The sequence below is a fragment of the Pristis pectinata genome, chromosome 8 (assembly GCF_009764475.1).
Source record: "Pristis pectinata isolate sPriPec2 chromosome 8, sPriPec2.1.pri, whole genome shotgun sequence".
Lineage (NCBI taxonomy): Eukaryota > Metazoa > Chordata > Chondrichthyes > Rhinopristiformes > Pristidae > Pristis > Pristis pectinata.
Window position 1 is genome coordinate 50,620,662 of NC_067412.1, and position 144,179 is coordinate 50,764,840.

Genomic DNA, 144,179 nt, shown 5'->3' on the forward strand with positions numbered 1-144,179 from the left:
GGAAAATTCTCCAATTAGTTAATACATCTTCAATGTGTGCTAGACACTCTTTGATACAGTTTAAGGTGGTCCACAGAACCCATATGTCGAAGGACAAGTTAGCCCGTTTTTATCATCATATAAACCCTATATGCGACAGATGTAATTCGGAGGTGGCTTCCCTGACACATATGTTTTGGTCCTGTCCTCTTTTGGAAAAATATTCGAAAGACATTTTTAATATTATTTCAACTGTATTGAATATTGATCTACAACCCCATCCTATTATTGCAATTTTTGGGTTACCAATGATGGATTCTGGCCATTTATCCACTTCTGCTTGTCGTATAATTGCTTTTGTTATATTAATGGCCAAGAGATCTATTCTATTTAAATGGAAGGACCCTATGCCCCCTTCTGCATTTCAATGGTTTTCTCAAACTATAACATGTTTAAACTTAGGAAAAATTAAGAGTGGTACTGTTGATCCTTCGCTTAAATTTGAGGAAGTTTGGAGTCCATTTATTCAATATTTCCATACAATATGAGCTGACCTTTTTCAAATCCTCTTCAATAACCTTTGAATATTGAGAAGCGGAGCTGACGTCATAAGAATGTGTTTTTTTTAATTGAAGAAATATCAGTCCTTTTTTTTCTTTGAAGTATTTGGTTTGCTTTTAGTTAATATTATACTTTTTTTTATTTGGGGGTTTTCTCTTCATATAATTAAATTTCTTTTCAATTTTTTTTCCCATCATGTACACTTAGCAAGAGTGCGGGAGGTCTAGGTTACATATTTTACTCCTTGTGAGTATATAGATTATTATTATTGTTATCCCGATCTCTTTGTATCATATGTATAATTATTAATGTTATGTACATCAATTTGAATTAATCTGAAATTTAATAAAAAGATTGAAAAAGAAAGAAAGAAAGGTATGATCTTATTGAATGTTAAAGAGAGCGTGTTGGGCTACATGCCCTGCTCCTATTTCTTATGCTGTTATCCTTACTGTTCCATACCTCCTCTACCAGTCTCTCCATTGCTGCAGCTGCAATCTCTGACCTGGACCTCAGGTCAACATAAAGTGTGCCAACGTGTAGGAGATGCGCCCTCCACACCTTCAGCAGTGGGGACTGGCTGGAGGCTACATGTACTGTTTCAGGAAAATTGCATCTAATCAGACATACGTACTTATGTTACTGTAAGCTGCAAAAGTGTGGACTGCAGCCATTCTTTTGAAATGTTTTGAGGAACTCAATGGGTCAAGCAGCATCTGTGGAAGCAAAGGGATTGTCGATGTTTTGGGTTGAGACCCTACATCAGTATCTGTTTGTCTCCATAGGTGCTGCTTGACCCTCCGAGTTCCTCCAGCAGTTTGATTTTTGCTCTAGATTGCAGATTCTGTAGTCTCTTGTGTCTCCTTTTGAAATGTATGCATTTCTTGCCTTTCAAACAACTGTCTCTATAAATACACAGTGCTCCTTGAACTGTAAAAGAAATCAAAGAATGCTGTATCAGCAAAGGAGGCCTATTGTGCCGGTGTCAGCTATTCATAGGAATGGTCCCATAAGTTTCACCTCTTCGTCTTTCCCTGCAGCCTTAAATATATTATCTATCAGCAATGTATTTGCTAAGTTGTTGTTGACCAGCCCTTCAGGCAGAGATAGTAATAATCTGTGGTGTGCACCTTCTTTCCTCTTGTTACATTTGGTTCCATTGCTAATTAGCCAAAATCTGTGTCAGTTAATTAATCAATATTTCCTTGGGTTTGGAACAGGCTCCTTCTTATTTTTTTCCATTAAAGTCCTTCACAAATTTGAACACTGTCAGATGTCCTGTTAACTCTTCCGATCCTAAAGCAAACATGTCCAGCCCTTCAACTCTTTCATAGTATGACCCCTTCATTCTCTCTAAGGGACATTCTTGCTGAAGTGAAGAACCCAACAAATTGACGCAGGGCTCCAGTCAATGGTAAATATGCCTTTTATAAAGGTCTAACTTAATTGTTTTGTGCTTGTCAGTACCTTGATTCTTAATGATTGTCTTTTGTAACAATCAGATGGAGCCGTGCATGGTCTTGGATCACAGAGAACAGGAGAGAAATTGTAGGCTTTTCACTTCTGAAGCTTCTTACAAGATTTTTTACAAACATTGGATGACCAAGAATGCAAAAGGAATTAGCAAATGCAAACAAGAATTCAACTGGACAACAACAAGGAACTTTATTAAAAAAAAGAGAAAAGCAGAAGTTTCAATTGCCTACTTGAACAAAAACACCAAGGCATAGAGCAAAACGAACCACGCAGGGTGCCGTGGTGGTGCTGCAGATAATGCAACTGCCACACAGCTTCGGGGACTTGGGTTCAATCCTGACCTCTCATGTTAGTTCTGTGGAGTTTACACATTCTCCCCGTGACTGGGTGCTCCAATTTCCTTTCACTAGTCATTAGCTTAATTGGTCCACTGCCCCATTCTGGAGAGTGGGGAAACTGGCCCATCGGGTCTGTGCTAACCCTCAGCAATCCCACTGCCCCGTTCTCCTGGAGAGTGGGGAAACCGGCCCATTGGGTCGGTGCTAGCCCTCAGAGCAATCCCACTGAGAGCAAACTCCCTCTGACAGGTGTAGTGGGGGTCAGTCTTCCTCAGCACGGCATGGCCGTACCCTGGAACCACCTGCAACACCAACACAAGGTCACTGCTCTGGTCCTGGACCACTGGAAGCCCCACTTCAGGAGGGAGGGGGGCAGGAGAGAGACCACAGGAACCCTCGAGGGAGGGGGGCAGGACAGAGACCACCACCCCCCACCTCTCTCCTCCAGTAGAACATCCGCACCCCCTCAGCCCTGGAGACCACCCACATATCTCAGCCCTGGTATATCCCCCCACCTCTGTCCCCCCCTCCCCACCCCCAGAGACTCCCGCATCTGTCGGCCCAGGTATACACCCCCACCCCTCTCCCCCACATATCTCTCCCCCAAGTCCAAGTGGGGATGTATACCTGGGCCGAGAGATGTGGCTGACTTAATTCGTAGTGTGGGTGGGTAGTCAGAGAATCAGGCGGGTGTTAATAGGCATGTGTGAGAGAGTAAGTTACACGGAAATAAGCAGGGGAATGAGAGTGCACTGACAGCCAATGTAGAATGGGCAGCCAACTGGCCTCCTTCACTGCTGAAAAGAAATATGACAGTAAAGTATGAAATATGAGACAGGGAGATAAACCAAGTCAGCAGTGCTGGTTGTTCAGGACAACTCTCACTGATGTTTCAGTGGGAATAAATTGTAGACTTCCAGGGAATTGTTTACGATTAAACAGAAATTTACTTTAAACTCTTATATCTCAGGGACAACTGGGACATTGGGCAACACAGTTTGCATGGACGAGTTGGGCTGAAGGGCCTGTTTCCATCTTGCATGTCTCTATGACTCTAGGAGTCGCACACTGTTAGGAACTTCTGCAGAATCAGGCTTGTTCCTGTATCTTTCACCTCTGTGTTGTTCCAAGAATGGACCCCAGTCAGGAGCTGACGTGCAAATGGCAGAAATTTTCTGTGAAAGAGAGTGAAAGGTTATATTATTTTTGTTTGATTTTTTTTCAACCTTTAACTTTCGACTAAAAGAAAGAAGCTCTAAACCTAATTAGATTGCCATTAATACAGCCTGATCTGCCAAGCTTATTCCAAAGCCCTGCTATTTGCAACACATAACACAAAGAAATGTAATCACACTCTGACTGCCCCACTTAGACTATTTGACTAGATAAGCCATCCTGCAACAACACTGGTCTCACCCTGTCACAGATATACCCTTTATCGGAAACATCCCTCACACCACCTTCTCAGAAAGTTAAAACTTTCTTTTTTTTAAATCTTTCTGTGGAAGGATCTTTGACTTGAAATGTTAACTCTGTTTCTCTTTTCACCAATACAGAAGCGTGGGAAGGGATTGCTGGGGCATTGATAATGATCTTTGCGTCCTCCCTGTCCACAGGAGTAGTACCAGAGGATTGGCGGATGGCAAATGTTGTTCTATCGTTCAAGAAAGGTAATGCGGAAAGACCTGAAGTAACCTCAGCCCAGTGTTTGGCTGACCTGGCTAAAGTGGTTTGAACTGGTTTGTCTCAGGGAGATCAAAGAAAGTTACCTGAGGCACAAGTCTGAGGGAAGTGCAATAAAGTAATACCCCCTTGGGCCAGATCCAATGAGAAGCTGACACCGGCTAGCCAGATGAGCCAGAGCCAACAAAATCAAAACACAACAGTCCAATCTGATAAGAAAGAGGGTAAGAAAGGGGGGGGGGGGGTGTGGTGGGGGGGCTCGGGCATAGAAACAGCAAAAACTCTGGAGACCAACCATCACAGAAGTGGATGACCCCACATCAGAAATGTGGAGATTACGTTGGGATCACTAGGAATGCCTGACCAGCATAAACTCCTATTCCCGGGTATTACCTTTTATATTCTTTGACTTTTCAGGGAGGGTCAGAGAAAGCTAGAGGGTAGGCGCATAGTTACTTAGTTTTATATGACTTGCATGTTTGTTGTTAACTGAACCAATAAAGGTATTTGTCAGTTCATACAGATTTTCTCTGTGCCTAATTAATTATTATTGTTCAGGGTGAATACCTGCAACATAATTGGCATCCCTCTTGGGGCTCAAGGATAAATCTCTCCGAGGGATTCATCAGGGGGTGACTTGAGCCGGACCAGATTGGTGAAGTACAGAGAGAACTGGGGGCTAGGTTATTACTAACCTAGGTTGAAAAGTTCAGGGAATTCTGCAAGTCCAGAGGACTTGTATTGTTTTGATTGAAGGGGACTCCTTCAGAACCATGTAATGGGGGAATGGCCTCAATACAGAGAGTTTGCAGGTCACGCCGACGCTGAAGGGAAAACCATTGCGGAAGCCCTTTGGAAGGTTGCTGAAGGAAATTGTCAGACATGGAACTTCAACAAGTACAGAAGCCAGTAGCTGTTGGCTGTTTAATTGAGGATTGAATAGAATGTCGGCAGCAAGCTGGAGTAGAGAAGGACAGATTAGAAGAGGAAGTCAGAAGGCTCCGTGAGAATGTAGCCTGCCTTAAGGAGAAGGTTACTGATCTACAGGGGCAGAGGAGCATGGATTTGAACCAGTTTCAGTTGCAGTGTGAAAAACTAGTTAAAGAAAAGAGAGAAGTAGCTCAGAATGAAGTGGAGGGATTGAGGAAACAGTGTGGTGATTTATAAACAGCTATGGATGTGATACAGAAATTCATACAGGAAAAGAAAAGTAACACGGGAGATCACACAAAGTGTCTTAAGCAAATAGAAAAGCCGCAGGACCAACTCGCTGCTCAGGACATGCTTTTGGATCCGAAGCAGGGGAGGAAGGTGGTGAAGGAGGTAAAGGTTGAGGAGATTTAGCAGATGAAGTGGCCAGATATGGTCCTGATGATGACAGGGAGCATCCTCCCGACGATCCCCCACCAACATACAACCAAAAGGAGCGGGTGCTAATGTCAGAACCAGTGGCCACCTGGAACCACCACTCCCCCCCACCCTCCCCCGCCGGTCACTACCAGGGAGGGCGGAGCTGGGTCAGGAAATCAAAACTAGTATATAAGATACACTCCCCCATTTGTGCTACAGCAACTGAGAGATATTGCTCAGGATACTGGGACATATGTCTAGGGATGATCCTAGGGAGCTGTTTCCAGGCAACTCACCAGAGAGCAGTACACAGTCTAAGTGATGCTGAGGAAAGTTAATTGAATGTAATGTGTTTGCATCCAAACATACACTCAGCTTTGTCAGTAGTACAGCGACACAGTGGGGGAACAAATGAGGAGTTAAAGTGTGCGATATTAACCGTTATGGGTATTAACAGAGGGGACTCGGTAGATGCGCTAAGCAAATGTTACCAGAGGAGAGGAGAACGCCTCATTGCATTTGTGTCCCACCTATGGATGGTGTTCCAAAGATATATGGATTAACATTAGATCGAGATTATTTAGAACCAGAACCCTGAAATAGATGGTTAAGAACGTTGGTGTCTCACAGCATTGCCGCATCTAGAAAGGCGATAGAGCATTTTGATCCCACTGACCCTGCACATACTGAGGCATGGGTACTCAGCAAAATGGTTAGAGCATGGGAGAGGGAAATGCTGGGGTTAGATTCTAACTTCAGGAAGACTTCAAAAACAGCTAGAACGTTTCCCCTCCAACGAAATACACAGGGCATCATGTGGAGAAATGCAGGTCAGGGGAGAAACCAACAGAGAGATTGCAGAAAGGAAGTGACACAATGCAGGAGTAAACCTTCACCCTATCAGGAAGACCTCTCTGGGGGCAAACATCCCTGTACAGTGCCCATATCTGCTGCTTCAGCTGTGGTAATGTGAGTCATTATGCCCAGAACAGTGCAACAGTCGATATAATCTGAATCCTAACACAGATCAGAGATTGGAGTTTGGGAAAGGTCAGAAGATGTTGGGGTTTTGGGTGATGTGGGAATGTCATGCTTTAAACTTGTTGAATGCTTACTTGTGGATGAAGAATAACTTCCAGCATTCCTTCGTTTTAAAGTCTTAAAATTACATGCCTCCTCAAAATTTTGCATGATTGCAATTTAATATATTTTGCAGCTGTTAAACCCTTCAGAGGAAGTCATTTTCTGAAATGGTTTAAAGCATAAGTGGTTTGAAAGTTTAAATTGTTGCATGAGATGTGGCCACTTGAGAGAGAAAGAGAGTGAATGTGTGTGAGTGAGTGGAAGGCTCTCATGTGTTTGTTAAATTTGTATTGGGAGGAAGTTTGACCTAATCCTATGCTCCAGAGGAATAAGAAGTGACCAAATGAAAAATTTTACTGCTCTATGTGAAGTAAATTTGCAGGAGCTCTTATCTTTTAAGAAGCTGTGTTTCTTTAAGCAGTTGTGTGAATGTGTTAGTGTGTGGGGGGCCCTCACTCAGCCATCTTTTCTTTTCCTTTGTTCTTTGGAATATGTGTTAAAGTTTTTCACTGTGGAAACTAACTGTTTATTCCCAGTTTTCCAGTTATTTGCTTAGGGTTTGAAGGAAGAAAATTGCAAGCATGGATTCTTGTTTTATTTTGTCTTATCTGTGTTTTTAGTTTGTGTTCTTTTATTTGTTTCCTTCAGAACTGATTTTAGAGAGAGGCCCAGATTCCACACTGGACACATGGAATGCAGGTTAAGGTGATGGAAATCTGTCTGTCTCTATTCTGGATACAAGGTGCCCAGATTTCAAAGGGAATTTGCCATTTGGGGAAATTGGTCATTGGTGCATTGTTAAATTGGGAAAATGACATTGATATTTCGGGAGATTGGAACATTTGGGAAGCAATCCTGAAAGCTGCTTTTGCTAAGAAGAATATTTTCTTTTTCCAGACATAAAAAATGTTGCTCAAGACTTTTGACATGCTGATTTTGAGTTTTAGAGTTTATTTGGAAAATGGTTTTGATGCAACCATAGTGCTTGTCCTGTAAAATGCATATGTGACTCTAATTTAAATAATGGGCTGGTCCAAACAATAGTTCAGCATTTCGCTTACATCGTCAGCCCTAATTTCCTCCCCATCTTAACAAAACACACACCTCTCCATCTGCTGCTGGATGGTCGAATTAAAATGATCTGGTCAGTCAGCCCTGATACTGAAAGGTCCAGATATAATTGTAATGTGTATTAAAGTTCGTACTTTCCTCACAAATGATCCTAATTATACTGAAGAACTGCACAAGTGTCAGGTTATGATAGCAAATAATTCCAAGGGACCACTTGTATCAAAACATAAAGGGGAGAGGGGTTGGAAGGAGATCAGGTAAAGCAACACCCGAGAATAAAGACACAAAGGGAAATGAAGAACCCCATTTGAACATTTTTTATATATGGTTTCTCATCAGTACAGGATGGTGAGAGGAGAACCATGTGTGGAATATATGTGAAGGGAAAAGAACATGGAGTCATAAAAGCTCACTCAAAACTATCCCCCGAGGGGAATAGGAAGGCTGATGAGTTAGCAAAGCAAGACTCTGTAAGTGGACAGGGATAGCAGCTGCCGATTGGGGAAATCGGAAGGCAGAAAGGAGCAATAAGTTAACGTTATGGATGTTACAGAGCAGAAAAAGAAAGACAAAGAATTTAAAAAATTGATACAAAGAACATGGTCAGAAATATCCAAAGAGCAACAAAGGAGTGCATATTAAAGATGGAGTGGTCTTATGTGAAGGGAAATTTGTGGTTCCAGAGGGGGATCAAAACCAAATGATCCACTCGTACAGTGACATGGGGGACACCAGGGAGCTGAAAGTGCCCTAAAAAAGATAAAGGAAGGTGCAAGACAGAATGACATGGTTTAACCCAAGATGAAAGGAATAATGTGTTTTGTTGCAATAGAATTAACCGTGACTGGGGTTATGGTCGGTCTTGTTTCAGAACGATTACAGCTGACGAATGTGCCAGCAGCAATGTCGATACTTGGAGAATACCCAGTGATCAAAAACGACTTTTCTCAATGGATCTGAGTAACTCGGGATAACAAAGGGGAACCAGAGGACTTGAACTTGTATTATGCAGGGATAAATAGTTTGACATACGTAGACAAAACCTTGGGTATCCCAGAGGGTACAAAGGTACAGTTCTTATGTAGTAAAACTCTGGGGGTGACATTGTTAATTATCCCAGAGGGGATAATCATCAGTCAGTTTTAGGCCCAGTTATTGAGCAACCATCAGGTAATGACGGCCATGGTAAGATTACGGTTCTGTGGGATCACATTCATGTGACTATCAAGTGGGGCAGTGATTCCCACAATAGATATATCAATTGGGGTGGTTATACCAAGCGTTTTCCAAAGGTTGCTTTGATCATTACTAACTGTACACAGGACACAGTACAGGGAGGAAGTAGAGTGAAAAGGGCATTAAAAGGTAGGGGCAAGAGTTTCTGTCAGGACCCAGGACTCTTCATGATTTTCAAAACTACCAGAAAACTTACTACCCCACACCCTCAAGTAACTGAGACTGCACCAGAGCCTAAATGTAGTGAGACCCAGCATAATACAAACAAGGTAGAATTAGTGTTAGAAGATATGAGGGAATCTGTCAGTTTGGTACCAAGATATCAGCAGGTTCAGGTAGTTCTTAATCTAACTGAAAAAATAGCACCTGAATGGTGATTGCATACCATGAAACAGTTATTCGCTCATCTTCTTGGGACACAACTAAGCAGGAGTGAGTTGAAACCAGTTAAAAAAAATAAGGAAAAGAGGACAATAGGAATTAGTGGGAGCAGGTAGTTAATACCTTGGATATAGCAGGTGTAGAAAACCAGATACAGTCCCTCCAGCAGAAAACTCATGAACTGTGGTTCCATTACTTATGAATGTTGTCATCTATTTTGCACATGTGGGGCAGATGTACTATATAGCAACGGCAGCCATGAGTTCTACCAAGGGATGGAAACATTGTCCTTTGGAAGGACACAGCTGTAGCTTTTGGAAACGTGACTTTAGATCTGGCTATTGGAGCATGACCTTTGCCTCAGCCAGTAGTAAATGTGGTAATGAAGGAAAACCTCATGATTTGATGCACTGACATGGATCACTATCTGTGGAGGTATGTTGTTACCGAATTGCCACCAATTTCACACTTGACTGCAGACTGGACACAAATTGCAGAAGAGGCAAGGGAGGTAATCCATCAATGGACTAAACACACTAAAGTAATTAAAACGTATGCCAATAAAGCAAATGAGGTATTGTGTGACCCAGATTTTTGGAGTAAATTTTGGAATTGGGGATCTAATGTTCAAGTACATCTATGGGTGAGGATAGTATCACATGCAGCTGTAGTACTAATTTTATGTACGTTGATAAATGCAATGCTTATTGTACACCAACTTAGAAAGTGGAAGAGTGAAATTATGTGAAAGTTAGAAGGTGATGCTCTAATAAAAGAGGATGACTATCAATATAAAAGGGAATGGTGTGAATTAAGTAGGTAAACTTTTTATCTAATGTGAGTGTAACACACGCACTGGGGGGTCTATGACAGTCCCACAGGCAGTCAACAGAATGAGAGGAGGATGATGATCCTAGGATAAATATCTTTGGATCAACAGGGGGGAGATGTTGACCAGACAGAATTAAAATCTCCAAATCAGTGGACAGTGGAAGCAGACAAACCAAATGTCTTTGTTCTTGCCACATGGTTAAAGGAAAGAGGCTGCCATTTTGTGAGACTGTTCTTGCAGCCGCCATTTTGTGAACTACTTTGTGAACTGGCTCTTGCTCAGGGATGGTTTGATCAGAGCAATTGAAAGTGGACACAATGAGGTTCCTGCTGATGATCTGCTAAACTTGAGATCACTTCCAAATAAGAAGCTGTTCATTTGATTAGGTAAAAATGGCAAGTGGAAAGAACAGCCTGTGACCTGAAATAACCTGAGCCCAGTGTTGGGCTGACCTGGCTAAAGTGGTTTCAACTGATCTGTCTCAGAGAGATCAAAGAAAATTACCTGAGGCACAAGTCTGGGGAAAGAGCAATAAAGTAATACTGCTTTTAGCCTTGGGCCAGATCCAATGAGAAGCTGACACCGACTAGCCAGATGAACCTGACCCAATGAAATCAAAACACAACAGCTCAATCTGATAAGAAAGAGGGTAAGAATGGAGGATTTTGAGTGTAGGAGCAGCGAGAACTCTGGAGACCACCCATCGCAGAGTGGATGACCCCATGTCAGAAACATGGAGATTATGTTGGGATCAAGAGGAATGCCTGGCCAACGTAAACTCCTATTCCTGGGTATTACCTCTTCTATTCTTTGACTGTTCAGGGACGGTCAGAGAAACCTATTGGGTGTGCACACAGATATTTAGTTTTGTATGACTTACATGTTGTTGTTAACTGAACCAATAAAGGCATTTGTCAGTTAATACAGATTACATAGAACATTACAGCACAGTACAGGCCCTTCAGCCCACAATGTTGTGCAAACATTTTATCCTGCTCTAATATCTATCTAACCCTTCCCTCTCATTTCTCTATCATTCATGTGGCTATCTAAGAGTATATTAAATGTCCTTAATGTATCTGCTCCCACAACCTCTGCTGGCAGTGCGTTCCACGCACCCACCACTCTGTGTAAAAAAACTTACCTCTGACATCCCCCTTGTACCTTCCTCCAATCACCTTAAAATTATGCCCCCTTGTGTTAGCCATTTTCGCCCAGTGACTGTTCACTTGATCTATGCCTCTTTTCATCTTGTACACCTCTATCAAGTCACCTCTCATCCTTCTTCTCTCCAAACAGAAAAGTCCTAGCTCACTCAGCCTATCCTCATAAGACATGCTCTCCAATCCAGGTAGCATCCTGGTAAATCTCCTCTGCACCTTCTCTAAAGCTTCCACATATTTCCTATAATGAGGCAACCAGAACTGAACACATATTCCAAGTGTGGTCCAACCAGAGTTCTATAGAGCTGCAACATTACCTCGCAGCTCTTGAACTCAATACCCCAACTAATGAAGGCCAACACACCATCTTCCAAAGTGTATCACTTCACACTTTTCTGGGTTGAACTCCATTTGCCACTTCTCAGCGCAGCTCTGCATCCTATCAATCTCCTGTTGTAATCTATAGCAACCTTCTACACTATCCACAACACCACCAACCTTTGTGTCATCAGCAAACTTACTAACCACCCTTCCACATCCTCATCCAAGTCATTTATAAAAATCACAAAAGTGATTTCAATTATTTTTGTTGAGGGTGAATACCTGCAACACCAGATTGCCCTGTTTGCTCTGACAAGAAAGACAGGTAGTGGAATGGGGTTTAGATGATGTGTATATTTAAAAAGGGATGAAATCTCACTTGGGGAATTAAATGTGATTTGTCAACAAAAGCAAAGTAAATGCCTCGTGGTGTGTTATAGCATTGTGAGTTACAGGGAGTTTGGAAGTTAATGGAGAGTCATAAAATAACTTCAGAAAATAGTTGTGAAAGAATTTATTTCCTTAGAGAGCTAGAGCCCTGCTGTAAAAATATCTGAAGTGTGTAGTTAAACACCAATGCTTCAAAGTGTCTTCACAGAAGAGGTTATTTCCTATTTAAATTTTGAGCTCTCTGTTGGTCAATGACTGTATGATTCATCAGTTGCTGAGGTATTCTGAAATTGTTCCTCATTATTTATAATAGGATCAGAGTGGCACTCTGAAGGATATTATAGATTTGTCTCAATTGCTTACGCGCGCGCGCGTGTGTGTGTGTGTGTGTGCGCGTGCATGTATGTATGCAGGTGTGTGCGTGGGGGTGTGGGTGTGGGTGTGGCTGTGTGTGTGTGTGTGTGTGTGTGTGTGTGTGTGATACAGTCATATGGCACAGAAAGAGCTCCTTAAACCTACACACTGAACAGAAAGCACTCATAAGTCCATAGTGATCCCATCAACTACCACAGATTCTACCACTCACCGACACACTAGGGGAAATTTACAGTGGCAATTAGTCTACCAACCCACATATCTTTGGGACGTGTGAGGAAACCAGAGCATCCAGAGAAAACGTACATGGTCACAGAAAGAACATGCAAACTCCATACAGATAACATCGGAAGTCAGGATTGAATGTTGGCTCCTGGAGCTGAAAGGCAGTAGGGTCTGCTAGCTGTGCCACTATGCTGCCATTGTGTGTGGGTATATTTATCTGTTTATGTACAGGGTTCAACCTCATGTATGCACATGTGGGTTCATGCCTGCTTATTGACATGTTACTTAAGTATGCACAAGTCTGTTTCTTTGTGTCTGTGTTTAATTATGTGTGTGCATCCATGTGAGAGCATGCTTAGTATGCACATACATGTGTATGTGAAAGTGCCTAGTGTTACGGACTCAGTGAAAGTCCCTTTAAGATAGAGAGTGTGTGTATATGTGTGTGTGGGGCGTGCTTACGTCAATAGAAGATAAAAGACGTAATGACATTGTTGAAGAAGTCAGAATAAGAAGGAGAGAGAGAGAGAAGGGAGAGAGACACCAGCCTGCTTGTTTTCTCTATCGATGGATGAGAAACAATAACTGTGTTTGCCACTGAAATCCATGCATGGAAGTTGGAAGTAATCCGGTGGAGTTCACTTTGTTGCTGACCTGTAGAAGGAAACAGGTATTTGTATGTGGACGACCACGGTTCAGATGCTTTTCGGGGTGAGGAAGTCACTACCGAGTAAACACTGAAGTGTCGTTTGGGTTCCATCGTGGAACATTTGGATTTCGTATTTACTCTCTCTATGTTTTTCTACATCTATTTCTTATCTTCAGACAACGGTGGTTGTTGAAGAAGCCCTTGCTCATGTTTCACCTTATGGCTTGTGGAACTGAACTTTAAGAACCATTCCGGAACTGGGAGTTTTGGACTTTGCCACACCCACACACACACGAAGAGTTTAGTTTTGGGGTTAACGTTCGTGGTTTAACATTTTTGAATTCTAACATACTAACATTTTTACTTTTATTTTACGTATTATCATAAGTAGTGATTAATAAAATAGTTTTTAACACTGAATCATGCTCAGTGTGTTTCTTTTGTTGCTGGTTTGTGACAAAATTGGGGGCTCGTCCAGGATCCAACCCAAAGGTTAACGAGTGTCTTCTGGGATCGTTCCCCAGATTGACGAGATTCGTTCGGGATTCAATCCAAAGATTTTTGAGGGAGGTCTGATAAATTCTTTTTAATTGGCTTGTGTGTGTGGAAACCAGCAGCAATGGATATTAAGGCATTTTTGGAGTCACCAACCCAAAAGGGATTGGAGGTGGCGAAAAAGGATGATTTGATAAAGATTGCTACAAGGCTAAACCTTACAGAAGTAAAGCAGTCTATGAGAAAGGCAGATATTCAGAGACTGATAGCTGGCCATTATGTGGAAAAGAAGGTGTTTGAGAAGGAAGTGTTAAAACAGTTTCCTGGCAGTGAAATAGCAATTTCTGAGGCACAGGTGCAGCTGGCAAAGATAGAGGCTGAACGAGAGCAAAAGAAATTAGAGGCTGAACGAGAACAGACCCAGTTAAAGATAGAGGCCGAACAAAAGATAACTCAGATGAAGATAGAGGCTGATCTAGCAATGAAGCAGATGGAATTGAAGAGGATGGAGCTGGATAGTGAGGAGAAGGAGAAACAGAGGCAGCATGATTTACAAATGATGCAAAAGAGTGTGGAATCTGATTCTGATGATGGTTTTTCAGCCAGCAGGGAGGTTCGATTAGTCCCTCCTTTTGAAGATTTTGTCACAAACCAGCAACAAAAGAAACACACTGAGCATGATTCAGTGTTAAAAACTATTTTATTAATCACTACTTATGATAATACGTAAAATAAAAGTAAAAATGTTAGTATGTTAGAATTCAAAAATGTTAAACCTCGAACGTTAACCCCAAAACTAAACTCTTCGTGTGTGTGTGTGGGTGTGGCAAAGTCCAAAACTCCCAGTTCCGGAATGGTTCTTAAAGTTCAGTTCCGCAAGCCATAAGGTGAAACATGAGCAAGGGCTTCTTCAACAACCACCGTTGTCTGAAGATAAGATGTAGATGTAGAAAAACATAGAGAGAGTACATATGAAATCCAAATGTTCCACGATGGAACTCAAACGACACTTCAGTGTTTACTCGGTAGTGACTTCCTCACCCCGAAAAGCATCTGAACCGTGGTGGTCCACATACAAATACCTGTTTCCTTCTACAGGTCAGCAACAAAGTGAACTCCACCGGATTACTTCCAACTTCCATACATGGATTTCAGTGGCAAACACAGTTATTGTTTCTCATCCATCGATAGAGAAAACAAGCAGGCTGGTGTCTCTCTCCCTTCTCTCTCTCTCTCCTTCTTATTCTGACTTCTTCAACAACGTCATTACGTCCTTTATCTTCTATTGACGTAAGCACGCCCCACACACACATACACACACACTCTCTATCTTAAAGGGACTTTCACTGAGTCCGAACAAGTATACTGAGTATAACGAGTCCTGCCCCTTCCGCTTTCAAAGACATCAAGGTGTTTCCTTACCTGCCACAAAGTGGAGCCCTCTGTTTGGGCAATTCTCTTAATGGCAATGATGGGGATCCACATCATACAGAAGACTACCATACACCAGCCGAGTATCGTTGCCCAGACAGGGTACTCAATTGCTCCGTATGTTGGTGGGGCAAATGTTGCTACAGACCAGACTGCGATTGCCTGCACACAAACAGATCAGAAATAGGAGACAGACCAACCACATCCTGATTATTCTCTGTTTAAGTCACTGTAAGCTGCAACAGTTACTTACTGTCATCAAGCATGGTGAGATAAAAGACCAACACACTCTCCACCACAGCCAGAAGAGCCAGGTCCTTTCCCCAATCATCATCTCAATGTCCTTGATGAATCTGTTTACCCCTGTGGACAACAAGAAACCCCAGACATTCAATCACTTAATTTTTCCATTTTTCAGGTTCGTCTCAAATTGGATATCACGGACGTCAGGATTACAAGCAATTTGAGCAAATCTCTTTCTGTCTCTAGCTTGATTCACTGGAAGGAAATTGTTTGAAAATCAAGAGCTGTAGATGCTGTAAATCTGAAATATAAAAAGAAATGCTGGAATCACTCAGCAGGTCAGACTGCATTTGCGGAAAGTGAAATAGAATTAATGTTTCAGGTCGAAGACCCTTCGTGAGAGTTGCTTCAAAGGGTCCTGAAGACCAGCAAATCCCATTAGAAAAGGCTTGCATATCAGATCTGTTTGGAATGGACAGTTTTCATAATAGGCCAGGTAGACTATCAAAATGTTTCAATTATCCTGAGTTGAAGAATAGCAAATTGGCCCCAGGAACGTCATGAAAATACAGGCAGAAGTGGCCTTGATGTTCCATCAGTCTCTAGTTGGGAGAAACTAAGTCAAGTTGCAAGCCACAGCTTGCATCAGGGTAAGGATATTCCCTCCAACATTGGGTGGTTGGGAAAACTGAATTCAACAACAACCACTGCAAGCAAACAAGACGAGGGGGATTTCATGGGTGAAAAATGCAGATTGGACTGTGGAATGAAAAGGTTAGATTGTATTTACCATATATCCAGTTTATACTGATAAGCTCCAGATTGGCAGTGACAAGAACACCCCATCCAGCACAAAAATGATCAATTAAGTTTATCCAGTAAATTCCAGCCTGAAACAAAATTAAATATTTGAGAGGTTGCTACATGACAAATCTAATAAGCAACACCTGAGATAATGAACAACCAAATTTATTCATCATTAAATTGATAAATACGAGCTGGACAAACTTAAATTAATAAAAAAAACACTATAAAATGGGATTAATGTAGGATTAGTGTAAATCAGTGGTTGATGGTTGGTGTAGATTCAGTGGGCCAAAGGATCTGTTTCCAGATTGTATCCCTCTACGACTCTATCACACTGCCAGCTCACTACTCTGCCACAGCTATAAATGGAATTACAGTAAAATTCCAATAAGCTATGCTCATTGTTCGGAAATCCCTGTGGGTTGGCGTCTGGCTTACTTGGGTGTTTTTTTCCCTGCCCGCTTTAAATTCACCAGGGCCACTGGAGTTGTTATTGTACCACTGCATAATAGTTATTATACTACCATAGAGGTTCTAAAGAAAAGTGAATTAAAAGTATGAAGACGCAAGAGACTGCAGATGCTGAAATCTGGAGCAACACACAAAGGAGCTGAAGGAACTCAACAGGTCAGGCAGCATCTATAGAAGGGAGTGGACAGTCAGCATTTTGGGTTGAGACCCTTCCTCGGGACTGGAAAGAAAGAGGGGAGATAGCCATTGTATAAGGGTGGGAGGAGGGGGAGGAGCGAGAGCTGGAGGGTGACAGGTGGATCCATGTAAAGGGGGTGACAGGCAGTTGAGGGAGGGAGGAGAGTGGAAATGATGTCAGAAGCTGGGAGGTGGAAGTGACAAAAGGCTGAAAGTGATGGAAGCTGATCGGAGAGGAAGGTGGAGCATGGAATAGAGGTGGAGGGGAGGAGCCGGTGGGAGGAGTGTGTGGGTGATGGGCATTTGCAGAGAGTGGGGGATGGGAAAGACATGGGTGATGGGCCCAGTTGGATCAGGAGGGGAGAGAAAAGGGGAAAAGGGACTGAGGGGGAGCAGTTACCAGAAGTTTGAGAATTTGATGTTCATGCCGTCAGTTTGGAGACCACCCAGGCGGAATATGAGTTACTGTTCTTCTAATTTGGGTTTAGCTTCGACATGGAAATGGAGGAGGCAGTGGACAGACATGTCAGTGTGGGAATGGAAAGTGGAATTAAAATGGCTGGCCAGCGGGAGCACAGTGGATGGAGTGAAGGTTCTTGGTGGTCACCCAATCTGCGTCTGGTCTTACCAATGTAGAGGAGGTTGCATCGGGAGCACCAGATGCAGTAAATAACATCATGGGATTCACATATGAAAGACTGCCTCAGCTGGACCCTGGATAGTGGGGGGGGGGGGGGGGGGGGGGGGGGGGGGGGAGGGCAGGAGGTGTAGGCACAGGTGTAACACTTTGCGTGGTTACATAGGTGAGTGTCTGGGAAGGGAGGGGGATAGGAGGGGAGGGATGAGTGGAAGATGGAGACACAGAGAGAGAGTGATCCCTGTGGAAAGTGGGGTGTGGGGGGGAATATGCCTGGTGGTGGGATCCCATTATGGATGGCAGAAGGTGCAAAGAATGGATGCATAGGCCGGTGGGGCAGTAGGTGAGGACAAGGGGAACCCTATCCTTGTTATGGCTGGAAGGGGATGGGGTGAGGGGAGAAGTGCAGGAAATGGAGGACATGTGAGTGAGCGTTCCATCAACAGCAGTGAGGGGGGATCCCATTTTCTGAAAAAGGAGGACATCTCAGATATCCTGGAGTGGAAGGCCTTATCACGAGAACAGATGAGGTAGAGATGGAGGAACTGAGGAAAGGGAATGACGTGCTTGCAAGTGACAGGGTGGGAGGAAGTGTAGCCGAGGTAGCTACGGGAGTCAGTGGGTTTGTAGAAGATGTTGGTAGATAATCGGCCTTCTGAGATGGAGACGGGAATCAAGAAAGGGGAGAGAGGTGTCAGAGATGGACCATGTGAATTTGAGGGTGGTGTGGAAGTTGGTAGCAAAGTTGATGAGATTGATGAGCTCCACATGGGTGCAGGAAGCAGCACCAATGCAGTCATCAATGTAGCAGAGAAGAAGTTGGGGAGTGTTACTGGTGTAGGTTTGGAACAAGGATTGTTCCGTGTAGCCAATGAAAAGGCACGGCTACACCTTTACTTTGGAGAAAGTAGAAGGAACCAAAAGAGAAGGTGTTGAGGCTGGTTGGGTCTGTTTTCCAGAAAGAAATTGAGATCCTTGAGGCCTTCCTAATGTGGGAGAAGAGTGTACAGGGACTGGCCATCCATAGTGAAAATAAGGCGGTGGGAGCCAGGGAACTAAAAGTTGTCAAAGTGATGGAGAACATGTGAGGTATCATGGATGTAGGTGGGAAAGGGCTGGACCGGGGGAACAAGATGGAGTTGAGATCTGAGGAGACGAGTTCCGTAGGGTAGGAGCAAGCAGAAACAATGGGCCTGCTGGGATTAAAGGTATGTTGGGGCAACAATGGGACTAATAGTCAAAAGTGCGGAAGATCTGTCAGCCAGGCGCCAGTACGACACCAATGGTGCCAAATTATTGAAACTTGACTGTAAAATGCTCCAAACAAATGCTTTCAAGTGACTTTTCATGTTTGAGATCTTGCCACACCATGCCTCAGACCCATGCCTGGCATCCCTTCCTGGCTCCTAAAAAAGGCCAGATGAATAACATCCTCCTCATATCATGGTTAAGTTGGCAAGAGCACCAGATAGTTTAGGGGCCATAAAAAAACTTGGCCCATCATTGTTATTCACACATGGAGAGTAGGGATTGCTAGAAAGGCCAACACTAATTGATAGAGTCATAGAGTAATATAGCATGGATACAGGCCCTTTGGCCCAACCAGTCCATGCTGACCATGGTGTCCACCCAGCTAGTCCTAATTTCCTGCATTCGGTCCATATCCCCCTAAGCCCAGCCCCTCCAATGTAGCCACCCAGCTGCCTCATAGATGATATTTATGCAGGAAATGCTTCAACCACTTCCTCCGGCAGATCATTCCAAATTCTACCACACTCTTCATGAAAAAATTGCCTCTCAGTTCCCCTTTAAATCTTTCCCCTCTCACCCTGAACCTATGCCCCCTAGTTTTGGACTCCCCCACCCTGGGAAAAGGACCGTTATCCACATTATCTTTGCCTCTCATAACTTTAAACATTTCTATAAGGTCGCCCCTGATTCTTGTACATTCCAAGGAATAAAGACTTAGCCTGGCCAACCTATCCCTATAACTCAGGCCCTCTAGTCCTGGCAACATCCTTGTAAATCTTTTCTGCACTCTTTCCAGTTTAACCACGTTTTTCCTATAACAGGGTGACCAAAACTGTACACAGTGCTCCAAGTGTGGCCTCACCAATGACCTATCCATCTCCAACATAATGTCCCAACTCCTATGCTCAATGCCCTGACTGATGAAGACCAGTGTGATAAATGCCTTTTTTACCACCCTGTCTGCCTGTGACGCTGCTTTCAACAAACTATGCACTGTCCCTCTGTTCCGTTACATTCCCTAGTTCCCTACCATTCATAGTACAAGTCCTACGCTGGTTTGACTTTCCAAAATGCATCACTTCACATTTACCTGTATTGAAATCTATTTGCCACTCCTCAGCCCATTTCCCAAACTGATCAAGATCCCCCTGTAATCTACCATAACCTTCTTCACTATCAACAACATCTCCGAATTTTGTGTCAGCCACAAACTTTCTGATCAAGCCTTGTGCATTTGCATCCAAATCATTTATATAAATAAAAAGGGTCCCAACAGTGACCTCTGCACACACCACTAGTCACCGCCCTCCATTCTGAGAAAAGGTTACAACTTTCAACCACCATCCTCTGCTTCCTCCCTCTGAGCCAATTTTGAATCCACCTAACTAGCTCTCCCTGGATTCCATGGGACCTAACCTTCCAGACCAGCCTCCCATGCAGAACCTTGTCGAAGTCTTGCTAAAGTCCAAATTGACAACATCTACTGATGTAAGAAAGGTGATGTTGAGACACCTTCTACAGTCTAATCGCTGGAAATACTTACACTGCATTGTTACAGACTTCCAGGCTGAGGCACTGTGATATATTTCCCAGTCAGAATGATACGTGATTTAAAGGGAAACTTGAACTTTCCCTTTACAACAGGACATCCTTTGTTATTTTATCATTTGAAATTCATAACTTGATAGGGTTAAAGCTAGCACATGAAAACACCAAAACTATTAAAGTGCACCATACCTGTGTTACACAAGTAAGGCTGACGAAATAAAAAGACAGGCAAACGGTAGCTGTGAGAAATGGACGCCTTGGTCGCAGAAATCCAGGGAACTGGTCCAGAAGAGTTGTTATTACTACTTCTAATAAAATAAAAGTTAAATGAGATTTGTGTTTAATTAATAATTTATAAAAATCCACAGAGAAACACAGCAGTGGTCTGTCTAACTCCCTGCAGAACAGAAGAGGTGTGGGGAGTTTCATCCATCCGACTCCTCTGTTTGAAACATTGGAGAGACTTACAGCATTTTGCAAGCTCATGATTGAAGCATGGCATGCCCCTGATGGAGCAGATTGGTAATTTCAATACTTCTTTTCTTACACTTTGCCACAAGTAACCATTAGCAGTGAGCTTCCCTGACAGGTCAACGCTGCAATGTTCTGGCAAAAAAAGAACAGAAACCTAAGAGTCTCCTCAATTCTTGGAATAACCACCTTCCCTCCCAGACACTGGCATCAATGAGATCAGTGGACATTGTCATATCAAGATTTTCTCTCCTTGAGGGCGTTAACAGGAGAGTAAAGAAGGGAATGGGGGGGGGGGGGGAAACGGTTGCCTCCACATCCAGCAAAAGACTTTAGGAAGGGGGAGTGTTACAATGAATAACCATGCAGCAGTAGGTGGGAGACTAAGCCTGCCTTCCTTTTGGAGGAGTAGAGCCATTAATAGTCTGTCTGGGTGTTGTTTCTGCACAGAGGAGGTTGAAGGTGTGAAGCTGCTTTATTAGCCTTGGACCAGGGCTAGTACAGAATGGACACCAGAGATCCAGGTGTAATGGACCGGTACTTGCACTTGTGCAATGAAATTCCTGACATTTGAAACTCCTTAAGTTCACTGAACAAAAGTCTCAATCAAACCAGGATTTATGACCAGTTCCAGAATGAATGCAATACTTCTGGCTATTCAGAGAGGCCTTGGCTCAGCTGTTGTCAGTATTCTCTCCAGCATAGATTTCACACAAGTCACATTCCAGCCTTTCATAGTCCTCAGGATGGGAGCTCAGCTAAATATGGCTTCAGATTGAGACTAGCATGTTACTTATTGATGGTCCCAAATACTGTGTATAGTGAACTTTGTGAGATTCTTAACAATGTGTGGGGAAGGTGTTATCTAAGGGAGAAGATACAAAGTGTTTTTATGGTGGATGTCTAGATTATAACTTCCAGTAGGATGATTTTTTGCTTTAACTCTGGGGTCTGAACACACATGCAGGAAACGATTGCAATTTGCGTAAGACTTCAGTCAGAGTGTTGGCTGTGTTATCTGTGGGAACAATCTTGGAACCAAGGAAAGGGTCCAGATAAGTTCATAAAAATTATGACAACTGTCATAGGTTACAGTTGTAAGGAAACCATAAAAAAACATTTTCAAAGATTAAGAGAGAACAGATTTTCAAAACTCAAATTGGCACTTTAAGGAAGATCACTTCACATGGTAGTTGATGGAAGTGCAGACAAAGGCTTTCCCACAGAATGCCATGTGTCTCAGTGAGGTTAGTCTTCATTACCTTGAGACTTTGATTGTGTGTAAATTTCAGCATGATCCAATTTTGTGGCTCAGATAACTCAATGTCATGGAAATGGGAAAGATAAAAGGAAATAAAGTGACTCTTACCTACGGCAACACACTGACTGCTGAGTCCCAGAGTAATCAACATGAAGAAAAACAAAGTGGACCATAGAGGTGCCCATGGTAGCTGTGCAAGAGCCTCTGGATACACAATGAAAGCCAAACCAAAACCTAAACAGATGTATAAATGAAATATAGCGTAAACAGACATTTATTTAAAGGAAATTAATTAGTGTCCAGATTGTAAAAATGTAACACATTTTGCTCACTTTGCTCAGAGATTTTGTGATTTCTGTTCATCAGGATGAATGATATTAGTGCTGGAGAATGAGTTTGTTTTTATCTATGGTCCCTGTTTTGATCACAGTTAAATTCTCAGTGATGTTGCCAAGTAAGTGCCCCCTTTTTGCAGGTGGTTGTTGCCACTGGGACCAAGATGGAGACTGACCAAGCCCTTTCCACATATAACCTTAACTCTCTACAGTCAGTGGAGACAACAATCTGGGACTGATTAAGTGCCAGCTCAGTGAAATAGGACTAATGTTCATCCCTCTGCACTAGAATAAGTGAGATGACAAATTAATATGTCAAAATGGAAAAAACAAGAATTTATATAACCCTCCACTGACATTGCAATTAGACAATTTTGTTACTTTCATAACTTTATCTTTCAGATGTTTCAGATATGATTTCATTTTATTATTCTTTGAAGGAAAGAATAGGATGGTAGGTATTTGCCTGTAAACTTTGAAGTGTTACATTTGTTTTACTTACTAGTAGAACCAATGAAAACACTTTTCAGAGCCCCCAGTCTCCGTCAGTGGCAATCAATGAGTCTAATAGAACATTGAACCACTGAACAGAAATGAAAAAGTAATGATCAAGCTAAACAGTGCTCCCTCACTGAGTTACAGAATCAACCCTGCAACTGCTTGTACCTCAAGCTGCAACCTTCAGCCCTTTCTTCCTCCAGCGCTATTCAACATTCCCTGTACAAGGCAACAAATCCATCTTGTTCCTTCCAAAGGATGTTCACCTTTGCTCCTGTATTCCTACTGTTATGCTCTTCACCACCAATCCTTTTTTTCTTTCCATTTCTTCTTCCTCTCTCTTCCCATGTCCTCTCTTCACCCCCCCCCCCCATGGCCTTCAGCGTTCTCCTGACCTCATTCCCCACCCTCATTATGTTCCTCCCTTCTTCCTTAGTTATATTGGCCTCACTCCTTCTATTCACTCTTTACCTCATTTCCTGATACCTTCTACCCCCCACACCTCCACTCCCTACAGCCTTTCCCAATTCCCTTCTAACTCTTCCCTTGCTCATCCCCCAACCCCTTTCTCCACCACTGGGTCTAAACAACTGGACCCAGATTGCCCCAGAAAAACTCAGACTGCAGATCCCGCAAGATTTTATCTCGTAGTTTAGAAACATTGCAACAGAAGGTAATAAGTTTAATAGCACAGGTACCTGACTGAGCAACCTCTGAAACAGGTTTGCCTTGTATGTGAGCCATGTGTCCAAGGATGGAGAAAATGACAAATCCGGCAAACACACTTGTAGCACAGTTAATGAGGCAGATAGTGATGGTGTCTCTGTAACAGTTGTTGTGGAATTTGTTGTAGGATGACAAGGTTATTAAACTGCCCCAGCCAATTGCAAGAGAATAGAATATTTGTGTTGCAGCATCTTTCCAGACCTGGTGAATAGAAATTGCAATTAGTTAGCACAGCATTAAATTGGTGGTATAGTGGACATTGAAGAAGCTTGTCTAAGGTTACAACAGGGTATTAGTCAACTGGGAAAGTGGGCAAAGGAATAGCAGATGAAATTTAACTCAGACAAGTGTAAAGTGATGCTTTTTGGGAAGTTAAACCAGGACAGGATATACACAGTAAATGGCAGGACCCTGGGAAGTCTTTATGAACAGTGAGACCTTGGCATACAAGTACATATTTCCCTGAAGGTGGAAACACAGGTAGAGAGGGTGGTGAAGAAGATGTACGGAATGATTGCCATTATTAGCTGATGCATTGAGTACAAGAATTGGGACGTCATGTTACAGTTGTACAAACATTGGTTTGGACACACCTGGAGTATTGTGTGTAGTTGAGAGCTTCAAGTTCCTTGGAGTGAACATCACCAATAGCCTGTCCTTGTCCAACCACGAAGATGCCATGGCCAAGAAAGCTCACCAGTGACTCTACTTCCTCAGGAGGCAAAAGAAATTTGGCATGTCCCCTTTGACACTCACCAACTTCTATCGATGCACCATAGAAAGCAACCTATCTGGGTGTATCACGGCTTGGTATGGCAACTGCTCTACCTGGGACCGCAAGAAACTGCAGAGAGTCATGGAAACAGCCCAGCACATCACGGAAACCAGCCTCCCCTCCATGGACTCTTGTCTATATCTCTCGCTGCCTTGGTGAAGCAGCCACCATAATCAAAGACCCCACCCACCCGGGTCATTCTCTCTTCTCCCCTCTCCCATCAGGCAGAAGATACAGGAGTCTGAGGGCACATACCACCAGGCTCAAGGACAGCTTCTATCCTGCTGTGATAAGACTATTCAACAGTTCCCTTATACAATGAGATGGACTCTTGACCTCACAATCTACCTTGTTATGACTTTGCACCTTATTGTCTACCTGCAATGCACTTCCCTGTAGCTGTGACACTTTACTCTGTATTCTATTATTGTTTTTACCCTGTACTACCTCAAAGCACTGTGTAATGAATTGATCTGTACGATCTGTAAGCAAGACAAGTTTTTCACTGTACCTCAGTACAAGTGACAATAATAAACCAATAACAATACCAATAGTTCTGGTCGCCACACGACAGGAAAGATGTGATTAAGCTAGAGAAAGTGCGGATCAGATTTACAAGGATGTTGCCTGGATTGGAGGGCTTGAGTTATAAGAAGAGATTGGATGGGCTGTGTTTATTTTCCATCAAGTAAAGGAGGTTGAGAAGTAACATGAAAGGAGTATGTAAAATTATGAGAAGCATCGATGGGGTAGATGGCCAGAATCTGTTTCCCATGATGGAGGTGTCTAACATTAAGGAGCATAGGTTTGAAGTGAGATGGAGGAGGTCCAAAGGGGATCCATGGGTTACTATTTTTCAGACAAAGAATATCTGGAATGAGCAGCCAGAGGAGGTGGTGGAGGCAGGAACAGTAACATTTAAGAGATATCTGAAAAGGTACCTGAATGAGCAAGGCATAGAGGGATACGGAGTTAATGCAGGTGTGGGATTAGTATAGGTAGGCATGATGGCTGGTATGGACCCAGTGGGACAGAGACCTCTTTCTGTATTGTACAACTCCAGGAGCCTAGGTTGATATCATTCAAACTCATTCAACAAACATGAGAAACTTGGCCGAATAGGTCCCATAGCTCAGAGGAAGCACAAGAGACTGCAGATGCTGAAATCTGGACCAACAATCTACTAGAGGAACTCAGCGGGTTGAGCAGCATCTAAGGGTGGGGGGAGGGGTGTGGCGAAGGAGTTGTCAACATTTCAGGTTGAAGCCCTGCATCAGGACCGAGAGTGGCTAGTATAAAGTGAGAGGGGGGAGATGAGGCGGGGGGGGGGGGTGGTGAGGGGTTTGGTTGACTGGTAGATCAAGACAGGTAAGGGAGTTGGAGGGGTGAAGCTCGGAGACAGAGGCAGGTCTGCCTACACCTATATATGATCATGGCTCAGAGATCCCCAAAGTCAATGCCGATATTGCATTTCTTCAAGTCATGTTGTCCATCTGCCCAGCATTTTCCTCACATGACAGAGCTTGAAATAGAGTGAATGTTTCACGAGTCTGATGTCCAACATGAGAACAGTGTTGTCTACTGGTGTAGCTGACTGAGTATAACCACGGTTTCAGTACTTGGGATGCTGGCATGGGAGAAGATGCTGGATTTTGCAGAGACAGCACTGGTGGTATCCATCCAGTCCTTTGAGCTGCCTGCTCTGGGTAGTCCAGTTGGAAGGAATACTTTGAAGACTTTCTCAATTGTGAGCTCACTTGACTCCCATTCAACAGCAGCCTATCCAGGTCAGCCTTGCCATCACTCCTGATCAACTTAAGCTGCGAAGGCCAAGTCGCAACCCAAATAAACCTTGAATGTAGATAATATCCTTGCTAAAATCCTATAACTCCTATAACAAATCCACAGCCTCATTACCCAAATCTGAGAAGAGAAGGATATTCCAGAGGACATCAAAGATGTTGTAATCATGATTAACTTTGAGAGAGGGGACAAATCTGACTGCGGTAACTATAAATAGGATACCCTGCTACCAGAATTTCAGCCTGGATACTATCTGCGCTCAAGATTTATTTGGGTTGTGATATGACCTTCAGCTTTAGTTGGTCAGGAGTGGAGGCCAGGATCCATCTCAAATGACTCCTCCCATGGCTGAGGAGCAGTTCGCTAAATCACATCCAGAGGCATAGTGGACATGATTTTCACTGTGAAAACTCCATGAAAACGCAGGGAGCAGCACCAGCCACTATACGTGGCCTTCTCTGACTTCACTTAAGCCTATGACTTCATCAATCAGGAAAATGAGCTTCAACAACACCTTGTGCTAATCATGACCATATCCTTCTTTTCATCTTTATCAATGCAGAGCTTCCAGGAGGTGCTATCTATCCATACCCTATCTCCCGCACCCTACTATGCTGAAGCCGCACTCCACAGAGACAGGTGAAGAGGGGGAGCAGAAGGAAGAAGACAATGCATCATTGTAGTAGATACAATATGCTAGAATAAATGGTATGGATCAGGTGACAGTGACCTGGACTTCCACAGGCAGAGCCGTCAAAGCATTGTGCATGGCCATAGCTCTGTTTACAGAAGTAGCAGACCTGTATCACCAGTGACTTTGAAAATCTGACCATCCAGATACATTGCTGGAAGAAGAGCTGGAAATACAAGCAACGCTCCTTGAAAACTTCTGTGGGGCTTGAACACTTCCACCTGTCCTCCATCATGTCTGTACTGTAGCTCCTGTTTAAGCAACTCACTCAGCAGGGTCACACCATTGGCAGAGAGGACCAGCCGTGAGCTTACACAAAGTTACTGATCCCTTCTGCAGCTGCCTCCTGTTCCCCAGGCAACCTCCAGAGTTCAGTACGGCAGACAGCAAGAGAGCCAGGCTGAGTGAATAGCTCTTTACAACAGCACCAGTGTAGTGAGTGGAAGGCAGTGACAACATGATCTCTGAGAGTGGCCAATGATGTACAATTCAGTCAGTTTCAGCTGGCAATGCTCCAAGTGAATGATGTTAGGTGTTGTCACTCAGTGCATGATCTTCATGTCAAACACCTGTTGTGTGTCAGTGTGCACCACAAGCAGCCAGATCAAATTTCTCAGTCTGCACGATTCTCAAAGAGGGACTGCGTTTTTGCAATTTATGTACAAAAATATCAGTGCAAGGGCGCAGTGTATAAACCACACAACCTAACTTCAAGATAGGTGTGTTCAAAATCTGTTTTGCAGAGTTTAAGTGTGCTCTGACTGAGGTGATTAGACTGTCAAAGGCATTTGATAAGAACTGTATCCTCTGAGGGATGAATTCAAAACAATGGGGCAACATCTTGAAACAGGAGCATTACCTTTCAGAAGCAAAAGTTCTGGGAGCAGTTTTTCACCTAGAGTCTAGAAATATCTCTTTTACAGACTGTGGATGCTGAAACTGTTGAAGCTTTGAAACAAATGCCACTTTAAAGATATTACAGGATATGAACAGGGACAGGAAACTGAATGTTTGATTCTGGTTAGCAATCATCTGATTCGGTAGATGAGCAGATTCAGCCAGAAAATGAATGGTCTGCTCTATTTCCTTGTTACTGATTTGATTGCCTGTAATGATGTGTGCACAGACACAGCTCTTTCTGTGTTCATCCATCATTAACAAAGTAAAGCAGCAGCAGAAGGACGAGACGGAAGGGTGAAGATGAGCAGGTGGAGGAGGAGGAGGGGAAAGAGGAGAAGGAAGAGGCAGCTGACAGAGTCCTCAAAAGCCATCTCTGGACATGCTGTCAAGCAGGACCATCGTAGTGCTCAGAATTACTTGAGGTCTTCATTCCACTAATTCAAGGCACAAAGAGAGGGTCAGACCATGATTGAATTCAGCAAGACCTTGCCACAAGTTGGACTTGCAATGAGAAATGGCAAGTTCCCATCACTTTCCCCTAACACCTAAAGAGAACTATCTGCATCAAGCACAAAGAAAAGCAAGGGCAGCAAAATCTCGGTATTTTGACCCCTTCAAGGTGACACGAAGTCCCACGGCACTCTCAGTTGGACGCAGTGTGCTTGTTCAGTTCTTATGGTGAAGCTGCCTATAATAGATGTCAGAATTGCTTCACCACAATTACTGCAGCAGGTCAGGAGGGAAGCTGCTTACACCCCCACTCCCAAAAACAGAGAAACGACAAATAATCTGTCAGTGATGTCCACCACTCACATTTCCCTGCTGTCAAATTCCATTTCTGGTCATGTCTGTCCACTTCTACCTCAATCATAAAAGCCAGAACTGAGCATGTCAACATGCCATACAGTCAAGGCAGAAACCTTACAACCCTTGACAAATAACTCGTGGACACCTCCTTCATGCCATCCTTCCATGTGCTTTGGTTTACTCTATTACTTACCACTATTCCTCCTAACACTGCAGATAACCTGGTGGATGGTTGCTCCTGTGAAATGAGGGTAGTTGTGAAGGTGGTTGTGAAGGTGACTGCAGTTTGCTGGACCTGCCCAACTTTGTCCCACAAAAAACATTTCCACTTTTAGATTCAGGAATAAAGCACACCGTTTCTACATTTGCAGATAATATCAAATTGGGATTGGTGAAAACCACTAGCAAGGAGGACTGAAAGAAATTATAGGAAGATATTAATAAACTTGCAAACTGGGCAAATAATTGGCAGGTGATGCTCAACACAAATAAATGGAAGTGACACGTTATCATAGGAAGATGCAAATCTGATTGGGGAAGTGGAGAAAAGTGGATCTTGGAATACAAATCCTTGAATCACCAGTGTTTATTTGTATAGGGACAGAACGGAAAAGTAAAGAAGTTATGCACGACTTGTATTAAACCTTGCGGGTCTGGTCGCCATATTACCAAATGGATATGGAATGCAAAGGGATAATTTACAAGGATAAGGTCTGAAATGCAAAAGTGTACATATCAGGGGAAGGATTAACAGGGGTATAGAAGTACAAGTATATGGTTCCCTGAAAGTGGCATTGCAGGTAAACAGGGTGGTCAAGGCGGCAATTGGCACACTGGTCTTCATCAGTCAGGGCATTGAGTATAGAAGTCAGGATGTTATGTGCAGTTGTACAAGACATCGGTGAGGCCTCATTTGAAATATTGTATTCAGTTTTGGTCACCCCACTATAGGAAAGAGTGCAGAGGAGATTTGAAGATGCTGCCGAGAGAGGTTGATCAGCTGGGATGTATTTCATTAGAGCGTAAGAGAATGAGGGGTGATTTTATAAAGGTGTACAAAATTATGAGGGGCATAGAGCGGGTGAATGCGCACATTTTTTCCTGGGGTTGGGGAGTCAGGAACTAGAGAGCATAGGTTTAATGTGTGAGAGGAGAGATTTAATAGGAAACTAAGGGGCAACTTTTTCACCCAGAGGGTAGTCAGTTTATGGAATGAGCTGCCAGACAAAGAGGTTGAGGCAGGTACATTAACAACACTTAAGAGGTACTTGGACAGGTAAATGGATAGATAAGTTTAGAGGGATATGGGCCAAATGCGGGCAAATGGGACTTGTTTAGATAGGAAGCTTGGTCGGCATGGACCATTTGGGCCAAAAGGCCTGTTTCTGTGGAGGAACAGAGGGATCTTGGGGTCCACGTCCACAGATCCCTCAAAGTTGCTGCACAAGTTGATAGGGTTGTTAAGAAGGCGTATGGTGTATTGGCCTTCATAGTCAGGGGATTAAGTTCAAGAGCCGTGAGGTAATGTTGCAGCTCTATAAAACCCTGGTTAGGCCATACTTAGAGTATTGTGTTCAGTTCTGGTCACCTCATTATAGGAAGAATGTGGAAGCTTTAGAAAGGGTGCAAAGGAGATTTACCTGGTTTGGAGAGCATATCCTATGAGGATAGGTTGAGCGAGCTAGGGCTTTTCTCTTTGGAGTGAAGGGGGATGAGAGGTGACCTGATAGAGGTGTACAAGATGATAAGAGGCACAGATCGAGTGGACAGTCAGAGACTTTTTCCCAGGGTGGAAATGGCTAACACGAGGGGGTATAATTTTAAGGTGACTGGAGGAAGATACAGGGGGGATGTCAGAGTTAGGTTTTTTACACAGAGAGAGGTGGGTGCATGGAATCTGCTGCCAGGGGTGCTGGTAGAGGCAGATATACTAGGGACATTTAAGAGAATCTTTCTGAAAGTTAAAAATAATGGAGGCTTTGCCATACCCAACTTTAGATTTTATTACTGGGCAGTCAATATACAAAATCTTACGTTTTGGTTACATTATATTAATCATGAGGCTTGCCCAGTATGGGTTTCTTTGGAGCTAATTCTGTTAAAAAATTTTCTATTATCTCTTTGCTTGGTTCTTCACTTCCTTTATCATTAAATAAATTAACTGATAATTTGGTAGTTAAACATGCTTTGAGGATTTGGTTACAATTTAGAAAATATTATGGTTTATCAAGATTTTCTTTGTCTAGTCCCATTTTTGCTAATTGCGTTTTTAAACCTTCTATGACTGATATAGTTTTTAAAGAATGGGATAGATTGGGTATTACTTGTTTTCAGGATCTATTTGTTGGAGGAAATTTCACGTTTGAACAATTGTCAATTAAATATAATTTACCAAAAACTTTTATTGATATTTGCAAATCAGAGATTTTCTCTGATCTCAAGTACAGACAGTACATTCCTTACAAGTCCTAATAAGAACTTACTAGATGCAATTTTTAATTTGAAGCCTTTTTATGATGGTTCAATACCTAAGATTTATGGTAGGTTATCAGGAATGAATAAGTCTCCTTTAGACAAAATTAAAAATGCTTGGGAACATGATTTGCAGATTTCAATTTCTGAGGAAACTTGGAATGAAATTTTTTAATTGGTTAATACTTCATCACTATGTGCACGTCACTCCCTCCTTCAATTTAAAGTGGTCTATAGAGCTCGCCTGTCCAAAGACAAGTTATCACATTTTTATTCGGATATATCTCCTTATTGTGATAAACGCAATAATGGAGAGGCTTCTTTAATTCACATGTTTTGGTCATGTCTGAGTCTTAAAAAATACTGGATAGAGGTATTTCAAACCTTTTCCGTGCTTTTTAAGATAAATTTTAAGCCATATCCATTAACTGCATTATTTGGGATTGTTGGAGAAAAAGATATAATTTTGGAGACTTCCAACTTACATGTATTGGCCTTTATTTCTCTTAAAGCCAGGAGGGCTGTGTTGCTTAAATGGAAGGAAGTTACTCCCCCCACTCATGTTCAATGGCTACGGAATGTTATGTCATATCTAAATTTAGAGAAGATCCCTTGTTCAATTTCTGGATCTAATTTGGACTTTCAAATATTGTGGGGACCTTTTTTGAACTACTTTCAAAACCATTGATTTGGTGCTTAAAGTACAGATATTGGCTAATACTATTATGTCTTCAGGGCTTTTTTTTGTCTTCTTTTTTTACCAAACAGCTTCTGTCTTGGTAGTGGGTTTAGATTTCTTTTTATAATAAAATTATTCCAATTTATTAATATTAATTAGTTATCATTTTTCTTTATAAATATGAGGTATTGTGATTTCAAGTGTGACTCAATACAATATATTTTGTAACATTTTGATTTTTCTTTTGTTTCATGTACTTTGTATTTTCTATCTGGAATTAATAAAAAATATTGTAAAAAGAGAGACACTCTTAGATAGACATATGGCTGATAGAAAAATGGAGAGGTCTATGGGAGGGAATGGTTAGATTGATTTTAGAGTAGGTTAAAAGGTCGGCACAATATCGTGGGGTGAAGGGCCTGTACTGTGCTGTAATGTTCTATGACTCTATCATTCTATCACAGACACTGGTCTCTTTTTGCTGAATTGAAGAAGGTTCAGGGGTAAGTGAATTATTTTCATTGAAATGATGAAATGTTTTAATAGGCTGAGTACAGAGGGAATGCACTGATTCCATTTGTGGAGAGACCATCAATGTAAGATAGTCCAGCTGGGGATTCAGAATAAACTTCTTTACCTGAAGAGTAATGAGAATGTGGAAGCTGTTATCATAGGGAGTGGTGAAAGTGAATCACAGAGTTACTTTCAAGGAGGTTGCACAAGTGTGTGGGCAGGAAACAGAGGGTCACACTGATAAACTCCGATGAGAAAAGATGGAAGAAGGATCCTGTGAAGCATATATGTTAGCATGGTCTGGTAGGTGGAGTGACCTGTCATTCTGCTCTGTATGTAATATCATAATCATAGATCAATCAGACAGCATGGAAAAAGGTCCTTCAGCCCACCATACCAGTGCCATCCATCAAGTATCTATGTACTAACCCCTTTTCCCAGCACTCAGCCCAGAGCTCTCTTTGTCATGATGTTTCAAGTGCTCACCTAAAATACTTCTTAAACGTTGTGAGATTGCCTACCTCCACCACCCAGGCAGGGAGTTCCAGATTCCAACCATCCTTTAGCTGAAAAAGTCTTCCTCAGGTTCCCTCCAAAGCTCCTTTCACTTACCTAAACCTTTGCCCCTAGTTATAGCACCTTCAGCTAAGAGGAAATGTTTCTCACTATTGACCCTATCTATGCCCCTCATAATTTTGTATATCTCAATCAGGACCTCTCAGCTTTCTTCAATCCAAAGAAAATAACCTATTCAGTTTCTCCTCTGAAACACTTCATCCCAGCCTGTGAATCTCCCCTAGACAGTCTCCAGTGCAATCACATCCTTTGTACAGTTTAGTGACCAAAACAGCACACAGTACTTGAGCCATGGCCTTATTAATGTTTTATATGATTGTATCATAGTCACCCTGTTCTTATATTCTATGACCCAGTTCATGAAGGCAAGTATTTTGTGTGCCTTCTTAACTACTTTATGCTGATGCCTTTGGGGATACTTTGACATGTACACCAAGATCCCTTTGTTCTTTGGTACTTCCTTGGACCCTACTACTCATTGTGAATGTCGAATCTTTGTTAGTCTTCCCAAAATGCATCACCTCAAATTTTTCAGGATTAAATTCCATCTGTCATATCTTTGCTCATCATTTCAAGGACAATGTAATCCTGATATTATTTTTAATACTTGATTTATTGTGGGATAGTATGAAGAAACTGGTATCAAAAGGCCAACAGAGAATTGCCATTTCACCTCATTATTAGTCCATTCCCATCACATTCCATCCTATCGCCCACTCTCCATACTGCCTTATTCAATACTACAAGCTCCTATTCCATTAACTAACATATAGATGCCAAAGGCTATACAATAGGTTTATCAGCTTGTGGCAGAGACATAGACTTGTATAGCAAAGAAAGAGACCCCTTGTCCCAATCTGTCCACGCTGACCAAGATGCCTTCCTGAGCTAGTCACACTTGCCTGCATTTGGCCCATATCCCTCTGAACCTTTCCTATCTATGTACCTGTCTAAATGTCTGTTAAACATTGTACTTGTATCCAACTCTACCACTTACTCTGGCAGCTTGTTCCATATACCCATCACCCTCTGTGTGGAAAAACTTGCCCCTCAGATCCCCTTTAAATCTTTCCCATCTCACCTTACACCGAGGACCTCTAATTTTAGATTCCCCTGTCCTGGGAAAAAGACTGTGACCATCGAGCTCCTTCACTATGCATTCAGCTGGATTTTCTTCAGATCTCTGAACCAAATTTCAATAATTAAAATCATCCATGTAACAATTCAAACCCAACATTCGGTTCTTCAGCAAAATACCTCAATAATCCCAGATAGAAAGAAGCAGAAACATGCAACAGTTGGACTAAAATATTCAACCAAAAAAAAGTGTGTTTACCTCAGCATCAGACAGCTTTGAGAAATCTGATTGGCTTCCAATGTAGAATTCAATCCCTTTATGGGCTCCCTCCAGGGTCAGTCCTCTGATCAGAAGTATGGTCAGAACTATATATGGGAACATTGCAGTGAAATAAACCACCTGAGCATGGAAAGGGATTGTTAGATTGTCCTGTGGTTCTGATTAAACATCTGCAATATTTAATTCCATGGAACACCAATTAAAAAGATTGCAATTAGAGAAAACACGTATCACATATCTGAGAAGCATGTTAAATGGAATTTAAATAGCATAATTCTAAAACATTCAGAGAAGCAAATCATTTAAACACAAGAAGAGTGTTTTGAATCAATTACACACCATATATTTACTCTCTTGCTTACTTTGTCAATTCAGGGGGCGGACAGTGAGAAACATAATCCCTTTGCAACTTCAGCCCTTAAACCTGATCGACTATGACCTTTGACTAATTCCATACACACACTTTTGTTTCCTATACTTAATACCTTTGGTTCATGAAAATGTATCAATTTAAATCTAAAATTAACAATTAATTGATGTAGCATTAATGTTTGCCTGCAGAAGAGACCTCCAAATTCCAATCAACTTTTATATGGAGCATTTCCTAACTGCACTCTCGAAGGACTGACTCATTGACTGATATATATTTCAGGTTGGGAAGTCCAGGAATATCTTCCGTGATGATGAGAGAATGTTGATATATTCGAGGTCAGGATCATGTGCAACGTGGAGGGGAACCTGTTCCTGGTAAGAGTCAAAGGTTACATGTGGATAAAGAAGCCTTGATGAATTGTTGTCACGCATCTTTCTAATAGTGTGCACTACAGCTGGATACATCTGTACTGAGTGTGTGAAATGCTATGAATGGGGTGCAAATCAAAGGGATGCTTTTCCCTGGGTAATGTTGGGCTTCTAGGTTACTAATGGATCTGTGCTCATTAAAGCAGATGGAGCCTGCTCCATGACTTACCAGGGTTGTCCCTTGTAGAATATGGTAAGACTTTAGAGCTTCAAAGTTGAGTTATTAGCTGCAGAAAATCCAACTGCTGATCTGCTTTCATTTTCTAAATCTTAATGGTCTGCCCTATTGATTACCTTCAGTGCATGTCCAAAAGACTTTAATGATCAATGTACACGGGTTCCTTCATCATCTTAGAATTTCAACTTTTCCTCTGCAGTACTTAAGGAACTTTTTAACATGTCCAACATGTCCTTACTTTCTGTATTTCAACCCCATTGGTCAGATACATTGTCTTTTCCAATTTATAATTGCGATTTTTTGATGTCAATTTCCTTTGCTGGTTCCTTTGTATTATCCCTTCTTTTTGCTCTTTCAGCTCTTTTGTAGTTCTCCTCTCTCATAATCATCATGATCTGTGTCAGTTTTTGTATACTTTTACTTTCACATTGCCCTTTACCTCCTGAGTCACTCAAGCTGTTTATCATGGTATACACAGGCCTTCTTCCTTAAGGATATGGAAATTAAAATCTTTTTTTTGAAAATGCATCACCAATGTATTCTGTTGAGTGGGATCAGCCTCTGTCACAATAATTGTAGTTAAGATTAAGAGCTGATTAAGATCTTAATCACTATTTTGCACATCTACCTGTCAGACTCTCCAATGAACTTGACCATATTATTCACACAACAGGCAGCAAACTGAATCTGGTGCACATGGTTTGGCTCCTTATGGTTTTAGCACATACTATTGCAAGAAACTCTCCAGAACCCACTCTATGAAATTCACTACTTCTTTTACATTGGCTGATTTGTTTATCCCTAACTAATTTGAACTTCTCTGCCTAAAACTCCACTCCGCTGCTTCTACTAAATCCTCTCTTATCTCAACATTTATGCAATCTACCACATCATGACAGCTATCAGGGCCTCATACATAATGAATGCCACAGTTTTAAATCTTTTTCCCTTTATAATTCCAATTCCTGCTTAACATTTGATCTCGTCTATACATGACTTTAGACCTAACTAACTGTCTCCTTATTTCAGGGGCAATTGGGGATGGTCAATAAATATCAGCATTGCCAGTGGCATCTATATTCTGTTAAAGAATTTAAAAAGTAATGAATTAAGAATGAATTTTTAAGTTGCCTTTTGAGTAAGGAATATTGGATATCATGTGGGTAATTCTCATTAGGGATTTATTTTAAATTAATGCAGGATAATCAATGTTGGCTGACTGGTAGAAGTCAGAGATTGAGGATAAAAGGGTCCTTCTCAGGATGGCTGCTGGTGACTGATGGAGTTCTGCAGGGGTCAGTATTGGGACCACAATGTTTCACTTTGTTCATTATTGATCTGGATGAAGGAAATGGTGACACTGTGGCCAAGTTTGCAGCGATACCAAGATAGATGAAGGAACAGGTAGTGTTGCTGAGGCAGAGAATCTACAGGAGGACTTAGACAGGTTGGGAGAGTGGGTAAAAAAGTGGCAAATGGAATATAGCATTGGGAAGTATGGAGTAGGAAGAATAAACATATAGACTATTATCTAAATGTGGAGAAAATTCAGAAATCAGAGGTGCAAAGGGATTTGGGAGTCCTAGTTCAGGATTTCCTCAAGGTTAACTTACAAGTTCAGTCAGTAGTAAATAAGGCAAATGCAATGTTAGCATTAATTTCAAGAGGACCAGAATATAATGGCAAGGATATACTGCTGAGGCTTTATAAGGCATTGGTCAGACCGCATTTGGAATACTGTGAGCAATTTTGGACCTCGTATCTAAGGAAGGATGTGCTGGTCTTGAAGAGGGTCCAGAGGAAGTTCACAAGAAAGATCCCAGGAATGAAAGGCTTAACATATGAGAGCATTTGATGTTCCTGGGCCTGTACTCGATCGAGTTCAGAAGGATGAGGGAGGATCTCATTGAATCCTACTGGATACTGAAAGACCTGGATAGAGTGGACATGGAGATGATGTTTCTATTAGTAGGAGAGTCTAGGATCTGAAGGTACAGCCTCAGAATAAAGGGATGTCCCTTTAAGACTGAAATGAGGAGGAATTTCTTCAGCCAGAGGGTCGTGAATCTGTGGAATTCGTTGCCACAGATGGCTGTGGAGGCCAAGTCATTGGGTGTATTTAAGTTAGCGATTGATAGGTTCTTGATAGGTAAGGGGGTTAAGGGTTACAGGAAGAAGGCGGGAGAATGGGTTTAAAAACTTGAATGGCAAAGCAGACTCGATGGGCCGAATGACCTAATTCTGCTCCTATATCTTATGGTCATATGTCAGTGGCCACTGGGTGGTGAATGGGTGAGTGAATAAAGATGTCCATATGTTGCTTGGGAAACAATGCAGTAAAACATTTCTTCAGTTGCAGAATACAAACATAATCCACAAAATGGAAGACAAATGAATGATGAATCAAGACTGGTAGTTTGCTTTTAAAAATAGAAACATGAAACTTCAGGCCTTTAAACTATTAACAAGATACGAGTCCCTTAAGTGATAGCTCAGACTGGGAAAGAAGCAGTTCTGTTGATCAAAAGAGAGAGTAAAACCCAAAAGCTGTAAATTAAAAACAAAAGGTAAATGCACAGTAGAAAGAGTAAATAATTCCACAAGAAATCAGAAGTGAGAGGAATTGATAAAAATTAGAAGTTGGGTGAAATATGAATATGTTAATTGTATAGATAGATTACAGGATTGTTGAATGGAAATAGTAAGAAGGGTTTGTTTAGCCATTCTCAAGACATGTCACTTATTTGCAGGAAATGTTTCATGATATTTTAGAGAGTAAGTTGCAATGCAAAGAACGCAGGTGTTAAGAGCCGGGCTAGTGATAACAACTTGTTATTCAGCTTGCCATGAGCTTCTGAGCATTGGGTGGCTAGGTGATCTATCCACAATTAAAAGACAAGAAACACAGATTAAAAGAGAAAATTCTAACACAATGTAATAAATCCAAAATGTTAATCCTCTCACCCTCTCCAGAGATGATGCCTGATCTGAGGAGCATTTCCAGCATTTTCTGTTTTATTTCTGATTTCCATATTAGATCAAAAGGTAACTGTGTACTACAAAACTGTAGAGTATAGGATGCACATATTTCAGTGTAAGACTGTATCGTACGATGCTCAGATACAGTGCCACCCAATTGGTCCAATCTGGTCTGCTGGCACCATACTTGCCTCTATCATGTGCCTGTATCCAATGTCTGCTTTGTGTAATATGTGTTATGCAACTGTCATGATAATTTAATAAACTGCTTCTGAAGCCTTTTCTCATCAGCGTATCAAGTATGAATCATTTAGCAACTTCCTGTTTTATGCTCTCTTAGCTCTGAAATAATGACGAATAATCCCAATAAGGATACTTCTCTCCTTCCTGATTTTCCTTATTTATTGATTCTCTATTTGTGTACTTTTATTTCACGGTCTTGTCCATGGCACCCATGACTCAGTAATGCCATGTCATGCCATCCATATTAATATTGGCTGTGCAATTAATTCAGTTTGGAACCTATCCATCATGTATTTTTAAGAAAATGTTCATTTGGATCACACGCCACATCTATCCTTTGATTCCTATTTACTCACAAATTTCACATTTGTTTCTTTCATTTTTTCCACTTACCAGTTGTGCTAAATGCACACTTTCTGTCAATTCTCTCCATTCTTGTTTTATTAGAACATTTCTTATGCTCATTTTCCTCCAGTGCCTGATCCAACATTTCAAAGTTTAATGTCCTGTGTCAGATCTACTTGTACTTTTCATCAGAAACTTGGCCCCAGCCTGGGGAAAATGGAGCTCATCCCAATTGTGCAGTTCTTTCCCACCCTAGAACTGGCTTGAGTCTCCCATCACATGGAACTCCTCTTCCGCTTGTCACTCACTCAGCAATCTGTTTATCCCTATGCCAATTTACTCACAGTTCAAGCAATAATCTAAAAACTACAACCCTTAACATTCTGTTTTTTTTATCCCTTATTTTAACTCATAGTATTTTATAATCAGATCCCTTGCAAGCTCTTTCCTATGTTGCTGATCCTAGCACACACCACCACATTGGATTTAACTCGCTTATTACAACACAAGAGTCCATTCAGCCCATTGGGTCCATGTAGAGTAATCCTACTAGTCCTACTCTCTTTCCTTATTTCCTGCAGCCCTGCAACTTATTCTCTCTCCCACATGCCTATAACCTTCCCTTTGACCCTTTTGCTACTTACTTACAGTGGGATTAATATGCAAGCGCATGTTTGGGATGTGGGAGGAAACACACATGGTCACAAAGGGAATGGTAGACCGAAGTCAGCATTAAGTCTTGGTTGCCAGACCTGTCAGGTAGCAGCACTAACTGCTTACCCACGGTGTCGCCCCTCTTTCTCACCAACATTTTGTTGAATTAGATTGAGATATTTCTCAGTTCTGTTTACTCCAGATACTGCCTGTCTTCCTATTAAATCTTCTACTTATGGATTCCTCATCCTCCCTGCTTCAGGGTACAATGATCAACATTCCTGCTTCCATTCCAAATACGTTTCACCTGTTGGATTGCATCAGTTGCTGCATATCCTTATTCTCCCCAAAAGACTACAATCAACCACTTTGCCAGCCCTGATCAGCCATTCAACCAGAGCCTTGGATCAGTGGCTGTAATCCTTAAAATTCAGAAGCTTGGGGAATTACTGCAGTTTTTTCACTTAAGGAAACAATCTTCGGAGTGCTCGTGAATTATACATCTCACAGTTCTGAGGAAGCCACTGTTAACACCACAAGATACATCAATCCATCTAAAAGCAGACTTATAAATTCCAGTTTAATGCTTGCAGAAATCTATACACAGTCACTAGTTGTTTAGCTCTGTTCAACAGCAATCAGTTCACCTTTCCTGAAGATTTGATTCCTTTGGAAAGTGCTCCGCAAACAATCAGCCAGGCCAGAAGCAGACAGAGGGCTAAGTACCAGACTATCTCCCCTGTCTCATCCAATGAACTTGAACGCCGTAAAACCAATTTTCTAAATAAAATGACAACAGGGGACATCTTGTATAAGAATATTTTCCACAATACACAATCAGTATTAGACACAATGCACCAAAGTATTTACTTAAATATACATAAATATGAACAATATTTTAGCTAAACACAATGGAGTTAAGCACCATGGTCATGAAATTCAAATGAGCAGTGCTGTTTACAGTAAAATTTGTCCCTAGTTGTGAATAATTTTGGCCATGAATTCCAATTGCATTGTAATAATGCACCTCGTGAATTCCATTATTGAATTACTTGAAAAACAAATGCAGAAGTGCAAAAGGCTAATCCTTGGGCAACACTCACTTGGCAATTACCCTGACACACTGAACTGCTTATATATGCTGAACACGTGTGAGTCAAGCACAGGAAATTAGGTTTAATCAACCCACCTTCCAACAACAGTGCTTTTTATAAGGGCTGCTGGTTTGTTGGGATCCAAATTGGAGGAGACTCTGTACTGAGCTGGTTTGGTGCTGCCCAACAAATTCCAGGTTTGAAAGCAGTGAGAACCTACCATTCAAGACATCCAAGGCATGGAATCCATCCAGGGCAGTTGCATTCAGCAATGACTTCCTGAAATTACTCCCCATTATCGTTATCCAATGTGAAGGAGATAATCGGCAGTTTTTAAATGCTACAATATTGGCACAAAGTGTGCATACTACTTTCAGCACTGGGTTAAACAGGCAAGGATATCTCCATAGAACCATAGAACCATAGAACAATACAGCACAATACAAGCCCTTCTGCCCACCATGTTGTTCCGATCTTCAAACCACACCTAAGACTATCTAACCCCTTCCTCCCACATATCCCTCTATTTTAAATTCCTCCATATTCTCATTCATTCCTAATCTCAGTCATGATGGCCATGAAGTTACTGGATTCAATAAAATTCCATCTGTTTTAATAGTATCACTGAGGAACAAAATCTGCTACTTGTACCTCTCTAGCTGAAATGATGTTGCAGAGCCACAGCAATGAGGTTGATTTTTAACCACCCTCTGAATATTCCTGGCCAGCCAGGCAATGAAAACAAAACACCTACTTTAAAACAGATTAAGCTCAAGACCGGACGGTCCATCTTGCATCCACTTAGACACCTAATTCAAAATTGCTCCAAGGCAAGTCAACTTTGCAAAGCCCCAATCACAAATAATTGGGGACTGGAGTCTAAATTAAATGAGCTACCACAGATGATTCAATTGACAGCCTGACGTAATAATATTCACAGAATCATACCTTACTAACAACATACCGACTCCTCTACTTCAAACAATAAATAGAACGCTGGAAGAACTTAATGGGTCAAGCATCATTTGTGGAGGCAAGAGATGTAGGTCAACATTTCAGGTTGAGACCCTACATCAGGACTGAGAGAGGACAGGAAAGATTGCCAATATATAGCAGTAAGAAGGTGGGTTGGATAGAGACTGATAGGTGATAGATGGGGAGGGGATTATGGGCAGATGGAATCAGAGGGGAGTTCTTCCAGTTTGTTGCCCCAGATTCCAGCATATGGAGTCTCTTTTACCTCCATTTCAAAACCCTGGGTATGCCCAGACCCACCAGCAAGGGAAGCCCACCAGCAGGGCCACCACAGTGGGGGATAATGGGAGGGACCAGCTTGGGAGGCAGCATTGAATCCAGAGGTGCAATTGTACTTGTCCCTCAATGAAAATGCTACAAATCATTCTTTATATTCATATACATACAATTATTGCACCATTGCATTTGAAATATAACTGTTCACAGTACTTCAATAGCAAAACTTCCTTCCAAACAAAAATAGTATGATCTAAATTCTTGAACAGCATCACCTGCCAATTCTGTGTAGAGAAACCTACATGGAATGAATAATTCACTTTTCATGAAGAATTTAAACTTTACTGCTGGTTCCTGTTTTGTAGAGGGTATAAACTCTTTTAAACAAATCTTTTAGGACTTATGATAAGACATTGGCACATTAAGAACTGAGTCTGAGGAGAGTTTTTTCTCAATCAAGGGCTACATGAGGACCTTCCATTTCCTGACAGATCTGAATTTCTTGGACCTGTGTTGGGTTAATTAGTGCTTTTCTTCTTGTGACATGCTGTCATTAAAATAGTTTGATCCATCCTAAATTTTCTCTGATCTCAGTAGAGAAGAAGCAATCAACATGCAGAAATATAACCTTACTCCTACCAAACACCTTATCCTGAATGTCTCATGGGAAACTACTGAGCAAGTTCTGTGAGGGACATTCCATTAAATCATCAGAATATTTGTGAAGTGACTGCTTGGACTTGTCTTCATTGTCAGATGGATGGAGTGATTTGCATGTCACTGAGCCAGCCACACTGCCCACTTGCCAGAGCTAACCACCCCCCGCTTCCCTTTATGCCACTGGGAGCTGTAATCTGCTGGCCTCTATATTGGAAGGCAGGCATCAACCACTCAGTGATCCAGCTACACAGAGATTTTACTGGCACAACAGGATGCCTAAATGTTAAACGACCTCACATTGCATGAGACCCTGAGCCTTCCCAGGGCCTTTGGTTCAGTCTGACTCTCCTGATTTGGGGTGGTGAGAAATGAATTTGGTTCTTCAACCAAAAGGCCAGGCAAAATAATTCTTCACCCAAAATACCAGCATACCAGTTGAAGGTATTCGAGGCAAACAATGAGCAATGGCAGAAGCTAGCCTTTATTTTTAATTTCTTAATTTTTAGATTCAGAGGCATCATATTGTTAGGCATGGTAGCTACTGCTTGACAGTTTCATACAATTCAGTTACCATTCCACAGATTAAGAAATGAATTGTATTCAGTTCACAGCTGCCTCATGGCTCTAGCAACTCGGTCTAATCCTGACCTCTGGTGATCCCTGTGTGGAGATTGCACATTCTCCCTATAACCACATGGATTTCCTCCTGCTTCTCTAGTTTCCTCCCACGTCCTGAAATGTGCAGGTTGCTGGATAACTGGCCACTACAAATTGCCCCTAATGCGTAGGTGAGTGGTAGAATCTTGGGGGAGTTGATGGGAATCTGGGGAGAATAAAATAGGATAAGTGTAACTGGGTGCTTAGTGGTCATCACAGATATGCTGAAGGTCCTTTTTCCATGCTGCATGTCTGAACACAGAGGAGGTACTCTCACACACCAATAATTAAAGAGATATATATTGCAATGTTTCAGTGATGGATCTCCTTCCTAAAGAAACGAGGACTTAATAAAACACAAGAAGTTGAGTAAACCACAGTGCTAGAAACCAGGCACTGTTAACTACTGAAAGGTCCCTGCTGTTTTGTTATTCAACCATAGATGTATGAAGTAAATCAGTCTGAATCAGACAGCTGTTTATTAAACAGGAACTCCCTCAACAAACCTCCCCAAGAAAAAGCTACTGGTATAAATGTGAATGTATGAGGTGCTTCTCTCTGCAGCAATTTACTTACTCCCAGTATTGCTCACTTGGGCCCTGGTGAGGAACGTGGATTTCTGATCCATTTGAACAAGTTTTGTTGTTTGTGTTCAGCCAGGTTGTATTCACGATTTCAGAATACCCATCATCCAAAGTGAGATTGCAGAGTGGACCTGGAAAATGTAGAGTGTGACATATTGCTGAGAACCATTTCTATTACTTATAGACAGGTAATCAGGAATACTCCGAGTCAGGTCAGTACCTTACATGGGTTAGGCTGCTGATTGGTCAGAACATTAATGTACAGTCTTCACAAACCGCTCATACAGAGTGCTACTGTGATGACTGCTATGCGAGTAATGACAGATTTTCCCTGACTGATAGAGTAAAACTGATAATCATAAAATAACTCATTGAAGCTAAAAGGAGCTACTGGTGGATTCTTGTGATGCTCTCCACATTGCTTATATTCCTTCATAGAATCCTCTAACTGCTTATCTGTTGCTTGGTGATAAAGCCTCTGGCAACCTCTTGATGCAAAATACACTGTGTGTTCTGCATGCAATTGCTTCAGCATAGTTGTTCTTCCTTGTGGTGAAACAACAACTCTGGATCCCCAAAGATCCACACCATTCTTGGTGCTTAATGTGTACCTTTTCCTGTAATATGGAAACAACATGCCATCTTCACTTTCTCCTTCTTATTCATGCAGTATGTGTTTACATATTCAGGATACGGTAAAATCACATCTCATCATGGTACTGAGACTGGAGAACTATCCACGTATCCCAGGAACAACACAGCCTCCCAGGTCTCACAAGTAGGTACACCGGTGCATCCACATTCTGTTATACTGTTCCTTGTACTTCCAAATGTCGTCACCTGAGCCAACATTTGTGCCCATTTCTGCACTCTTGGATTCAACAGAACTTTAGGGGTATGTAGTCCTGACAATTGTGAAGTTTTGATCATGCGGGTTCTTATGGAACTTCATCACTCATACAACATACTCAAACCTTCTCTGCCTTCTTGTGACCATCAGGTCTTCACTTTGGAAAGGGGTGGTGATGTAAAATCAGTCACATATCCCTATTCTCCACGCAGTGACAATGGTATACCAGCACTGCAAGATGAAGCATCTCAGAACAGCAGCAACAGCTTCTCTGGATCATCATGAGCAAGAACCTACAAACTTAATAGAAACTGCTTCAATTCTCAGAGCACTCTCTCTTGTTTTATGTCCCACTCCATATCTTGTGATTTAGCAACTTGTGTAGTGCTGCTTAAAGCAAGCAGGAAGCATCCATAGTAGTGTAAGGATTCTTTAACTTTGTCAACTGGGTCAGACTCGATGTGTCTAACAGTGCTTTAACCTTGTCCTCAACTGGGTGAGTCTATCAATATCCTTATAACCTGGATAAACTACTTATGTGTATTTCATCAGGTGTATTCCTGCTTCTCAGAATCAAAGTACACCTTCTGGTTTCTCCTTTGTCCCTTCTCTGTCATCCCAGACACCGAAATATCATCCATATAACATAGGACAGCAGGAAAATCATGTAATGCTGATGGAAAATACCGGCTGTTGATGATTTTTCGCATGGAAGGCTATATTGGAATAATGAGTTGAGTGGTTTTTGAACTTCTATCCAACTTGATCTGTTGGTAAGCATATCAAACATCAAGGATAATGAAGACCTGTCCTTCTTCTAGCTGAGGAAACAAACCATCAATGAGGGATATGTGCTATCTGTTTAACTTGTCTTCCTTGTTGATTATTTATTATCCTGTAATCTACACAGATCCTAAAAGTGGCTTCTGTCTTCATCAGAGGAACCACTGGAGCAGCCAAATCAGACACTTAGCTCACTGAGCAATGTCTGCTTCCTGTAGTCCATTCAGCTCCTCCCCATCCTTGTCCCTTTGTGAGCTACAGGTCAGAAAAATCAATGATATCTCTCCCATATTCTCTTCAAATTCTTCCCATCATTTTCCTTTAAAATAAAGGTCATGCTTTGAATATCTAAGGTGCAGCATTCTCCTTCAAGTGAAGCTTAGTTTTCACATCCTGAATGCTTCCAAGTTCATCACGGAACACCTTGGGGGTACTTGAGAAGCACAGCTGCTACAGACAGTTGTCTTGCTTTCGTTCTCTCCTCAGTCTAGCTTTATGTTTAAAAGCCAACTCCCATCATCAAATTGGACCTTTCTCCAGGAGCAATCAGAGAGGATCTTTGCTCCACTCCCACTGCTTCTCACTCTAACCTCACATATCCCTTTCACCCTGATTCTTTGATGACTGTTGATATGAAGGACCACAAATGACTCCTTGAACTTCACTATAACATCTGCCCAATATTGCTTAACTTCCTGCTGACACATCACTGCTAGTGCAGCACCAGTGTCAAGTTCTATTGACATGCTTTCCACCAATGTACATTGATGTACAGAAAGGTTCAGTAGGATTCTTCTTGACGTGAACTGTCTGTATGATCTGTCTAGGACCCCACCTTCCTCACCTTGTAAGTGAAAATCAAAAAGAAAACGGCAGATGCTGGAAATCTAAAATTAAAACAGAAAATGCTGATAATACTCAGCAGGTCAGGCCACATCTGGGGGAAGAGATTCAGAGTTAACATTTCAGGTTGAAGACCATTCACCCTGAAGCTTTAACTTTGTTTCTTTTCCCACAGATGCAACCTGATCTGCTATTTCCAATATTTTCATTTTACCTTCTTCACCTTGTTCCTTAATGCACTTTCCTCTTCGACCCAATAAGCTTCACACTGCTTGGTTGATTGAGTTTGCTATGATCTTACTTCCCTTTCAAGCAAACTATTGATAGGTGCTCCTTGATACTAGAGTTATGGCAAAAAAACTTATGTCTGCACTCACGAGCTCACTGTCACTGCTGCCACAACATTAACACTTCCTTCTTAGTTAGTTCTCCCTGAGGACATCAGAGAATAGGCCCAGCTTGTTAACACTTTGAGTCATCTTTGGCTGTTGCTGCCAATCCTCTGCTTGCTTGACCCGTATTCACATTGCTTGAGCAACATCAAATGACTGCTAGAAATCCAATTGCTTCTCTCTGAGCAGTCTCCATTGGGTAGGCACATTTTGGGTTCCATAAACCATGTGACCGTGCAACATCTCCCCCGATCTTGTAATCTGCCCGCGCCCCCCCCCCCCATTGATCTGCTATGAAGTCTGCAATAGTTTCATCTGGATTCAAGCTGCTACGCAATTGGACTGGTGGGGGGTGGGGGGGTGGAGGGTGGTGTGCAGACAGGAGTTAGGAGGTGGGGTGGTGTGAGCATTCATGCTATTGAAATGGTTTTTATGTCTCCTCTCGTGGACTGGTCACAGACAGCAAAGTTTTCATTAACTTGCACACTTAACATCACAGACATAAGTAAAATGGATGTTTCCTACCCATCTGCTATGTCATTTGCAAAGAAGACATGTTGCATCCTTTCCATAAATCCCTGCTTTGATTGAACTGTTGAAGGAATCTAAGGTAACATTTGTGGCCCTCTTGACTTGCACTGTGACTCAACACAATTGAAGTCTGCATAGAAAACACACTCAGTGAAATTCCACTTGGTCTCAGGAAACCATGCTGCTCCACTATTCCAGAGGAAAAACAGCCAAGTCTCACAAAAGTTAAGTGAGACTCCTTCAGTAACCATCCTGATTAACCTTCCATCATCCTTATTACAAGTTATCATAACAACAACATTCAGTGTCTGCAAATACAGAATGAAAACAGGCCTCATGTTTCAGCAGCTTAACACGCACATCTATGTGTGACGATACTTCATTTTTTATGTCATCATCTAGCCGCTAAAAGGAATTGAGCGAAAAAACATTACAAGTCTTAATGTCTCCTCAGGATATTGCAGAGACATTTCCAAGTCAAGATCGTGGAAAGGTGTTAGGTTGTCAATTGGTGAATCACTTGTCAAAGGTATCCAGCCTCTTGTACCTATTTGTACCTGTTTTAACTTGCAACTATGTCAGGCTGTTGCATGAATAGTCTACAGGACAACTCTCACAATTTAGACACTGGTCCCCTGATGTTTGTAAAGTTGGTTGGTACAACTGAGTGGCATGCCAGCCCACTTCAGACAGCAGTTGAGAGTCCCTCTGAAAGATGGGACTGGTCTCACATACAGCATAAACCTGATTGGATGAGGATCTGTAGTTTGGTCATGATCAAATTTTTCCTTAATTCCCAATTATTTTGTTATCCAAATTCAAAATCCTCAGATTCCAAGGTGGGAATTGATCTCATGAGCTGGGACTCCAACATTGTGCAAAGAATCTCTGGTGAACCTGTGGTCTCCTGAGTAAGTGCAGTTTGGCTGGAAGGGTATTGAAGCCAGCATCTTGTCTCACTGGTGCTGTTACACCGTAGACAGTAGTTACACAGGCTACTGTCAAAGCTGGTTCATTTTCAGGCTGCACTGTCACAGAGTGTTTGTAAGCCCTCACGGACATCCTGGGAAATCTCAGAGAAACTGAGTTTTCACCTTTTGCAATTCACAAAGGATGCTGTCTTGAAACATCAGCCTTTGTGCTGGAGAGCACTCAAGATTGGTCACAGCCCTCAGCCTTTAGAGGCACAAGCACCTGTACACTCAGAAGGTGACAAGGAGCATTTGACAGATCATTAATATCTTGTGCTTTAGAACCCGTACATTAGAAATTTCCGGTGTGGAGCAGAGGATGAGTACAGTAGGCTATGGAATTACTGATTGCAATTAATAGAATGCATTTAGCATTGAAACACCCTTTCACGATCCACAAAGCTGCATCAGGATTTGTTCTCTGTGTACAGGTTACCTGAAATGTCAGCTGCCCTTCTACCAGAATGGTTTAATTGTGGATAATTCAGGGATTGCTCATGTGCTCACTGAACTACACCTTTTTAAAGAATGAGTAATTAATGCTGCAGATCCCACAGGATAATGACACCCTTTCACAGCCCACAGATTGAGGTGTGTACCAGGGACAGAAGGCTACCAGACAGGTTACTGGGAATCCATTACTTTATCCAACAGGCATTAACACAGTACCTCTGGGTGTCCTGCTGCAGGTTTCGTCTGCACCCCACCAGCTGAAGCAGTCTGCCCACGGCAGTGGGGACTGGAAGGAGGCAAACAGGTAGAACAGGCTGTAGCCAATGATGCAATTGTAGGTGATATCAATAATTGTGCTGAAGAGGACCATAGTAATTCCCACACCTTAAAATGGAACAAAGAGGAGCTTCAAAAAAAATTAATTGAAAAGAAAAATCTTTCATACAGATTCAACTGACCAGGCAAACCAGGTTTGTTCAGTTAGTCTCAGGCACTATTATATTTTAGCTTATAACTTACATTTTAATTATATTCTGGAATTATTTCCCAGATTGGGAAAGTTACATTTCTATTGGCAAGGCTGAACTTAAGGTTTTGTGTCCATTCTGTATGAGAATGTCACACATCTCAGCAAAATGATCTGGATAATGAACAATGATGTGAGCCAGTTCTTCTGGTTTTACAGACATCCTGGAATAGTCAAAAATTCACTTGTTTCTGTATCCTACAGAGCATCTCAATGAAACAAGTAGAATTTAAATAAACTTTTTTTGGAAACTTTATTGTTGATAATCCAATAAGTGGCCAAATATTGGGTTTATTAACTGACTACTTGGAATGAGGAAATGAAATCATTTGGCTTGCTGTGTCTGTCGCTTCATGGTCTGTATCTGTCTTTGTAAAGTGCACAACAGATCAGTTTGTAAACAAAACTTCCAGAAGGCTGGTTAAAACTACTAGTTGTTGGGAATTTATAACCCAATAATTATAGTCATAGTTATACAGCATGGAAACAGGTCCTTCAGCACAATTTGTCCATGCCATCCAAGATCTCTCTCTGAGCTGGTCTCATTTGCCTGTGTTTTGCTCATATCTCATAAGACCTTTTCTATCCATGTACCTGTCCAAACGTCTTTTAAAAAAGAAGCCTCTACTGCGTCGTCTGGCACCTCATTCCATATACCTTCTACCTTCTTTGTGAAGAAGTTGCCCCTCAGATTCCTTTTAAATCTCTCCTCTCTCTCCTTAAATTTATGTCCTCTTGCTTCACTGGGCAAAAGACTGTGACCATCCACCTTATCTACGCCCCTTGTGATTTTATATACCTGTATAAGGTCACCCCTCAACTCCCTTTGCCCCAGGGATAAAAGTCCCAGCCCTCAGCTCAAGCCTTCCAATCACGGTAACATCCCTGTGTATCTTTTCTGCACCTTTTCCAGTTCAATGACATCTGGGCATTCCTGTACTGGACAACCAGAACTGCACACAGTTCTCCAAATGTGGTCTCATCAACAACTTGTACCGTTGTAACATGACATCCCAACTTCTGTACACAATGCCTTGACTGATGAAGGCAAGTGTGAATTAAATTAATTAAGTATTATAGCTGTAATTATAAAATGCACAATATTAATAAATTTGACCATTGCCTATCACTCCTCCCCCTTTCACACAGGACCAACATCACCCACTATTTCTCATTTATTTTATTGCTGAACTTATGCAAATTGAATAAAGATTGACCTTGTAGCATTGGCACAGCTTTCCACACTGCAACAGGTCCAAGGCTGGCAAATTGCCCAAAGGAAGTTTCCAAGAAAAACATCGGCATTGCAATAAGTACCAGCATGAGTGTGTAGGGAATAAGAAAAGCTCCTGGAAAACATGGTAAAGGAAAGATGAAATTAATTGCACAATGTACTCAAGCAAGTTTGAAGTAGATGTCAGGTAATAAAACAATTCTTTTCAATCTAGCACTGAAACTAAATATAGCCATTAACAGAGTTGGGAAAATGAATTTACTCTAGATCCAAGTAAAACAGTCACAATGAACATTCAAGTTGTTATTCCCTGCATCTCACTCTCTTGAATATATGAGTTTCAAATAGTACTGGGCATAAGATGAATGCTCCACATCATCATGGTCATGTTGTTTACCAGGGATTGGTTTTGAGTTCGGTACTAGAGGTGAAAATACAAGTGTAGTCCCAAGTGAAAATCCTCTGCATTGATTTGGTTCCTGGAAGTGGAAGAAACCAAATGCATTAAGAGTTTATGAAAGCATCAAATACATTACATCCTTGAACTTTGTCATCCTCTTCATATCAAATTACACTGATTTTGTTGGAACTTTCCCTTTAGTCAGCACTCCAGTACCATCCCAGTGTAATTCTTTCCAAGGACCAGGGCAGGAATAGTCGATGGTCTGATGAGACTGGCCCTGGAATTCTCAATACATACATTCTCATGAGTTTATCAGCTAATTCCCACAAACTGCTTCTCTCAGCTGTCGAACCAGTAGTTCATTTTATTTAACACAAAAATGGATACAATGATAAAGATCGAGATAATATGCGACTGTCCATATCAATACCATTGGTCTATCCTTGGCCCTCTCCTGTTTGTTATCTATATATTGCCTTAGCCATAAATCATCCAAAAACTCAATGTTAATTTCCATGTATAAGTCGATGACACCCAAGTTTATTCTATTACTCATTCTTTTCACCCATACATTGTCTCTAAATTGTCATATTGTTTGCTCAAGATCCAGTATAGGCCAAGTAAAAATCTACCACAATGAATATTAAGAAGTACAAAGCCGTGATTTTGGGGTAGTAATGGAAATAAATCTATTAGCAGTTGCCACCATTGCACTGTGAAGCTGATGGTAACTTTCCATGAATTCTTTAACAAGGAAACTACATGTTGCTGACAGATTCAGCTCTCCTCCTTCTGCTGCAATATGTGTAATTTCCTTCAATGCAACCAAAGAAAATCACTTGAACTGATGTGAATTTAAACTATTTCCTGCTGTAAAATGGCTCAAAAATGTTAAAAGAAGCTTTCAGCAATAATTAGTGCTATGTAAACTGTGCTGAATTCACTCTATGAGAATTCCTCAGTCACAGACTGTTCAACAGGCTCGATAACATCACAGCTGCCATTCTGTAGCAACACTTTGAACTGACTTCTGATAGCAGCAGGCATAAGAAAAATGCATGTGTTTACCAAAGAGGTTACTAGATCCCTTTGTGGAAGTCAGTAGTGAGTACTATTGCTTTGCAGGATGTACACCTTTAAAGGGACGCAACTTGGACAGTGGGTGAATACTGGAAATTTAGTCGAAAAGGAGAGTTTTATCTGCACCCAAGAGAATGACTTCCGAAGATGTGTTGCCTGCCTGCTGCTACGATTAAAGGACACCTGGACATCTCTTGTGTGCTGGAGAGGAATTTGGACTAGGAAAAGGAAGATCCAAATACTGCAGTCCATGTATAAACAAAGGACATGAATACCTTTGAGAAGGAGATTCAAATGAGAGGGTAGGGTCCAAATTAAGAAACAGAACCATCAAGATACTATTCTTGGGATGACTACACAAGCCACTGACATGTTGACTTGGGGGTCAAACAGATCAAAGAGTTGAATGGTAAAAGCTATTCCTCTGGGACAAGCTTCACAACCATCATTCAGGGACAAGTGTCCTGATCAATTGAATAACTATTCTACAAGTAAGAGTTTATGCTAAGGAGTTTGGCAAAGATTCAGATGAAGTAAATTTAAAGAGAAGGTACAAGATAACAGTGTAATGATATGAGTAATGATCAGTAAAGTGTTGCAAGGAGGTTCAGAGCACACAATGGTACTGATGCAGCAACAAAATGGGCAAAATAAGTAAAGAGCATACAGGACAAAATTTGAGGTGCTTTATGTGAATGCACTTGAAAGTGGATGGATGACCTGGTGGCATAAATAGAGGAAAGCTGACTTAAAGAGCAACATAGTCACAAGATGACTACAGAGAAAAGCCAGATATTGCAGGAGACTCAACACTTTAGAAAGTTAGGTTGGATGAGAAAGGATGGGTAATGGTGGGGAGGGAAGGAGAAGGGGAGATGTAACTCTGATAACAAAAGGTGCCATCAGAAAACAACTTGGCTCAAAACTTCAGGAAGTAGAATCAGTTTGTGTGGAGCTACGATCCATTTTCTCTGCTATCAAAAACTAACTTGTTTTCTCTGTTTCCCAGTTCTGATGCAAGGTCCCAGATCTGAAATATTAAGTGCTTTTCTTTCCACAGATGCTGTCCAACCCGCTGAGTGCTTCCAGCATTTTCTGGTTTTGTTCTAGTTTGTTCAATGCTGAAGTCAGCAAAATGCTAGAGTTCTTTATTAGGGCAGTGATAACAAGAAACTTAGAAAAACAAAAGATGATTGGGCAGGGGAAAAATGTTTTAATGAAAGGGAAAAAACATAGAGCACAGAAACAGGCCCTTCGGCCCAACTGGTCCATGCCAACCAAGATTTCCATCTAAGCTCGTCCCATTATTTGCCCATGTCCCTCTAAACCTTTCCAATCCATGTCCCTGTACAAATAACTTTTAAATGTTGTGAATGTACCTGCCTCATCCACTTTCTCTGGCAGCTCATTCCATATACTGACCACTCTCTGGTAGACAGGGCGGTGAAGAAGGCCAGCATGCCAAAAGCCTTTTTCACCTTGCTGTCTACCTGTGACGTCACTTTCAGGGAACCATGTACTTGTACTCCTAGGTCTCTCTGTCCCACAACACTCCCCAGGGTGCTACTGTTCACACTGAAAGTCCTACCCTCATTTGTCTTCCCAAAATGCAACACCTTGCACTTATCCAAATAAAACTCCATTTGCCATTCCTTGGCCCACTTACCCAGCTGATTAAGATCCCTTTGTAAATCCTAATAACCATCTTAACTGTCAATGACACCACCTATTTTAGTGTCATCTGGAAACTTACTAAACATGTCTTGTACATTCTCATCCAAATCGTTGATATAGATGAAAAATAGCAATGGGCCTAGCACCAAGCCCTGGGGAACACCACTACTCACAGGCCTCCAGTCTGAAAAACAATCTTCCACCATCACCCTCTGCTTCCTACCATCAAGCTAATTCTGTATCCAATTAGCAAACTCTCCATGGATCCCATGCAATCTAACTTTCTATAGTAGCCTACCAGGCGGAACCATATCAAAGGCCTAACTGAAGTCAATATAGACCACGTCTACCGTCCCATCCTGCCCTCAGCAACCTTCTTGGTTCAAAAAACTCAATCAAATTCATTTATATTTAATAAATTTATTAAGACGGCTCAAGAGAACGCAGATGCTGGAATCTGGAGCAAAAACCAAAATGCTGGAGGAACCCTGTGGGTCAGGTAGCATCGTTGGAGGGAACTGGACAGTTGACGTTTCTGATCAAGACCCTTCATCTGGATTATTAGGGATGTATTTAGTTGGATGGTAAGGGAGGAGCCAATGGATAAAATATATGCAATCAGATGCCTCATAAAAATTACTGCACAAGTTAAAGGCTCTTGTGGTTGAAGTTAATATATTACTATGGATAGAGTATTAATTTACAGACTGAAGACCAAGAGCAGGGATAAATGGAACATTTTCAAGTTAGCAATGTTTAAATGGGATGCCTCAAGGTTCAGTACTTAGCCATCAGCTTGTTTACAATTAGTGAGATAAGCGAAGTGACTGACTTTTTTTTTGATAATACAAGAGGTGGAAGCGTAAGGAGAACACAAAAAGTCTGCAAAGTGATTTGGACAGGTTAAGTGATGGCCAAAAAATGGTCAATGAAATATATTGAGAGAGAATGTAAGCTTAACATTTTGGCAAGAAGTATAGAAAAGCACAGGAATACTTTAGCATTGTCAGACTACCACATGTGTTATGTTCAAAAACATCTGTGTGTCTTCATGCAAGAAACATAAAACGTTAGTATAAATGTGTTTAAAAAGAGAAATGGAATTTATCTCAAGGGGGGTGAAACACAAAAAGAAGCCATGCTACAACTGTGCAGGGGTCTGATGACATTACTCCTGGAGGAATGCAAGGAGTTTTGGTCTCCTGACTTAAGGAAGAATGTATTTGACTGACAGCCAGTGCAGGGAAGTTTTACTATTTTAATTCCTGTTGAGACTGTTGTCTTCTGAGGAAAGATTGAAGAGAATGAGCACACATTCTCTGGAATTTAGAAGAGTGAGAGGTAATCTTCAGAAACATTGAGCTTCTAAGTGGTTGCACTAAAGTTGCTTCTCCTTTCTGGGGAGTAAAGAACTGAAGGACATTGTCTCAGGATAGCAGGATAGGAATGAGATGAGAAAGAATTTCTTCTCGCAGAGGGTTGTGAAATTTTGGATTTCTCATCCTCAGAGAGCTGTTGGCATTGAGTCATTAAGCATATTCAAGACTAAGGTAGATTTTTTGAATTACAAGGGAACCAAAGATTATGAGGATTGGCAGGAAAGTGAAGCCCAGACCAATTTCCAAATCATCTGAAGGCAGGCCAGGATTAAGGGGCCTATGCCTTTATGTTCTTAGGCTTTTCACCACAATCTCTGTGCAGTTGTCTGTACCCCCACCACCAACTCCAGCAAAGGTTTGCCAGGATGTGGCCTGGATTGGAGGACTTTAGTTGTGGGGAGTGATTGGATAGGGTGGGCTTGTTTTCCTTGCAGCAAAGGAGGCTGAGGGGTGACCTTATAGAAGTATACAAGACAGTGAGAGGCATGAATAGAGTAGGTAAAAATCCTTTACCCATCATAGGGCAATCAAAAACAAGAGGGCATAGTTTTAATATGGAAGGTGGGAGTTTTAAAAAGGACCTGAGGGGTTAGAGTCTTTTTTACACAGATTGTAGTTGATATCTGGAACAGAGGAGTTGGTGGAATCAGCTAGTTACAGTTTAAGAGGCTTTTAGACAGAGACTTAAGGAGAGAAGGCATGGAAGGATATGGTTCTAAAGCAAGCAAATGCGATTAATGTAGATAGATAAATGTATTAGCACAGACGTGGTGGAACAGAGGACCTATTTCTATGCTGTATGACTCTATGCCTCTCATTTGCAAGCCTCTGTCTCCATCCCTCTTCCCGGCAACTGAATTGGATTGTTCACAAAGCTGTTGTCCCATACAAGCCTGAGGTAAGCTTTGGACCACAAATTTGGGTCATTACCAGGCCTTCATTTCATTGACAATTTATAATCCAGCCTTAGCACACTTGCTGCCGTCATGACATCCGATCCCTGGTTAATTCCCGACCTGGGAACTCCAAAGCACTTCTGACAGGCCTCACTTTACCCTTTGTAAACCCCTGGCAACCTAACTCTTCTCTTGCACCCTTACTTGCACCCATTTGCCCATTTCCCCTGATCTTACCAGCATATATTGGACAACTTTGATTTTAGAAAATGCTACCATTAATTCTGCTAATGGCACCTTTTCTTCATCTGACTATAATCTCTCCCAACTCTGTAGAGTCATAAAGAGATACAGCATTGAAACAGGCTTTTTAGCCTACTGCGCCCATGCTGACCATTGTGCCTATCTATACTATCCCATGCCTGCATTATCTCCGAATCCCTCTATGTCTTGCTCATTCAAGTACCTGTCCAGATGCCTCATAAATATTATTACTGCCTCCACGATCACCTCCAGCAGCTCATTCCAGATACCAGCTACTTTTTGTGTGAACATTTTACCCCACAGAGCCCCTTCGAGCCTCCTCCCTCTCACCTTAAACCAATACCCTCTAGTTTTAACCCCCCCCCCCACCATGGGAAACAGACACTGGCTCTTTACCCTGATCTCCCACTTCCCAAAGTGGATTGGGAACAAAAAGAAACCTGAATCCTTACGGTGACACATTTCCCATGTTCCTTCCCTCCATATTTGGAACCATGAGTAGAAGGATGAACCAGGTTAAAATGCTAAATAATTTTATACATCTGATCAAAAGTACAGCTGTTGATAAATCACCCTTTTGCATTCCCTTTCACCTGCCTTTGGTTTCCAACATTTTCTATGCAGTGCTCCCTCCGTGGCTAAACCCTAGTTGGTGGATGTTTGTCCCTTGCTGTGGACATAGCAGATGGTCTGGGACTAGCTGGCCTGCACTGCCTCAGCTTGAGGGGCAGCAATCAAGGATAGCTGGCTACTAAGCAATAGCAGTGGGATTGTTAGGGTAGCAGTGGTAGAATCAGAAATGCGATCATCCTGGCGGCAAATAGTAGGTTTGTTCTCATGGAAATGCCAAAGTTCCTCCAAGGCAGGACACCCCCAGCTTGAGGACATTGTAAACAGCTTGAGGACTGATTGCTGGGGGGTGATGGTCACCTACAAGCCCCTTCTAGCAGTGGAACCTAGAGCCACTACGGCAGGAATCTCAGTTTTGGCTGGGACAAGTCAGAGCTTTCTGTACAGAACTCATATATTCATTGAGACTCACATGGATGTCATCCAGCAAACACTGTGCCCTGATTGGGTCTGTGTTGATGTGGAGTTTGCCATTGCTTCCATGATGGGCTTCAGTCACTGCACAATCATTTGTCATTCCAGAATGGGTTCCAGTCACAGTGCAAAGTTTGCACATACTGTAAGTTCTTTTTATCAATGGCACCTGGACAAGTTGACAATTGCACCCTTCCCTCCTCCCTTCCCCTCCTCCATCCTTTATTCCATGGTCCACTGCCCTCTCCTACTGATTCCTTCTTCTTCAGTCCTTTGCCTCTTCTACCTATCACCTCTCAGCTTATGACATCTTCTCCCCCTCCCCCACCCACTTACCTGAACCCTCTCACCCGCACTCGCCTATCACCTGAACTCACCTATCATCTGCCTGCGTGTGCTCCTCCCCCTCCCCCCACCTTCTTACTCTGGCTTCAGCCCTCTTCCTTTATCAGTCCTGATTAAAGGTCTCAGCCCAAAACGTCGACTGTTTATTTCCCTCCATAGATGCTGCCTGATTGTTGAGTTCCTCCGGCGCTTCTTGTGCATTGCTCCAGATTCCAGCTTCTGCAGAATTTCTTGTGTCACTATTTAATCCATGGTTTCTTACACAAATAAGTTTCTTGCCTTTTGATTAGATCATCCACCAATGTTTCCGTTTAAGCCAAGTTTATGAAAACCTGATCTTAGAATCTCTGTAAAGTCTGGTATCATTCAGAAAAACCTGCAGTGTGGCAGCTGTAATGCCAGCACATCCTTCCTGAGGTGCAGTGTCTAGAAGTAAAATCAGTTACCCAGTTGAGGCATGATCGAGGCTCTGTAAATCTGGAGCATATGCTCCTTACCCAGTCCTCCTGTGTTAAAAGGCAGGATTCAATTACCTGCTATGAATTGTTCACAAGTTAAAATCCCAAGAAATGTTTAAAGTGAACTCAAAAACTTTGCATGCCTATGGAGTGGAACTGAAAATGATAAGAACAGATGATGGAGATTTAAAAATTCAACCACTTCACCGATGTCCTCAGTTGAAAATTGCATCACTAGCCTCAACCTGTTTGATGTATACATGACACCAGACGTACACAGTGTTGTTTTCTCTTAAGGTACTCAGAAAATTAAGGAATTAAGTCACCATCTGCATTCTAAGAAAGAAAACTTAATAAAAAAATGGTTCAATTCATCATTCCTTTCATTATTGGTTTAACATGATAATTATTTTAAAGGAGAATGTCGAATTTAACGTTGTATTAAATCAATTAATTTAGTTATCATTTATTTATTTCTTCCTTTCTCTCCTGTGTAATATGCATTCTCTATATTACCTCCTCCATTCCTGTATGCCAGGTAAGGGAATCTCCAGACGTTGCCCAGACCCACAGCGCAGCCGATCATTGAGAGCAGGTAGTCGGTCTTCGAGGACCAGTTGCCTCGGTCCACATTCTTGTCACTTTCACCCACAGGTTCACTAGTGGGGAAAGTCTGGGGAAAGAGAGGGGATGGCTGACTCCCAGGTTAGACACAACTTGATCAAAACTCAGGAAAGTGAAATTTTCATGCTCTAAGAAACATGGAGCTATTCTTCAATTGGTGGCTGGTAGTTTGGTCCCTGAATCCCAGAATGAGTTTCTGCAATTTGTAGCAATCCAAATTCCCAAATTAACAGCATTGGTTCACACAGGCAGTTCTGCTATAACGCACCTTTCTATAATGTGAATTGAATATAACATAGAACAGTACAGCACAGGAATAGGCCCTTCAGCGCACAGTGTTGTGCCAAGCAAATTAAGTGAATGACACCTAATTAAACTAATTCCTTCTCTCTGCACAGGGTCCATATCCCCCTATTCTCTGCGTACTCACATATCTTAAACACCCCTATCGTATCTGCCTCCACCACTACCCCGGCAGCGCATTCCAGGCACCCACCACTGTGTAAAAAACATGCCCTACGCATCTCCTTTGAACATTCCCCCTCTTAGCTTAAGTGCATGTCCTCTAGTATTAGACATTTTGACCTTGGGGAAAAGATACCAGCTGTCTACCCTATCTATGTCTCTCATAATTTTATAAACTTCTATTAAGTCTCCCCTCAGCATCCAGAGAAAGCAAGCCTAGTTTGTCCAACCTTTCTGTATAGTACATGCCCTTTAATCTAGCCAGCATCCTAGTAAATCTCTTCTGCACCCTCTCTATAGTCTCCACGTCATTCCTATAATGGGGTGACCAGAATTGAATGCAATATTCCAGATGTGGACTAACTAGAACTTTATAAGCTGCAACATAATTTCCTGACTCTTGAACTCAATGTCTCTCATGGATTACCGAGATTCGATAATAATCAGGAGACGCAGAAGATTCGTCAAGAAGTTAAACCTTTATTTGCAAACAAAGGCTGTGACAGTCATAGAGCTAGTCACTGATCGCCCCTGAACAAAGGCTCACAGCTCCTTTTATGGACCCTTCCTAGTCCAGTTAGCATAATCAATCAAGTCAGTTTCAGCTACATAGTGACATCTAGTTACAGACCCTTCGTTCCACTGCACTCTGCCACAGTTGTTTTCACAAGTGCCTTTCTAATCTAATCACAACATGCTTGTACTTCGCTACTGCTCTTCTAATCTAATCACAACATGCTCTAGTGATTTCTGCAGTAGAGACACCATCATGCTCAGTTACTTTACTCTTCTCGCGCGTGGGCTTTCTCTTCCCTTTGATGAAGAAGGAGAAGTAGCCAGCGCCATTTTAGGCACAGAGCAGATTATGAGTAAACAGTCTGTGCAGCCTCTATTTTCTATACATTCTGTATCTACATTTCTATTTTCTATATAATCTATATGCCTCAATAATAAAGGCAAGCATGCCATATACCTTCTTCACCACCCTATCAACCTGTGCAGTCACTTTCAGGGAGCTATTGACTTGGACCCCAAGATCCCTCCATACATCAACACTGTTAAGGGTCCTACCATTAACTGTGTACTGTCCCTTTACATTTGATCTCCCAAAGTGCAACACCTCAGACTTGCCTGGATTAAACTCCATCTGTCATTTCTCCGCCCATATCCCAACTGATCTATATCCCACCTGTATCCTTTGGCAATCTTCTACACTATCCACAATGCCACCAATATCTGTATCACCTGCAAACTTACTGACCCACCCATCCACGTTTTCATCCAAGTCTTTTATATATATCACAAACAGCAGAGGTCCTCATGCAGCTCCCTGCAGAACACCACTAGTTATGCACCTCCAGCCAGAATAGTCCCATCAACCACTACCCTCCTACGGACAAGCTAATTCTGAATCCAAATGGCCAAGTCACTGTGGATCCCATGCATCATACTCTTCTGGATGAGCCTATCATGAGGAACCTTGTGTAATGCCTTACTAAAATCCATGTGGACAACATCCACTGCCCTACCTTCATTGATCACCTTGGTCTCCTCCATGAAATTTCAATCAGGTTAATAAAGCGTGACTTGCCCTGAACAAAGACATGCTGACTGTCCCTAACTAGACCATTCTTTTCCAAATGCTCATAAATCCCATCCATAAGAATCCCCTTCAATAGCTTCCCTACCACTGATGTGAGACTCACCAGTCCATAATTTCCAGCATTATCTTATTTCCCTTCTTAAACAAAGGAACAACATTAGTTACTCTCCAGTCCTCCGGGACCTCGCCTGTGGCTAGAGAAGTCTTCATCAACTTCAGCAACTTCATCTCTTCCCTCTCTCAATAATGTTATATGATTAGTCTGCATGCGATAGCTCATCAGCGCTAATGCCAGGGCATCAACCCAGTTAAGCTTAGTGCTTGCACAGATCTTATTTAGTTTAGTTTTTAAGGTCCCATTAATTCTTTCCACCATACCCTGTGACTGGGGATGATGTACACATCCAAATCTCTGTTTTATCCTCAGAGCTTGCAATACCAATTTAACCACTTTTTGGGTAAAGGCTGACCCATTGTCGGAACTGATCTCTGAAGGTATTCCAAATCTTGGAATTACTTCGTTTGTCAAAAATTTCACCACAGTTCCTGCTCCTAAGTCTTTAGAGGGCACTGCCTCTACCCACCTACTAAATCTATCAATCATCACCAGCATGTATCTCTTTCCTCTTACTGCCTTTATCATATCTACATAGTCAATCACTAAATGTTTAAATGGTCCTTCGGGTACAGGTATATGACCTATAGGAGTCGTAATTCCTTTCCTAACGTTGTTTCGTACACACACCTCACATTGTGACGTGGTCTACCAAAGCCTGTAAGTAAGGTGACCAAAAACCATCCTTTTTTATCTTTCTCATCACTTCCCCCCTTGCACAATGGTCCAGCCCATGTGCGTCTGAAATGAGGGTAGTCAACAAGGGGGTGGGCGCTATCAGCAAACGATCATCCGTGCTCCACAAGCCTTCGTGGTTCCCCTTGGTTCCTCTTTGTCTCCACATTGTTTGTTCTGCTAAAGTTGCCTTACCTTGTATTTCAATTATATCCTCCATTACGGGTTCTGGGTTCAGACTCACCTGAGGTGCAATAACAGCCAAACAACATCCAGAGGCTCCCCTGGCTGCTTCATCCGCAGCCTGATTTCCCTTTATCACCATGTCATTTCCCTTTTTATGCGCCTGACACTTTATAATAGCCAACGCTTTAGGTTTCATCATTGCTGTTATCAAATCTAAAATTTGCTGACAATGCTGTATAGGGTCTCCGCTGCTTTTCCTGAATCCCCTTTGCTTCCATACTGCTCCAGACAGATGACATACTCCATGAGCATATGCTGAATCTGTACAGATATCAATTTTCTCACCCTCCATCATCTCACATGCTGCTGTCAGAGCCTTAATCTCTGCTAACTGGGCTGAACAGAGTTGTGGACAAGCTTCCAACCTAATTGTTTTAAATTGAGACTGATCCTGTTGCACCACCAAGAACCCTGCGTGGTTCCCATCGTGGTCCCTATAACAAGAGCCCTCCACAAACAAAATCTTTTTATCCTCATTATCCAACGGTTCTGACTGTAAGTCCGCTTTTAATTTGTCAAATATCATCGTTTCTCTCACACACTCATGGGGCTCCTCCTTCATAACCCAGTGGAACATAATCAGCTATGTTACTTGTGGTACACCTTTGTATAGTTATGTCTGTGAATGTCAACAATATCCAAAACGCAACTATCCTGGCTGGCGTCAGTACAAACTTTCCCGTTTCCAATAATTCTGCTACCTTATGATGCGTATACAGAATTACAGGATAACTCGTGGTCGCAGATGATGCTTTCTCATAAGCATAGTGCAATGCTGCCAGTCCCTGGTAACAAGGCGGATATCCCTGGGCCACCTCATCCAATCTCGCACTGTAGTATGCTATTGGCTGTTTTGTTCTCCCTATGCTCGTTTCCTGTGTCAGTACTGCCACAGCATAACCTTCCTGTCTGTTAGACACATAGAGGTGAAAGACCTTTTCATAATTAGGCAAGGCTAGTGCTAGGGCTGACTGCAATTCCTGCTTAAGAGTGTTGAAAGCTATTTCTCCCTCCTCATTCCACTGCAGAACACCCTTCAGGTCTGTATGTCCAGCTTCCTTCATCATTTTCCTCAATGGTGTCACAATTTCAACATATTCTCCAATCCAATCTGAACTGTATTCTGTCATTCCCAAAAATGTCATCATCTGTCCTACCATCTAAGGTTTAGGAGCCTTAGTTATCGCCGCAATTTGATCCAGCGCTATCGACTTTGCTCCCTTAGATATTAAGCTACCCAAATATTCTACTTGCTGTTTACAAAATTGCAGCTTCTTTCTGGATACTTTATGACCTCCATATGCCAATCTTTCCAATAAGGCCAACATATCCTGCTCACACTGTTCCTTGCTTTTGGAGCAAACTAGCAAATCATCTACATACTGTATCAGTGTACTTTCCAGTGATATACCCTCTAGATCTGCCTTCAATACCTGGTTAAAAATATGCGGTGAATGCTTAAATCCCTGCGGCATCCTGGAATAAGTATACTGGTTACCTCTGTAAGTGAAAGCAAACAAATACTGACACTGCTTTGCCAGGGGAATGCTGAAAAAGCCGAACACAAATCAATCACTGAGAAACAAACTGCCTCCAGTGGAACATTAGTCAACAGCGTATGTGGGTTTGGGACTAGAGCTGACCAATCTTCCACTACCTCATTCACTGCTCGCAGATCATGTAACCAGTCTCCATTTGGACTTAACTACTTTCAGGACAGGTAACAGTGGAGTATTACGGTGACTACTCGTCCTCTCCAGCACTCCTACCTCAAGCAATCCCTGTATTGTTAGCGCTATTCCTTCCTCTGCTTCTGGTTTCAGGGGATATTGTGGTCTTTTAGGTAGAATCGCTCCCTGTTTTAATTTTATTTCTACTGGGCCTGTTGATCTTACTCTTCCTACATCTGTATTGTGTTGTGACCATAAAATAGCTGGCAGTGCCTCCAGCCTTTTATCCTTCTGCTGGCCCTCTTCTTCTACTAGCAATGTCATATGCCATTGAGGGGCTACTTCGATCTCCTTGGGACATCCTACCACTTCTATATCTACTACTATCTTAATATAGTCATTGTCCCCAGACTTCCAGACACTTTGTGTCACTGTCCGCCAATCAATAATTGTTCCCGCTTGCCTCACCATGGGCCCTAAATCTTTGGACTGGTATCCCTCATTTACCAACAATGTTACATGGGGTGCAGCTCCTGGCACCCTGTACCATTTTTCCAGAAATGCATTTCGTTTTATTTGCAAGGCTGCTCCCTGTTTCCCTATTATTATTGCCTCACCTTTTAAATGCTGCTGGGTATTTACTTCATTGCGCTATTGTCTCTCTATCTCTTTACACTGGGTCTCATCAAAAATCACTGTACAATGCAACTCAGTCTTGGGCGGCTTAGCCTTAGGTAATATTGCCAGAGTGCCCTTTTCCCATTTTTTCCAAGTTTTCCAGACCTGATCTTCTATGTCTCCTATCCAATACACGTTCGCTCCTCTAGCTTCCTGCATCACCAGCTGAGTGCTTATTTTTCCCACGCTTGACCCATCTGGGGTGCATTCCAATTTCAATCCCAGTTTTAACAGTGCATCTCTGCCTAATAAATTGATTGGGGTTCCTTTGGACATTAGAATCAGCAATACTATTTCATTGTTTCCCATCTTTAAACTCACTGGAGCTGTAAATCGTGTTAACTGTGCTTTTCCTGAGAACCCTACAGTCTTAATAAATTTTCCTGACATGGGAAGGTGGAAGGCGTATTGCGGTTGTACGCAAGTGTACATGGCTCCAGTATCTATCATCATTGGTGTTAAATGCCCTTCTAAAATGATCTGAACAACAGGTTCCTCTTCCGCCTCCCGTGTTATCATTGGGTACTGTCCCTTCCCACCCGGGTTCTCCAGGCACCTCTAGCACCTTCCATGGGGGTTCACAGGTCCGGTTGGTCCTGCTGGGGCTGGTCCTTGATTAAACTGTTGCTCTCTACTCATTGATTCCTGCTGAAACGTGGCAGGCCAGGGTTTGTACAGGCAGTCTCTCCTGATGTGCCCTGGCTGATTACATCCCCAACAAAATCCTCCTGTCCCCCTTTCTACCTGCTTTTTCACAGTCCCTTTTTGCCTATTACCTCTCTGCCCCCTTCCTTAGAAGTTCCAGTCCTGTCTGGGTTGTTGCCTAAATTTGTTTTGCCCCTGATATGGCATTTGCAGAAACGCTCCCACAAAGATGTTTATTATTGGCATGGGGCTTTCTGGCCGTTTTCTGGCAGTATAACAGGTTCCTCCATAGGTTGGCGCTTCATTCATTTTGGTGATCACAATCTGATCAGTTGTTATTGGCAACATTTTTTTGCCTCTTTCTCTTTCTTTCTTTTTAAGCTTCTCGAGCTGCATCTGTGTCAGCTTTCTTTGCACCTCCTCCTGTTGCTCAATCAGCCTTTTTCTGTCTTTTCGGTACTTTTTGACTGCATGGACTACGTGGTCCCTGAATTCTTGGTAGGACATCGACGTCAGCCCGAGCACCTCCTCAAGTCTGGACTTGACTTGGGAGGGCATTGCATCCACAATAGCAGTCCGAAACATCGTGGTCATCAACTGATTACCCTCCGCCTCTTGCTCTGTTTCCATTCTCCACTTGTTCAACTGGTTTTCTAGATAAGCTGCCAGGTTTTCAGAATCTCCTAGTGGGTCCCCTTTTAGAGCTTTGGGGTCCACTTTAGGTGGGTAACTTTTTCTGAGGGCCTGCCACATCTTCTGTCTCACTCGGTCAAAACAGTCACCATCAACCACTGGATTGTCCGCCACATCCTTTAAGCCAGCCGAAAGCATCAGTTCTCTCAGTTTTGAGGTTCCCACTACCTTCACCAGTAGTACCTTTAAGTCACTCATTGCCAATAATCGTCCTGTGGTCTCATCCTCAAAGGCTCTAATCCATTTTCCCCTTCCTTCATGTATGTCGGGTAGTGCATTTTTCAGCCCTTCCAGGTCCTGGGTCCCTCAAGGAATGTACTGTACCTGTCCTCCTCCCTTTACCAGTAAGGGGTATAATCCCACTCCATCTCTTCCCAATCCCTGGCTTTCTATCTCATCCTCTGACTCCTCGCCACCCTCTGATTCTGTCTCTGCATATTTTCTGCCACGTCAGTCTTTCCAGGGCTACTTTTCTCCCTTGCTTCTCTCTTTGTCCTCTCCCTAGATTTCTTTCTTCCCCCTTTGACTCGGCGTTGTTTTTGTGCCACTGGTATATCTCAAACTCCCTCTGCATTCTTGCTTCTTGCAGTTTTCTAGCTTCTTCCTCCATTTCTACTCTTTGCTCTTTTAAGGCTTTCCTGTCTTCCTTCAACGCCTCCCTTTCTTCCTCCAACGCTTCCCTTTCTTTATCCTTCTGTTCCCTCCATGCCTTTCCTTCCTGTTCATCTTTGTACCTTTCCACTTCCCCTCCTATCTCCAGCATCCCTCTCACTACTGGCCATTATTTCAGGTTCCCTTCGTCTGGATAGGGAGGGTTTTTTTTCTGCTCCTCTTAAATCTGGATATAAAAGTTGACCTTTCCTCCTCTTCTTCTATAGGGAGTTTTTTTCTAGTTCTTTGGCACCCTGTCTAGTTACTACTGGTGCCTGATATGTTTTCCTCAATTTTTCTCCTTCTGTCCTAAAAAGTTTTAGTATCTCTGCCTCCTGTTCCCTCTTCTGGTTTCTTTTTTTAGATTTGTCTTTTGGTTGGTAGTTTTTAATTAATCCCTCCATTTCCTCACACAGACTTACGTCAAAAGTTCCCTCTTTTGGCCATTTTGTTAATAGATTTTTGGTTCTCTTTTCCCATTTTTCTGAAATTCTTTGGATATCTTTTTTGGATACTGGAAACTTTTTGCTTAATATCTCGACTGCAGTTCCATTCCCCACCATGTTGTCTTCACAGGGTATTCCTCGGAAATTCACAACTCACTTATCTGATTATTTCTTATTAGTATCATTACTTCTATTATTCTACTTCTACGCCTAACCTTATAATTTTACTACCCAGTCTGCCAGCTTTTGTATTATTTAATTTTATTCAAGTTATCAAATTATTCTTACCTCTTTTGTTCTGCCCATGCAGACCCCTACCTAGAGTGGTATCCTCAGAACTTTCCTTTAAACCTCGTCCGTTCAGACTCTTACGTTTCCTAAGGCGGTATCCATGATGACTTTTTCTGCCCTGCCCGTTCAGACCCTTGTCTCCCGTGAGCCGGTATTCACAGGCACTTACTAACACCAAGTGGAATTTTACTTTAATCAATTTCTATCGTCTTAGCTCTACTCACCCCACTGCGCAGTTTTCTTGATCAATCCTGTGAATCTCCTTTAATTTCAATTTTTACCAAATTCTTTGGATCGGAGAGACCCTTCGACAATCGTTTAACGCTTCTGTGTCCTGGAGACCTCCCACACCTAACAGAGTTTTTAGTCCGAATTAACAGCGAAAACGCTTACCTTTTTTCTGGGTCGTCACCCTTTACTCTGCTAGTCTTGTGGGGGTCCCCGAGGGACCGGGAAGCGTCCCTGATTTGTCGCTCTTTTCTTATGGGTCTCTTTCCGATCCTGCCGACTGCACCAGATTTGTTATGGACTACCAAGATTCAATAATAATCAGGAGACGCAGAAGATTCATCAAGAAGTTAAACCTTTATTTGCAAACAAAGGCTGTGACGGTCAGAGAGCTAGTCACTGATCGCCCCTGAACAAAGGCTCACAGCTCCTTTTATGGACCCTTCCTAGTCCAGTTAGCATAATCAATCAAGTCAGTTTCAGCTACATAGTGACATCTAGTTACAGACCCCTCGTTCCACTGCACTCTGCCACAGTTGTTTTCACAAGTGCCTTTCTAATCTAATCACAACATGCTTGTACTTCGCTACTGCTCTTCTAATCTAATCACAACATGCTCTAGTCATTTCTGCAGTAGAGACACCATTACCAGGCACAGGGTTGCGCTGAGGTCATCCTGCTTAGTCACCCATGAGTTATTTTACTCTTCTCGCTAGCGGGCTTTCTCTTCCCTTCAATGAAGAAGGAGAAGGAGCCAGCGCCATCTTAGGCACAGAACAGATTATAAGTAAACATGTCTGTGCAGCCTCTATTTTCTATACATTCTGTATCTACATTTCTATTTTCTATATAATCTATATGCCTCAATAATAAAGGCAAGCATGCCATATACCTTCTTTACCACCCTATCAACCTGTGCAGTCACTTTCAGGGAGCTATTGACTTGGACCCCAAGATCCCTCCATACATCAACACTGTTAAGGGTCCTACCATTAACTGTGTACTGTCCCTTTACATTTGATCTCCCAAAGTGCAACACCTCAGACTTGCCTGGATTAAACTCCATCTGTCATTTCTCCGCCCATATCCCAACTGATCTATATCCCACCTGTATCCTTTGGCAATCTTCTACACTATCCACAATGCCACCAATATCTGTATCACCTGCAAACTTACTGACCCACCCATCCACGTTTTCATCCAAGTCTTTTATATATATCACAAACAGCAGAGGTCCTCATGCAGCTCCCTGCAGAACACCACTAGTTATGCACCTTAAGCCAGAATAGTCCCATCAATCCCTACCCTCCTACGGACAAGCTAATTCTGAATCCAAATGGCCAAGTCACTGTGAATCCCATGCATCATACTCTTCTGGATGAGCCTATCATGAGGAACCTTGTGTAATGCCTTACTAAAATCCATGTGGACAACATCCACTGCCCTACCTTCATTGATCACCTTGGTCACCTCCTTGAAAAACTCAATCAGGTTAATAAAGCGTGACTTGCCCTGAACAAAGACATGCCGACTGTCCCTAACTAGACCATTCTTTTCCAAATGCACGTAAATCCCATCCGTAAGAATCCCCTTCAATAGCTTTCTTACCACTGATGTGAGACTCACCAGTTTATAATTTCCAGCATTATCCTATTTCCCTTCTTAAACAAAGGAACAACATCAGTTACTCTCCAGTCCTCCAGGACCTCGCCTGTGGCTAGAGAAGTCAATGCCCCAGCAACTTCAATCTCTTCCCTCTCTCAATAACCTAGGGTACGTTCTATCAGGCCCTGAGGACTAATCCACCTTAACGTTCTTCAAGAGGCCCAACACCACCTCTTTCTTTATCTCAAAATGCCTTAGCATATAAGCACGCTCCACACTGATCTCATTATCCTCCATGTCTTTCTTCTTGGTTACTACTAATGCAAGCATTTAGGTCCTCGTCCACAGCCTCTGCCTCCAAGTACATGTTCCCTCCCTTATCCTTGAGTTGTCCTACCTTCTTCCTTGTCATGCTCTTTCTCTTGATGTATGAATAGAATACCTTGGCATTCTCTTTAAATCTACTTTCCAAGGACATTACATGGCCCCTCCTGGCTCTCGTAATTCCCTTCTTGAGTTCTTTTCTTCTTTATATTCTTCAAAGGCCCTGTTCGATTTTAACTTTATATATGCTTCCTTTTTCTTCTTGACTAAATTCACCACCTCGCTCATCATGCAAGGTTCCCTTACCTTGCCATCTTGGTCCTTCCTTCTCACTGGAACATAATGGTCTTGTACTCTGTGAGTTGGTCTTTGAACAACCTCCACATGTCAGATGTGGACTTACCCAAAAATAATTTACTCTTGTTAGCTCCTGCTTAATACTCTGTTAATTTGCTCTCCTTCAATTTAATACTCTCCCACGAGGTCCTTACTTACTCTTATTAATAGCTACCTTATAACGTAATTGATGCACACTATTTGTATTACATGGACTGAAATGGTTATGCAACTATTTCAATTAGGAAGTAGAGAGTCACTTAAGGATTCCTTTAGAAATTGGCAAGCGAAAAAAAAGCTATCTTGGGAAAAAAGACTTAGGGGGAGAAAAACTGTTTACCCATACCCTCCTCGTACTAATCAACACCATTGTCTCTTAGGAACATGGGCTGTTAGTTTCACTGTGGGAGGCCATTGGAATTTAACAAGCAATCGCTTTTATTGACACTTGTGCAAGGATACTTTATTAAGCAATGTACCATACAGCTTTCAGTCTATTTAGCTTGCAGTAACAAAATAAACTTATGGCTATTAAAAACAGTTTTGGAAATCCTGTGGGAAAAATAACTTTGTTTATTGCAAGCCTCATACTGTCTAGCCCATAAACCCCTTTATCTCATTGACAATGTTTTTTTTATAACCCAATTTTCTTAGGAACACAACTATCGTGTAATTGCAGAACTACCTGTGCTGTATTTTGATAAAAAATACTCACGCTGTCCTCTGAAGGGTGTGTTTGATGGTCATTCTGTGACAAATCAAATAAAGACAATCCCTGCTTGTCCATTTTTGGACAGTAATGAATAAAAACTTCTGCTGACTTTGTGATTATGTGTCCAGCTTAAGGGGGATAATTTTGTTTAAAAGTCTTGTGAATTCCACTGCTCTTGGGATCTGCTGAAAAATTCTACCACCATAGGCTTCCAGAAAAGTGCAAAGTACAATGAACTCTTCCACAGGAAGAGCCCGGTTTGTCATATGTAATTTAAAATGAGCACAGCTCTGTTTACACTGGTTGCAGATATATCCAAGGTCCCAGAATATTTCGACAACCAATGCTTAAAATCTCCATCTACAGGTCCCTGTTTCAGGATATTTGCATTAGCTTCAGAACTCTCAGGACCAAAGTACAGTTATTCTGCACCTACTGGTTTAATAACAAAAGAGCAGAAAACACACGCACACCAATGAGATCAGGAAACAGAGCTACAGAACATTTATTTAAAACTGGGCATTCTTTCTCTAACAGCAGCGATTTATTACACTGACTGAGAAGTACTTCCACTGTTCACTTAGAATTTTCAACTCCATTTAAACGGAGGCTTTCTTCTCCAGTTCCACTAAAACTGTTTGCTCCAGTTATGTTGACACCACATGTCCAAGTTACACTGACAAGACCTGTACCAGTTACACAAACTGTGTCTGAGCCAGTTACAAAGCCACTGTTAGCTCCAGTTACATTTTTACTGCTCAGGTTGAACTGAGACTGTCTGCATGAATTACACTGAAAACACAAGTTCCAGTTACAATGACACTGTCTGTGTCCATTTCACTGATGGTCTCTGCATCATTTACACAGACTGTCTGATCCATTTATATTAAGACAGAGACAAACAGCTCTAGTTACACTGACACTGTCTGTTCTAGTTACACCGAAACCTTTTGCTTCAATTACACTGACACTGTCAGCACCCATTAGACTGACACAAAGACCATTGTGTTTAATACATTTACAGAGAGTGTCAGTGCGAGTTACACTGAGAGTATCTGTACAAGTGACATTGACACTATCTGCTCTGGTTTAACCGACATTGTCTATTCTAGTTACACTGACACTGTCTTTATCAGTTACACTGACACTCCTTGCTCCAGTTATACTGAAACTGTCAGAGCCAGTTATACCACGATTGCCTGGTCAAGCTACAATGAGACAGTCTGAGCCAGTTACAATGACAGCATCTTCCTCAGTTGAACTGCGGCTGCTTGTATCAGTTACACAGATATTACCTCTGCCAGTTATACTGAAACTGTCTGCTCCCACCACCTGTGCAGAAGTCCTCAGTAAGGATTTTTTGGTTCATGACAAAAATCCAGAATTCCTTAAGTTGTGATGAAATATCTTTGGTAGAGTCAGAGAGTCAGAGAGCCGTACAGCACAGAAATTGACCCTTGGCCCACCATGCCCATGGCAACATTTTTGCTTATCATTACAAATCCCATTTGCTTGCATTAGGTTTGCATCCTTCTATATCTCTCCTGTTTCAGTCTCTGTCTAAATGTGTGTTAAATGTAATGATTGCATCACTCTTTTGTGTAAAAATTTTCCCCTCAAATCTCCTTCCACTCACCTTTAACCTGTGGCCTCTTGTTTTTGATAAACCTGCCATGGGAAGGTACTCCTACCAAAGCCCATCATGATTGAGAGATCACCGTGTCTCTCTATAATGGCTGACAAGAAGATATCCTTCTCTTTCTCCCTGTCCCTCCATGATCTGGGCTCCATATATAATTAAGGGTGCCCTCGTGGTCAATTGTCTGATGATCCATTGAGGCACGATTTCTGGTAACTTTCCATGTCACTCTTCCCTACTGCAGTATCCTCATGGTTGAGAACTTTTAAAATAAAACCCTGCTAGCCAGAAATCCACAGGTAGGGATTAGATCCCACTTCTTCTCCTGCCTGGTATCTACATCAGCTGCTTCAAACATTGCTTCAAAATGTTGCAAAGTTATAATACTGAATTTCATTTCAAGCAAACACAATTATTAGAGTAAACATTGTTACACTTTTCAATTTAATAGCATTTTAAGTGGGAAGGCAGTTTCAAATGCGTCATATAATCCAATGGCTTTACTTCTTAGGTGGGAAAATAGAAACTTCAAAATTTTCTTGCATTTGCTCTCTTTTCATTAAAACAGCTAACCGTATGTTGACATGAAATGCCATGTGTAAATGAACAAGTCCTTCAGACGCAAAGCTGCCATACTTTTCTTGTTGCTTATAACTCATCAGTTTCTAACTATGGAGTGTGTAACATTGTGGACAGTCGAACAGCACAACTGTTCACTTACATGTTTCCCCCTCTCTGTCTCACAAATCTTACTATGTGTCCTTTCACAAAACCCTTGGTTCTGTCAGGGGTACTACCCCTTTGATCAATTGCCTGGTTTATAGTCCACAGACTGTCCAATCGCCCATACAGCTGGCTATGCAATGACCTGGACCTGTTAATATAGGCACTCATAATGCTGGCAATACACCAAACCTTCTCTACTGAAAATCAACGGTACTCCACCAGCTTGGATGAACTTCTAGGGAGAAAAGTGTACGGGTACTAGGATAAGCAATAACACATGAAAGACAGACACTGGATGAAAGCAATGAGTTGTGTTTGCATGGCATCTGCCATGATTTGCTCTTAACTTTTGGTCTGGCCTTGGGGATTGTGCTTGCTTTAACTTTGCACTGTGGTCTGTCAGATGCTCTGATAGTTTCAGGGTAATTGCAGGTGAATGTGAATAGCAACCTGGGATTGTGTTTCTAAACAACATGGTCTTATGAACTGATCTTTGACTACATGGCCAGAAAGAAACCCTCTGGATTTTCTCATGTCTTTCTCCTCCTTGCCTTTGTCCTCCTGCTCCCTGTGTAGCTGGTGATAAAATGCTGCTCCACATGATTGAAGTTTGTAGACCCTTTGGATGATCACAATGTATCTCAAAATCCAGTCTGCTGAATATTACTTTCTTCCTCCATAACAGTCCCAGCAGTGATCTGCTCTACCAGTTCTAGGGTGCAAGAAGACAATTGATATGCACACTATGTCCTTGAGTAGGTAGATTGTGTACTGGGAACAAAAGCTGTCAGAAGCATGTGATAGCCTCTGATACTAGTAGCTCATCTTTAGCTTAGTGGCACAAATAAAAATGGAAAAATGCATTGCCACAATATGAGGGCATCATATCTGCTTCTTGTACACTGCGCATTGTGTGACATTTGTGGTGAGAGAACAGGTATTTATTAGGGAGTGGAATCATGTGAGGTACAAATCATCTCAGTGTTCGTATGAGATACCCAAAATGTGCTTGAAGTGCAATCACTGGTGCCCAGCACCATCAGGAAGCTTGCAATCATGGTGAAGTTGCAGGCATGCATTGATAGCTACTCTAATGAAAGTTACTAATTTAAAACATCAACTGTGTTCTCTCTCCACAGATTCTCCCCAACCTGCTTACAGAAATTCTTGTTTTTAATAACAATTTCCAGTTTGCTCTTGGACTGGCAAGGCATTTTTGGTCCCGTAGTTGCACTTGTAACACATGGCATTTTCTTGCTGATGACTCTGTTTCTGATTTGGAGTCACCGCGTTCATTGCTTCTTGCTCAGGTGGATGCAACTGGATTTTGTTTGGAACTTGTAATGTTGGTATAACTCCAAATCTTCTGAACTGTCTGTCAACAGTACTCCACCAGCAACTTCTGGAGAGAAAGGTGTAGGAGTACCTACAGCTTTAAAGGATAAGGCTTTTCCCATGACTTATCCTTCCTCTTCCTGCACACTTCCATGCTCCTGCAAATTGTTGGGAGGCATGAAGGACTTCATCCAAGGGTCTAAATAGAAGTGTCAACCAAGATAATTAATGTATTGGTTAGAATTTTCTGAAATTCCCAGATTCATGGAAGATACTATTACTTTGACAAATAGCAAACATAATTCCTTTATTTAAAAACGAATGGTGACAGAGAGCAGGAACGTAAAGGCCTGATAGCTTAACATTTGCTGAAAGGAAAAGGGCAATGCTATTTTAAAAAGATTTAGAACATAGAACAATTACAGCACAGTACAGGCCCTTCAGCCCACAATGTTGTGCTGACATTTTATCCTGCTCTAAGATCTATCTAACCCTTCCTTCCCACATAGCCCCTTATTTTTCTATCATTCATGTGTCTGTCTAAGAGTCTCTTAAATGTCCCTAATGTATCTGACCCCACAACCTCTGCAGGCAGTGTGTTCCACGCATCCACCACTCTGTAAAAAGCTTACCCCAGACATCCCCCTTATATCTTCCTCCAATCACCAAAAATTATGTCCCCTCCTGTTAGCCATTGTCACCCTGGGAAAAAGTCTGACTGTCCACTAGATCTATGTGAGATGAGTCTATTTTAATGCAAGGAGTATTGTGAACAAGGTGGATGAGCTTAGGGTTTGGATAAATACTTGGAGCTACGATGTGGTGGCCGTTACAGGGATTGAGGAAGTAAAGAATTTCTAATCATTATTATTATAGTATGCTGTGTGGTGCTGGCCTGTTTAAATACCTGTTGCAAGGTCCTTATTAATAACCTCTCGGCGCCCCTATAGGTTATCATTTAATGATAAAAAGGAGGGAATGATGAAGTAAAGGGTTAAAAACTGTAAGCATACCTATAGCTGATAGAAAACATACCTCGCAAACAAGAGCATGCAAGCTGCTGACTCAATGGATAAGGTGTTAATAGCTGTGTCCGGGACCTTGGTGGCAGGCCAATATACTAGACAATGAGGTTGGTGGGTGTAATAAACAGACTGGAGGAAACAATGAGGGTGATACCTGTCTTTGAATCTCTTGATTATAACTCAATTATGTTGGATAATAGGTGTGACGTCTGTCTTTAGTTCTCTGAGGCCTGACCGAAACTCGTGGAGCTGAATTCATTAAGTATGTGTGACAATATCTGTATAAATTATTGTCTGCTGCTTTGGACTGCGGAGACTTCCGATAAAGACTCTACATGAGAGTTTGAGGTCAGTTCGCAGATTGATCAGTATCTGCGACCAGTTTGAGTTGGCATCAGGGGCCAGAGTCAATCGCGCGAAGAGCGAGGCCATGCTCTTCAGCAACTGGCCTGACCGATCCATCGTCCCCTTCACCGTCAGGCCAGACTTTCTGAAGGTACTGGGGATCTGGTTTGGAGGAGCTGGGGCATGCAACAAAAATTGGCGGGAGTGGATTGGGAAGGTGAAGCAGAAACTGGGACTGTGGGAACAGCGCTCCCTATCGATAACTGGGAAGAACTTGGTCATCAGGTGTGAGGTGCTCTCAGGGCTGCTGTACTTGGCACAGGTGTGGCCTGTTCCTCATTCCTCTGGCTTGGGAATCACCCACGCCATCTTCCAGTTCATCTGGGGATCCAAGATGGAAGGGGTCCGATGGGTTACCATGCACAAGTCCCTGGACAATGGGGGTAAAGGTGTCCCCAGTGTTGCCCTCTTCCTGATGACCACCTTCATCTGTGGCTGCATCAGGCTGAGTGTGGAACCCAATTATGTGGGCACCAAGTGTCACTACGTTCCAAGGTTCTACCTGTCCCTGTCGTTGTGAAGGATAGGCCTGGCCCCATGGCCACACAGCGTCCCAGTCAGCTGGACGCTGCCGCGCTACCTGTCCTTCATGGAAAAGTTCTTCCAGACCAATACCTTTGACCAGAAGTCCATCAGGCAGTGGTCAGCACGGAACATCCTGCAGGCACTGCAGGAGAAGGACTCAATGAATACTGTGGGGTGGTTCCCTGAGCAGACTGTCCAGACCATCTGGCAGAATGTCTCATCGCCAGAACTCACCAACAAGCACCAAGACCTCGCCTGGCTGGCGGTGAGAGGGGCCCTCGCAGTCAGATCCTTCCTGTATGGTTGGAACCTCACTCCCAGTGCGCGCTGCCCCCGGGAGGACTGCTCTAGGGACGAGACGGTCGCCCACCTCTTTGCGGGCTGTAGGTTTGTGAGGAGGGTGTGGCGAAAGATGCAAGGGTCCTTGTCACGGTTCATCCCCAGCAGCAGCGTAACAGAGGATTCTCTGATCTACGGTCTGTTTTCAGGGACACGCACAGAGACGGACATCAACTGCTGCTGGAAGGTCATCAACTTGGTGAAAGACGCTGTTTGGTCTGCCCGAAACTTGTTGGTCTTCCAGCACTGCGAGATGTCCGTAGGGGAATGCTGCCGGCAGGCACATTCCAGGCTGCAGGAGTACATGCTGAGGGACGCACTGAAACCGGGCGCAGCCAACGCAAAGGCTCAGTGGGGAAGGACTACAGTTTAGGGTTCTTCTGCCACTGGAGAGGGAGGGGCAGGGACAGGGAGAAAGCCCCTAAATATTGTAAATACGGGACCGGGTAGCTTCCAGGGAGCCACACGTGTGGAATTGGTGCATTTTTTTATACATATATATAAAAAGGTAACACTAATGAATGATTTGTTCCAGAGTGTAAAGGTTTGCACTGTTTTGTAATTGTATATAGTTTATCTTTTATTATGAATAAAGTTTATTTTGAATAAAAAAAAGAACTCTCCCACAGTATACTGCTAATAAATGTGCTTTATCGAGTCAACCTTGTGGCACTGTGCTACTTTGCAGCGGACAGAAGTGGGAACTTAAAATTGGGACAACAGGATGGCTCAGGGACAGGAATGGTTACTTCAAGTGCCGGGTTTTAGATGTTTCAGAAAGGACAAGGAGGGATGCAAAAGAGGTGGGGGAGTGGCACTGTTGATCAGAGATAGTGTTACGGCTGCAGAAAAGGTGGACTTCATGGAGGGACTGTCTACGGAGTCACTATGGGTGGAGGTTAGGAACAAGAAGGGGTCAATAACTTTACAGATCCGAGAAAGGTGTGATAATAACAGAGTTGTTGTGATGGGAAATTTTAATTTCCTAAATATCGATTGGCATCTCCATACAGCAAGGAGTTTAGATGGGGTGGAGTTTGTTAAGTGTGTTCAGGAAGGATTCTTGACACAATTTGTAGATAAGCCTACAAGAAGAGAGGCTGTGCTTGATTTGGTATTGGGAAATGAACCTGGTCAGGTGTCAGATCTCTCAGTGGGAGAGCATTTTGGAGATAGTGATCATAATTCTATATCCTTTACGATAGCACTGGAGAGAGATAGGAACAGACAGACTAGAAAGACGTTTAGTTGGATGAAAGGTAATTTTGAGGCTCTCAGGCAGGAAATTGGAAGCTTAAATTGGGAACAGATGTTCTCAGGGAAAAGTATGGAAGAAATGTGGCAAATATTCAGGGAATATTTGTGTTGAGTTCTGCATAGGCATGTTCAATGATTCAGGGAAGTTATGATAGGATACAGGAATCATGGTGTACAAAGGCTGTAATAAATCTAGTCAAAAGGAAAAGGAAAGCTTACAAAAGGTACAGAGAGCTAGGTAATGCTAGAGATCTGGAATAGTATAAGGCTAACAGGAAGGAGCTTAAGAAGGAAATTAGGAGAGCCAGAAGGGGACATGAGAAGGCCCTGGTGGGCAGGATTAAGGAAAACACCAAGGCATTCTACAAGTATGTGAAGAGAAGGAGGATAAGATGTGAAAGAATAGGACCTATCAAGTGCAACAGTGGGAAAGTGTGTATGGATCCAGAAGAAATAGCAGAGGTATTTAATGAATACTTTACATCAGTATTCACTACAGAAAAAGATCTTGGTGACTGTAGTGGGGACTTGCAGCAGGCTGAAAAGCTTGAGCATGCAGATATTAAGAAAGAGGAGGTGCTGGAACTTTTGGAAAGCATCAAATTGGTTAAGTCGCCGGGACCGGATGAGATGTACCCCAGGCTACTGTGGGAGGTGAGGGAGGAGATTGCGGAGCCTCTGATGATTATCTTTGCATCATCAGTGGAGACAGGAGAGGTTCTGGAGGATTGGCGGGCTGTGGATGTTGTTCCCTGATTCAACAAAGAGAGTAGAGATAGCCCAGGAAATTATAGACCAGTGAGTCTTACTTCATTGGTTGGTAAGTTGATAGAGAAGATCTTGAGAGGCAGGATTTCTGAACATTTGGAGAGGTATAATATGATTATGATAGTCAGCATGGCTTTGTCAAGGGCAGGTCCTGCCTTACAGGCCTGATTGAATTTTTTGAGGATGTGACTAAACACATTGATGAAGGGAGAGCAGTAGATGTAGTGTATATGGATTTCAGCAAGGCATTTGATAAGGTACCCCATGCAAGGCTTAAAGAGAAAGTAAGGAGGCATGGGATCCAAGGCGACATTGCTTTGTGGATCCAGAACTGGCTGGCCCACAGAAGGCGAAGAGTGGTTGTTGATGGGTAGTAGTCTGCATGGAAGTCGGTGACCAGTGGTGTACCTCAGGGATCTGTTCTGAGACCCTTACTCTTTGTGATTTTTATAAATAACCTGGATGAGGAAGTGGAGGGATGGGTCAGTAAGTTTGTGAATGACACAAAGGTTGGAGGTGTTGTGGATAGTGTGGAGGGCTGTCAGAGGTTACAGCGGGACATAGGTAGGATGCAAAACTGGGCTGAGAAGTGGCAGATGGAGTTCAACCCAGATAAGTGTGAAGTGGTTCATTTTGGTAGGTCAAATATGGTGGCAGAGTATAGTATTAATGGTAGGACTCTTGGCAGTGTGGAGGATCAGAGGGATCTTGCGGTCCACAGGACACTCAAAGCAGCTGCACAGGTTGACTCTGTGGTTAAGAAGGCATATGGTGTGTTGTCCTTCATCAGTCGTGGAATTGAATTTAGGAGCCGAGAGGTAATGCTGCAGCTATATAGGACCCTGGTCAGACCCCACTTGGAGTATTGTGCTCAGTTCTGGTCGCCTCACTACAGGAAGGATGTGTAAGCCATAGAAAGGGTGCAGAGGAGATTTACAAGGATGCTGCCAGGATTGGGGAGCATGCGTTATGAAAACAAGTTGAGGGAACTCGGCCTTTTCTCCATGGAGTGACGGAGTATGAGGGGTGACCTGAGAGAGGCATTGATCGTGTGGATAGTCAGAGCCTTTTTCCCAGGGCTGAAATAGTTGCTACAAGAGGACATAGGTTTAAGGTGCTGGGGAGCAGGTATAGAGGAGATGTCAGGGATGAATTTTTTACTCAGATAGTGGTGAGTGCATGGAATGGGCTGCCGGCCATGGTGGTGGAGGCGGATATGGTAGTGTCTTTTAAGAGACTTTTGGATAGGTACATGAAGCTGAGAAAAATAGAGGGCAATGGGTAAACCTAGTAATTTCTAAGGTAGGGACAGCTTTGTGGGCCAAAGGGCCTGAATTGTGCTGTAGGTTTTCTATTCTTTGTTTCTATGTCTCTTATCATCTTGTACACCTCTATCAAGTCACCTTTCATCCTCCTTCTCTTGAAAGAGAAAAACCCTAGCTCGCTCAAACTATCCTCATAAGACATGCTCTCCAATCCAGGTAACATCCTGGTAAATCTCCTCTGCACCCTGTCTAAAGCTTCCACATCCTTCCTATACTGAACACAATGTGGTCTAACCAGAGTTCTCACCTCGCAGCTCTTGAACTCAATATCCCAACTAATGAAGGCTAACACTCCATATGCCTTCTTAACAACCCTATCGACCTGCGTGGCAACCTTGAGGGATCTATGGATGTGGACCCCAAGATCCCTCTGTTCCTCCACACTGCTAAAAGTCCTGCCATTAACCTTGTATTCTGCCTTCAAATTCAATTTCCCGAAGTGTATCACTTCACACTTTTACCAGGTTGAACTCCATCTGCCACTTCTCAGCCCAGGTCTGCATCCTATCAATGATATATTTTTGTTCTAGACAAGAATTAAATGTTCCTTAAATGTTTGCTCTTGCCAATCCACCGTCAACCCCATAAGAAATGTTTCTCAGACTATTTGAGCCAACTCTCGCCTCATACCACCTTGGTTTCTTTTATTTAAATTTACGACCCTAATCTCAGAATCAACTAGATCACTCTCCACCTTAATGAAGAATTCAATCATATTGTGGTCGCTCCTCCCTGGGGGGCTTTGCACATAAAACTGTGAATTAATCCTTCCTTACTACACAATATCCATGTTTCTGCCCAGGTCACTCATCCAATAGTCTCTGTTGCTCCAAATGAATTTCTGTGTGAAGGGGAGTGTGGTGAAAACTAAACCTCAAACTGAAGCCAGGAATTGAGAGGAGAATGCAGAAGCTGAAATTACCCTGTGGTGAAAGGAGGTGTTAACTGACCCGAAACAAGATAGCTCAGGAGGTTACTGGCCCAGAGCACTCTACTTGCACCCTCTGTTCTCATGTGGTGTTCTCTGCCCCAGATACAGTCATCTCTAGCTGTTGTTTGAAGGCATTAAATGAAACAAAATGGTAGCCTGTCCCAAGGATCAGCAATACCCAGAGTAGAAATAAATGCACTTCCTGATATTTAACCAAGATCTCATCTTGTGTAAATGGTGGCTCCTGGTTGTGAACAGCTTATGAAAGAGGAATAAACCATCAAGTCCACTCAGCCTAATTCCTTTACCATCTCACAAGCCATGATTAGAGCAGCCCTAAGACATGGTTCTTCAACAATGTAAGTCCCCAGCTCGGGTAACCCACCTGGATAATCAAGATGCTTAATTCTGGAAATACACCCTACTTGGCACACTTTCCAAAGCCTCAGCATGTAAGGAGATTCAATCTCCATGTAACATCGCAACTGAACAAGGGCAAGTTCATCTTAGTAGACAATAGAAGCAGCAGGGATATGCTGTGACCAGATTAGCTTTTGAAATGTTTTCCATTTCAGCATGAACACAGATTTTTCATGTGCTTATGATACAGTTTGCAGAAAGTCACTTATGTTTCAGATATTTCTATACATTAATTTATTAACAATGATTCCCTCCATTATGACCATCCAGTTGTACTCAATGCCTGAATTCAGACAGAGGTAGAAGCAGGAGCGGGCCATGAAGACCATGAGACAACTCTGCATTACAAAATGATCACAACCAATCTGGTGCCTTGCCCAATCTGTCAGTCAATCCCCATTTCCTCAGATTCCCTGAGTGCTCAAAAACTGTTGATCATAGCTTTGAATAAACTCCACCACCAAGCAGCCACGTCTCTGAGAGAGCGACTTCCAAAAGTTTACGATGAGTAAGGAAATTCCTCTTCTTATTGGCCTGAAATGGCTGGCCTTTATCCTGAGTCTGTGCCTCAGTCCTGCATTCTGCAGATAGAGTAGCTGCACTCCATTCCCTCACAGAATCTTGCATGTCTTAATGAGATTATCTCATTCATCTAAACTCCTGCTAGAACAGGTGCATCTGCAAATCTTTTCTTTCTGAGAATCCTTATCAATAAGCAAGATATGGATATTCTTTTTTTGGTACAGACACACACAGTGCTCCAAATGTGGTCTCAACAAAGCCTTGTATAATCTCAGAAAGACTTTCCCATTGTTGTTCTCCAACCTCGCACAATGCAGGCCAACAGACCATGTGCTCCCTGATTGCTCTCTATACCTACATGCCTATTTACTGCACGTCATGAACCAGGATACTAAGATCCTTCTGCACAGTAACTTTCAAGAGTTTCACACTTGAACTATCTGGTGCAGCTGCCATGAGTGGAGCACTATAAGTGCAAAGTTATCTGTGAGTGGTCAGAAGCATTTTTAAAATTAGAAAAACATGAGCTAATACCACAGCTTAAATAAGTTGGTGTAACTCCTGCACACTGAGAGATTGATCAACACTGATACATCTTGTGATGAGGAATGACAAGTTGAATTTCCAGATGCATGATTTTAATTTTAAGGCATAATTTTAAGGTGATTGGAGGAAGATATCAGGTATCTTTTACCTGGAGGTAAGTTTTTTACCCACAGAATGGTGGGTGCGTGAAATGCACTGCCGGCAGAGGTTGTGGGGGCAGATACATTAGGGACATCTAACAGACTCTTAGATAGCCACATGAATAATAGAAAAATGGGGTGCCTATGTGGGAGGGAAGATTATATTATTAAATATTAGATATTAGATCAGGATAAAATGTTGGCACAACATTGTAGGCCAAAGGGCCTGTACTGTGCTGTAATGTTCTGTGATTTGTGATATATGATTCTCACAGAAGGATCATGTTTGGCAATTTCCACACAAATGCAGAGTTCAGCCAGGGAGAGTTTAACAGCAGAATGTGCTGTATGGTCCAATTTTAAGAGTAGTTTTCTTTATTTACTTTGTCCAGACACAATCTAGGGCCCATATTGAATCTAATCTGCTCCTCCCCCATTGCTGGGCCAACACACTGTAGTCCCCTTCCTCACAGCACGGTGGGACCACCTTCTCCCCCAACCCTTTCAAGATCCCACCACTTCCTCAGGGCAACTTGTGTTCCCACCATGATCCTATCACTGTGACCCTCATCCTCTACACAGCCAAGAATTCCCACCTGGCCAGGCAGCAGTGGCTGAGCAAAAGGACAGGGAGGGTGGCAGCACTGCTCAATGGAGCTGCCACTCACACCACTGGCAGTTCCAGCTCTCAAGAGGGAGGTGTTGCATAAATTCTGCTCCAGGGAGTTTGGCATGCCTGCCTGCATATTTGTGTGAAATGTCATGGTCCATACGTATGTACTAGTCCACAGCTTTGTGCGAGTCTGAGCAAGACCTGCGGCTTCAGCTGCAATCTCAGGTTGCTGTCTTCATGGCTCTGGGTAATCAGGGTTCAAAGAGACTTTGAGAGTGCCATGGCACTCCAGTAACAAATCTGGGGTAGTTAGGATCATGAATGCACAGCCTGAGGATTAGACATGACTTCATGAAAAACTTAGCTGCTGTTCTCATCACTGTCCTTCCACCAGTGCACTCGATATTGACTGGCATTCAGCTCCCAGTCATCCTTCACGGCCATTAGGAGCCTCCTCTGCTGCAAGGGAGCAGTCTTCCACCAGCTTAGTTGCAGTCGTAGGGAAGCCCTACTTCCCTACGTCAGTATGACAGGCAAAGGCACATGGAGAAATGGCACTAAGGTGATACCCAGAGGGTGATTAGGTTTAAATGCATGCTTTGATTGTTATTGGATTCATAAAAAGAGTTTGAAATACTGATTGCTTTGTGTATTGTTTTCAACAAATGTGGTCATGAAGAGACAGAGATAGGCAGCATCAGAGCAAAGGTTACACGGGATCTGTGGTGAATGAGCAAGATTTGTTTCCTTACTTCAATCTTTCATGAGTTGTGGGCATTACTGGGAAGTCAGCATTAGATGAACCTCTTTCATGCTGTTGAAGGGATGTTGGGAAGCCACCCTCTTGCCCCACTCTAGTGTGTATGGAGAAGGTCCTTCCACAGAGCTGTCAGATGGGAGTTCATGATAAGGGTGGAGCACAAATATATTTCTAAGTCAGAATGGTGCTCTCCTTGCTGATGGTGGTGCCCCATGAGATTGCAGAAATTATTTTTTACCAAGGAGAGTTTGTGGTGTTGTGTGTCACATTGCATTCACAGAGTTTGCAGATGGTGTGCACTGGAGCTACAGTGCACTGTGGTGGAGGCAGAGAATATTCAGGCTGGGGGTTAAGATGCCTGAAAGGATGCCTGATGCTCTTTGTCCTCGATGGTATCAATTTTCTTGGGTGCTATTGGAGAGCATTCCTGCAAACAATTGGAGGGTATCCCATTACATTCCTGAATTGCACCTTAAAGCCAGTGGGAAGAATTTGGTGAGTCAGGAGTTGAATACCTTGCCACAGAACACGAGTCCCTGATATGGTCTTGTAGTCACAGTTGTAGTTTGCCTGGCCCTGATATGATTTGGGTCAATGCATTTCCCCAGGATGTGGAGATGGGTTTAAATGGAGTGTCATGTGCAATGGGCCAAAAAAGGAACACAGTGTACAATGCTGGAATTGGCAAAATACTGCTGGTCACCAGATTTAATAACTGCTTCCACTGTGGTCAACTACTGTATGTTCATTGGTTGGTTGGAAGTCTCCCATGGTGGCTACTTGACCATGCTCTAAATATGTAACATGTGCACACTGTGTCCTGATTACATGCAGATTATGTAGTTTGAGTTGTATGAAGGGGATGGAACTCGGGAATCACAACACAATCTGGCAGCATTGGGCCACAGGTTGGTTTCTCATCACTGCTGAGATAGTTATCTCCCCTCCACTCTCAAAACCCATATCCAACCCTCCCCTTGGTGATAACCCAGCAGATGACCATCCAGTAACTGTTTATAGCTAAAGAGGATCCCTTGCTGCCTTCCAATCCTCATGCTGGTGAGCACCTCTTCTTCCAGTGATCCAGGTCCACTGAGAGCTCTTACTGAATGGCGAGAGGGTCAGAATGAGAGAGACCCTGGGAAGCTTGGTCTGGGACTTGGGATGGAGTGTATGTCAGGGCAGAAGGAAATTTAAAGGAGTAGCTGTGGAAGAAATATTGAAACTATAGCCTGAATCCTTATGTTGTCCAGTCAGGATCCTCAGTCAATGCCCTGTATCTTTCCTCATGTCCCTGCACTCTGGTTTGGTGTCTAGCTTCATATAGAGTTCACAACTGGGAGCTCTGGTCAGAGTTGCACTGTCTGTAGTGTGAACCAGCCAGGACCGACTGATCTGACCAAACCAAACGTCACATAAAGGGCATTGGATTCAGAGATGTAAGAGACTGCTGATGCTGGAATTTGAAACAAAAAACAAACTTCTGGAGTAACTCAGCGGGTCAAGCAGTATCGTGAAGGCAAAGAGATGGCTGATGTTCTGGGTTGAGTCCCTGCATCAGGACCGAGAGTGTTGAGGGAGGATAACCAGTAGGTGAGGTGAGCCAGTAGGTGGAACCAGGTGAGGTGGAGGATTGATAGGCAGATGGAACCAGATGGTGAAGGATACAGAAAGGGTAGGCCAAGGGAGAAGAAACCCAAGTGGATAGGTGTGTGGGTGAAGGGCAGGTGGAACTGGGTGGGTAATGGGAGGAGGTGAGAACCGAGGTGGACTGGTGGGAGTGGGAAAGGAACACAGGGGGTGTGGGTTATCTGAAATAGGAACAATCAGTTCATACCATAGATTACCCAAGTGGAATAACAGGTGTTATTCTTCCAGGTTGTGCCTGGCCTCACTGTGCCTGTGGAGAAGGCTGAGGACAGACAGGTTGGTGTGGGAATGGGAAGGGGAGTAGAAATGGCATGCAACCAGAGGCTCACGATGGCCGTTGTGGGTTCAGAGTCTGGGCAGCACTCGGAGCCCAAGCTCAGTTCAGCAGCAACATCCTGAAATCACTCTTTGAGTTTTCACTGAAACAGCGCAAAAAAAAAAGGCTATTCAGCCTCAGGCATCGGGGCTCCATCATGAAGCCTTACCCCTTCCCCCAATTTAATGTCCCTTCTCTACAAGTATTCATTCCATTCCCTTGAAGTGTAGTTTTACTCTGTGCCTCGGTTATACAGGTGGCGAACCATTTCACAGCCCAATTACTTCAGCCCAGTTACCTTCCTCCGCACTGACCTTTCCTTCGCATTACTGAAGCACTGAATAAAACAGCTGCAGTCAGCTCAATTACTCTTTGAAAGATTTCAGGGTGTCCCCCTACCTGCAACAATGTGGAGCCCTCAGCTCAGACAACTCTCACAATAGAGATGGTGGGGATCCACATAATGCAGAGGATGACCATACACCAGCCGAGTGCTGTTGCCCAGACGGGGTACTCAATGGGTCCGTATGTTGGTGGGGCTAATGTTGCTAAAGACCAGGTTAATATTGCCTGTTTAAATTGATTTCATAAAGATCAGAAATGTAGTGATTGTGTGTGCTGTAAAATGTTAATAATCCGGCACACGCAGAAATTTGGTGCCACCAGTCTGGCAGATTTTCTGGATTTTTTGCTGTTATTTCTATTAATACATCATAATTCATTTTTTAAGATATTACACAGTAGTATAATAAATTTTCCAGTGAACCAGATGAGCTTAAAAGGAGCAAAAAAATCTGCCGGAGGAACGTAGCGGGCTGAGCAGCATCTGTGGAGCAAAAAGAATTGTTGCGGTTTCAGGTTGAAACCCTGCATCGGGACTAAGAGTGGAGAGGGTGGATAGTCACTATAGGCAGGAGAGGGGGAGTGGTGACCAGGGGCAGTGGGTGACTGGTGGACCGGGAAAGGAGTGAAGGATGATGGGAGATCGAGCCAGGTAGGGGAGGGGGAGGGGTGGAGCTGGGAGACAGGGGCAGGTGGATGACAGATGGAGGCAGACAAAACAAAAGAGAGATGAAGCCAGGTAGTGGGAGAGGAGGTGAAGGTGGAAACAGAAAGGTGGGTGATAAGCAGGAACACAAAGGCTACTTGTGCCGGAATCTGACAAGTAAGGAAGGTGATAATGGAGGGAGGTGAAGGGCAAATGGAACCAGAACCAGATGAGGGAAGGGGCGAGCCGGTGGGTGAAATGTGTGGGTAGTAAGTGGATGGAACCAGGACGGGGAGTGTGGCAAACGGGGGTCATGGAGGGGCTGGGGGGGAGGGAGGTGTATGGGAAAGCGGACAAACAGGGGAGGACTGGAGGAGGATCGGAAAGAGAGAAAGAGGAGGGGGCAGAAACACACCGGAGGTGAAGGTTACCTGAAATTGCAAAACCTCCACGTTCCCAATGAAAGATTTCCCAAGGTATGAATGTAGAATTTTCCACTTTTAGGTAACCCTTATCTCCAGTGTGGTGTTCTCTCGCTCTCTTGCTTCAAACCCCCTTATCCTGGGAGTGGGGTCTTTCTCCCTCACCCAGAGGCGCCGTCTCTCTCCCAGAGGTGGAGTCTCTCTCTCTCTCTCTCTTCTGGTGTCCATTCTTTTTTTCTCTCTCTCTCTCTCTCTCTCTCTCTCTCTCTCTCTCTCTCTCTCTCTCTCTCTCTCTCTCTCTCTCTCTCTCTCTCTCTCTCTCTCTCTCTCTCTCTCTCTCTCTCTCTCTCCCTCTCTCTCTCCCTCTCTCTCTCTCTCTCTCTCTCTCTCTCTCTCTCTCTCTCTCTCTCTCTCTCTCTCTCTCTCTCTCCCTCTCTCTCTCCCTCTCTCTCTCTCTCTCTCTCTCTCTCTCTCTCTCTCTCTCTCTCTCTCTCTCTCGCTCTCTCTCTCTCTCTCTCTCTCTCTCTCTCTCTCTCTCTCTCTCTCTCTCTCTCTCTCTCTCTCTCTCTCTCAGAAGGGAGGATTGGGATCCAGGGCCTGGTGAATGGGAAGAAATGTACGGGAACCAGGGCCCAATTGAGTGGAATAGGAGCTTGCCAAATATCACCGGGTGGGTCGCATACTGAATCATCAGGAATTCTGAACAGTTGGATTATTGTAGTTGGGATTACTTTCGGTTTAAATCAAAGGGGGGTGTGACCTCTTACCATAAGCATGCCTGACAAGATTAAACACCAGCACACTCGTCACCACAGCCAGAAGAGCCAATTCCTTTCCTCAATCATCATCTCAATGTCCTTGATCAATCTGTTTACCACCGTAAAAGCAGAAATGCAGAGACATTCAATCACTTGTTTTACATCCCATGGTATGGAGGTGCTGCTTTAACCCCATTTAAAGCCCATCCCTACAACCCTTGAGAAGATGGTGGTGATCTGCCTTCTGGACCACAATTCTGGAGGTGATGGCATTCCCACAGAATGGCCACACTGGAAGTTTCAGAGGTTTGATACAACTTGAGAGCAAAAGGGTATTTCAAATTCAAACACATCATTGTGGGTCTGGAGTCACCTGTAGACCAGATTTGGAAAAATGACTCATTTCCTTCTCCAATGGACATTATTTGGTCTGAATGGGATTTCATGACAATCTGGTGGCTTCATGTTCACCTATAAAGTTACCAGCAATTCTTCTAACTACAGTTTATTTCACTGGTTAAATGTAAACTCTCATCTGCTCTGCTAAATTTGATCTCATGCCTGCAGATGTTCAGTCCAAGCTTTTTGATTTCTGCTATTCTTGATCTTTTTCTGCATTTTCAACTGCACAGTGATGAGTTCTCTGACCTCGGGTGTAACTTAATTGCTTTGCCTAAAGCACAGTCACAGTCACTTTCAGTTTCCTAGTCTCTGCCACGTCGCGCAGTTTGTTTCCCACTACTGCATTTTATATGAAGTAGGTTCTCAAGTGAACCACTCAGCCCATTGAGCCTGCCCTGCTATTCACAAAGATCATGGCTGATCATCTCCTTTACCTTCAAGTGAATGTATGGATGAAGAGATGATGTAGAAGGGAAGCTTGAGGCTCCTGAGCACTGGGAGTGCTTTTGGGATTCAGGACAGGAACAAGCTGGACCGATCGTATCTCAGCAGGGCTGAGACCAATATCACAGTTGAGAGGTCAATCGGTGTCTTTGGGGAGAGTTTAAAACAGTTCACAGAAGGAAGAGAACAGGACAACAGTTCCAAAATGGAGAGAGGCAACATTTTTCGGATATCAGAGAAAACAAAGACTGGGAAAAAAAGGAAACCAGTGCGGCTTGGCATATGTGTGTTTACTTTTGGTCAAGGAGCTTTCGAGATAAAGAGCTGTGTTACGGACTCAGTGAATGTCCCTTTTAGATAGAGTGTGGGTGTGTCTGTGTGGCGTGCTTACGTCAATAGAAGATAAAGGAGGTAATGACGTTGTTGAAGAAGTCAGAAGAAGAAGAAGAGAGAGAGAGAAAGGAGAGAGACACCAGCCTGCTAGTTTTCTCTATCGATGGATGGGAAACTATAGCTGTGTCTGCCGCTGAAATCCATGGAAGTAATCCGGTGGAGTTCACTTTGTTGCTGACCTGTAGAAGGAAACAGGTATTTGTGTGTGGATGACCACGGTTCGGATGCTTTTCGGGGTGAGGAAGTCACTACCGAGTAAACACTGAAGTGTCGTTTGGGTTCCATCGTGGAACATTTGGATTTCGTAATTACTCTCTCTATGTTTCTCTACATCTACGTCTTATCTTCAGACAACGGTGGTTGTTGAAGAAGCCCTTGCTCATGTTTCACCTTATAGCTTGCGGAACTGAACTTTAAGAACCATTCCTGAACTTGGAGTTTGGGGCTTTGCCACACACACACACACACACACACACGAAGAGTTTAGTTTAGGGGTTAACGTTCAAAGTTTAACATTTTTGAATTCTAACATACTAACACTTTTACTTTTATTTTACGTATTATCATAAGTAGTGATTAATAAAATAGTTTTTAACACTGAATCATGCTCGGTGTGTTTCTTTTGTTGCTGGCTCGTGACAGCTGTCAGACAGGTAGGTATGTTTTTTTCACTGCTATTACACTAAACCATGCCTTAAAGGGACAAGAATAACAGCTCTACAGCTAAGAGTAGTGGAGAAAGGATGTTTTCCTGATTAGGAGTTTGTGATTAGTGGTGTATCACAGGGACTGGTGGTGGAGCCTTTGCTGTTTGTGATATATCTTAACAGCTTTAATGTTCATGTAGGAGGTAGTAAGTTTGCAGATGACATGAAAATGGGGGTGTTGTGGAGAGTGACCGTGCACAAGGCAACAGCAGGATGTGGAGTCATAGAGTAATACAGCATAGGAACGGGCCCTTTAGCCCAACACAATCATGCGAACCTAGATGCCTATCTAAGCAAGTCTCATTTGCTTGCATTTGGCTGATATCCTTCTAAACTTTTCCTATCCATGTACCTGTCCAAATGTCTTTTTAATGTTGTTATTGTACCTACCTCAAACACTTCCTTTGGCAGCTCGTTCCATATACGCACTACCCTTTGTGTGAAGAAATTGTCACCAGGTCCCTTTAAAACCTTTCCCCTTTCACCTTAAGCCTATGCCCTCTAGTTTTTGATTCCCTTTCCCTGGGAAAAAGACTGAGTGCATTCACCCTATCTATGCCCTTCATGATTTTATACACCTCTATAAGTTCACACTTCAGTCTCCTATGCTCCAAGGAATAAAGTCCTTGCCTGCCCAGCTTCTCCCCATAACTCAGATTCTCAAGACCTAGCAACATTCTCATCTTCCACTCCTTCCAGATTAATGGCGTCTTTCCTATAACAGGGTAACCAAAACTGAACACCAGGTGCGACTCACAAACGTCTTGTGCAACTGCAACATAACATCCCAACTCCTGTACTCAGTGCCCTGATTGACAAAGGCCAATGTGCCAAGTGCCTTCTTCACTACCCTGTCCACCTGTGACCCCACTCTCAGTGAACTATGTACTTGAACTCCTAGGTCCTTTGTTCGACAACACTCCCAAGGGCCAGACCACTCACTGTGGAAGTCCAACCCTGCTCTGATTTCCCAAATTGCAACACCTCGTACTTAGCTCAATTGAATGCCTGTTGCCATTCCACACCCCACTTACCGAGTTGATCAAGGTCCTCCTGTCATTTTTGATCATTTTCGTTACTGTCCACCACCTATTTTAATGTCATCTGCAAACTTCCTAACCATGCCTTGCACATTCTCATCCAAATCATTTATATAAATGACAAACAACAATGGGCCTAGCACCGGTCCTTGTGGAACACCACTAGTCACGGGCGTCCAGTCCAAAAAACAACTTTCCACCATCACCCTCTGCTTCTTACCATCAAGCCGATTATATATCCACTTAGTTAGCTCTCCCTGGATCCCACGTGATCCAGCCTTCCAGACTAGCCTTCTATGCGGGACCTTGTCAAATGCCTTGCTAAAGTCCATGCAGACAATGTCAAAGGCCCCACCCCCCGTCAATCCTCTTGGCTACTATAGATCAGATTGAAAATTGGGCTGAGCATTGGCAGATGGAATTTAATCCTGACAAGTGCAAGCTGATGGGAACTAGGCAAGTAGTTTTTTTTACCAAGAGCATGGTTGATATCTGGAACACGCTTCCAGGTGGAATGAGATTATGTTTAAGAGGTATGTAGACAGGCATTTGAGTGGGATATAGTCCTAATGCAGGTAAGTGGGTGTAGATGGGTATAAAAGTTGACATAGATGCGGTGGGCTGAAGGCCCTGTTCTTATGCTGCACGACTCCATAACATTCCAGATCGCTGGGCTTTCACATTGGATAGAGAGGTGGATAGAAAAGAAAGCAATGTAACAATACTGTATAAAGAAACAATTTTAGCTCATAATATTTGGGGAAGATCAACCAGTGAGGTCAAAAGGGTTGAACTGAGGAACAAAACAGGGACAATCACATGAGTGGTAGTGTACAAAAAGTCAGAGAGAGATGGAAAAGCAAATGTCTGAGAAGTAGAAGAATGACAAGAAGGCAGTAATACTGGGGGGAGGGGTTCAGGTACCTGATTATAGAATCAGTAAAAGGTTACAGCATGGAAGGAGGCTGTATGGCCCATGTACCCATGCCAGCTCTTAACCAGAGCAACCCAGCCTGAACAATAACTGGGAGAGTGGCAGACTGTAGATAGAAAAGGGTGTGGAAGTTTCAGGATTCTTCATATGGATTCAGGAGAACTTTCCACAATCAGCTACCAGATTCCTTAAAATAGGATCAATTAGAACCCATTTTTTTTAGTCTCTCAGTGTGGATAAAATAGTTTTACCTGGAGTACATCAAGCTACAAATCAGAAGCATTGCAAAGCTGAACCTGAACCTTCCGGTTGGGATTCAATCAAGCATAAAAATCAATCAACCTGTACAAAGTAAGTTTGGCACCACCAGTTCTACCCACTCCGAACCACAATTAGACCTGCATCAGGGAAATCACTACCTATTGCCAGTCACAAAAAGAAAACAAAGAGCGAAACTCACTGAGATCTTTAGTGAGACAGGAATTAAAGGCCCTCTATTCTGACATTGATGCACTGCACACTACGTCTTCCAACCTTATTTTGCATTGCCCAGAGCATCTGGGCAGGACCCTTAGGAGTGTTGATGTACAGAAGGATCTTGACGTACAAGCCCATAGTTCCCTAGATAGTGTGGTAAAAAAGGTGTATGGCATACTTGCCTTCATTGGTCAGGATGTGAGTAGAAAGGTTGGGCAGTCATGTTGCAGATGTACAAAACTTTGGGTCTTGCACACCATCCAGATAGATCATTTAATTACAACAGTGCATAGAGGTAGTACAAGGTAAAACAATAACAGAACGCAGAATAAAATGTTACAGTTACAGAGAAAGTGCAGTGCAGGTAGACAATAATGTACAAGGCCATAACGAGGTAGATTGTGAGGTCAAGGGTCTATTTTATAACGAACTTCTAGATGGAGTTACAGCAGAATCTGGCCTCGCTGTTGTGAGTGCATAGGGAGTAAAGTAATGGGTTGAGGATGCAGCCCTGTAGGGCACCAGTGTTGAGGATAATCGTGGTGGCGGTGTTGCTGCCTATCCTTACTGATTATGGTCCATTGGTCAGGAAGTCAAGGATCCAATTGAGAAGGGTGCTGAGCCTTAAGTCTATGAGTTTGGAGATGAGTTTGTTTGGAATTATGGTATTTAAGGTGGAGCTATGGTCAATAAATAAGAATCTGATGTAGGTATCTTTGTTATCCAGATGTTCCAGAGATGAGCGTAGGGCCAGGGAGATGGTGTTTGCCATGGACCTGTTTCAGTGGTAGGCGAATTGCAGTGGGTTGATATTGTCCAGGAGGCTGGAGTTGATGTGTGCCATGACCAACTTCTTGAAGCACTTCACGATGGTGGATGTTAGAGCTACCAGGTGGTAGTCATTAAGGCACGTTACCTTATTTTTCTTTGGCAGCAAGATGATAGTGGTCTTCTTAAAACAGGGGACATCCTCAGATTGGAGTAGGGAGGGGTTAGAAGTGTCGGCAAATACTTCTGACAGATGATCCGTGCAGGATCTGAGGACACGGTTGGGGACTCCATCCAGGCCAGATGCTTTCCACGGGTTCACTCTCAGGAAGGCTGACCTAATGTCTGCAGTAGTGACTGTGGATACATGTGTTGGAGGCTGTCGGGGAGGGTGGTATCATTGCTCAACTGTCCAAAATGTGTAGGGAATGCACTGAGCCTCATCAGGGAGGGATTCGTTGCTGTCAGCAATGCTGCACAACTTTGTTTTGTAGCCTGTTATAGCATGCAAGTCTTGCCACAACTGATGGCTGGTCTGGGACACTATTTTGGTATGTATTGTCACTTGGCCTCCCTGCTAAGTTTAAGAAGGTCATACCTCTTTTTCCTGTATAGGTCAGGGTCCACCTATTTGAACACTGCATACCTGGACTTCAGTAGGAAGTGGATCTCTCAGTTCATCCATAGTTTCTAGTTGGAGAACATCCAGACTGACCTCTTTGGTATGCAGTCCTCTACACATTTGCTGAGGAAGTCTGTGCTGGTGGTGATATGCTCATTTAGATTGGCCACTTAGTCCTTAAAAATGGCCTGTCTACTAATTCACACAGTCATGTCGAAGCTCATCTATTTCCTCAGATCAGCACTGTACGACTTTCTGTACTGAATCCACATGTAGTAGTTTCACTTCTGTCCAGCTGTCTTTCCGCTGGTTATACCTCTCTGACTGCTCCCCAGCTGTTGTGAAACAGAGAAAATGATTTTAGTGTCAGTGTTACCCTCAGCAGTGTTACCTTTTCCAATGCTTCCTTTATCACCATCTGTTAATCTGATTCTGATCTTGAACATTTTCTGGGTGATGCACGAACAGCAGGTCAGGATGAGACTCCTTCTCGTGGGCTTCAATGCCCAGAGGTAAGAAGCATTCCTGTACTCCATCAACCAAATCAGGGCCCAGCCACTTCAGTTTCCCAACTGATGTCAGGCTGCACAAACTTTCCTTTCAAAGTAACTTTCCTTTTTTCACAGACCCTTCTCATCTCTTCACGGGGATAACTCCCTCTTCACGCCCTGACCTGGGGTACACTGCAATCCACTAGTCTTAGAAACTGCTTCATTACACCTCTCTAACCAACTTTCTAACTGCCACACAATTAACTCCTTTTACCCACTGGGGATCCCTAATGCTTGAGCTCCATCAGCTCCCTTTTGGCCCACCTTGTTTCTTTTACTCCTCCAAATGTTATTTCCATCGTTGCACTCTGTGTTTCCCCTCATTCCTAATATTCCCTCCACATTGCATCTCTCTACTGCTATCACATGCAGACACGTCGTGAGCTATTACATTACAGCATACCTGTGTTACACACACGAGGCCAAGGAGAGATAACAACAAGCTAACACCACCTGTCAGCAAAGGGCATTTTGATTGCAGATACTTGGGGAATTGGTTCACCAGGCATGTTAAAAGTGTTTTAACATAAATTAATAACTAGCACAACAAACTGAATCAGAGAATGGTTCTACAGGATTGCCTCAGAGAATAGCCTGTGCTCACCATTCCCTGCTCTCAGCCCCAGTGCCAGTTTGGTTCCCCAAGCCATCTCCTGACAGGCCAAATCCTTTCCGTTGAAAGTAACAAGTTCCACTTCCAGAAATGGTTTGCCAGTAGGCTGACCCTACCAGCTGTTAAAAAATAAGGTGTCGGCCACATGAGGTAGAGATAAGTCAAAATCATTTCTCTCATAGTGTTGTGAGTCTTTGGAATTCCTGAAAGGGCGGTGGAATTTCAAGAGTGTCTTTGAAATATTGTTAAGGCAAAAATTTGCATACCTAATCAGCAAAGGGGATGAAAAGTTACCACAGATAGATGGGATTGAGTTCAAAATCACACAGCGGTTGTCATCTTCCAAAATTCCATAGTTTCTAAAATGGTTCCCAAGCATTGGAAGGTGGCAAATGTAACTCCACTATTTAACAAAGGAGGGAGGGAGAAAGCAGGGAACTACACACCAGCTAGCTTGACATCAGAAGTGAAGGGATGGGAGAATCTATTATTAAGGAAATGATGGCAAGATACTTAGAAGATAACATTAAGATTAGACAGAGTCATCGTGGGTTTTTGTAAGAGAAATTATGTTTGATGAATCTGTTGGAAAATTTTGCAGTTGTAATGAACAGAACAAATAAGACAGAGCCAGTGGACGTGATGTATTTTGCTTTTCGGAAGGCCTTCATCATTGCCAGATAAGATGTTATTAAACAAAATTAGAGCACATGGGATTGGGGATGATGCACTGCTGTGGACTGAGGATTGATTAATGAGCAGAAGGCAGAGAGTAGGAAAAAATGTTTCACCTTATGATTGGGTGGGGCTGTCTACCGGGATGCCACAGGGATCGGTGCTGGGACCCCAGCTGTTCACAAGCTCTAACAATGATTCAGATGAGGAAACCAAATGTACCTTAACAAAGTTTGCAGATGATACTAAGCAGTTGTGTGAGTTGTTAGGAGAATGTGGAGAGGCTCTAAGGGGATTTATAAGTGAATTGTCCAGATCATGACTGATCGAATGTAATATAGAAATTCACTGAGGTAGAAAAATTAAAATGTGGATTTTTTAAATAGTGAGAGATTGAATGGTGTTGTTCAGAAGGATCTGGGCTTCCTTGTACATGAAACACTGAAAGTTAACATACTGGTACAACAAGCAATTAGAAACACAAAAAGAGGAATTATAACTTGAACAGGGAGACTCACAATTACTGCAATAACTGTGCAACAGAGGTTGTACTACAAACAGTCCTGCTGATATTTCCCTGAATTGTCCTTCACTTCAGATTTTAACCCATTTAAAACAAGCAGCTGGATGTTGCAGGAAGACAGAGTGGAGAATTAACAAAAAGAAACAAGATGTGTTCATTCATTATCATCGCCAGTGAAAATTTCTCACATTATAAACATTCATTACATAAAAGGAAGAATTCTACACTTACCTATAGCTGCAAACTGGGAGTCGAGTCCCAGAGTGAACAACATAGAGAAAAACAAAGTGGACCACAGGGGTGCCCACGGCAGCTGTGTAAGAGCTTCTGGGTAGGCGATGAAAGCCAATCCAAAACCTAAACAATGAATACAATGGAAACGATGCAGAGATATGATGGTACAGTGACACGGTAATACAGTGAAACTTAGTGAATCTGGTGCACTTGGGACATTGGTGGCGTCGGACAGACAGATTTTCTGGACTATCAAGTATTATTTTGTGAATAGTCCAACACAATTTTCATTCACTTTTACTAAGGATGTTACACAGTATAATAATAAATGTTCCAAGAAACCCAGTAAGTTTAAAGGGACTGTGGAAAGCAAGGCCCTCGTGAGTTTCAAAGGAGCTTAGAAAACAAAAACAGATTAGTCCCAAGGAAACCACATCACTGAATCCCCCACCATCAATATCCTGGGAGTTTCCATCGATCAGAAACTGGAGTAACCATGTACACAATGTGGCTACAAGAGTATTGCCAGAGGCAAGGAATCCTGCAGCGAGTAACTCACCTCCTAATTCCACAAAGTCTGTCCACCATCAATAGCACTCAAGTCAGGAATGTAATGGAATTGGCTGGATCGGTGCAGCTTCAACAACACTCAAGAAACTCAATACCATACAGGGCAGAGCAGCCCACTTGATAGGTGCCCCATCAACAACCATTCACTCTCTCCACAAAGTAGCAGCAGTCTGTACCAATTACAGGATGCAATGCAGCAACTCACCAAGACTCCTTAGACAGCACCTTCCAAGCCCACCACCTCCACTAGCTAGAAGGAGAAGAGCAGCAAAGATTGGGAACACCACCACCTGGAAATTACCTTCCAAGCCACACGCCATCCTGACTTGGAAATATATCGCCGTTCCTTCACCGGTGCTGGGTCAATATCCTGGAACTCCCTCCCTAACAACCCACACCTCATAAACTGCACAGTTCAAGATGGCAGCTCACTACCACCTTCTCAGGGGCAATTAGAGATGGGTAATTAAATGTTGGTTCAGCTTGCAAAGCCCACATCCTTTGAATGAATAAAAAAAAAACATACTGAAAGAGTGTTAATCATGTCTTGACAAACTGCCCCAGCAAGTCTCCTGATGCATTTCAAATTCCTCTCAGGCACAATCTCAGATGCCAAGTGAATCTTGAAATTGGAGCATGGTTTAAAGTAACATCAAAATCCTCGGTGATGTCTTGATTACACCAGTTCAGTTCGTTACCTTAAAGGGAGAGCTTGGCACATAAGGTACCAATATTCAAAATGTTCTTCAGCCTCTGTAGTGTAGCGGTTAGCAAAACGCTGTTACAGCGCCAGCGACCCAGGTTCAATTCCAGCCACTGTCTGTAAGGAGTTTGTACGTTCTCCCCGTGTCTGCATGGGATTCCTCCGGGTGCTCTGGTTTCCTCCCATGTTCCAAACACATACGGGTTAGGAAGTTGTGAGCATGCTATGTTGGCACCAGAAGTATGGTGACACTTGCGGGCTGCCCCCAGAACATTCTATGCAAAAGATGCATTTCACTGTGTGTTTTGATATACATGTGACTAATAAAGATATCTTATCTCATCTTATTTTATCCGAATATAAGTTCATTCTTATATTTTGTTCACAAGTCTCTCAGATGGACATACAGCAGTGGGCTGGATTGGTAAATCTACACACTGCTCTGGGCCACTCAAATAAATGTACAAGTCCTGAACTTCCTGACAAGTTTTTGCCACTCTCATTCTCACTGCACACTGATGTTGGACTCCCCACAGAGTCCAGCAGTAGAGCACCAACTTCCTGCAGTTTCTCTTCCGTAAACTCGTGACTCCATCCTTGTCAGCAGAGATGGGTCAATTCTGAAACAGATATTTACATTTTAGGGAATTTAGCCTTTCCTTGAATTTTGAAAAGACATCAGAGCTGGGAGTAAAACTTTCTAAAGGGGAAGAAGAGGAGCATCCCATCAAAACCAAGGACACAGGGAGGGAAAGAGTTGAGTCCTACACAAAGTTTCAGAACTAGGGATGAAGTTATAAAGTAGATCCCAGAAAGCAGTAATCTTTGGATTACCACACACTTGTAAAAATACCAAAAGAAAGATCCAGCAGGTCAGTGGATGACTAAAGACATAATATAGGAGGGAGGACTTGACGTTCTTGGGGCATTGTAACCAGTTCTGGGGCAGGAGAGACCTGTTCGGAATGGGTGAATTGAACCTTATCAGGACTGGGCTCAATGTCCTAGTGGAGAGATTCACTCATTTGGCTGGGGAATATTTAAGCTAAATTGGCAATTGGATGTACTCCAGCATACAGTAACTGACAGGAGGAATAAGGTGCATGTCAAAATGGGAATGGTAGATATAAGTAGAGAAGGAAGTAATACTTTACTAGGTAGAAGCAGACGAGGAGAGACTCCTTCTCTTCCACAACCTCCACCTCTACCTCCTACACCTTCACTTTTTCTTCTCCTCCACCACATCCTTCTCCACCACCTCCTTGTTCTCCACCACATCTTCCTCTGCCTTCTCCTCCAATGCCTCCTTCTCAGCCGCCTCTTCCTGCACCACCCCCTCCTCCATCACCACCTCCTCCTCCAGCTCGTCCTTCCACCTCCTCTTCCTCCACCTTCAGCACCACTTCCTCCTCCCTCCTCCTGACTGATGATGCCAGTGCAATAGCAGAGGGCTCCACTACAGGTGAGGCTTGAGGTGCTTGAGGAGGTGGGTGGGTAGTTTGGCGGAGGTGTGCTATTTCCAGAATCTTCACTGAGCTCCTTCATATTGTGATGAAGAGACTTGAGGTTCTCTCTGCTGTTGATGCTTCTTTCCCACTTTGCACAATCATGGTCAGGGTTTCTCATCAGTCTGTGAGGATGTTATACTTTTCCAGGAGGCTTCGAGAACATCCATGAGTCATTTCCTCAGTCCTCCTAGTAAACTCTTGTTATGAAGAAATTAAGTTCCTGTTTTGGGAGTCTGGTGTTGAGCATGTGAACAATGTGAACATCAGAGTCGACTGAGTGTAATTAGGGCATCAGTGCTGGGGACAATGACCTGGGAGAGGAGACTGAGGCTGGTTTGCTAATCTGCCACTGGAGATGGAAAATCTCTGGATTAGAGACAGAGAAGACAGAGATAATATGCAGATGAAAACTGGCAATGAAGAGGCTAGGAGAGCTGGCGGGGCTCAAAGTGAGCAAGTCAAGATTGGATACTACCAGGATGCTGAGGAATTTAAAGGTGGAGGTGATGTGGGAGGTTTCAGAGGACTAGAAGTCTGCTTTTGTAATGCTCTTGTTCCAAAAGGGTGTTAGGTCATGCCAGGCAACTATCATGACAGGGTAAATTTTTAGAAAAATGAATCAGGGAAATATTAGTAGGCGTTACAGAAGTTTGAATTAGTAAAGGAAACCCAACACAAATTTGTTAAAGGCAGATCATAATTGACTAACCTGAATAAAAATTTTGATGAGGTAGCAAAGAAGGTTGATGATGCAGAAAGCAATAGATGTTGTCCACACAGATTTTCAGAAGGTATTCGTCAGGATGGCTCAATATCTAATATTTATGACAGATTACTAGGAATGACTAAGGTGCCACTAGATAAAATTAAAAATGTTGGGAACAAGATTTGCAGATGTCAATTTCCAAGGAAACTTGGAATGAAATTTTCAAGTTGGTTAATACTTTACCATTATGTGCTCGTCACTCTCTCCTTCAATTTAAAGTGGTCCATAGAGCTCACTTGTCTAAAGATAAACTATCCTGTTTTTATTCTGATATATCTCCTTACTGTGATAAATGCAATAACGGAGTGGCTTCCTTAATTCACATGTTTTGGACATGTCCGAGTCTTAAAAAATATTGGACAGAGGTCTTTCATATCTTTTCTGTACTTTTCAAAATAAATTTTAAACTTAATCCTTTGACTGCATTATTTGGGATCGTTGGAGAAAAAGATATAACTTTGAAAGCTTCTGATTTACATATTCTGGCTTTTATTTCTCTTATAGCCAGGAGAGCAGTTTTGCTTAAATGGAAGGAAGTTACTCTGCCTACGCATGTTCAATGGTTATGGGATGTTATGTCATACTTGAATCTAGAGAAGATTCACTGTTCAGTTTTTGAATCTAATCTAGACTTTCAAACCCTGTGGGGACCCTTTTTGAATTATTTTCAAAATCTCTGATTTGGGGACTAAAACGCAGATATTGGCTGACACTGTTATGTTTTTAAAGGTTTTTCCTTGCTGTTTTTTCCATCTAACAGCTTCAGGTTTTGGTAGTGGGAGTAGATTATTTTTATAATAAAATATTTCAATTTTTTCTTCCTTTATTAACTAACTATTATATGTGATTATTGATTTAGAGTACTGTGATCTTAAGTATGATTTAACTCAACGTATTCAGTAGTATTTTTACTCTCTTTCTTAATGCACGTACTCTATATTTTTTTCATGGATTCAATAAAAATATTGTAAAAAGAAAGAAAAAAGGTATTTGAAAAAGTCCCACACAAAAAGGTGGTTAGTAAAATCACAGCATGTAGAATTAAAGACAGCTTGGAAAGGAAATTGGCTTAAAGGCAGAAAGCAAAGAACCGTAGTAAATGGTTGATTTTCCCACTGGAGAACGGGAGGCAGTAACAGGATCACTCCTGGGACTACTGAATTTTTTGATAGAGGAAATAAACTAAAGGAGATAAAATTGCCAGAGCTGCAGATGACAAAAAGCTTATAATGTTGTAAACACTGAGAAGAAGATCAATGGACTGCAAGAGAACTTAGAAAGGCTGGCTGAATGGGCGAACAAGCAGCAGATAAAATTCAGTAAAGAGAAGTGTGGTCATAGACAATAGAAGAAAGAATAAGCAGAGAAGATATGGATGAAATGGCACAATTCTAAAGAATGTGCAGGATGTACTGTATGTTACATGAAAGTAACCTACCATGTTGAGAGAGTCATTAGAGAAGTACATGTGGTCCTGAGATTCATAAGTAGAAACTTTGTGTACAAAGCAGGGAGGATATGTTGAACCTGTACAAAACTTCAGTTCTGGTTTTATTCATTCTGGCCACTACATTGCAGGGAAGATGTGAGATCCAGAGAAAATTTACTAGAATGGTTCCAGAGGTGTGGAACTTCAGCTACAAGGTTAGACTGGAGACGTTGGGGTTGTTCTCCTCAGAACAAAGAAGGCTGAGAAGTGATTTAATAGAGGTTTAATAGATTTAATAGATTTAATAGATTTAATAAATACTATTAACTTACAAGTCAGCAGGATGTTCAGGGCTGAATGAAACATATCAGATGCCAACTTGCAGAATTTACTGGTCATTTTATGCGCTCCACACACACAGGATGTTGTCCTGATCCTCACTCTTTCCCTTTGGGAAATGCCAGATTCAAACATCAGCTGCCCACACACCTCACTGCTGAGAGCTGAGTCTGGAAGTGAGGAGAGTGAACAGTGTGATAAATGTTCCTGCAAAGGGAACCATTGTCACTGGCACTAAAGGGAACATTTCAGGCAGGTCAATCTCATTTCTGCCCATTAGCAATTTTCACAGATTTTAAAATGCCTACTGATAAAATGTTAAATTGCTTTCTAACTTTGCACTAATAATCGTGTCTTTCTCCTCTCTCAGGTCATTTTCAACACCCAAATGAATTTCTGACTCCCCCCCTAATTTACCCTTCTTCACTATTCCATTTTCTTACTGCACTATTAAATCTCGGTGATTTGGGGAGACACTGTTGGCCCTGCTGCTCTCCTGCTGTTGCCCTCAGTTCTCCACTGCCAACTGACACTTCCAGCATGTCACAGCACAAATACGACTGAACCAGAGGTATGGATTAAGTCTGACCAGTGAGACAGGCTGTGAGGTTCCCTGCTCCGTCAACATCCAGCACAATAAATCTGACATCACAGGTACTTGACTGAGCAACCTCTGAAACAGGCTTGACTTGTACATGAGCCATGTGTCCCAGGGTGGAGAAGATGGCAAATCCGGCAAACACACTTGTGGCACAATTCACAACACAGACAGGGATGGTGGCTCTGTAACAGTTGTTGTGGAATCTGTTGTAGGATGGTAGGGTTATTAAGTTGCCAGAACCCACTGCAAGTGAATAGAATATTTGTGCTGCAGCATCTTTCCACACCTGGCGAACAGAAGGTAGAATTAGTCAGCATGGGGATATTTAACTCTCTCTTATTCAACAAGTAAATCAAAATTAATCATGAGAGAGGATTAGACCCACAGCTTAATGGTGAGCTGCTACACCTGTGCAAATCCCTACAGCATCCAGTGACCCTGTGATATCTGCCTCAGAGGCCGATGTTAGAACATCCTTCAAGAGGGTGAACCCACACAAGGTGTCAGGGCCCGATGGTGTACCTGGTCAGGTACTAAAAACCTGTGCCGACCAACTGGCTGGAGTGTTCAAGAACATCTTCAACCTCTCGCTGCTGTGGTCTGAGGTTCTCACCTGCTTCAAAAGGGCAGCAATCATACCAGTGCCCAAGAAGAGCAGAGTGAGCTGTCTTAATGACTATCACCTGGTGCCACTCGAGTCTACTGTGATGAAGTGCTTTTGAGAGTTTGATTATAGCTAGATTTGACTCCTGCTTTAGCAAGGACCTGGACCCGCTGCACTTTGCCTACTGCCACAACAGGTCTACAGCGGACTCAATCTCACTGGCTCTCCACTCTGCTTTGGAGCACCTAGAAAACAGCAAAACATACATCAGGCTGCAGTTTATCGATTACAGCTTGGCGTTCAACACTATCATCCCTTCAGTATTAATCACCAAGCTTCAAAGCCTGGTTCTCTGTACCTCCCTCTGCAATTGGATTCTCGACTTCCTTATCAGGAGACTAGTCAGTGCAGATCGGTAATCACATCTCCTCCTCATTGACAATCAACACAGATGCACCTCAAGGATGTGTGCTTATCCCTCTGCTCTACTCTCTCTACACTCATGACTGTGGCTAGGCACAGCTCAAATGACATCTATAAATTTGAAGGTGACACCACTGTTGTTGGTAAAATCTCAAATGGTGATGAGGAGGCATATAGGAGTGAGATACATTGGCTGGTTGAGTGGTGTCGCAACAACAACCTCACACTCAACGTCAGCAAGACCAAGGAATTGACTGTGGATTTCAGGAAGGGGAAGTTGGGAGAACACACACCAGTCCTCATTGAGGGGTCAGCAGTGAAAGGGGTGAGCAGCTTCAAGTTCCTGGGCATTAATAACTCCGAGGATCTTTCCTGGGATCAACACAATGATGTAATCATGAAGAATGCATGCCTGCAGCTCTAATTCATTCGGTGTTTGAGGAGATTTGGTATGTCACCAAAGACTCCTGCAAATTTCTATAGATGTACAGTAGAGAGCATTCTGACTGGTTGCATCGCAGTCTGGTATGGAGGTTCCAATGTGCAAGATCAAAAAAGGCTGCAGTGGGGTGTAGACTCAGCCACTCCATCACAGGCACAACCCTCCCGCTATCAAGGACATCTTCAAGAGGCCGTGCCTCAAGAAGGTGGTATCCATCAATAAGGACCCTTACCATCTGGGACATGCCCTCTTCTCATTACCACCATCGGGGAAGTGGTATAGGAGCCTGAAGATCCACACTCAACAATTTAGGAACAGCTTCTTCTCCTCTGCCATCAGATTTACGAAGAGTCCATGAACCCATGAACACTACCTCGTTATTCCTACTTTTTAACACTATTTACTTATTTTGTAATTTATAGTACTTTATATGTCCTACACTGTACTTCTGCTGCAAAACAACAAATTTCATGTCATATAGGTCAGTGATAATAAACCTGATTCTGACTCTGATTCTAATTCTATTGGTCGTTATCTGGATTTATCTGTAGGGACATTATTCAGGTCTGCTATTTGCTACTAAATTCCTCCCAGCAGCTTCAGGCCTTTTCATTGTTGGTCATGTTTCCAGGGAGGGACTGGAATCTTCACTCACAAACCACGCAACATCACCCTATGGACTTCAGTCTTCAATTGAAAGTGGTAAACAAGGAAAGGTTTTCACCATAAAATTGCATTCAGATCTGAAGGATAACCAGTTCCACTGATTGAAACTAGAGAAACAAAGGACTGCAGATGCTGGACTCTAGAAGAAAAACATGATGATGCTGGAGGAACTCAGCAGGCCAGGCAGCATCTGTGGAGAAAAGCAGGGGGTCAACATTTCGGGTCAGGACCCTTCTTCAGGACAGAAGATGGGAAAAGGGGAAGCCCAATATATAGGAGGGAAAAACAGAGCAGTGATAGGTGGACAAAAGAGGGGAGGCGTGGTGGGTGTTCCCCGGGGGATGGGTGAAAGGTAAGATTCACCAGGGGATGGGTGCTATCACTATCACTGATATGCTTCAACTCCCCCTCCCACACTATCACTGATATGACGGTCCTTGGCCTCCTCCACTGCCAGGAGAATTCCAAGTGCAAACTGGAGGAACAGCACCTCATTTTCTGTCTTGGAACCTTGCAGTTCAATGGCATGAATATTGAATTCTCTCACTTTAGGTAATCCCCACCCCCACTCCCCCAAACACTCACACCCCCCCCCCCCCCCACCGTGCTTCCCTTTTTCTCTTTCCTAGCCTTTTTTTCCTCTCTCTTCTTACCTTTGACCCATCCCCCAGTGGATCTGCTCTCCCCTCCTCCCCCACACCTGCCTATCACTATCTCTGACCTGCATCTACCTATCACCACCCTGTGCTCATCCTGCCTCCCCTCTTTTGTCCACCTATCACTGATCTGCTTTTCCCTCCTATATATTGGGCTTCCCCTTTTCCTATCTCCAGTCCTGAAGAAGGGTCCTGACCCAAAATGTTGACCACCTGCTTTTCTCCATGGACGTTGCCTGGCCTGCTGAGTTCCTTCAGCATCATTGTGTTTTTCATCCATTCATTGAAAGCATCACATCCAATATCACTGTGTACCTCATCATAAATTTTATTGTCCACCATAAAGGCACAGAGAAACCTTAACAGAAAGGGGTGGAATTAAAATTTGAAGAGGCATCAGATTGGATATGATGGACTTTATACTGACATACAAAGTCAAAAGACTGAAAACTTTGCTGTGAAGACAATATCACTCATTATTCATGCAGCATCACCACAATGATTCCAGACGGATTCTTTCAATGATGTGCGATGAGTCAATTACACTGCTCAAGTTCTTGAGCACTGAGTGGCAGTTATATACTGTATGTGCTGAATCAGGGGATTCTTTAAAATATGTAATTAAAGGAATGCAACCTTTTATTCTTTCTTCCTATCTCTCATTTACATGCCTTTCATTTATAGCCCTCTGATTGGTTGACCTACCCTGTTGCTTCCACTTTTCACACAGATTGTGAGAGAATGAGGAACTGAAAGAGCTAAGTATTAGTTAAAAAGCAGTACTGTAAAAGTTAAAGAGCTTGAAGGCTGATGAATCCCAAGGAGCTGATATAGATCCCCAAGGTTTGAAAGACAGAACTTTTGAGAGGGCGGATGCCTGGATATCGATTTCTTACATTAGTTATATTCTGTAGATAGGAAATGTGAGCCCTCTCCCTTTTTTTATAAGAATAGAGAGAGCAAGAAAATAGAGACCTCTAATTATTCAGCCTAACATCAGTGGTAGGGAAAGTGCCGGAATCCATTAAGTAGGATGTAAAATGGAACACCTTGTAAGCAATAGCTTTGTGCAGAGTTAACACGAATTTATGAAGGGAAAATAATATTTGACTAATCCATTGGAGTTATTTGAAGATAGGACTAGTGGAAATAGATAATGGGGAACCAGTGGATGTGGTGTATTTAGATTTTTAGAAGGCTTTCAATAAGGTCCCATATAGGTGGATTGTCATCAGTTCATAAACATGGATAGAGAATTGATTATTAGACAGAAAGCAAAGAGTGGTAATGAATGCATCCTTCTCAGGTTGGCAAGTTATGACTAGTGGGGTACCATAAGGATCAGTGCTTGGACCCCAGTGATTCTCAGTCTGTATCTATAATTTGGCCCAGAGGATCAGGTTTGCAGATAGTGGGATTGTGAGAATGAAGGATGATGTAAAGAGGCTTCAAAGGGAAATGGACCAGCTGAGTGAGTGGATGAGAACAAGGCATATGGAATATAATGTGAGGTCATCCACGTTGGTGCATATAATGTAAAAACAGAGCATTTGTTAAATGCTGATAGATTTGGTAATACTGATATTCAAAGGGTTCCAGGTCTTCTTGTGCTAGTCACTGATCATCAACGTGCAGATGCGGCAAGCAGTTAGGAGAGAGTGCAATCTTAGCCTTTATTATGAGAGGGTTTGATCACTGATTACCTGTGAAGGACACTGCACAATTTCCATCTCGCATTGACTGCATCTTGCAGAACAAAATACCAGGCAAAGGCAACTAACAGCAAGGCCCTGTTCACAGCTCTCCTCTGCTGGTGTTGAGCCAGTATTCCACTTCATTGACTCTATTCCAACCTTATAAAATGAAGCAAGCCTTTGTTTCCTGTCCCATGTCTCCCTATCCCATCGAAGCTCCATCCTATCTCTTCCATCACAAACCTTTCCACTCACTTCCTGCCTGCTTACACTGAGAGAGGAAAGGCCATAAACTAACCCATTAGAAATCACCACAAGGTCTCAGTAATAACTGCTTTTTTTTACAGATGCAAATTACAATGATTTGAACCAAAATGCAAAAGTTGCATTCAAATTTTAAACTTAGTTTTCAATGACTACAAAAAAGGGTAAAATGAAACATAAATAATTTGATTGAAAAATACACCTGTAGTTCAGTGGATTACCCTGGTGAGTTTACCTCAGTATCAGCCAGCTTTGAGAAGTCTGACTGGCTTCCTATGTAGAATTCAATCCCTTTATTGGCTCCCTCCAGGGTCAGTCCTCGGATCAGAAGTACGGTCAGAACCACATAGGGGAATGTCGCAGTGAAATAAACCACCTGAGCACAGGGAGGGATTGTTAGATTGCCCTGTATTGATGGTACAACATCTACACCATTGAATCCAATTAAATGGCAAAATGGAACAATTGTAATCAAAGCAGAGAATGAAGCAGAAAACAATTGGATGAGAACTAACAACATGGAATGAATACTTAACACTGAGCTGCATAGTAAGCTAAATTTAAACGGAAGTGTCACATTCTAACCTCTGTATCTTGTCTGCAGTTAAGTGACATATATAAAGTGGAAAACATATCACAATATGATGAATATATTTGACTCATGAAACGTTTCTCATGGGTTTCCATGCCATTCTTGTTAGTTAGAAAATCATATTTCCCTATAATGAAACCATGACCCTAATCTGTCCAATCACTGGACCAGCCCTGATCAGCCTTCCTGTGTCTGAAGCCCTTAGAGTGAGGGGATTATTCCAAGGGTTTGAGGAGTTCCTGCTGCTCCTTCACTCAGGGTAAGATCTTCAGATGTCACCTGTAGCTCATGAATTAGGATTTCGCTTTCCCCACCCACAGAGTACTGTTAACATCACTGGGCCACCTCATAAACGATGCTTCCTTGACCAGAAATCGGTACATTATCACCAGAGTTTGACCCCATTCAGCACCCCAATAATTTTACCATTCCTGAAGATTTGATTCCTTTGGACAAGGCAGCTCCAACAATCAGCCAGGCCAGAAGCAGACAGAGGGCCACGTGCCAGACTATCTGCCCCGTCTCATCTATTGACCTTGACCGGCGTAACACCCCTTTAATAAGATGACATGAGGGAGAATGTTACATCTGAGGATTTAGTAAATTACACATTGTCATTTTTTGGGACAAACCATAAAAACATTCAATCAATGATTTGGATTTGTTTAAAATCCAGTTTAAAATGTATTGAATGTAAAAGGCTTAGCAGATAGCCAAAGGAAGTAGCGAGCTTTAAGCAAATGAGGATCAAGACGCTGAAGAGGAAAGGAAAAGTAGAACATATGAATAGGATATCAAGAACCTCAAAAACTGATTGTGAGAGCTTCAGGGGACTTGTTAAAAAAGGAAAATAATAGCAGATTGTAATCCGGGTCCCTTTGAGACTGAGACAGAAGAAATTATATTGGGAAATAAAGAAATTGTAGAAAAATTAACCAAATATTTTGCATCTGTTTTCACAAAAGACACAGAAAAGCTCCTGCAAATAGTGGGGAACAATGTGTCTGGAGTAAATGAGGAATCGATGAAAATAACATTAATAACAACTAGTATTGGAGATAATAATGGGATGGTAAACTGATAAGTCCCCAAACCCGACCAGATGCATCCTTGGAATTTGAGGGAGTCAATTAATGTGTGCAGGATTTCTCTGAGTTAGACTACTCCAGATGTTGATTCCTGACTGAGATGAAGTGAAACAGATTCAGAGATGAAGTAGCAGCCCCCTGCTGGTGGAGGGCCTCTGCTTCTCTCCACTCACCTACCGAGGTCTCCACAACCACTCGCTCCTACCCATGGTCTGCCATGACTTACACTGAGCTCCAGTGACCCATGGAATGACTTCCACTGCTGTTCTTTAAGGGCTGCAGGCATGACTTTAATTAGTACCAGCTGTCTTCAGCTGGTAAAATTGGGGCCTGTGGTTGCTGAGGTAGAAGTCACTGTAGTGACCACTGGCTGGACACAGAAGTCACATTAATGAGGCCACAGCACAGACTTTGTCAACATTTGTATTGAACCAATGGGCAAATGTTAATTACACCTCATGCTCCCCAGTCCTGTTTTCCAGCACACACTGATTTAAACAGCACAAACTGCTAGAACAATAACCACTCCTGTTTCCATTAAGTTCCTCAGATGAAGAAGTTAAACAAAAGAGTATTCATCACAAGATCAAACTTAAACTGACATTAGCAATGGATAATTTGAACAATGTAACATTTACAAACTCTAATGATGAATCTTTTACTAAAAGAGGAAAAAAACTTCAAAATTGTCTTCACTACATGATTGAATTCAACCTTCAGTGTTAAAAGAAAGGTGCTGTCAATTCCTGAAAAGCACCCGTTGTGATGGTATTCAGTAACAGATACACAATGCAAACCTCAATCCAAGTTAAACTCTCATCCTCGCTCATGAACCCAGCCATTCACCCAATGGTCCTTCCCAGGAGCAAGCGGCTGGTACAACAGTGCGGGTGAATAGTGCTGCTCTCTGCAGCAAGTTACTTACTCCCAATATTGCTCAGTGGGGCCCTAGTGAGGAATGTGGATTTCTGATCCATCGGAGCAAGTTTTGTTGTTTGTGTGCAGCCAGGTCGTATTAACGATTTCAGAACATCCATTGTCCAGAGAGAGATTGCAGAGTGGATCTGGAGAATGTGGAGTGTGATTTAGAAGAATATTTCTAAGGAAACAAAGATGCATTTCCAGCCTAATAATGAGGGTCACTGTCGTAATCAGACTGAATCAGTCCAATCCCTTTTATCAAGTGAATGAGAGTTCAGAAATGATGAGGTCCAATATAAAGTTGAGGAGCAGCATCTATTCTTCCATTTGGGCACATTGCAGCTAACCAGACTCAACAATGAGGTCAACAGCTTCAGGTAACTCATTCCCTCTGTCTGTATCACAAATGGCCAGTTCTGCTGTTGGTCACTGATTTGTAATGTTGGCTCAGGTTTGTTTCATAGCATGATTGGACCTGCTCAGCATTCCCTCCAACCCTGCATTTCACAGCTTTTACATTTCTTTGTGTTGGTTCCCTCTAATCGCCTTCATCTCACAGCTTTTAAATTTCTTTCTTCATGCCATTTCTCTCCAAATGCCCTCATTAACCCATCAACTGCGTAACTCCATGCCAACATTGTCTCACCCTATCAGAGATCTTCCTTTTGTCCTATCCATCCCCCCTCACACTTCTGCAACTTGTTTTTCTTTCCTTTTTCTTAGTTCCAATGAAAGTCTATGACGTGAAAGGTTAAATCTATTTCTCTTTCCACAGATGCTGCCTGAGCTGATGAGTGTTTCCAACATTCCTTGTTTTTATTTCAGACTTCCAGCATCTGCACTTTTTTTTAATTTTTCATGAGCTGTGGGTGATGTCTGACTCAAATGTTTCTCTCACTGTTATCAATTCACACGTTCAGTAATTTGTCAGACACCTCGTTACAGTACGATGAGACTGATCAGCAATAAATGCCGGCAGCCGATGTAAGAAGGCAAATCATCGCCTTGAGGTTGTCTTTTTTAATAATGTAGTGAGATTAGAGAGAGCACTGCCCCTTCTGACTGTCCTCCAAGTGGGAAACTCCTTTCTGTGGGAATCAGTGGAAACCCTCAAACCGAGGTTGGGTGGTGTCCATAAAACCCTCCTGACTGTGAGAATGAACACCTCATCAGCTCCAGTAAAGACAGTGTCCTTTCAGTGTCCTTGAAAGGAAGACTGAAGTCACAAATTACCATCCGATAGTCAACACCATGCATTCTGAAGGCAATATTGTGAAGATTTGTAAACTGAAATTCTTGGGTTATGATTAGATTTGTGATAATTCTCAACCACCACTCAATGCCAGGCATCACCCACACACCCAGTCAGCATAATGAGGTCACACATCAGTCTAGCCCCAGTCTGTTTCAGACTTCATTTTCTCAATCATTCAAACTGACAGATAGAAAGATAAATATTTACCCTGGACTCATTCCACAACAGACATTAACACAGTACCTCTGGGTGTCCTCCTGCAGGTTTCATCTGCTCCCCACCAGCTGAAGCAGTCTGCCCACAGCAGGGGGGACTGGAAGGAGGCAAACAGGTAGAACACGCTGCAGCCGATGATGCAGTTGTAGGAAATGTGCACTAATATATTCAGAAGGGCCATAGCAATCCCCACACCTCCAGATAGAACAAGAAACTGGCAGCCACATTAGACTTCATCTGAAGTAAATTGTACCAGTTCAGACAGTTTCTCAGTTTGTTTTAACAAGGAGCCCCATTTTAACTGTGCCGTGCTCAGGGTGAATGCTCAGACAACCACAACTGCAGGAAATCACACTGCCTGGGGTCTGTGATACTCTGATACATGGGAAACTGGGTGGAATGTATATACATGGTTACATTTGATGTTAACTTTGAGTGGGTGTGGCAGGATTTGCACCAAAGCTTGAGGAAGAAATATGAAGGGAAGAGATAAGACTGAACAAAATGTAGTGGGCTGAGCTGTTTGCAGGAAAACCCATGGAAATTTTCAATGATGCTTGGGGCAATGTGTAAGCAAACCGGACACCTCAAGGTAAAAACAAAAAAACAACCTGCTGGAGAACTCAGCGGATTGAGCAGCATCTGTGGGGGGGGAAAGGAATTATTGACGTCTCAGGTCAAGACCCTGCATCAGGGCCTCGAATCCTATTGCAGCGTCTCAAACTGAAACTTCAATAATTCCTCTCCCCCCACAGATGCTGCTTGACCTGCTGAGTTCCTCCAGTGGATCGTTTCGTTGCTCCAGATTCCAGCATCTGCAGTCTCTTGTGTCTCTACTTAAAGGAAAGTATTATAATTCCACAATTAAATAACATCGACCAGTCAAAGACAATGTGCTCAAAACTCTATCCTGTCACACAGAGCAATGGACTTTCATTGGAAGCTGATTGTTGAATGCAATTGGAGACTTTGTGTGCACACAACACACTTCTGAACAGTCAGCCGCATTCCTCCATGTGTCCAGTACAGGTCCATACTGATATCATTCAGCACAGTTGATTGACACCTATCTGTATGCAATTTATGATTGATCTCTCTCACGTTTACCACCTTGAATATGTGAAGTGTATGGGTCTCATTGTAGGAGCAGGCCTTTATCCAGAAGCCAAGGGCGTGTCCCCACTTGGGCTGCTGCTAGGGAGTTGATCAGTAGGGATTCCATGGGAAAGGGTTGTTCTTCGTTCAGTAAGGTCAAGCTTTCCTTTTTCACCCTGCATTCCCTTGGGACCTGATCACCAGTGTCCCTGCATTGTTGACCCCCCCCCCCCCAATGGCCAATAACCTACTGCTCAATACCACTGACACTTGAAGCTAAATCTCTCTCAAGGCAATGCCAGTGATCTGCTGTTTTAAGAGAGCCCACCACTGTGAAAGACTGTGGAGGCAATTCTTAATTTGCCCACCACCCAGGGCCTGCAGAGCAGTCTGTGCGTACAATGCTTGAAATTCCCAATTCAAATACAAGCATGGGTTTGTCAGTCACTTGCATTAGAGTCTTGCTGCTCTGAGACTCTCACCAGGTTAGTGAATATTCTGTTCCGAAACATCCCTAAGCCAGTATCGAACTTAAAGGAATGGTGTCCACCAATATCAAATTCAGTGGAAACTGAACGGATTGGAAGTGGTTATAAAAGTAACAATAAAAGGACCCAATCAGATGAACATATGAACTAAGAACATGAGTAGGTCACTTGGTCCCTCAGAATCTGATTCTCCACTTTAGAACTTCATGCATGATTTGACTGTAACGTCAACTCTGCCTTCTCATCTACCCATATTAACAATTTGTCCTCATGCTTATCAAGAATCTATCTACTTCTACCTTAAAAATATCCAAAGTCTTTATTTCCATTTCCCCTTGAGGGAGAGAGTTCCATAGACTCACAGCCCCCTTACAGAAGATTCACCTCATCTCAGACTTTATCGGGTGACTTGTTATTTTTAAACTCCAAGTTGAAGATTCTCCCACAAAAGGAAATGTCCTCTCCACATCATCCATACCAAGATCCCTCAGAATCTTATGTTTCAATAAATTCATATCCCACTCTTCTAACTCCAGGGGATGCAAGCCTGGCCTGCCCACCCTTTCCTCATAAGATAACCTGTCCATTCTAGGCAGTTGTCGGCTGGTCCCTTTTCTGTACACAGTACTACAGGTGTGATCTCAACAATGCTTTACAGTATATATAAACGAAGGATGACCTCCCTACTTTTGTGTTCAATTCCCCTCACAATAAAATCACAGTATTTTATTAGATTTCCTAGTTATCTGAAATGCCTTTTGTAAATCATGAATTAGGATACCCAGATCCCATGCATCTCAGAGCTCTGCAATTGCTGATCAACTGGATACTCTACTTCTTTATTTTATTCTGGCACTATGGACAACTTCACATTTTCCCACCTTAAATTCCACTTACCCAATCTTTGTCCACTTGCTTAACCTACCTATTATCCCTTTGTAGCCTAATTATTTCCTCTTCTAAACTTACTTCCCTACCTAACTTTGTGTTATCAGCAAATTTAGCAGCAAATTTGGTGCTTTGATCCAAGTCACTTCTATAAAATGTGAAAAGTTGAGGTCTCAGCATCAATCTCTGTGATACGTCACCTGCTACACCTTGGCCAACCAGAAGAAGACCCATTTATGCCTAATCTCTGTTTCCTGTCCAACAACTAATTTTCTATCCTCATCAATATGTTACCACCTGCGCCATGAACTTTGATTTTCCACATGTACCGCTGGTACAGCACCTTATCAAAAGCCCTCAGTAAGTCTAAGTATAGTATATCCATCAGTTATTTAATAAAGAAAAATAAATTTGATCTTTTTCTTTTATGAAACCACATTGACTTTGCTCAATTACCTTTTATTCTCACCTTTTAATTGCACCTTTAATAAAGGCTTCCAACATTTTCCCCACAATAGAAGTTCACCGACTTGTAGATTCCTGCTTTCTGTCTCCCCTTTCTGAACAAAATAGTTACATTTTCTTTTTTACAATGAAATGGAACCCTTTCTGAATCTAGGGAATTTTGGAAAATTAAATCTGTCACATGAACTATTTCAAGAGCCATTTCTTTTAAGACCCTCGGATGAAGTATATCAGTAGTATTGAAGTTCAGAAAAGACCAGGAAAAAAATGCAAGGAATATCAAAGCCAAGCTGAAAGTTTGCATTGCTATATTAAGACAAGTAAAAGTGGACCAGGTAGCCTACATTTCTGAAGAGTCTGCAAGGCACAAAGATCCCAATTTTAGCCATCCCTGCAGCTCCAAAGTACCAAGCTTCTCTCCATGTCTCTCTATCTTTTTTTAAATATATAAGGAGTAAAAGAGAGATATGGGTCGATATAGGACCAATCGATAACGGTGCGGTAGAGATTATAATGGATGATAAAGAGATGGAAGAGGAACTAAATGAGTATTTTGCATCGGTCTTCACTGTGGAAGACATCAGCAATATACCGGATAGTCAGGGGTCTCAAAGAATGGAACTGAGTTCAGTTAAGATTACTAGAGAGAAGGTGCTAGGGAAGCTAAATGGACTAAAGACTGATAAGTCTCCCGGACCGGATGAGGTGCATCCCTGGGTTCTGAAGGAGGTGGCTTTAGAGATTGCAGAGGCACTGGTGATAATTTTCCAGGAATTGATAGACTCCGGCATGGTTCCAGAGGACTGGAAGGTCACAAATGTAGTTCCACTGTATAAGAAAGGTGGGAGGCAGCATAAAGGAAATTACAGACCTATTAGTCTGACATCGGTGGTGGGAAAGTTATTAGAATCGATCCTCAAGGATGAGGTTATGGAATACCTAGAGGTGCAAGGCAAGATAGGTCCAAGCCAGCATGGTTTCGTGAAGGGAAGATCCTGCCTGACCAACCTATTGGAGTTTTTTGAGGAAATCTCAGGTAGGGTGGATAAGGGAGAGGTTGTAGATGTTGTGTATTTAGACTTTCAAAAGGCCTTCAACAAGGTGCCGCACAAGAGGCTGATTAATAAGATGAGAGGTCATGGAATTGCAGGTAGGATATTGGAATGGGTGGAGCATTGGCTGGTAGGCAGAAAGCAAAGGGTGGGAATAAAAGGATCCTGTTCTGGTTGGCTACTGGTTACTAGTGGTGTTCCGCGGGGGTCGGTGTTGGTGCCGCTTCTTTTTACTCTGCACATTAACGATTTGGATGATGGAGTAAATGGTTTTGTGGCTAAATTTGCAGATGACACCAAGATAGGTGGAGGAGTAGGGAGTATTGAGGAGACGGGAAGGTTGCAGAGAGACCTAGATAGTTTAGGAGAATGGGCAAGGAAATGGCAGATGAGATTCAATGTTGAGAAATGTGCAGTTGTGCACTTTGGAAAAAGAAATAAACGGGCAGATTATTATCCAGAAGGAGAGAAAATTCAAAGTACAGAAGTACAAAGGGACTTGGGGGTACTCGTGCAGGATACCCTAAAGGTTAACCACCAGGTCGGATCGGCGGTAAGGAAAGCGAATGCTATGTTGGCATTCATTTCAAGAAGTATAGTGTATAAAAGTAAGGAAGTGTTGATGAGGCTCTACGGGGCACTTGTGAGGCTTCATTTGGAACATTGTGTACAGTTTTGGGCCCCATATCTTAGTAAGGATGTGCTGATGTTGGAGAGGGTTCAGAGGAGATTTACGAGGATGATTCCCGGAATGAAAGGGCTTACATATGATGAGCGTTTGTCGGCTCTTGGACTGTACTCACTGGAGTACAAAAGAATGAGAGGGGACCTCATAGAAACATTTAGAATGTTGAAAGGACTGGACGGAGCAGATGCGGCCAAGCTGTTTCCCTTGGTGGGTGAGTCCAGGACCGGAGGGCACAATCTTAGAATTTGAGGGTACAGGTTTAAAACAGAGATGAGGAGAAATTTCTTTAGCCAGAGGGTGGTGAATTTATGGAATTCCTTGCCGTGTAGAACAGTGGAGGCCAGATCATTGGAGGCGTTTAAGGAGGAGGCAGATAGATATCTAATTAGTGAAGGTATCAAGGGATATGGGGATAAGGCTGGAAATTGGGGTTAGAATAGTTTTTTTTCTGCTCATGGAGCAGACTTTCCCCCCACCATTTCTCATTTCTTTTTTCTTTTTCCCCTTTTCTTTAGAGCCGACCCGATGGGCCGAATGGCCGACATCTGCTCCCTTGTCTTGTGATCCTGTGATCTCTTCCCTACTTCAGAATGCTCCTTAAAGTACAGTTTGCATCTGTCCAAATATCTCCTTTGCACAGACTGATGTGTGAAAGTCTTCCTGTGATCTTTTGCTACATTTAAAAGGAAGTTGTTGTTGTTGCAATCTAACATCAGGCCCAGAGCGACTGAACAATGGAACAGGTGCGAGTTGGTCAAAAAGAGCCGGCCTGAGCTGTTCACGTCTAAGTCAGGAGCAACAGTAAATCAGGTGGGCAGGGATAAGAAGTGAAAATGAGAAGCAGATAGACTGCATGAATGGGTCAAATAAGTAGATGGAGTTCAATGTCTGGGAGTATAAAGTCATACAGTTTGAATATAAAAAAATTACTTGGGATATTTCCTTAATAGCAAAAGCAACTGTGAACGTGATTTGTGTCCAAGAGAGAAGGCGATTTGCATCCATGTGCACAAGTCACTGCTTGTAATCAAAAAGAGGAATCTAACTTTGGCCTTCAAGAGGGCCACAATACAAAAGGAAGTGAGCAGGCTTCTGTTCTATGCAGCCATGGTCAGACTGGGTTCTCCAGCTCAGGAACGATTATTTGGACAGAGGTGGTCATGCACCTAGGAGGGATATTCCAGCTGATCCCAGTCCTGTCCTCCCATCGTTTATTACCCATCTTTAGCTGGAGTTGGCAATCAGTGCCAGGATCCTTGGCTGACAGTTTCCTCCTTCATCTGAGGATACAGGCACAACTGAGCATCAGCATTGCTGGGACCGATTGACTGTTGAATTGTACAAATGACTTTGGTTTTATTTAGTTATAAGCCCCAAACCACTCCAATACTTAATTTGTGTTCATTTCTCATTATACAAAATTTATCCAAACCCTTTGTTCACTTCCAACAATCTGACTAAACTCCAGCTAAAGCTTCTAATTTAAACTAATGTTACATAGTTTTGGCATTCTTCCCTCTGCCAGTTGGTGGTTGTTCCTAACCCAATCCAGAGGATTAAGTATGCAATCCAGGTTGCTCATTCCTTGCAGTCCTGAGGGAGTGCCACACTGTTGTGGCACCATCTTTCAAATGAGATCAAATGAACTGATGAAAAATACAATAATAAAGTAAGTCATTAATTTCTCACAATCTCTATGAACAACATCACTTGAAGAAAAGCAAAAATAGCAGGATGTTACAAATTGAACAAGAGGTAGAAACATTTCCAGATGTTGAATTTAACATCTGGCTAATTTTAGAACAAGGATTGGCAGCAGCTTGCTCACTGTATGTGTCTCGTCACTGTCTGCATCTGTCTGTAAAAGTCTACAATAAAGGTAAACTCTACTTAGGTAAAGAGAAAGAAAACCAATATGCAGTACATCTAAACACTATAGATCATTTACGCTGACATCAAAATTGTGTTAATGGATAAACATTAACCTTGTAGCACTGGCACGGCTTTCCACACTGCAACAGGTCCAAGGCTGGCAAACTGACCAAGGACAATTCAAAGAAAAACATTGGCATCCCAGCGACTGCCAGCATGAATGTGTAGGGAATAAGAAATGCACCTGAAAAAATAACAAAGGTCTTCGTTTGAGAAAGGTATTGGCCAAGGAAAATATATGCATTTGACCTGAACTTCCCTCTTCCTGTCAAATGGGTTGGGTTAAGATAACCCCTTAGAAATTGTGCTTTCCTGACAGATCCATCAGTTGACTAATTGAACTGTCTGACCACCTGTCCATATACTTAACCATACACCTAGAGCATCAATCCCGAGAGAAAAAATCAATTTAGCTTCAGTCTCTGCGACTTGATTGGCTGTGACATCGTCACACAAAAATTTTCTGAGGTAACTAACTTCCCATTAAAATTCAGGAAATGCACAGCTTTCAGCTCCAATTCTGAGTGTTGATTAATTGAATTAAGTTAATTGAGAAATTCCCAGCTGGGAAAATTCAGTCACTAAGTAGATGGAAACAGCAGTTCTTCCTGCCTGATTAGCATTTCATACAACATCTTACCTTTTTTTTCCTACAGTCTCTATCAATCCTGGTTTACAGGGTGTGAAAGGCTCCTGATTCAAACCAGTTTGAGTCCAATTACAAACCAAACCTCAGAAGCAGTCTCAGGAGACCTATACTGAGTTTCAATTTGAAAAATAAAAACTTAAATATATACTGAAGTATTGAAAAAATGATCAGAACAATATTACAGACAGAATTATTACTGTTATCCAACCTCTCAGGCTCTTCCAGTACAGTCACTAGGTATGTCTTGTGCTCCCTGTAGATCACACTCACAGTACAGTGATACACAGTCATGAGGAAATGGCTGTGGAAGTCCTCAACATTGTCTCCAGACCCTTGAAGTTTTACGGCCTGAGATCATGAGCAAAGATGAAACCCCACTGATGACACCTACTGCCCTCCCCAGCTGACCAATCTGGATTCCTCCACAGGACACTGCTGAACAATCCCATGGACAATTGGATCAGGTCAAAGCTTTGTAGTCCTGACATATCGATGGTAAATGGTGATGGACATCTAAATAATTGCATGGAGAAAAAGTCCAAGAACATCCTGACCAATTACTCTGGAGCCCTACAGGTGAGTTTAAAGAACGAGGATAAAATACTTGCAGCATCTTCAGCCAGGAGTGCCAAGTAGATGCATTTCATGAGGCTCCACCTGAGTCCTGTCTGTCACAGAAGCCAGTCTTCAGGCATCTGAGTTCCTCCAAGTGACAGCGGGAAATGGCTGAGAGCTTTGAATGCAGTGAAAGCTGTAGGTCTCAGCAACATCCCAGCTCCAGTGCCGAGAAGATGAGCTCCAGAAGTAACTGAGCCCTGAGACAAGCTGTTGCATTAGGGGTGCAATGCTGGCATCTTCCTGGCAATGTGGACTGTTGCTCAGGTTCACCTTGACCACAAAAAGCAGGAAAATTCCAATCCCATGAATTACCACTTTACCGAACAAGAGAGGATTCTCCCCTTCCTGGGTTCACACTCAGAACGAAGAATGGCTGTGGTTGCTCAAATTCAATCTTTGGCTCAACAACATTGCCGCAGGATTTCCTCATGGCCGTGAACTCAGCCCAACCACTTTCAGCTTCTTCATCAATACCATCCCCTCCAATGTAAGTTCACAGGTGGCTGTGTCATGTTCAGTTGTGATCTGACTTCAACTAATGAGAAGTCCATGTCCCATGCTCTGACATCAGTCCCTTGCACCTGCAAGGCTCAGCAATTTTCATTTTAAAATATTGCCTAAATGAAATATCTCACTCTGACTATAAACTACTGTCATATCTCCACACCCACATCCCAAGAAAAAGATGTACATTTTGAAGACATGAGACTGAAGTACTTGTTTTTTGTATCCACATTGTGAACTCACATTTTTACCCAGCATAATTAACATTCCCTTGAATTTAATACGGTTTATAAATTAATGAATTCTTCCCTTTATGTCTGCCTTTCCCTCCCATGTACTGTGGATTATCTACAGCACCTCCTCCATTCCTGTACGCCTGGTAAGGGAATCTCCAGACGTTGCCCAGACCCACAGCTAAACCGATCACTGAGAGCAGGTAGTCAGACTTCGAGGACCAGTTGCCTCGCTCCACATTCTCGTCTCTTTTACCCACGTGTCCATCGGTGGCAGCCTGGGTGAGATGAAATGGCTGACTTGGTTAGACTTTGTCTGACGTGAACTCAAGCATATGATGAAGATGAATCTCTCAGTCTACCTCATCATGGCCCTTGCACTTTACTTGTCTACCTGCTCTGCACTTTCTCTGTAACTGTAACACTAAATTCTGCATTCTGTTTTGTTTTTCTTTTGTACTCATGTATGAAATGATCTGTCTGAATGGCATGCAAACAAAGCTTTTCACTGTACCTTGGTACATGTGACAATAATAATCCATTTACCAAATACCAAAGAGGACAGTTTCCACCCATAATCTTCACACTGCACTGTTGTCCATTTAGGAGATCAGTTGGTAATCTCCAAACACTCAGAACCCCACAAAGAATCTCTGCAGTTCAAGCAATCTAATCCACAAAGAACTGCTTCTCTCATACGTCATGGAAATATTCACCATGTCCTCTGGAGTGTATATCTGATGGTCATTCAGTGAGAACCCAGACATAGCCAATCCTTTCTTGTCCATTTATCACAATGATGAATGATCCTTCCACTTAGCCAGGGTTGAATGTAATTTCAGGAGCACTCTTGTCTCCAAAGGTTAGTGGAGTTTCTACTGTACCAAATCGAGGAAAGTGCAGTTTCACATGAGGCAATGGCTCTCCCACAGTCACAAGCCAGGGTTAAAAACTCAGGTCTGATGATACTTGCAGTCTTTGGGCATTTGTGTAGTTCATTAATTTATGGATTAAACATTATTTTGTTTTGGTTACTTGCATCAGTTTCAGAATTTTCAGTACCAAAGTACAGATATTCCACATCTCCTGATGTAACAGCACTGGCACATTTAAAGAGCACAGTTCAAGTGTTCCAGCTCCAGTGAGGAGCTTGGAGAGAATGTTTGGTCAAAAATGGGACAGCATTATTGAGTATATGCGATTTGAGAAAAAAGCTGGAAAGTCCTTTGGCTCCATTTCCACTCCTCCACCACTCTCAAGGTTTAACCTTGTTCTCTCGCATTTTACCAGATGGGTTATTCCCAACAGTGAAGGAGGGAGTTGTCTGACAAATTTGTGCTCCATTTTTGTGCTCCAAGGGATCATTTCTTCAAGCCTCCTTCACGATTACGACAGACTAATCTATTCTCCCCTTGAGGCGAGGTGATACAGAAAGAGATTCTGCCATCACTGTGCATCATCCTCCCTGATTAGCCCAGTGGAGATCAAGGCCCATTTTCTGATACCAGTTCTTCTGGCAAGCCTTGGACTGTAAGAATGGACCACAGTCTGTCTGCGGTCTTTGTGGTTGTGGTACACAACCCACTGGTTGCACTCCCAATATTTGGAGTGACTGATGACTGATATTAGGAAGATGTCTCCTCCTGTATGGAATATACTCTTCTCTTATGTATGGCCCCTCAGGACTGAAGATGGTATTCTTCATCTCCAGGTCTTTGCATTCTGTGGTGACCAGTGGGACCAATGTGGCATCTGCAGACTCAGCCACACATTGGGAGGAGGGTGGGGGGAGGGGGATGGAGTGTGAAGTGTTTAGCTGGGCTGACAAGTGGTTAGTTTGGGGGTTTTCTGTCATTTACCTTGAGCTTCTGTATGCTCCCAATGAACGTACTTGAGGCTCTCAATGCTATCCTGAATAGTCTCTCTTCATTTTAAATGGTTGTGGGCTCGGGATTCCCAGGAAGTGGTCACTGGGCAAAAGCTGGTTGAGGAAGACCATGGCGATAACCTTCCCTGTAACAGACAGCCAGGAAGGAGGTGGACAGAGTACTTGGATATCTTCCATTCACTGAATCTATCTGGCTCACTTTCACATGCAGACATGAAGGTGCACAATTGCATTATCTTTCAACAGCATCCACTAGTCATGACCATGACATCCTCACCCTTGTGCCTCTGATATATTTCTTGCTCCTTTCAAGGTTACGGAGTAGTGTGGCACAAAAACGGGCCCTTCAGCCCACCACCTCCATGCCCATCTACCTTTGCCTGCATTAGGTCTGTATCCCTCCATGCCTTGGCTCTGCAGAGTGAGGATGGAGTACAGAGCACTTCCCTCAAGATGCATCAACACTGACTTTGCATTCTGAAGCAGCAGAACTGGGACTGGGACTCTGGCTGCTACAGGCACTGAGACAGAGGTAATCACACAAGTGAGTTGGATGGCTGCAGATGGAACTGAAGGTCAGTGGGCTGGGTAAGAGTCATAGAGATGTAGAGAGAGAGAGAAGGGAAACAGACCCTTCGGCCCACCAAGTCCGTGCTGACCATCAACCTCCCATTTACATTAATCCTTCACTAATCCTATTTTATTCTCCCCATATTCCCATTAACTCCCCCCAGATTCTACCATTCACCTGCACAATATACAGAAGCCAATTAAGCTCCCAACCCACATGTCTTTGGGACTGAGTGGACATTCAAAACCCAACAGTCATGCACCAGTTATTGTTCAATATACTGGACTGCCTGACCAGGAGATTCAGCTGCATGTTGGCTGGTGTGGGGGTTAGGGGTCTGTCTCAATGTCTGTGGTGTTTCCATTGAGCCCCACAGTCAACATTGAGTGACAAAAGGCTATTACTCCTCTGGAGTAACAGTCAATATCAGGAGGTGCCAGTGCATGAGACACAGACTACTGTAGCTGACCCCTCCTTGTGTCCCACACACTGCCCCTCTCAGAAATGTTCACGCTGAGCTCCACCACTTCCTATTGCTTTGGCAAGTTTAGAAAGTAAACACCTGGAGTTTCAGAAATATCTGATATCTCCTGTAACTTGCTTTCAGGGGTAGACTTATGGTCTCATCACTGAGGCGGACGTGCATTGTGAAGGCAGCATTTCCCCTTCCCTCAGGCGGTGATGCGCCAAGTACATAGTGATGGAGTGCAAGGGACAGTGATGGACGGTGACAAGGTACAGTCAGTAATTGAGAGAACCCTGTAATCTGTGTAAAAGCCTGCTTCAATTATCCTTGGGGAATGAGGCAAAATAGTTCACTTGAGGATAACAATTATAAAGTTAGAACATGCATTGACTACAGACTGGTATGTGCCACTCAGTTTCTCTGTGGGTGATGGAGGCAAAGTAGTTCCTATAATACACAGAAGGAGGCCATTTGGCCCATCCAGACCTGCCTGCTCCCAGGAGGAGAAATCCCATTACTCCCATTTTGTCTCTCTTTATTTCCCTGTACCCCTGCACCTTTTCCTCTCACATGCCCATCAACTCCACTCTGAGTCTTTTGCCACTTGCGTACACCAGGAGTAACAGCCACCAATTAACGCACCAACCCACACATCTTTGGGATGTGGGAGGAAAGCCACAGAGAGAGCGTGCAAACTCCACACAGACAGCCCCCGAGTTCAGGATCGAACTGGGTTCTCAGGGGCTGTGAGGCAGTGGCACTAACTGTTGCACCACTGTGCTACCTTGACTGTAAGAGAGTGATTTGTGACACCTGGGGAGTTCTTAGTTCTGGAGTTAAAGCTGTCAGCGGCAGCCTCCCAGAAGGTCCAGGCACAGCCTCCTCTCAGGGACAGCGGTGACCTTGGGCTCGTACTTGAGTGCGGTGGGAGGGTGGAGTCATGGTTATCAGCTTCAGTACCATCCTTCCCTTCCACCAAAGCTGCCTCTCCTCCCTCTCGCTAAGATGGAAGGGTGCAAAGCATTGAGAAGTATTTCCAGTATTCCTCTAACTTGTGAAAGTTGTTCAGACACGAGAAGGGAAAATACGACATGTCACCCCAAATAAAAGCAGAAAGTGCTGGAAAGACTCAGCAGGTGAGGCAGCATCTATGGAAAGAGAAACAGTCAATGTTTTGGGTCTGTGACCCTTGGTCAGAACTGGAGAATAGAGAGATGCAAGTTCGTTTCCAGTGGAAGAGAATGTGGGGGAGGGTGTGTAGAACAACGGGAGTGTCTGTGTTAGGATGAGATGAAATGGCTTAATGGGGGCATTTCCAGCACTTCAAGCTTCGTGCTCTGTGTAATATGTTGTTAATGGTAAGACTGTGGGACTTGCCCAGCAGGCTAGAATTATACAAGTAGGAAAAGAAATATTGAGCCAACATGATATAAAAATTGAAAAGGGAAAATGCTGGAAAAACTCAGCAGGTCAGAGAACATCTGTGGAAAGAGTCACAGAATCATGGAGTCATAGAGCAGCACAGCACGGATACAGGCCCTTTGGCCTAATGGGTCCATGCTGACCCCAATGCCCACCCAGATAGTCCCAATTTCCTGTGCTTGGCCCATATCCCTCTAAGCCCCTCCCCTCCATGTACCTATCCAAGTGCTTCTTAAAAGATACTATTGTACCTGCCTCAACCACTTCCTCTGGCAGCCCATTCCATATACTCACCACCCTCTGCATGAAAAAGTTGCCCCTCAGGTCCTTTTTAAATCTTTCCCCTCTCACCCTAAATCTATGCTCCCGAGTTTTAGACTCCCCCACTCTGGATAAAGACTGTTACCATTCACCTTATCTATGCCTCTCATAATTTTAAACATTTCTATAAGGTCGCCCTCATTGTCCTACATTACAAGGAATAAAGACCTAGCCTGACCAACCTATCCCTATAACTCAGGCCCTCTAGTCCTGGCAACATCCTCGAAAATCTTTTCTGTACTCTTTCCAGTTTAACCACATCTTTTCTATAACAGGGTGACCAAAACTGTACACAGTACTCCAAGAGCGGCCTCACCAGCAACTTATACAACTGCAACATAATGTCCCAACTCCTATACTCACTGCCCTGACTGATGGAGGCCGGCGTGCTAAACACCTTTTTCACCACCCTGTGACACTGCTTTCAACGAACTTTTCACTTGTCCTTTGTCCTTTCACTTGTCACTAGGTCCTTTGGTTCCATTACACTCCCTAGAGCCCTACCATTCATAGTATAAATCCTACACTGGTTTGACTTTCCAAAATGCATCAAGAGAAACAGAGTTAATATTTCGGATGAGGGAACTTTCAACAGATCTGAGAAAGAGAGAAACAAGTTAGTCCAGGTAGCAGTAAAAGTGGGGGAATAAAGGGAATTTCTCCACTGTGAGCACCATCTGACCGAAGCCTGCAGCCCTTGATGGCTCTTTGACCTGGCAGAATGCTCAACACCTGCTAAAACAAGGGCAAGATGGAAGAGAAGGCCTGAAAAGACACAGTGTCCAGAGGGAAGGTTGACACATTGATGAGGAAGAGGAAAAACAAAGAGAGGAATATCAACAGATAAAGCACAAGGAAAGTTCAAGCTGAGGACTTTCTTTTGACGTCTACGAAGGATTACAGCCATTGTCCAACCAGACACTGAGCTGCTCTCTCTCTGCTGCCACTGTTATGTCACTGCCTGCAGCAATTCTTTTCCATACTGGAATTCCTCTTTCACTTTTATAGTCATAGACTCAGAGTCTACAGTACACCAACAGGCCCTTCGGCCCACCATGTCCATGCTGACCATCAAGTACCCACCTCTACTAATTTACCAGCACTTGGTCTGGAGCCTTCTATACCTTGGTGATTCAAGTGCTCATCTACATACTACCTAAATGTTGTGAGAGTCTCTGCCTCCACCACCCCCTCAGGCAGTGTGTTCCAGATTCCAACTACCATTTGGGTGAAAAAGTTATTCATCAATTCTTACTCCTTACCCTAACCCTGTGCCCTCCAATTTTAGAAAACTCTGCTGTGGGTGAACATTTCTTGCTATCAACCCCATCTATTCCCCTTATAATTCAGTACACCTTTATCAGGTCCCCACTCAGTTTCTTCTATTCCAAGGGAAAAAAAACAGATTATCCAGCTGAGAGGCTTGTCATGGCACACATCAACTCCAGCCTTCCACTGCAATTCACCTACCATCAAAACAGGTCCATGGCATCTCCCTGACCCTGCACTCATCCCTGGAGCATCTGGATCGTAAAGACCCCTACATCAGACTAGTATTTATTGAATATAGCTCAGCCTTCGATACCATAATTCCAGGCAAACTCATCGCCAAATTCCTAGACCTGGGATTCAACATCTCCCTTTGCCACTGGATCCTTGACTTCCTGACCAACAGACCTCAATCAGTAAAGATAGGCAGCAATGCCTTTGCCATTATTATCCTTAACACTGGTGCCCCACAAGGATGCATGCTCAGCCCCCTACTTTACTCCTTATACACTCACGACTGCGTGGTCAGATTGTGCTCTAACGTCATCTACAAGTTTGCAGATGACATGATCATAGTGGGCTGGATCTCAAATAGTGATGAGTCGGAGTACAGGAAAGAGATAGAAAGCCCAGTGACATGATGTCATGACAACAACCTTTCCCTCAGTGTCAGCAAAACAAAAGACGGTCATTGACTCCAGGAAGGGGGCAGTGCACATGCTCCTATTTACATCAATGAGGTCGAAAGGGTTGAGAGCTTCAAGTTTCGAGGAGTGAACATCACCAATAGTCTGTCCTGGTCCAACCACGTAGATGCCAAGGCCAAGAAATCTCACCAGCGCCTTTACTTCCTTGGGAAGCTAAAAAAATTCAGCATGTCCCTGTTGACCCTTGCTAATTTTTATCGATGCACCGTAGAAAGTATTCTATCTGGATGCATCACGGTTTGGTATGGTAACTGCTCTGCCCATAACCGCAAGAAATTGCAGAGAGTTGTGAACACAGCTCAGCACATCATGAAAACCAGCCTCCCCTCCACGGACTCTATCTATACTTCTCACTGCCTCGGTAGAGCAGCCAGCATAATCAAAGACCCACCCTCCCCAGTCATTCTCTCTTCTCCCCTCTCCTATCAGAGAGAAGATACAAAAGCCTGAAAACACATACCACGAGGCACAAGAAAGAGCTTCTATCTCACTGTCATAAGACTATTGAATGGTCCCTTGTACGGTAAGGTGGACTCCTGACCTCACAATCTGCCTCATTGTGGCCTTGAACCTTATATCTGCCTGCACTGCACTTTCTCTGTAACTGTAACATTTTATTCTGCATTCTCTCATTGATTTTCACTTGTACAACCTCAGTGTACTTATGTGATGAAATGATATGTGTGGATGGCATGCAAAACAAATTTTATCACTGTACCTCAGACAATAATAAACCAATTACCATGACTGAAATGCTCTATCCCAGCAACATGCTGGTGAGTGTCCTCTGCACCCACGTTGGTGCAATCATATCCTTCCTACAGTGTGGCGACCACAATGCACATAGTACTCCAGCTGTGGCCCAACCAATGTTTTATAAGGAATGCTGTAGAAAGTTGTAATGTTACCTCCCTGCTCATATATTCTATGCCAAGCTAATTAAGACAAATATCCCATATGCCTTCTTCATTACCCTGCCAACCTGTGCTGCCACCTTCATGGATCCTTGGACTTGTACACTGACTTCCCTCTGTTCCCAAACACTCTCAAAGGCCCTGCCATTTATTGTGTATGTCCCACTCTTCATCCTCCCAAGTGCAACACCTCACATTAAATTCCATCTGCTCTTATTCTGCCCATTTTACAAACTGATCAATATCACATTGTAGCCTGCAAATATCCTCCTCACTATCAACACCATCAATTTTTATGTCATCTGCAAACTTACAAATCATACCTTCAACATTCAGGTCCAAAGTGTTAATGTATATAATAACCTCTAAGAACACCAGCACTGCCCTCTGTGGTACACCACTAGTCATGGGTGTCCAATCACAGAAGTAACCATCTACCATCGCCCTCTGCCTTCATTTAGCAGGACAACTTTGGATCCAATTTGCCAACTTGCCCTAGATTCCATGGGCTCTAACCTTTTGGACCAGTATCCTGTGTGGATCTTGTCAAATCCATTTCTTAAGTCTATGTAGAGTACATGAACCTCACTGCCCTCAATAATACAGACTGTGACCACTGGTAATAGACACATAGGCCTGGAGAAACGTCAACTTTGTATTAACCCTACCAAGCTCTATATGAATTTTGCATGTTTCAAGAGATCATCTCTCATTCTTCTATAGACAGAATGGGCCTACTCGACATAGCTTCTCTGCAACTCTGCAAACCCCAGTGTCAGAAATAAATGTGGAACCTCTAATGCATTCCTCGACTGGGCGTATATTCTTTTTTAGGTTGGGAAACCATCTTACTCTGTTTGGGATATGACTCCAGTGTTTGTGGGTTTTCCCCTTGGTGCCCATTGACCAGTTTTACCAGGGTTTCTAGATGTCATACTCAGTCAAATGCTACTTTAATGCCAAGGGCAGACTATTCCATTACCCTCTAGAAGTTAGCTCTTTGCTCTGTGTTTGGAACAAGGTTGTGAGGTCAGGAGCTGTGTGGTCCTACCACAGCCTGAACAGTGCTTCAGTGCTGAGTCTACTGGTGAGTTTGTACCCTTTGATAGCACTGTCTTAGACACTTTCCATCACTTTGCTGATGATTAAGAGGAGGCAGATTTTGTGGCAATTAACTAGATTATATTTGTCCTGCTTTTATGGACAGACTATACTTGGGCAATTTTCATATTATTGACTAGATGGCAGTATTATAACTACCCTGGAACAGCTTGGTGCAGCTAGTTCCAGAGTGCAGCTCCTTCGTACTACAAGTGAGATATTGCTTGGTCCCGTAACCTTTTCTGTATCCAGTGATCTCAGCCATTTCTTGATGTCACATGGAGTGAATCAAATTGGTTCAAGGTTGGCATTTGTGAAGTGGGATCTCAGCAGGAAGTCAAGATTGGTATTGGTATTGGTATTGGTTTATTATTGTCACTTGCACCGAAGTACAGTGAAAAACTTGTCTTACAAACCGATCGTACAGGTCAATTCATTACACAGTGCGGTTTCATTGAGTTAGTACAAAGTGTGTTGATGTAGTACAGGTAAAAACAATAACAGTACAGAGTAAAGTGTCACAACTGCAGAGAAAGTGCAGTGCAATAAGGTGCAAGGTCACAACAAGGTAGATCGTGAGGTCATAGTCCATCACATTGTAGAAAAGAACCGTTCAATAGTCTTATCACAGTGGGGTAGAAGCTGTCCTTAAGTCTGGTGGTACGTGCCCTCAGGCTCCTGTATCTTCTACCCGATGGAAGAGGAGAGAAGAGAGAATGTCCTGGTTGGGTGGGGTCTTTGATTATGCTGGCTGTTTCGCCAAGACAACGAAAGGTAAAGACAGAGCCCAAGGAAGGGAGGCTGGTGTCCGTGATGCGCTGGGCTGTGTCCACAACTCTCTGCAGTTTATTGCGGTCCTGGGCAGAGCAGTTGCCGTACCAAGCCGTGATACATCCAGATAGGATGCTTTCTATGGTGCATTGGTAAAAGTTGGTGAGAGTCAAAGGGGACAAACCAAATTTCTTTAGCCTCCTGGGGAAGTAGAGGCGCTGGTGAGCTTTCTTGGCCATGGCATCTACGTGATTGGACCAGGACAGGCTGTTGGTGATATTCACTCCCAGGAACTTGAAGCTCTCAACCCTCTCGATCTCAACACCATTGATGTAGACAGGTGCATGTACACCGCCCCCTCTCCTGAAGTCAATGACTAGCTCTTTTGTTTCGTTGACATTGAGGGAAAGTTTGTTGTCATGACACCATTCCACTAAGCTCTCTATCTCTTTCCTGTACTCCACCTCATCGCTGTTTGAGATACGGCCTACAATGGTGGTATCATCTGCAAACTTGTGGATAGAGTTAGAGCAGAATCTGGCCACACAGTCATGAGTGTATAAGGAGTAGAGTAGAGGGCTGAGGGTGCAGCCTTGTGGGGCACCAGTGTTGAGAATAGTCGTGCCGGAGGTATTGCTGCCTATCCTTACTGATTGCGGTCTGTTTGTTAGAAAGTCAAGGATCCAGTTACAGAGGGAGGTGTTGAGTCCCAGATGTATCAAACACTCAACATTTCTTGCTAAATGTGGTTGCCAATACATCAGCCTTGCCTTTGGCACTCACATGTTGGGCCTCACTATTGACCAGGATGGAGATATTCTTGGAATCTCTTCTACCTGTCAACTGTCCATTGTCCACCACCATTCATGTCTAGACATGGCAATTTTGGAAATATTTGAATGATGGTCAGTTGTAAGATTTGCTGTTTAGCACACCTATGTCTGTGTATTGCAGCTTCTCTAGGCAGATACTTTAATTTGAGGTAGCCTGGTGCTGCTCCCTGCATGCCCTTTTGCACTCCTCATTGAACTGAAATCCATCCCCTGGTTTACCAATTGCACCAGAGTGAAGGATGACATTAAAGGGCCATGAGGTTAAAGATTGCGGTGGTGTACAGTTCTGCTGCAACCAATTGTCCAGGCATCTCATGGAAGTGTAGTATTGAGCTGCTGGATCTATTCCAAATCTATCCCATTTAGCCCATTTGTCGGACCACACGACATGATGGAGGGTGTCCTCAGTGCGAAGACAGGCCTATGTCTCCACAAGAACCATGTGGTTATCACTTCTACCAATGCCATTATGGACAGATGCATCTGCCTCTGATAGACTGGTGAGAACCAGGACTATCCCTCATGCTGGTTCACTCACTACCTGTCTTAGACCTAGTTCTTCAGGACCCAACAAGCATTGGTGCCACCAAGACAGTCTTGGCAATGGATGTTGAAGACTCCCACCCATTCTGTGTCCTGGCCACTTACAGTCCTTCTCACAAGTGTTGTTCAACAAGGAGAGGCATTGATTCATCAGCTGAGGGAGGATGATAGGTGGTAATCAGTAGGGGGTTTCCTTGCCCATGTGTGACCTGATGCCATGGGACCTCATGAGGGTTGGACTCACAATGAGGACTCTTTCCTCTCTGTATACCACTGTATCCCTGTTGGTGGGACAGGACATACTGTCCCACCAACAGGGACACAGATTGACTTGAAGGTTTCCAGAACATTGCCTTAAAATAAGATTTTGTGGGTATGACTGTCAGGCTGTTGCTTGGCTAGTCTGTGGGACGCTCTCCCAGACGAGACACCAGTCCCAGATATTTGTGAGGTGGGCTTTGCCAGGGTCAACTGGGCTGGGAGCAATTTTTTGTGTGTCTCAATTCATTGCCTTGGTTGATGATGGTGGTCCATCTGTTCCCATTCTTTCTTTGTTTGAGGCTAATAATAATGGGATGACCAAGTGGCTTACAAGTCCATTTCAGAGGCAATCATGTGGGACCACATTTAGGCCAGACCAGACAAGGGCAGGGGATTCCCTTCTCTGCAATGACCCAGGTGGATCTTAATGGCCATCTGTTAGTTTCTGTGGTCATCATTATTGAGAATAGGGTTATCAGCTGAATGTAAATTCTGTAGCCACTGTGATTGGATTTGTACTGGGGTCTCTGGATTGTCAGTGCAGGTTATTCATCTAGTAACTTAACTGCTGCACTACCACAAGTCAAGTCATGTATATTGTCATGTGCATAGGTATGGTGAGGTACAGGTACAGTTTAAAACTTGCTTGCAGCAGCATCACAGACATGTAAATTCAGAAAACACGCAGAATATAAACTACACATAAATTATACAAGACAGTGAAATAAAAGACTCTGTAAAACAAAACACTAGTGCAAAAACACAATTAAAAATAAGTCCATGGTGGTACAAGAGGTGGTCTCCAGTGTTCCATTGCAGAGGTAGGGTTAGGGTTGTGCAGGTCGGTTCAAGAACCTGATGACTCTAGGCAAATAGTTGTTCCTGAACCTGGTACTGTGGGACTTCAGGATTCTGTACCTCCTGCCTGATGATGACAGTGAGAAGAGGTCACAACCCTGGATGGTGGGGAACATTGATGATAGATGTTATCTTCTTGAAGCAGTGCTGCATGTTGATGCTGTCAATGGTGGGGAGGGCTGTGCCCATGATGGACTGGGCTGTGTCCACTACTCACTGCAGCCTCTTGCATTCCTGTGCATTGGAAAAACCGTACCAGGTCACGTTGCAACCAGTCAAGATACTTTCTGTAGTGCATCTATAGAAATTTATAAGAGTATTTGGCGACATGCCAAATCTCCTTAAGCTTCAAAGAAAGTGGAGGCACTGGTGCACCTTTTTCATGATTACATCTATGTGCTGGGCCCAGAACAGATCATCCGAGATGTTAATGTTCAAGAATTTGAAGCTGCTTACTCTCGCCACTGCTGACATACAAATGAGAGCCGGCATGTGGTCACCTGACTTCCCCGTTCTGAAGTCAACAATTAGTTCCCTAGTTTTGTTGATGTAGAGAGAGAGGTTGTTGTGGCTGTTTACCTGCCTGATTTCCCCTGCTGGTTCCTCAATGGTGCAAATATGTACAAATTCAGCAACACACAAGAAGTGCTGGAGGAACTCAGCAGGTCAGGCAGCATCTATGGAGGGAAATGAACAATCAACGTTTCGGGCTGAGACCTTTCAATTGGACTGGAAAAAAAGAGGGCAGAAGCCAGGATAAAAGGGTGGGGGAGGGGGAGGAGCCCAAGCTGGCAGTTGATAGGTGAATCCAGGTGAGGGAGGAAGCTAGGTAGGTGGGGGAGGAGGGGAAAGTTAAATGATGTGAGAAGCTGGGAGGTGATAGGTGGAAGAGGCAAAGGGCTGAAGAAGACGGAATCTGAGAGGACAGAGGACCATGGAATAAAGGGAAGGAGGTGGGGATCCAGAGGGAGGAAGGTGTGGGTGATGGGCAGGTCATGAGGATGGGGGAGAGGAAAGAGAAGGGGTAATGGGGCCAGAGGGATAAGGGAAAACAAAGTTGAGGGGTGGGAACCGAGGAGAGTGGTTACCAGAAGTTAGAGAAATCGATGTTGATACCTTCTGTGGTCCGGGTTATCCTAATGACCACCAAGACAAAGGCCTTTTCCCTAGCTTGCAAAGCACGGAAGGTTTCCCATTCTAGCTTCTGTTCTTTTTCATTATAACTTGGATGAAAAAGAGGTGTTATTTTGAAATATTACAGTGATGCGCCTGTCTCACTTGGGAGTAGAGGACGGGGAGGTGGTAAGGATGTGCTCCCTCTCTCCGTCTGTCTCCTCACTCAACACTCAGCAACACTCTTCACTGGAAGCAATGATTAGCTCAGTGGAGGCTGCTGTGTTGGGTGGAGCCCCAGACTGATCTTGTGTTGTGTAATGCTGGCGGTTACGTTAACCTCACTGTTTAGTTGTTGGGAGCTGCATGGTTGGACAGTGGTAACGTGTCTGTTCCTTGACCTGAGGGACCTGAAGCCACGTCCAGAGTGCACACTCTGAATTGGTGTGGGTTAACCACACAGCACTGAATCAATGTTCTGACTAAGGAACGGAGGAATTTCCAGCAAGAATAAAAATGTTTTCTCTTTCAATTTCTTTCTGTGACCTTGCTTTTCTGGTGAACTGAAATCCACAAGCTAATTTTCTCAGTAAATCTTGTCTAAATTTAGTAGTTTGCTCATTTAAACTGAGGCAATTTCAGTGGAGGAGTAGAGAATTAGTGAAGGTCAGAGATCTCAGGTACATTGCAAACACATCCTTGTACACAGATCGTTGAATGACAAGCAGCCTCCAGGTTCAAAGGTCAGGACCACATGGAAACAGTGGAAGGGAAGTTTTAAGTCTGTATTTTGCACTCACTTTATCCACTGCAGGAGGTGTGAAAGTTTGAGGCTTTTTTCTACATATTCTTTCATGGGATGGGGATGCTGCTGGCACATCATTGTCTCTGATTCCCCCCACAGTGAGGGGCTTGCTGGTCACTTCTTGGTCACTTCCAATTTGATCACATTTGTTGGCCTGAAGTCTCTCATGGCCCTAATCAGAACACGTAGCAGAACGAAAAGCAAGAGAGAAAGGAAATGGTGGAAATCTGAAATAAAAACAGAAAATGCTGGAAATGGTCAGCTGGTCAGGCAGCATCTGTGGAGAGAGAAAAAGAGTTAACATTTCAGGATGAAGACTCTGGCTGACCTGGTAGGCTGTTCTTGCTGGTTTTGCAACCACTGATACTTATATTAACTTTTTAATCCATGTGTATTTTAATACTTGAATTTACATTGCTGTGGTGGAGTTTGACTTTGCTTCCAGACCTTTGCCCAGTACTACTGGGCAAATTCCAAATCTGTCACCTGATGGGGCCTTAAATGTGAGGTGGCTGTTCATAGTCCTGGCTCTAGACTACAGGGAGAATTATGATAACCCACTAACATCAAGCAAATAATACAAGCTACAAATAATAACAGTTATAATACTTGGTTCTTAAAACAAACTCCAATGATTGGCTGTGTAGACCAGGCTTCTATAAGTGGAGGTGATCTGCCCTCCCTGCAGATCCCTGACAAGTCAAAAGGGTTATCCCTGAATGAATCTTCTTTTATAAAGTAAAAATCATCCTCTGACTCCTTTTAAGTTAAATTATCTTAGTCTGTTTGCTGTAAGCCTCAGTTATCTTGATTTGATTACTTCTCGCTCCTGGATCAGTTATTGAATCCATTGTCACAAAAAGGAAATATTCTGTTTGATCATCCACCACTATCAGACAAGGCATTTGACACAATAGATTCTGGGTCAGTGAGCGGGTTTTAGTGCAGTGCCTTCTTCACCGCTGGGCTAAATCCAGACTCAGTGGAACCACAGTTGTTACCTGTCAGAATCAGAATCAGAATTATTATCACTGACATAGGTCATGAAATTTGTTGTTTTGCAGCAACAGTGTAGTGCAAGACATAAAGACATAAAAATTACTATAAGTTACAAAACTAAATAAGTAGTGCAAAAGAGGAATAACGAGGTAGTGTTCACAGGTTCATGGACTATTCAGAAATCTGATGGCGGAGGGGAAGAAGTTGTTCCTGAAACATCGAATGTGGGTCTTCAGGCTCCTGTACCTCCTCCCCGATGGTGGTAACATGAAGAGGGTATGTACCAGGTGGTGAGGGTCCTTAATGATGGATGCTGCCTTCTTGAGGCACCGCCTCTTGAAGATATCCTCGATGGTGGGGAGGGTTGTGCCCATGATGGAGCTGGCTGAGTCTACAACCCTCTGCAGCCTCTTACGATCCTGCACATTAAAGCCTCCATACCAGGCAGTGATGCAGAATGCTCTCCACCATACATCTGTAGAAATTTGCAAGAGTCTTTGGTGACATACCAAATGTCCTCAAACTCTGAATTCACATTGTTTTGTGAATCCTGTAACAGCCTGATAATAGGAGCTCAACAAACTCATCTCATTGTGGCTCTTCCTTGCTGAGAATAAGGTCAGTCAATCAAATGCATGTCTCCATGTAAATATTTCCTCCTCTAGTCCATTCACTGCTCATCTCAAAGCTTCTTTGAAGTGTTCATTTAATAGCTTCCCTAGCTCCCTGTGGCAGCTGAAACATGAGGACTGGCTGATTTTATGTGTGAAGGTACAGCCACCTGATCATTTTAATGTTGATGCATTTTGCATTAAATGCACTCTTGCTGTAGGTGAGGCCACAGGGCAGACTTTTCCCAGAAACAGATTGCATCCCTCTGTGTGCTTACAGGGACTGCAGTCAAAGAGGATGTTGTGTGAAACTTTGACATGGGTCGTTTCAGTTCTCTTGTTGGGATGCAGCCACAGAGTTCCAGAAAGAGGGAGGATAAGGATTGGACAGGGACTTCGGACATTGGACTGTAGTTTGCAAGGGCCAGGATCCAGAGAGGGCTGTTTGGAGCAAGTGATGATGATTGCCGATTTGAAGAGGAGTGTGTGGTGCCCGGAGGGGAGGAGAAACTATCAACAAATTTTAGCTCGCTCTGTAGCCCAGGAAGGGAAGTTGGAAATCCTAGCACATAGCCAAGTTGGTCTACATTAGTCCTTTCATAGAGCAATCCAGTCTCACTCCAGGGCCTATTATACATATCAGCCATTCATTTCTCCTCAGGTGTTTATCCAATTCCCTTTTGAAGGAGGTGACGGGGTCGGTTTCCCCAGGTGCTCCAGTTTCACCCTACACCCAAAAGACGTGTGAGTTGGGAGGTTAATTGGGTGCTATAAATTGGCCTCAGTGTTTGGGTGAGTGGGAGAATCTGGGGAGAATTGATGAAAAAGTGGGGAGAATAAAAAATGGGCTTAGTGTAAATTTGTAGTTGATGATCAACATGGATGTGGAGGGCCAAAGGGCCTACTTCTCTGCTGTATGACTCTATGAATACTATAATTTTGGGTAAATCCAGCAGCCATGTTAACAGTTATACAGCTATAACTAGGAGAGGATTTCAATTCATTTCTATTCAGTCATAATGGGAAATATCACATCTGATTTCTCCTTCAATGATTCTATAACATGAATCCACTGCTCTACAAGGGAGTTAGTTTCACAATCCAACATTGTATATTGAAGGAACTCTCAACATTCTGAAATCCTGGGACGATGTTTATGGGTCACTGTCTTCTTCAATACGATTTGCCTGCACTTCTCTGTGGGGAAATTGAATCCACCTGTACATTGTGGGTTGAAAACAATCTTATATTCTTTAGACTCAGATCAATGTTCTCAATGAACATTCTTCTTCAATCATTTCAAGTTTATTTATGTTTCTTGATTCCTAAAATTAATTCCATAAGTAGATCAGTTTCCCTGAACTCTTTGAATTCCCAGGAAACAATGCTCTGGTGATGTAAAAAAGAAGCAATATTACTCTGATAGATGAGATGATAAGAAAAGATGGGTTCATTTCTTTAACCAGGAGAAGTTATTCGCCATTACATAGCACCAAGGTTACCACAAGCTTAATAATTGTTAAATAATCCAGCAAAATTCCTGATTTAGCAACCCTGTAATTACATTTGAAACTTTGAAAATCATTAAAGGACTGTGTAACACATTAAAAAGACTGATGGGGTTATATTTTAAACACATGTAAATATCTAATGTTGTTTGCACATGGATTAGAGAAATGTGGGTAGCTGATCTAGCAGAAATGATATAATGTTTGCTGATAACAAAATGTTAAATTGTTAATTCATTACTTACACATCCAGCAAAGCCTGCCAGAGAACAGTGCCCTCTTCCACAGTCTATAGTGCAGTGTAGATGGGCACAGTCTGGTAGAACAGTGGAGAGAACACAGTTCTGTGAATTAGTGAGAGATGGCACATCCCCGTGGACAGAACACAGTTTAGTAGACCATTGGAGGGAGAAGATAGCCATGTAGATCAGTGTGAGTACACAGTCCTGTAGATCAGTGTGAGCACACAGTCCTGTGGATCAGTGTAAGCACACAAGCCTGTGGATCTGTGTAAGCACACAAGCCTGTGGATCTGTGTAAGCACACAGCCCTGTAGATCAGTGTGAGCACACAGTCCTGTCGATCACTGTGAGCACACACCCCTGTAGATCAGTGTGAGCACACAGTTCTGTAGATTAGTGAGAGAACATAGCCCTGTAGATCAGTGAGAGAACATAGCCCTGCCAACCAGTGAGAGAAGATAGCCCTGTAGATTAGTGGGAGAACCCAGACCTGTAGATCAGTGAGAGAATACATTCCTACAGATCAGTGAGAGTACACACCTCTGTGGATCAGTGAGAGAATGCAGCCCTCTAGATGAATGTGAGCTCACAGCTCTGAGGGAACACAGCCCTCAGGACCAGTGTTGTGGATGAGGCCAAATTCCTCCGTCCATGAAAGCACTCCCTGAGGCATTACCAATAAGCAATCTCTTTACAAGTTAATAAGCAGAATGTCACTGGAATTCTCCCATGCTTAACCCGTGCTTGCACCAGAACTGCAGGAATCCAATGGCCTGAGATTAGCTGACCAGTTGTGTAGTATCAGTAGTATTTTTGTGTTGTCTTAAAGCCTTCACAGGGAGGAACAATATCCCAAAGAACCTTCCTATAGAGGAGCCTTGCCCCACAGTAGCACAGTGAGCAGAAAAGAACACCTGCTTCTTGTCAAAGCCACTCTAATTCTAATCCTGTTTAGCCTCTGGCCAGGGAAAGCTCCAGGTGTGTTTGGTTGTGGATTGGGGTCTGATGTGGACTGAAACACCCCAGTCAGATGGGGAGGTATTGTACTTGATGGTGCAGGCACTGAATTGGCATTTCTGGTACCTGAAGGCCCTACATTTAGCTGGCAAAATCACAACCCAACCGGAATGTATTAAGCACGTCAGATGAACACAATGCACCAGAGGTTGTGGGAAATGCTGGCAGTTCCCTGTCAGTGCCTGTGTTGTTCAGCCTAAGGTCTGGCTTCCTGTGCTGACTGCTCTTCTCCAATGGTTCCCTAATCGCCAAAAAACCACAGATGCTGGAAATCTGAAATGAAAGCAAAAAAAAATTGGAAACATTCAACAGATGAGGCAGCATCTGTGCACTGAGAAACATGAAACTCTGCTTTTCTTTCCAATGATGCTGCCTGTCCTGCTGATATTTTCATTCCCTGACCATAGTCTGACACTAGGATCCCTATGAACTTGCTGAGGTTCCCCGAGATTACACTGGGAATCTGCCTGATAAAATGGACAAGGTCAGACTAGGTGCAAGAGACAGAAAGTTCATTCATTTTGATGGAGAGGAGCAGCTGTGAGGGACCCAGGTAAATATAAATCATTCATCTTTTTAAATGAATTGTGATTGTTTAAATTTTGATTGTGAGCAATTTTGGGCCCCATTTATAAGGAGAGATGTGCTGGCCCTGGAGAAGGTCCAGAGGAGGTTCACCAGAATGATCCCAGGAATGATAGGCTTAACGTATGAGGAGCATTTGATGGCTCTGGTCCTGTACTCAAATAAGTTCAGAAGGATGAGGGGGAGTCTCATTGAAACCTATTGGATACTGGAAGGCCTGAATAGAGTGGATATAGGGAGGATGTTTCCATTAGTAGGAGAGTTTAGGATCCGAGGGCACAGCATCAGGATAAAGGGAAATCCCTTTAAAACTGGGATGAGGAGGAATTTCTTCAGCCAGAGTGAGGTGAATCTGTGGAATTTGTTTCCACAGAGGACAGTGGAGGACAAGTCATTGGGTGTATTTAAGGCAGAGATTGATAGGTTCTTGACTGGTCAAGGGATATGGGGGAGAAAGCAGGAGAACAGGATTGGAGAAATATCAGCCATGATTGAATGGCAGAGCAGACTCAATGGGCTGAATGGCCTAATACTGTTCCTGTATCTTATGGTCTAAATATTTCAATCATTTAAAACTGTTTTTAAGTGAAACTGGCTGAGAAACTGCTCAGTAGTTCTTTAGCATTGAGACATAATGTGGGTCACCCTAATGCAGAAGATGCAAGTTGTGAGATCTGTGGTTCACAGAGCAACACTATGGGACTTTCCTGTGTGTCACTGACACTGCTATTGTTGGTTTCAGCACTGTCTTTCTGACTGATGCATCGAAAATGCTCACTATTGTTAAAATACTTCAAACATCCAGGCAGCTCTGAAAGGGAAATGTCACCAGGCTTAGCTCCAGTTGCAGTTTACAGGGTAACGTTGTTACTAAACATTACCATGGTGTGAAGGGGAGGGCAGAGTGCTTCTGGACAGTCTGATGAAGAGTTATTCCTGCAGGAGGGATTATGTGGGGTCATGGTTATTTTTGAGGGTTACAGGTGGGTGGGGGCTCTGGGCAAGGTGGTTGTCAGGGAGGTCTCTGTTAAGGATTTGAGTGCAACCTATGAATGCCTCCACTTTGGCAAAGGAGGCAAATCACCAGCTGCTGTGGGCTGAGGGTAAAGTAGGTGAGGTCTCCTCCAGTATGGAGCTTAAGTGACCGGCCCTGACCTCCAACACACCACTGAGCAACAAGCCATGAGATGGGGCAGGGATCAGAGAAACCTGGTATGGTCCTGAGGTGGGGAAGCTGAGAGTGACCATCAGCCTGACCTCTATGGTAATGTAGTCCAGACACACGTGTGAGCCGGTCTTTGAGGGAGCCCCATCTCAGTGAGTACGAAGAATGAGGTTTGAGTGGTGGCCCTTTAACTAGCTCAGCTACAGGGGAAATGGGGTTAGTAAAGCCTGGTGAGTCAACAGAGCTGACATTTTTCAGATCACTGAGCTTGAAAATCTCACCTCAGTTGGATTTTACAGTTGACCAGCGTTTCACCCTGGAGAGAGAACAGAATCCCACGATGAGGGAGGGGACCTCCCTCCCCATTGACGCGAGGGCACCCAGAAGTGTGGGCAAATTAATCCACTCCGTGGTCACCTGCTTCTCACAACACTGTTGTGTGAAGGTATTACAAGCTTGTTTTAAAGTTTTTAAGGTGATTTAATTCTTTCATTGATTTTAAATCATTTTGATGTTCAGGAATACTCGAAACAGGTTTGACAGCCAGCAAGGCTGGGTCATGGCCAGGACATTTGTCAAAGATTATCACGAGTAGGGCTCATTTTGTTTACCTATTACAATTATTACAATGCTCCAGGTCATATCACTGAGAAATACCTCACTGTTTTGGATTAGTCAGCATGATGAAGGTAGCTGACTCCACTGGTTCCGGTAAAATACCAGTATGGGTTCACCAGGTGTGTCAGCAATGAGTTCAAGTAGTCCCTTACCTGGAACAGGTTCCAGACATTTGTTGCAGGTTCTTGCTTTGGCAGTGGAGGGATTAGTGCTCAATGGTCAGGTAATTAGTGGAGCAGATCGAGGGGTTGGTGGGCAGGCTGTAGAGTAATCAGAACTGGGTGGGGTTTTGGTCAGACCTGATGGGTGGTAGCTACCACTCAGGGGATTGGTCAGTGAAGAGTGGGTAGAGTTAAGTGCTTGGGGACATCAGCACTGTAGTGGGATTCAGGGGCTCTGAGGAAATAAATTTAATGGTGGCTGCCTTTTTTTTGGAGTTTCCAGTGTTGGGCTCAGGGTTGCTGAGGGAGAACCCCTGTAAATCTCACAGATGCAGAACAAGCATCAAGAGGAAGGATGTGATTAAGCTGGAAAGGGTACAGAAAAGATTCACGAGGATGGAATTGAGTTACAAGGAGATAATGGATAGGCTGCGACTGTTTTCCCTGGAGCGAAGGAGGCTGATGGGTGAGGCTGAGAGGTTTATAAAACCATGAGGGGCAGAGATAAGATGGATGGGGCAGTGTTTTTCCCAGAGTAGGGGAGTCTAAAACTAGAGGGCAAAGGTTTAAGGTGAAATTGGGAAGAATTAAAGGGGACCTGAGGGGCAACATTTACCACACAGGGCATGGTGGGAATATGGAATGAGCTGCCAGAAGAAGCTGTAGAGGTAGGTACAATAACATCATTTAAAAGACATTTGGACAGGTACATGGATAGGAAAGTTTAGAGGGATATGGGCCAAATGTGGGCAAATGGAACTAGCTCAGGTAAACAACTTGGACGAGTTGGGTCAAAGGGCTTGGTGTAGAACTCTATGGCTTTAAGCAGAAAACCTAGTTAGATTTTAGGTGTCCAAAGAGAGAGGCACATTGGAGCAATGGTTGGCTGGAGAAACAGAGATTTGTGTCGGGAAATGTACCCTGTACCAGGATATAGATTAAACATTTGTCATGGTGCCTGAAGGAAGAGTAGCTATCTGACCTACCTGAAGGCAGTTTGTGGACCACAACTGCAGCATTCTGTCAAGTCCTGAGAAAACTAATGTACAAGCTGTGAGAACAGAGTGTCAGAGAGATAGGAAGACATGCATCTATTCCTCTGTGGTTTTGGATTGTGCACAGACCTGTAATGTTTACATTCAGCTGTAAATAATCAAAACTGTTGAGCAGAGAGCTGTTGGCAAAAAAACAGTCCTTGGAAAGAACACCTAGTTGTATAAACAAACTGAAGTGCTATGTTGAAGCTGTGTGCATGGACAGAGACCAGGTGCTGGGAAGTTTTCAAAGTTTTTATTTCCCCATCTGAAATGTATTCCACTTAATGGACTGTTAGTCCCTTTAACATAACTTTCTATCTGAAACATTATTGAAGTTAAATGTGTGTCCAATGTTAATTATTTGTGTTTGACCAGCCGGAGTGTAATTCAGAATTGGCTACTGTAAATTTCTCCTGGTGTGTAGGTGAGTGGTAGAATCTGGAGGAATTGACAGAAAAGTGAGAGAATAAAATGTGATGAGTGTAGGATTAACATTGGTAAGCATGGACTAGATGGGCCGAAAACCGTGTTTCTATGCTGTATGACTCTATGACTGTGACTAGAAATTGAAATATTGATGTATTGAATGGAAACTCAGGGCTTCCAGACTTACTGCTGTTTATACTTAAGGCAAGCAACATTTTTCATGCTTCTTGTGACTTTACCAACCTCGGCGGCTGCAAACCAACAAAATACCAGAGATACATTATCACTGGGGGATCTTACGAACACCAGAATGCCATGAACAGGTCTGTGACAACGAGCAGACAATTTGCCTGGGTGATGTTCGTTGAGTTTGGCTCCAATAGTTGAGAGAATTCCTCTGGTCTTTTTCATGATCTGTTGGAATTTTTTTTTATCCATCTGTACAATGGCATTGGTTTCTGGAGGTAAGTTACAGCTGCAGGAAGAGAAAGCTCTTCAATTACAAGCTTACAGTGCTGTGGGGTTTCTCTGTGAAATGTCACATTGAAAGCTACATTGTCAATCTTAGTGCAGGGATTGCCTGCAGAGAAAGAGAACAGCATCCCAGATTGCCCAAGGGATTTTGAATAAAACAGTTACTCTGTCAAATTAACCTAATGAGTAAAAGTAATCAATTTAAAAATTGGCACTATTAAGGGACACATCACTAGGTTCTAAAGATTTAAAGCACTCTTTCTCAATACATGGATCACAGAATATATGAAAGATTCACAAACTGTATAAAAGTGTCATATTTTGTGCACATTTTGGAGAATATAGACACTGCCTGAACTTCACAGGATGTTACCACTGTGCATGCTCATAAGGGCAGTCCCCAGGTTACAACTGGATCCCGATCCTGTTTGTAACCTGAACTGTTTGTAAATTGAAAATGTACAGAAACAGTGTGAGGAAGAAGATCACAGGAACAGTGTCTATATTCTCCAAAATGTGCACAAAATATGACACTTTTATACAGTTTGTGAATCTTTCATATATTCTGTGATCCATGTATTGAGAAAGAGTGCTTTAAATCTTTAGAACCTAGTGATGTGTCCCTTAATAGTGCCAATTTTTAAATTGGTTACTTTTACTCATTAGGTTAATTTGACTGAGTAATTATTTTATTCAAAAGCCCTTGGGCAATCTGGGCAATCTGGGATGCGGGAGAGTGAGCAGGGCCAGGAAGAGTGGCCACCAGCCAGTCTCACTGACTCGGAGAGTGAGTGTGTGAGTCTGCTCAGTGGTCCCTGCTCTGCTCGGCTCCACCCAGCCCCCGATTGTTGCAGCTCGGGAAGACCGGTGAGGGGGGTTGGTTTTCCCTGGAGAGGAGGAGGTTAAGAGGGGGCATGACTGAGGTACATAAAATTCTAGGGTGGGGTAGACTGCAGGAAACTTTCCCCCATATCAGAAATAGATAAAACTAGAGGACATAGATTGAGAGTAAGGGGGAAGAGTTTTTGAATGGATCTGAGGGGGACCTTCTTCACCCAGAGAGTGGTGAGTGCCTGGAATACAGTGCCAGAGAAAGTGGTGGAAGCAGAGTCACGAACAACATTTAAGAAGTGTATAGATGAGCACTTGAATTGCCTCAACATACGGGCCGAGTGCTGGAAGATGGGATTAATATGTATGGGTGCCACCGGTTGGTGTAGACGTAGTGGGCCAAATGGCCTGTTTCCAGGCTGTATGACTCTGTGACTTTCTCTGTGATTGTATATTACAGGGTAGTCAGGAGGAGATATTGTTACACAATTGGCCCGATTAGCAGTGGTGAAGATGCAGGAGCCAAGTGGGGCTTTGACCCCACAGCCCCGCGGAAGAGAATGCTGCTTGAAAGGCCGCATTCTTCCAGTGAGGAATCTGTGACCTGTGGTGAAGCAGAATTGTCACTTTCCCCTTGCCTCACAAGCTGCAAATGGATTTAAAAAAACAAATCAGATGCTGGAATCTGCATCAAAAACAAAATGCTGGAAGCACTCAGCAGGTGAGGCATCATCTGTGGAGATAGAAGCAGAGTTAAGGTTTCAGGTCAGGGGCCCTTCCTCCTCATTCCTCCCATTTCTACATTTTGCAGGGACTTCCCATTTCATGACTCCCTTGTCCACTCTTCTGTCCACATCCACCTCTCCCTGTCCTACAACACCTTCCCATCCAACCACAGGAGATGCAGCTCCAGCCCTTTCACCTCCTCCCTTCCCATCATCCAGGGACCCAAACAGTGCGGGTGAAGCAGTGATTCACTTGCACTCTTCCAATCTATTGGACTGCATTTGGTGTTCACAATGTGGTCTCCCCTCCACTGGAGAAACCAGACACAGAGCGAGTGATTGCTTTACAGAGCACCTACATTCAATCCTCAGTGGTGATCCTCTGCTTCCTGTTCTATGCCACTTTAATCGTCAATAACACTCCCGCTCTGACCTGCCTGTGGCACCTTCCACTGCCGTAGTGAGGTCCAACAGAAACTAAAGGAACAACATGTCATGTTCCATCTGGGCACTTTGCAACCTTCTGAAATGGGCATTGAAGTCTCCAGCTTCAGGTAAACTGCTCTCTCATCTTTTCCCATTATCCTCCTTATGTTTCTTTCTCACCCCATTTCTAGAAAATTCCTCCCTAACAGTCAGTGCTCATGCTCCTTCTCACCTGATCTATCTGAACCAGTCTCCATCTATTCTTTTCTCTCAGACTTCACTGCTCCCACCAGCTCGGCTTTGGAAATGGACACCCCTCCACTCTCTCCCAGTTTATGAGTGAGGTTCCCTGACCCGAACCGTTAACTGGTTTCTCTTTCCACAGATGCTGAGTTCTTCCAGCATTTTCTGTTTTGGCCACAGATGGTTTAAGCTTGTCCGTCTCTTCCCTCACATCAACTCACCAGACATCCAAGTCGCCATCACCAATTACAGTTCCCTGGTTGATTTCTTAAAGAGACCAGTGGACTTGCCCTCCGATTGCATATCGAGAAGGATGGCTACAAGCTCTGCCCAGAGCTGGGTGACAGGTCGGCGAAGGACCACATTGTGAGTAACTGAAATGAGAAATGGAACGGAAGGGAAGGGAGGAAAGCAAATGAAGTGATCCAGCCTTACGCCATCTGCTTCTGGGTGAGTTGCAGGTTGAGGATATAGTGGAATATGCAAAGGGAGATCAGGTGTGTCGGCACC

General features: G+C 43.1%; 2 protein-coding genes and 1 pseudogene across 3 annotated transcripts in view; all 3 read right to left on the reverse strand.

Moving 5' to 3' along the window:
* Positions 1–2,916: 2,916 nt before the first annotated feature.
* On the reverse strand, positions 2,917–69,829 carry LOC127573551 (sodium- and chloride-dependent neutral and basic amino acid transporter B(0+)-like). Of its 2 annotated transcripts, XM_052021884.1 has the most exons (15): positions 69,620–69,829; positions 58,126–58,282; positions 50,050–50,181; positions 48,523–48,690; positions 43,476–43,614; positions 39,885–40,017; positions 34,017–34,157; positions 33,762–33,863; positions 23,437–23,665; positions 22,014–22,139; positions 20,363–20,481; positions 16,073–16,172; positions 15,293–15,402; positions 15,031–15,201; positions 2,917–3,529 (listed from the first exon to the last, which is right to left on the reverse strand). In XM_052021884.1, the coding sequence occupies exons 1-15, from the start codon at positions 69,689–69,691 to the stop codon at positions 3,401–3,403; spliced, it is 2,028 nt and encodes a 675-aa protein (XP_051877844.1). In that variant the 5' UTR covers positions 69,692–69,829; the 3' UTR covers positions 2,917–3,400. The 2 variants fall into 2 exon arrangements, with proteins under 2 accessions (XP_051877844.1, XP_051877846.1); XM_052021886.1 differs by lacking the exon at positions 33,762–33,863.
* Positions 69,830–82,492: 12,663 nt separating this feature from the next.
* Positions 82,493–126,757, reverse strand: LOC127573782 (sodium- and chloride-dependent neutral and basic amino acid transporter B(0+)-like; annotated as a pseudogene).
* Positions 126,758–133,540: 6,783 nt separating this feature from the next.
* Positions 133,541–144,179, reverse strand: part of LOC127573783 (sodium- and chloride-dependent neutral and basic amino acid transporter B(0+)-like) — a 64,678-nt gene continuing 54,039 nt past the window's right edge. The window contains exon 13 of the mRNA XM_052022287.1: positions 133,541–133,602. Coding sequence (XP_051878247.1) covers positions 133,541–133,602 — 62 coding nt within the window. The remainder of the gene's footprint in view (positions 133,603–144,179) is intronic.

What these genes read in the sequence shown, in the direction of transcription:
- LOC127573551 (XM_052021884.1), bottom strand. Translation starts at nt 69,691, where the DNA reads ATGGACAAGCAGGGATTGTCTTTATTTGATTTGTCACAGAATGACCAT. An exon ending in TTCAGAGGTTGCTCAGTCAG is followed by an intron (nt 22,140 to 23,436) that starts GTACCTGTGCTA and finishes ACATCTGTTTAG; the next exon opens with GTTTTGGTTTGGCTTTCATT. An exon ending in TCTCACCATGCTTGATGACA is followed by an intron (nt 15,202 to 15,292) that starts GTAAGTAACTGT and finishes GTTTGTGTGCAG; the next exon opens with GCAATCGCAGTCTGGTCTGT.